Source organism: Pungitius pungitius, chromosome 2, assembly GCF_949316345.1.
Source record: "Pungitius pungitius chromosome 2, fPunPun2.1, whole genome shotgun sequence".
In the NCBI taxonomy this organism is placed as follows: Eukaryota; Metazoa; Chordata; class Actinopteri; order Perciformes; family Gasterosteidae; genus Pungitius; species Pungitius pungitius.
Window position 1 is genome coordinate 4,409,604 of NC_084901.1, and position 121,896 is coordinate 4,531,499.

The 121,896-nt window shown below is 43.9% G+C and overlaps 5 protein-coding genes across 8 annotated transcripts; 2 read left to right on the forward strand and 3 right to left on the reverse strand.

Moving 5' to 3' along the window:
- The first annotated feature begins 23,497 nt into the window (after positions 1 to 23,497).
- atp2b1a (ATPase plasma membrane Ca2+ transporting 1a) lies at positions 23,498 to 54,111 on the forward strand. 4 transcript variants are annotated; one of them, XM_037459829.2, is made up of 22 exons: positions 23,498 to 23,628; positions 31,455 to 31,955; positions 38,377 to 38,574; positions 38,869 to 39,126; positions 39,281 to 39,406; positions 40,301 to 40,462; positions 40,951 to 40,989; positions 42,940 to 43,095; positions 43,207 to 43,421; positions 43,690 to 43,932; positions 44,053 to 44,294; positions 44,727 to 44,958; positions 45,660 to 45,839; positions 45,928 to 46,015; positions 46,106 to 46,212; positions 46,333 to 46,524; positions 46,670 to 46,883; positions 46,997 to 47,208; positions 47,389 to 47,496; positions 48,071 to 48,259; positions 48,891 to 48,980; positions 50,876 to 54,111. In XM_037459829.2, exons 2-22 carry the CDS (start codon positions 31,763 to 31,765, stop codon positions 51,260 to 51,262), a joined length of 3,831 nt encoding a protein of 1,276 aa, XP_037315726.2. In that variant the 5' UTR covers positions 23,498 to 23,628; positions 31,455 to 31,762; the 3' UTR covers positions 51,263 to 54,111. The 4 variants fall into 4 exon arrangements, with proteins under 4 accessions (XP_037315726.2, XP_037315725.1, XP_037315724.2 ...); XM_037459828.2 differs by having other exon boundaries at positions 48,891 to 49,071; positions 50,876 to 51,052; XM_037459827.2 differs by lacking the exon at positions 48,891 to 48,980.
- Positions 54,112 to 55,281: 1,170 nt separating this feature from the next.
- mest (mesoderm specific transcript) lies at positions 55,282 to 58,687 on the forward strand. The gene is made up of 12 exons (XM_037461459.2): positions 55,282 to 55,365; positions 55,687 to 55,885; positions 56,056 to 56,135; positions 56,221 to 56,298; positions 56,397 to 56,533; positions 56,645 to 56,703; positions 56,797 to 56,837; positions 56,948 to 57,018; positions 57,130 to 57,231; positions 57,338 to 57,414; positions 57,770 to 57,833; positions 57,986 to 58,687. The coding sequence occupies exons 2-12, from the start codon at positions 55,732 to 55,734 to the stop codon at positions 58,101 to 58,103; spliced, it is 981 nt and encodes a 326-aa protein (XP_037317356.2). The 5' UTR covers positions 55,282 to 55,365; positions 55,687 to 55,731; the 3' UTR covers positions 58,104 to 58,687.
- Positions 58,543 to 66,070, reverse strand: copg2 (COPI coat complex subunit gamma 2). The gene is made up of 24 exons (XM_037461457.2): positions 65,927 to 66,070; positions 65,313 to 65,365; positions 65,120 to 65,200; positions 64,959 to 65,030; positions 64,726 to 64,805; positions 64,460 to 64,535; positions 64,243 to 64,335; positions 63,930 to 64,016; positions 63,648 to 63,805; positions 63,272 to 63,405; positions 63,122 to 63,189; positions 62,683 to 62,871; positions 62,394 to 62,489; positions 61,946 to 62,189; positions 61,658 to 61,733; positions 61,442 to 61,545; positions 60,899 to 61,024; positions 60,744 to 60,812; positions 60,440 to 60,621; positions 60,216 to 60,345; positions 59,656 to 59,753; positions 59,406 to 59,544; positions 59,098 to 59,196; positions 58,543 to 58,883 (listed from the first exon to the last, which is right to left on the reverse strand). Exons 1-24 carry the CDS (start codon positions 65,961 to 65,963, stop codon positions 58,753 to 58,755), a joined length of 2,622 nt encoding a protein of 873 aa, XP_037317354.1. The 5' UTR covers positions 65,964 to 66,070; the 3' UTR covers positions 58,543 to 58,752.
- A 938-nt stretch (positions 66,071 to 67,008) lies between these two features.
- Positions 67,009 to 68,600, reverse strand: ucn3l (urocortin 3, like). Its single transcript, XM_037462199.2, has one exon. The coding sequence runs from the start codon at positions 68,226 to 68,228 to the stop codon at positions 67,710 to 67,712; it is 519 nt and encodes a 172-aa protein (XP_037318096.2). The 5' UTR covers positions 68,229 to 68,600; the 3' UTR covers positions 67,009 to 67,709.
- Positions 68,601 to 71,726: 3,126 nt separating this feature from the next.
- col7a1l (collagen type VII alpha 1-like) lies at positions 71,727 to 113,473 on the reverse strand. Its single transcript, XM_062560027.1, has 108 exons — positions 113,282 to 113,473; positions 109,775 to 109,959; positions 106,680 to 106,860; positions 106,377 to 106,536; positions 105,077 to 105,170; positions 103,895 to 104,068; positions 103,592 to 103,752; positions 103,224 to 103,353; positions 103,025 to 103,141; positions 102,732 to 102,887; positions 102,216 to 102,332; positions 101,988 to 102,134; positions 101,770 to 101,889; positions 101,427 to 101,585; positions 100,834 to 100,947; positions 100,534 to 100,683; positions 100,197 to 100,334; positions 99,794 to 99,940; positions 99,418 to 99,537; positions 98,712 to 98,858; positions 98,259 to 98,522; positions 97,995 to 98,134; positions 97,513 to 97,636; positions 97,167 to 97,310; positions 96,798 to 96,985; positions 96,519 to 96,599; positions 96,183 to 96,200; positions 96,065 to 96,091; positions 95,857 to 95,922; positions 95,553 to 95,633; positions 95,439 to 95,465; positions 95,005 to 95,049; positions 94,753 to 94,827; positions 94,572 to 94,667; positions 94,402 to 94,428; positions 94,167 to 94,220; positions 93,934 to 94,005; positions 93,760 to 93,819; positions 93,578 to 93,613; positions 93,442 to 93,486; positions 93,224 to 93,259; positions 92,967 to 93,011; positions 92,261 to 92,332; positions 92,142 to 92,174; positions 91,381 to 91,452; positions 91,172 to 91,231; positions 91,042 to 91,077; positions 90,587 to 90,667; positions 90,314 to 90,349; positions 90,113 to 90,157; positions 89,713 to 89,784; positions 89,491 to 89,526; positions 89,167 to 89,193; positions 88,944 to 88,982; positions 88,785 to 88,847; positions 88,561 to 88,593; positions 88,415 to 88,468; positions 88,249 to 88,281; positions 88,058 to 88,123; positions 87,827 to 87,871; positions 87,659 to 87,694; positions 87,548 to 87,574; positions 87,388 to 87,459; positions 87,135 to 87,197; positions 86,864 to 86,881; positions 86,735 to 86,770; positions 86,611 to 86,649; positions 86,489 to 86,524; positions 86,252 to 86,386; positions 85,987 to 86,085; positions 85,569 to 85,772; positions 85,164 to 85,268; positions 84,621 to 84,665; positions 84,153 to 84,233; positions 83,734 to 83,793; positions 83,377 to 83,481; positions 82,769 to 82,819; positions 81,454 to 81,507; positions 81,312 to 81,365; positions 81,165 to 81,203; positions 80,558 to 81,058; positions 80,429 to 80,464; positions 79,958 to 79,984; positions 79,775 to 79,834; positions 79,341 to 79,466; positions 79,173 to 79,244; positions 78,933 to 78,968; positions 78,736 to 78,795; positions 78,543 to 78,587; positions 78,405 to 78,440; positions 78,054 to 78,089; positions 77,611 to 77,667; positions 77,333 to 77,404; positions 77,095 to 77,166; positions 76,952 to 76,987; positions 76,799 to 76,879; positions 76,666 to 76,719; positions 76,501 to 76,554; positions 76,354 to 76,416; positions 76,216 to 76,278; positions 76,005 to 76,121; positions 75,256 to 75,333; positions 74,826 to 74,879; positions 74,669 to 74,717; positions 73,641 to 73,853; positions 72,558 to 72,632; positions 71,983 to 72,162; positions 71,727 to 71,845 (listed from the first exon to the last, which is right to left on the reverse strand). Exons 2-108 carry the CDS (start codon positions 109,848 to 109,850, stop codon positions 71,820 to 71,822), a joined length of 9,000 nt encoding a protein of 2,999 aa, XP_062416011.1. The 5' UTR covers positions 109,851 to 109,959; positions 113,282 to 113,473; the 3' UTR covers positions 71,727 to 71,819.
- Between the last annotated feature and the right edge of the window lie 8,423 nt (positions 113,474 to 121,896).

Here is a 121,896-nt window from a genome sequence, read left to right on the forward strand (position 1 = left end):
AGGCTCACCGCCCCCCCCCCCCCTGTGTGTCCCCCAACAGCGACACCCGCCTCGTGGCAACACGTCCACACTTTGTGCCGCCCGTAGGGGGGGGGGGGGGGGGGCCCGGGCACGGTGAGCCGTGGCACCGCGACAGGTGATGACGTAAGCTTCACCGCAGTCAATTCCCGGACTCCGGGCCACTGCCCGCTGTTGTGATATCGCTTTCCCTCTCCGTATTTATGGATAGGTGTGTGTGTGTGTGTGTGTGTGTGTGTAGCAATGTGGGCGAATAGGCCCAGGGGATGATCTTAGCAGGTTGAAATGATTGCAGAAATAACGATTCATCTACAACTCCCGGGGCCTGTCACACTTTGTAGTATTCTGAATGTTGCTTGAATGTAACCACATCACATATGTACCATTGAGTACACGTTCCCTTTTAGTATCGCCTTTGGCTTTGCAGGAAAGCGACTCTTTGCACTTGTAATGACAGCTGACGCTCTGACTTAAACACTTGTGCCGTGTTTCACAGCCTGGTTCAGTGTTTCAGGAGGAAGCTGAAAGCAAAGCGCATGTTCGTTTTGTCCCCTGAATGAATCCATGTACTGCGCTGAAGAGATGACATCATGGTTCGATTCTCATGATGCTTCGAAAACCATTGGAAGCTAGTAGCCAGTAATCTGTGTGTGTGCGTGTGTGCATGTTTGTGGGTGTAAAAGCAAAATGGGGGGGGGGGGGGCAGTATAATCCGGGTGTGTCTGTTGGTGGAGGATTTATGTGGATTTGTGTGTGTGTGTGTGTGTGTGTGTGTGTGTGGCTGTGTTTCTCTGTCGGTTTTGTATGTGTGCAATGTAGTATTCCATACCATGACTGAGAGCAATACTCACAGAGGCAGAGAGCTCTCTGTCACTCACACACACACACACACACACACACACACACACACACACACACACACACACACACCAAATGCCAAATGCCTTCATCAAACCCTGTGCAGTCTACTATCATCCCATTCCACTATCATCCCGCTCCCTGGCACGGTGCACAGCTCATCCGACGAGTCTACTTGTGCGGTTGTGAGTGAGTCCTCGCGCGTTCCTCCCCACCATCTTTTCTCTCGTTCACCACATCTCTTTCTCACCTCCCTTTGTCCTCTTTTGGTTCTCTTCCTTGTCCTATGCTCCAGTGCACAGATTTTTTTTTTTTGCTTTTTAAACTCCATCTAGCATATTTGGTGCAGCTGAAGTTTTTTTTTTTTTTTATCCTCACCTTTTTCCTAAAACAGATTTGACTAAAAATGCTCGGTATTTCTCCTTCCTAGGATGTGCTTTGATGCAAATTAGACGCACAAAGTCTTGACATCTGGCCAGTGGTTTGTCGTGTTCTGGCAAACCAAGACGTAAGCTGTGCGGGTTCGACGGAAAGAGGAAGAAACATCGACCGTCGGCGAGGAATAACAGAAGATGAAACAAGAGGAGATGAGTGGGGAGATAAATATGCTGAGTTTAGTGTGACAGGAGCAAAGGTAAACACATCTATTTGCCTGATAGAGGAACAAAGATATCAGAGGTATTTCAATGTAATTCAATGACATCATTGGAGATGGTTTGTGCATGCGTTGTACTTTGAGTGTACCAGAGCATGTGCTGGGCAGAAGGGAGGGCCGAGAGCGAAGCCGTGACGTATTGTAATCTGGAATACTGAGAAGCCCAGCTGTGCAGAATCTGGGCAAAACGAGGGCTTATGTTACATCACGCACACACACACACACACACACACACACACACACACACACACGCGCACACACACGCGCACACACACATAGCTTGTCGTGAGTCCTGAAGGAACACAACTGTCACTGGGGAGAAGGGGTCGGCAGGGTTGGCTCACGTGTGGGTTGTGTGCACGTCGTTTGCAGTTTCAAACCCCCCAGTTTTGATGTCCTCCTCACTACGAAATACACCCGTGAATATGGCCTCCACTCATCCTCCCCTATTTTCCTCCCTCTCCTTCAGTGTTGCCGTGCACCGTAGGAAGGAAACAGCATTGCCAGATGGAGCCGTGGTCAGCTTCAAGTTGGGAGCCACACAGTGCAGGATGGGCAATTTGGACCCCACTCTGTGGCAGCAATTTGTTCAGGACAGAAATAACTCCGTCTTGAACTGGAAATACTCTGTATGTTTCTAATGCACCTCCACCCAAACGAGTGATGGCACAATCTCTGCATAGAGGAGAGGGAAAAATACTATTTGCAGCTCCACAACCATGTTTGGCAATGACTTCAGGAAAAGAAAATAACCTTCAACCACGTCGACCTCCCTTCTTTGCTGGTTATTTTTTTTTACCATCACCATGCAACTACTGTACTCCTTTTAGAATGAATTCAAACCCTTAATGAAATGACTTTTGTGTTCTAATGAGTCTAATGCCTTCAATCTTCTGTGAGTGTTAAGACGCAGTCATATACATAAATACACCCTTAGTGGTTAACCCATTCGCCAAGTTTGAAGCCATGAAAAATGAACGTTTATTCATGACTTGCGTGAGGGCATGTTTACCCTCGACGGTTGCATAATTATTTGTGAGCACCACACACTCCACAAGGGTCTATTAATAGACCACATGTATAGATCCTCTGTTGCATTACGTGTCAACCTGATTTATTCATCCCATCCCAAAACTCCTGAGGGTCATTTATAAGAGCTGACAACAAGGCGGGAGAGGAGCTCAATCATTTTGAAAAAACCCTTAAACGTTCAATGGATGCCATGGAGAATATTAAGGCCACCGACAGTCTCCTGCTCACTTTTTTTTTTTCTTTGGCATAAATAGATAGAGGTACAGGGCCATTGTGTGAGAGACACGGATCATTTACATGTTTCAGGTATCGGCTGTTACGTTTCTAGTCACCCCGGCAGGGAGGTCTCTGAGGTGTTTTACAATTTGATTTTGTGCCAAATGTTTGCATCAGATACAGTATGTCCTTAAATATCTCTACAAGTGATTACAACAGAATTTGGTACACACTTTTATTGGTTCCATCAGGACCAACCGTAATGCCTTTTTTCCCCTCTTCTTTGTGCCTAGTGCCATCCACTAAGCACTTCAAATTTACGGACTAGTGACCAGGTCCAATATTGTGGAGCTAAATCAAAGATGTGTGTAAATACTGGTAAAAGGGTCAATGTACAGGTTTGATTTAGCAAACAACCAGGCTTTCCACTTGCACAGGCATTCGTTTCAATCAATAGCAGGGAAGCCAACAAAAGGGGTCTGGAGAAAAAAAGTGTAGTCTTCCCAGACACAAAAAACATGCAAAAGCATATTTCTTGTCATTTCGAAACACTTACTTTGCAACATAAGAGACAATTATTGAGTTCTAAATTCCTGGGTCAGAGTATTGGACACCTTTGTGCACTGTTTTGTTATCTCATAAGCCTTGAAAATTGATGGATCAGCAACTCAAACTCGACTTCACTCAATAGTATTCCATGTCTCACACAACCCAGTCAGCGTTGCCCCTTCGGTTGTTTAAATGCAGGACGGACTTCTATCTAAACATTCACTAAAACTACCAGTCCATTGAGTTGAATAACTATGCTATTGCGCGTGCGGTAGTGGAACCTTCCAGGCCAATGCCTAATAAAATCCTGATGCAAGTTTGACCCATCACCACATTGTTTTTTTTTTTCTTTGCACGGCCCGTGTTAATTAAACCCGACACCCGTTAAAACAGCCAACCCACTTCAGAGGGCCTGAGTGGGCACTGAGTGGTTGGCATTGGGCCGGCCTCGGGGTCGCCGCTACTGTGGCATTGCATCGTGCCCCCCGTTTTTTTCCCGCTGCCACCTCCTCCCGGTGAGTGGGCACGCTGCTGGCAGAGGCCAGACGAGTAGGGAGGTGTTGGAGATAAAAGGGGCTCTGTGGCGTCTTCACTTCACACCTGACTGACAGTGCTGTGGTTTCATATTGGGCCACATCAGCTAACTTTGAAGGGCTCTTTTAGGATATCACTTTTTTCCTTAAAAAGTCAATTGAACTACTAGTTATTTGGCTGCTACATTTTTTGCAATTGTGCAATTGTAGAATCCGCTAATATTCTCACCGAATATTATGAAAATCCAGAAATAACTCAATACAATCTGTGGAATTATATGACCCTGATTGTTTACAATGAAGATGTTGACAATAATGAGGTAGGCTAATTTCTGCCTGGTGGTAATGTTTACGATGACCACCATCTTAATTTAACACGATATATAACGCTGACATTTGCTCATTAGCACTTACCATAAAGGGAATGCCAGTAGTTATACTGGTCCTATTTGTATTAAGTTATCTCCCCTAAGGATGGTGTCACAGATCCATAAATGGACACATAATGCATCCTGTGGAATGTGTGAATGCTGCAGAATTCATTCATGAGTTTATGTCTAAACCACAAATGTGAACCTGCTAATTGGGAAAGTGACCAAGATTCATTGTTTTGGAGCCCAATGTGTGTGAGAAATTTAGTACCCATTAGTACCCATTAATCCAACCAATGTTATCTTACTGAATAAGTAAAAACCTTTGGTCGAGGATGGCACGAGGGGAAGAATCACCCAATTGCCACAGTCACACTGAGATTTGTCATTGTGGACTAAAGTGGTGGACTGCCCGGGCCGATCAACAGAAAGACCAGCTGACATGAGCCTAAAGCCCCACTGGTGCTCTTACTAAATATCAATTAAATGGTTTGGTGGATCAATAGCCGGCTCTTCACTCTGACGTAATCTCCTCCCCCTTTTTAGTAAATCTTTTTGTGTTCTATGACCAAATTCAAATCCCCATCCTGTCCGATGAGACGATTAAACAGCAAAGTACACTGTGTTCCTGGGCCCCTTAGATTGCCTTTAGATTATGAAACGTTGCGCGTTTGTATCTGAACAGAAAGAGGGGGGGGGGGGGTTGAATAGTGACGAGTAGGCCAATATGATGTAATTGAAACTGCATTAGCGGCGGTGGATTGTAACACAGGGTCCCAAAATACTCAATCCCTCTCAAAGAAAGACCACTTTGCCCCCGAGAACTATATGTACTAAAAGGTTGTGTGTGTGTGTGCCGCCTTTGATCCAAAACGCTTGCCATTCATCAAACGTCGCCGCTGACCTCGGCGTGTTTTGTGTTGCCTTTCTCTCAGGCAGTAAACATCTGAAGTTTGTTTTTTTTCCCCAAAATGCAACCAGCGTGGCGTTTTTCGTGTGCATTATCACCACTTCCTGTCATTAGCAGGAAGTCTGGATGTGATTGAAACAGAAGGACACCAGAGTGCTACTGACACAGACAGAGACAGTAAGGTCATTACGGCTTTGCCCAGAGGAGGAACACCTCTCCCAGGTCTCCGTAAGTGCTTCTCCTTCTACTTTCCCCATCACCCGAATCCCGTTGTCCCTGCTGGCTGTCTTGAAGACAGGCTCCATCACGACGAGAGCGCCATTGAGACGTGTCAAAGGGAGACGCCTGTCACGGTAAGAGAGTTCTGATAGGTTTGTGTCACAGGGAATCACTTTCACTGTCCTTGTCAAGTAGAAGGGGGGGGGGGGGGTGTAAGCAGTTTATCTTCAGTCAACGCGGTCTGCCCCGGGTTCCTCGGTCCAAGACTGCCACGCCGGGCAGTCCGTGAACCTTCCAACAGAGTGTCGAGGCTCCCCTCGCCCCTCCATCTCGTCAGAGGTATCACAACCGGTGGCTGCTGCCTGCTGCTGGACTTTTTACAACTCGAAAACATTGCCATACGGACGCAACGTTTGAGTCCGCGCAGTAGTCATGCTTGACTGTGTTTGCGCTCGCAGGCTAGCTGTGTGCTCACATGCCATAATTAGCGTAATGAGTTATTTATAGCCAGCTGTGGAATTAGCTGTAGAATTGCCAGCCTGCCTCGGGGCTGATTAAGCCACTTGCCAATCAATTATTTATGGCTTCCTGGAGAAGTGTAGCTTGTCCTCCTTTGTATGCAGCGCCATGGCAACACAACAGGAAGCAGAAGGCCTGTGGAGAGGAAGTAGACCCTGTGATAGAATCCGCTGTGCCATCGCCGTCTGCACCGTCTCCGCCTCTCACTCGCGTTCACGCGCAACGCTCTGATCTGAACCAGCTCCCTAAACACAATACAAGGTGTTCGGTATTAGAGGGATAATAAATGAACCAGAAAAATTAAATGAGATTATTCCCTGTTGGCGAGATGAAGGTACCGACCGAATCTGCTTTTTATCCAGTCACTGTAAGATAAGGTAAACTACCATTAGGTGATAGAAAAAACACACTTAATGAGATATTCAGGGTGGCAGGAACTTCTGCTTCACGCTCTCTTGTGAGAAAAATGTATGGTTTCAACAACAGAAAATCTGCCATGGCAAAATGTGTTAATCCATGTTAAACTATTTCCTGTCATATTATTGTTGCAATATCCTCCCCATGAGTAAGAGTGAATCACCGGCTCGTCAAGCTGGCAGCCAAAGGCGGTTGAGTTTGTTTTTCTTTTGAGGGTTAGAGAACAGAAAATCAGACCCAGTTAAGACATTTTCCTCCACAAAACAGGTATGCTGGTATAGTTTTTTTTACCTGGGCTTCTCACTCTTCTCTTCCTTCCATCTACCACACTACCACATGCACATCCACTCCCACGGATAAACGAGGCACAAACCAATCAACCATTCAGTAAAATAACAGTTCATAACAGTCTAATCAAACCTCACCTCATGAGGTAATCTAACAGAGTCCGACCCTCTGGGTGTCAGCGAGGGCACAGCAGCGCTCCGAGGCGGATTTCAATCAGTCTGTCTCCCTCCTACACAGCGAGCTGGCTTCTGGCTGTGTGGGAGGCCCACAGGACACGGGCTCCATCTTCACAGATCGGCCACCCGAATTGAATCTGAGATCTCAAAATCTTACGCAGTTGTTCCATACTTACTTTTCCCTTCCTACGCGAACCTTGTTTACACACTGAACCTTTTCCCCCCAAAAAAGAAAACAGCAAAAAAAAGACATACCAAAAATGGAGCCACTTATTATTATTATTATTAGCCTAAGAGAGAATTTATTGACCTATCAAACCAAGGATTTGAGTTAGTGGTGTACTATTAAAACGCAGTCGCAAAGGCAAAAGACAAAAAAGGAAACACTAGCTAAACAGCTGCTGTTGTAGCTTCATATTTGTTGTGGGTATGTACCAAAATGTATTTAATGCAATATGGCTTGAACAAAGAGGACCCAGAGGCCAGAGAAGTAAACTTATACTTTTCATTGTGCAGCCCATTGTCATCGCATGCTCCCATGTGCATTTTCGTCTCACTGCCCCTCTCCTTTTCTCACTTTCTTTCTCACATTTTCCCTCACTAAGCAGTACTTTGACACAGTCGCTCTGTGGGGACATCTATTTGCCCAAGGACTCATCAATCGCAGCATGCCTGGCCGCTTGCCCCGGCTCTTTTTCCTAACTGCTGTCCACCCGTTGGCTGAGCAAGTCATCACTTTCTCATTTACAGCGTTTGATGGAGAGGAGATGACGTTCGGATTAAGATTGTACTGTCTTCAAAAGTCCACGTTGTTTGAATCAAATCTCCCTCACTGTGTTTTTTTGTTAGTCGAAAAATGACCTCTCAAATGCAACAGGATAAGGATAAAATAATGAGCACGCAATGATATACAGGCGTGGAAAATGTAAGCCGGCACAGCTAACTACCTACTGCGCCAAGTTTTTCCATGTCTAGCCTTTTGGTGAACAATATTGTAAAATTTGGGATATCTCTAATGTGGTCCTGGCCATATGGAGCCGACTGTTGCTCAGGCAACTGTCCCACTGCTCCCCTTGGGCCGACATAACCAACACACAGTCCCGCACCTGCTGTGTTTTGTGGAATTGTGTCAAGATGCTCTGCAGCTGCTCTATTTACTTTGGGTCATTTTTGTATTGAGGGATGAGTCTTGTTGGCTCCTGCGCTCGTCCTCTTGTCTTTATTTATTCGTATCTGGGCTCGCGTTCTCGCAGCTTTCTCCACCGGCTCGTTGTTTTCTCGAGGCGTATTTGTCAGTGAGTATTGTTGTTATTTTATTTAAAGGGAATCGGTGAGAAAAGTCATGAAATGGTTTCATCTTTGACAAGGCGGACTCTTTTTTTATGTATCCCCCGCAAACTCTTCTGTCTATTATAAATTTACACAATCCCTTTTCTGTCATCGACCAGTCACTAAAGTGTTAACTTCAATGTAATTGGATTGACTTTCTTGTTTATTAGCTGCTTAATAGCCCATCTTTGCATGCATCTCATTTGTACTGCATTTACTTGTATCCCCAGCGACACATGAGCAACTCGCAGAGCTCCACAGGCCATTTAGAGCAATTTAGCATCTGTTAATTACAGATCAATAACCACCCAAACAGCTTTAAAGAGGCCTGCAAGAACCCACGTACGCAGACAGAAACACTCACACACACACACACATATAACCTCAAGCACATTGAAGCACACATTTCCCTGCTTGTTTTTCGCCAATTAAATCCATCATAAAGATTCCGAGGCAAGTGTATAATAGAAACGCAATATATCAGCAGTCATTATCTGACTCGAGTGGGCCTGGTTCTCATTACCTGGGGACCACGCAGAAGCTACCAGCCCTGCACTCTCTTGCTCTCTTATCTCACGAACGCACACACACACACACACACACAAAATAACTTATGGCTTCTCACTCATTTGAGACCTGGTTAAACATGTGGAAAATGCCCACTGTCAGCACAGCAGCTTGTAAAAGGTTCCTCTGAAATTCCTGCATCAGCAGCTGAAAGGCATGCACGGGGGAGCAAGGGGCAGTCCCAAAAATGTATTCCCTATTATCTGTACTGCGTAGGCATTTGTGTGTGTGTGTGTGTGTGTGCCTGTTTCACTCGGTCATGCCCTGAGGCACTGTGAATCTATGGGATTCTGTTATATCGCGTTGCTTTTCATCAAACGACCACGCAAACACAAATTTCTATTAACACCCCGACTTGTTGACCATAAGCGTTTGTTTAACCCGAACAACCTACTCGCTGCAGACACGTTGCTCGTACATGCAAAGGCACACTCGGGCACAAACCACAGACAGATACTACCGCTCTTGTGTATTGTATGTAAATGTGCAATTGTCAAGACAATACACAGCGCTCACACAGATCTTGTAAATGCATTTCAGGTGGAAAGTGAGCGGGCCCTGGTCATTGCCTTGGAAACGGCAGGGGGGCCGCTTGAGGTAGTAGCGCTGCACCATAATGATGTTATCGCTGGACCAGGGTCAGTTCAGGACAGACCCCTACAAACATACAGTGCACACACCCAACGACACAGGCATGCTGTGTCTGGTAATCGGCATTCGCTATCTATGGATGGAAAAAAAGAACATTTGAATTTTCCCAAAGAGGATGTGTCACAGTGTTAATATCTTTCCGACCTGGCCGATCCAAGTATTTCATTGAGGATCAAACCCTTTTTCAGCCCTGATTCATTTTTTGTAATCATTATTTTCATAATAGCTTTCTTAAACATCTTGTATCTATGAAGAGAGGATGTTTAGTGTGGAAACTTTACCCATATACCCAGAGATTATCTGTCTTAGTTTCTTCTTATTACACATGTTGACAGTTATTAATATCTTTAATGTCCTCTGTGTATGTGTGTGTGTGTGTGCGTGTGTGTATACCGGCATGTGTTTACACACTTGTGTGTGTGTGTGTTTGTGTTGGAATAATAATGTTAATGAGCCACACGCGTGTGTCTCTTAGTTATTTATAAAGTGTTTTGTGCTCAAGGGTAGGGACAACACCCCCCCTCCTCTATCATATTACGTCTCAATGAGGACACGGTAGGGCTCCTGTTGCTTTCCAGGGCTGTCCTAGCGTCTGTCAAAAAACCTGCATTATGACGCATAAACATGGCAGTACGAAGATAGCCTGGATGTGTGCGTGTTTGTGTGTCAGCTAGTCTCTGAGAGTTGTGAAGTTGTGAGTGGGTGACGCTGCCTTTGATTCTATCACAAGGGGTCACATCCACTCTGCAGGCGCACCGCTTCCTGTTGTGTTGCCCTGGCTACGCTGCATACAATAAAAGGACAAGCTACTCTTCCCTCCTTGAAGCCATAAGCTGTGTTTGCCTTACGCGTCACCACATGGAAAATTGCCCGCAGAGACCAATGCACACACGCACACACACACACACACATACTGAGGAAGGTAGATAATGCACACATTTCTTCTGCATGATGATAAGCCGTAACTATATTGAGATATTCACCACTCACATCACTGTGGATTACCAGGTGCAACCACAGCATACCGGAACATTAGCTTTGAAAATTAACCGAGAGGATTAATGACAATGAAATAGCTTCTTGTGATGTGTCCTATGTGACCGGATCAGAAGCTGCAGGGTTTCGCGCGTGAGGGTGAAGTTGTGTTGGTCGTGGCTTTTGGTCTTTTTGAAAAACGTGTGAGCGCGAATTCACAGTCAATCTGTTTCGCTCACTTCCCGAAACATTTAGTCTGTGTCGATGGACGTGAAAGATTGCAAAGAATCGTTGAATTTTTATTCCCCTAATCATAGTCGCACACACTAAAAGCCTTTTCTAATCTTCCAATATCAAAAATCAAGATTTTGAGCGTAACAAACACATTTGACTAATACTCATATACTGTAGTTATTATATTGTACTCCATGGTTGTTTTATCAAATCCATGTGTGTTGGGGGAGGTGGCTGCTGTATTGAAATGCCTCTGCATGGAGCAGTTAAGCTCAGGGATGTAAAGCTGTCTCTAATAACTGAAACAAAATGGCCTGTAGAGGGTAAGTGTTGTCGTCTGTACGAGGGGGGGGGGGGGCGGCATAAAGTGTGCTCATTTTGGGACATGATAAAAGCTGTCATTTGCCATGAATTTGTTTGAATAAATCATTAGATTCAAACCAAAACAGTCCCAACCCCGATGCCCCTCCAAGTCGACTCTGAACTTAGCTGGTGTTTCATCCGAGGGGGAGTCGACCCAAGGGTGACTGCCGCCGCCGGGTTATTCTGCCTGGGATGACTCATCAATCACCGTCTGTAGTTAAACATCCAATCAGAGAGACCTTCCCAGTGTCACGTCCAATCTGATTGATGGCAGATGTTTCATTTTCCTGTTTAATCAGACTGAAGATGTCAAATATCTCCCCGACCCGAATATTTCATCTGTTCAAGGCCAAATAAGGACTGAAGCACCTATGGAATAATCTGCCTTATAGATGGGCTAATGGATAAAGGGTAGTGGTAGTAGTTGGAGTAGCATTGAACAAATCAGATGCTGTACACTGACACATGTATATGCTTTAAGAAATTCTGCTCTTTTTCAAGTGAAAGTGACAAATATGTTTTGTTTACAGATCCTCAAAAATAAGGATTTGCTGCTATTTCTTTGCTGACAGTACATTTGAATTATTATAGGTTTTTTATGCTGTTTGTTGGACAAATCAAGCAAATTAAAGACGCCGTAAATGTAATTTCATGGACAAAAAAAATGCAGTAATTTAAAATACCACATGGTGATTACAATTGGAATGATTTAGGAGGTATATGTCCAGAGTGCCCTCACCGCTTATAAAGAGAGAAAATTCACTGAACTACTAAAGATGTCTGAGTCAAGATCAGCAATGTTTAAAATTGGGATTCTGCAAGAACCCTTTTAAAATGACCAGAGACGGTCTATTGTGCATTTTATTCTTTGCATCCGTATACTGTGCAGCCGTACAATGTTGAGAGTGTCAAAGTACTAATGAGTCGCATCACAACAGGTCTTTTGGGGAGCTGCCACACGACGTGTCATTCAAGGCTTGGAAAATGGATTTTTACAGAAATCATTTCTCTGACGCGACACTGCCTTTGCAATCTGAGGGTGGCGAGTGGAAGTGCGACTTCACGACCCTGCATTGTCATCGGTTGTAGCAGAAATTTAACAGTGCTTTCTTTTTTTTTTTTAAAGATTAAATTGGTTGATGTGTTATGTGTAACTAGTGGATTCTACAGTGTTGCTGCTAGAGCCTTACGAAAATTTCCTGAATTAAAGAGTGTCCTTTATGCACATGTGGCTGGTCTCATACGTGGTTGAATGGCACAGGGTTTATGAAGCGTAGTCTGCGATTTGAGGAGTGCTGTAACTTGTTACAATTTCTGTTTTCATTGCAACTATATAGAAAAGTAGATCTGTGGGGACATTTATCTGGCTGTGAACAAATTGACATGCGGACCGTTCAGGTGCCTGCGTGGCTGTTATCAATTCTGTATTTGCTGATAAACCTGACAGCAATCTATTATTACTAAGTTTGGACAAACAACGTAGTACGATGTGCTTGACTGGAGTTTCGTAATCGTGGAGCACGTCGAGGTTACATGCCACAGTCACGTGGGAAAGTATTTTTACCCAAATCTCTCTAAATACTCATTTATTCAAGATGCCACATCGGGCACATTATGTTGTGTTGGCTTTTGGTGTTGCCACAAAACAATAATGCGGTGAGTCCTTTAGCTTGTCAGTTACAGAAGCCTCCTCGGCTTCCTCTTGCTCGGTTTGCTTTCTGTCTTCCCGAGCCGTGAACGTATCTGGTCGTTGGCTGATAGTCGCGCTCACTCTGTACCAACACCTATTCCTCTCGGACTGACTCACGATTCATATGCTCACATGGCATGATGCTGCGGGTTCAAGATCGATTTCCTTGGCTGATATGTGCTTGCACACTCACAGCCCCCCCCCCGGAGCTGTGCCGTGTAATCACACACAAAGTGGGTTGGAAATCCTATTCACGTTCACACTGAAAGGTTCATCCGCTCTCGTGCCACTCGCCGATGACATTACCTCCAGTTTTGCGCGCTGGCAGAAATCAGTTTGGAAGCCAATTAGAAGTGAGGGGGTGGGGGGGGTCTCTAATTAAATACATGGTTTGCATCATTGCAGGCGTCGAGGATGGGAATGTGGGAAACGCGCACTCAGGACTCAATCCCCCTCCTCCCCAGCCTCATCACAGTCCACCAGGTGTGTGACCAGGCATGTCGGCGTGACGGAGGGTGGAACCTGACTAGTTCACTAGTCCACCCCCACCCTACCGTCCCTCCTACAAACACACACACACACACACAGAGCCCATCTGTCACCCTTTACTCAGCAGACAGCAGCAGCGTCGCCGGGCAGAAGTGCCGGTCATTGATTGCTACTGTGAGGTGGGATGGGCCCCTGTTGGTGTCGGATTTCAAATGGCTGCAGTGAGTTGTGGGGCCCGGTGTGGGCAGCGGGCAGCTGTTTTGGGTACAGTGCTCCCTTTGTGGGAGCCAGCTGACTCAAAAGATCTCATGGTGGGGAGTTAATACTAAGCTGGTGGATCACAGGCTGATTCATCCCAGCCAGATCTAAGTTATCAACAGTAAATTGGCTAAATTGAAGCCTGCCTTAAAGATTTTTTTGCTGCTGCCCTCACCAGTCACGTATGCACTAGTGAGCTAGTCATGGGTTGAGTATTATAAACTGAGGAACGAGATTTTTTTTGTGCGTGTGTGTGTGTCGGGGCGGGGGGGGGTTATATATCTCAAAACACCAACGTTTTATTTTTGGTAATCTGTTTTTCAGTTCTTGATTTTGGGTCGCTAACCACAGCAACATGTTGCCCTTTTAGCTGCTAAATGCTCCACTGAGTTTATCAGCTGGTCGATAACTGTGTGTGTGTGTGTGTGTGTGTGTGTGTGTGTCTGGGTCATGTGTAGAAGTTTAGGGTGTTTTGTTACAACTTCGTGGCTGAAAAAAAAGTAAAACCAGTTAATGGCAACTTCTTTCAAATTGTCATTTGATACATTGAAATAAAAACAACAATTAGGGACACTTTTTGCACAATTTGGGTTAGTTCGTACGTGCTGACGTGGATTCATCCGAGCGCCGGCATGCGAGTATCGGTGAGCCTCGTGTTCCTCGTTTTCTGAGAAGTGGCTGACAACAGGAGATGGCTGACGATAAGGAAAAGGAGGCTAAGGCCCGAAGTAAGTCTCCGTGTCCCTCACGTCCTCAGGTTACTCACCGGCCTCATTCATTATTGCTGGCCCTCGTACATTATAGATCAGCAGGTACAATGCCGCACGGCTCCAGAGCCGACGCCCCCGACGCTCCTCTCCTTCCACCACTGAGACCGCCGCCAGTAACTCCCATCACCCTGGAGCGTCTCTACCATCCCTCTGGGGAGGTGACCCACATGGAGATGGGTGAAAAAAGACGGAAAACAAGGGAAGGGAAGTGGAGGAGTGAAACGACGCAGAGCACTCGTTCGACCCTCCGAGGGTGACGAGGCAGGAGCAGGAATGTACGCGACACCTCACGTTGACTCTCGTTTAGCTTGGTTTTCCTATCAGTTTTCGACGCAGGGTTTTGCACCTCGGCCAAAGAGTCTGTCCGTAACGGCAGCAATTAACGTCTGCTGCAACTGTCTCTGTGCCAGCTAGCAGCACGCCGAACATAACTTTCCAGATGATAACATCGATGATGACTTGCAGCCTCACACCACGGTGTACTCCCCCGTCCCTTTTTTTATTATTCCCTTTTATAGCAAAGAGTTCTTCGATGCGACTGCTCTGGGGAATGTATGTAGTCTGTGCTCCCCCTGGATTTGACAGTCGAGAGGCTCTTGTTTGACATTGGGAGGTAAACTGAGAAGAACCCCTGTTTCATTCCAGCCTGGAGCACATCAACAGTCTTGGCTAGTGTTTGCCAACCAGACCTTGAAAACAGACGTGTGTAAATAAAAAGAGTCCTAAAAATACTCAAATAGAATACCTTTACTAGGTTGCATTCAGCCGTGCTATATGACATGCACGCCTTTTAGTTTGTGGAGAAATGTGTGTGGCCAGATGGTCACAAGATTGTATTATGCAGTAATATGGCATAATTTTCCCACTGACGTTTTTTTGTTTTTTTCTCCACCACTGCAGTCGGCACTCATTAACAGTCATGTGTCCTGCCAAGGTGTCCTTGAGAAAGATCACTGGGGACAAGTTTGTCACTGAGGACAAGCTTGTCAGATAGATAGCCTGAAATATTCATGTAATATATTACCCAAACCCGGTTCTGTCTCTCTGTGGCAACTCTTCCCTCTTTATTTTAGGGCAGGGGGGTATAGCCGCGGCGTTAAGTGGCCCTTAGTTGTTCGGACTGACTCGGAGTGTCTTTGTAACTAGGCTGTTGGCGCTGAAAGTAGGGTAGCCCTTATTAACTGGGCTACGAGCACGATACTCCAGTTTTGTGCCACTCAAGTGAGGCCCAATTTCCCAAAACGTGGATTTCACCGTTGACTTGTGACATAGACATGTATATATAAACTGAAACTGTCTCTGTGCCAACAGCTTTAAGCTGTTTCATTTACCCATATTGTTTGATTCGTATATTTAAAGGTGGTGCTTGAAAGAGTTTTGTTGACTTTGGACGGAGCCGGGCCAAACTTTCATCAAAATTCATGATTTTTGAGGACACTTAATCAGAAAAGAAGAGTTGACGGATAATCCTCTTCAGCCTTTCAAAATGTCCCACCTTTTATTAATGTTATTTTCAAGCATTTTTTTTTTCTTTTCTTTGACGCCGAATGTGTGAGTGGACCAGTCATCTGCCACGGCGGTATTACTCAGTTCAGCTCACAGGACGCTTTCCCGAGCATGAGAAACAAAGGCCTGTCTGTTTCTATGGTTTCTCACATACTGGAGATCTGAGTGGAGTTCTGCCTCTAATGATGCTCGCTAATGGATAGACTCCACCACCAGACGCCATCTGACAAATAGCAAGGAGAGGTTTGAAAAAAGGGAGAGAGAGAGAGAGAGAGAGAGAGAGAGAGAGCAACTTCAATGCTGCTTGGCTGAGCCCTTCCCCAGACGCCATGTTTCGTGCTCACATACATTGTTTCACTGTTCCGCTCATCTTTACGTCACAGGACGAAAAAAAAAAAAAAAAAACTACCGAGAACAAACTCGAACGCTTCCTCCCAAAACAGAACTCACACAACCATTATCCCTCACACAAACAACACAAACTCCGGCCCTCCCATTGGTCAAAACAGGAAGCCCACCAAAAGAGCTTTGATAAACATGGCCTCCTTTTTCTCTCTCTCTCTCCCCGAATGCTTCCCACATTTCTACACACGCCGCATTGGGAAAACCTGCTGCACTCGCTCTTTCCACGGGGGGGGGGGGGGGGACGACACGCGGGAGCGGAGAGGAGCGCCGAGACGGGCGGCTGAGGGTTGTGAGGGGGGGAGGTGGGGGGCGCAATATTAAAACAAACACAACGTGGTTAAAGTGAGCTGTGCGGTCGAGCGTTTCTGTCGAGGACGGATGAAAGGCAAACCGAGCATTCCGTCGAAAAAAAAAAAAAAAAAGGTCACCTGTTCCCCAAATAATACCTGGAAAGTTTGTAATTAACAAACAGCGGATGGAACAAAGCGTGCATCACACATTTTATGGCTCGGCGCAGTCATCCCCACCTTATCCCACCTTGTCACTAGGTTCAATTATAATTAATTACAAAGCGCCAAACTGACACCCTGCATCAGAGTGAAGCAGGTCGGCACCACTGTGTCAATGGTATCAAACAAACTGAGATGTTTGGAAGAACAGCAATCCTCCAGGCAGACATGGTTGCTTGTGACTTTTGACATTCTCAGGGTGTCACTCGCTGCTCTCTGCGCTCTGACGGCCCGCGGCCGGGTTGGTAATTTGTCATTTCTTAACCCCGCAAACTAAACAGCGCTGTTTCCCTGTTTCTGTGTAACAAAGGGTTCCCTCTCTGTGGTCTCTCTCTCTCTCTCGATCGGGGGAACAAACATTTAAAGTTTATAAATGGCTCTGGCCGCGCGGGGCGTTTCTGAAAGCAAAGTTTTCCCCTCCACACTTCCCTGCATACGTAATTGGAACAGTGGATTGATGAGGGGACACAGTGGCAAACACAGCAACACACACACACACACACACAGGGATACAGGTCATTACATTTACCACTAAGCATCCCCATAAACCCAAGCAGGCATGTCGGACATATCCATCTGCTATGGTAGGATCATACTGGATCTGCCTCTCTCTCTAAATCGGGGTAAGGGGTGGGGTGGGGGGGGGGGTGTGCCAGTGGTAATGATGATGGGGATATGACATGTAACTAAGCAGGGGTATGGTTTTACCCACATTTACAGCTCATCTCCACCAACATGCCACATCGGTTTTGCGCAACAAGATGAAAAAGACAGTTAGCGTTCTTGAAATCCTTTAATCCTATAGGGATGACTGTTTTTTTATTGGCTGTTGCCTATTTTTTTCTGCAACTGTCTCTGAGTCCCACAGTTCAATTCGATGCTTGTTTTGCAGCGCTTGTGTTATTATTAGATTTGTGTCAATACGATCCCCAGACTTTTGTGTTATTACATCCACATAACGTTCTGCTTCTATTTTGAAACCATTCACCTCTCTCTCTCACACAAACGCCGTTTTCTTCCACGGTATGAAGGCCAAGGCCGTTACCTCCAGCGGGGCAAGGTGTGTGTTTGTGCGTGCATCATGAGTGTGTGTGTGCGCTCCGGGGGGGGCGGGGGGGGGGGGGGGGGGGGTTTGCACTGCACCAAGAACCATAGGCTCTCTTCTGTAACCCTCTCTTGCTCTCTTCCCTCGCTCTGCCTGCCTTCTTTCCCTCCCGGGGGAAAAGCCCCCATGCGAAAATGGAAGAAATAGGGGTGTAAAGGGCACCGAGTTCCCATTGGATCTACTCCTCTATGCCCCATCTGTGCCCAGTCCATGCCACTCTGCTTTGGACATGGCGAAAGCTCTGCACCAGCTTGTGCAAGCATGCACTCTCAAAGTGGCCCCTTCTCCTTTGCTCTCCGCACATTCTGTGGGTTGAGCATAAATCCGACGTGGTGCTGTAATTAAGTTGCCATTAATTGTTGTGCCTTGTTCCAAGTGGCGCTGCTCACACTTTGGGGGGGGGGGGGGGGGGGGGGGGAAGCGGCACATTTATAGGATCTGATGGGCTCCACGCCTAACTGAGCAACTAAAGTCTTAATTACCGCCTGTCCAAAGTCATCTCTGGCGGAGAGCTGTTCTTTTATAAGTTGTCCTTTCTAGCAATAAATTACTAAAAAACACCTTGAACTGTTACAGTTCTCATGAAGTGTACATTAAGTGCTTTCTTTTATAAGTTATCCTTTCTATCAATACATTACTAATAAACACCTTGAGCCGTTACGTTTCTCGTCCAGTGTACATTAAGTGTCCCCCACCTTGTTTTTTTTTTTTGTGCTTTAACTGCAGTAGTTTTGTATTTCATTTTCCATGTTCATTTCCGTTGGACTCTTAACGGCTGCGTTTTCCATGAGTCTAAATGTGAACTCTCAGGTGGTTTCTGTGCCTTGGCCGTAATTGAATCGAGACTATTTATATGCCCTACATTTTATGACGAGTAAATGTTCACTGGCCTGAATAAAAGACTCTTTCCAGCTCTACCGCTGGCCAAGCTAAATGTAAATACAGAAGACATCGACGGAAAACAGGCCATGGAAAACACGTCCTGGAAGGCAGTGGCAGTCACCCCTCAACACTGCTAACACCCTTCCATGGCTCCACTGTGACTTCACACACACACACACACACACACACACACACTCGAGTTTATATGGTGAAGGCATACAATAACCCCACACTCTTCCACTCACACACCCTCGCACTGGGCCGGGTGGGTTGCTGTCCTGACAAAGTCTAACCTCAATGGGCACTTGAGGTGAATTATTGTTTGCAAGTGGAAACTTGGCTTGATAATCTCAATGCTGCTGGCTCAGGGCTGAGTAAGACCACTGTCTCCTTCCCTTGCACAAACACATAGCTTTTGTGTTACCATCTCTATTTCCAGTCCACACTTATTTGCTGACTCTTTTACAATAACTCCTTTTCCGTCCTGTCTGTGTTTTTTTGCTCCGTCTTTTCTTCCTTTTCGAAATCTTCTGTTTCCCTTTTTTTTTTTTTTTATCTGTTTCTCTCCGCTGCTCTTTTCCCAACAACTCTGGCCTTCATCCTAGAGGCCGTTCACCTCTCCGTGGCTGCCCTCGCCGGTGCCTGCAGTAAATTCCAGGGTAGCTGGAAACACAAACATGCACAAGCCCAGGGCGAGCGGCGCAGTCACGACAGACCCCCCCCTCCAGTCCCCCCCCCCCCCTCCGTCCTTACCACCACAACACCTTCCACCACCACCTCTCTCTCTCTCTCCTCTCCTTTCACACAAGTGGTCTCTTCTGTGTGTGCGCATGTCTGCTTCGCAAAGTGTCAGCTCAGAACTTCTCTTGGATGTTTACCTGTAATTTCACGCGTCTGTTCCTCCGGTTGCTTTGTCAGCCAGCAGAGTGTGTGTGCGTGTGTGTGTGTGTGTCCTAATCATATAATTGATGATTCTTCCAGCAGACATAAACCAATGTTTGGACTCTTGTGGATTTCAGGGCAAATGTGATTACAGTGATTGTGGCAGACTAATGACGTGCTAGATAAGAACGCTTTGTTATTACAATGTGCGAGGCGCATCCTTAATACAAACTTTGCCTGATTGACGGACCAACCTTCCTGCTGCAATGATGGGTCTAGCAATGCGCCAATAGGAATTTCACAACTACGAAATGCAAGCACAGAAAAGGATTCATTTTTTTACTTGCGATTGGAAAATTCTCACACATCATCACTTCCCAATGATCTTTATGCAACACCATTTTTTCTCTTCCTTTAAAAAAAAAGGAAGCCCTCTTAGCCAAATGTGCTGAGCCAGTGGAAAATTCAACCTACATACATGAGGCCAAGGAGTGTTGAAAGATTGGTTGACCAAATAACCATACAAGCCCTCCCTGATAGGACCCGGTTCTGCAAATGGAGTAAGGAAACATCTTCATGTTTGCGTCTTTTTCCACTTGTCACCGGCTCTCCAAGTGCACCATCGCCTTTTCCACCGCGGCCATGTGTTTACTTAAAAATAGTCGAGGGAATAACTGATAATCTCTATGTGGCCCATGATTTATTGTTTCCAGTCACTTTGGCATTTCCATTGTGCACAGTTGGGCAAATGCATTAATCAGTTTGCAGCAGCGTGCAATCTAAAAGTGTGATAAGATGCAAGTAAGTTCCGCTCCCACTGCAGACTTATTCCCCCGGTGGCAGTTGCTAGACACTCTTTGACTGAACCTGCAATTATTTGTCAACTCCTTCTGTCTCTTGTTGGGTGAAGGGCTTTACCCCAGTAATTAAAGGTCTATGTTGGGATGGACACACTCACAGACAGCCCACACACAAGCATGGCTATCTGGTGTATTGTCAAATTGGATCACACTTTTGGCCACTTTTTTGTTTACTTTCTCTGTCTTCTTTCAACCTAAATTAATCTAATGTTTTGGTTTTGAGTGTTTTTTAAATACAAAAGTTAGCCTGAAGGAAATATTGCCTTTTGGGGAAATGATTTGACGCGTTCTCAATACGACAGGAACGAAAACATTAGCATGCAGACAGGCTATTGACACTTGACATTTACAGTAGTTCACGAAACGCTCCAGAGCATATGGCAAATTTCCACTGAAAACCTGAATCAACAGCAAGATTCCGACAACATCTGTTGGGAAAGGATTTTTTTTTTTTTTTTTTTACGCAATGCTCCACATCTTGAGACAGATTCTGTTGCAAATACATGCTCCACTTCCCCCCCCCCCCCCCCCCCCCCCCCCCCCCGCAGAAACAGATAATTAATTTTCTCCATTAGCAAATCAGACAACCAGACAGCCCACAGAACTGTTGTGTGGACACATACAGCTAAAAGGTCCTTTGTGTGGTGCTTCACAATCTTTTTCACTCCTGCGGTCTCAAAGTGTTTAATTGGATTGAAGTGGAGATTAAGTGGTTCAGTCTCTGATGACGCAGAGCAGAATACTGTCTACTATTCGTCACATTTAGGTGCATGATGCACATGCAGACGCTGACAAGAAGGAAAACTTTGACTGGAAATATCTATAAGTTCTGCGTGAAGAATGCTGTTTTTGCCTTGTACACATGCATTTCATCAACTCGTCTCATAGCTCAGTTTTGGGGGATTTGTTTTGAGTTTCACATTCTTACCATTGTATTTAAATATCATGCATTTTATTGGAACAATTTGACATTTCGGGAAATGTTCTAATAAGCTTTCCGTCTGACTGTTAAATGGAGAGATGGACGTCATTTTTTTATCCAGAAATGTAATGTAAGGCTTCAGCTAGCAGCCGCTTAGTTTGGCACAAATACATAAAAGTTCTGGCACATTAACACAGAAATCATGCACACACAATCGTAAAAAGGACAATTTGCCCTTGAATTTGGGGTTATGTGACAGACTATTTTTTAGTTTGGTTGGTGTCACTCAACCAGCCTTGTTGTTCTTGTTGAAATTCTACCATGGAATAGATGTAAATAGTTAATTTGGGATCTTAAGGCATATTTTTGAGTTACCACAGGCCATAAGCTTGCAGTATTAACACCCCCCCCCCCCATATTACATGCTTGTTAAGCGCCTCCCCTGGCTTGAGCAATATCTGATCAACTAAGAAGAAAGATAAACAGACCGATGGACAACCAAAGACAAACAGAGAAAAATGGGCGGCACCCGCGTTAGAGTGACATCTTCCCAGGATGGGAATCAGGAAACTACCAAAACCACTGAAAACAAACTGGTAAAATGGCAGGCGTGAAAAAGTTCTTGTCTCTCTGGCTTTTTAGGGTTTGAAGGTCCACAGAGCACTGCCAGTATGCCGGTCCTGGCTCAGCTGAGACCTGCTACTGTTGGATGTTTCGAGAAAAGCATTGACGGTGAAGCGCTGCAACAGCTATAGTTTGAAGTCTGACAGCAGAAGATTGACTGACAGCAAAGGGTGCGGAGAAGCATTTGTGACACCCACACTGACTTTATAATCCCACTGACTCTGCTTTTGCAGACATTGGTAAAAATTCCACTTGTGTTACTTATATATATTATAACACTTACCAAAATTATACTCTATTTCAGAAATCAGGTTTTCAGTTTTAAACAATTAATATATATTCATCTATCTGACTGTTGCTCTTTCTGCTTTTGTCTCTACCAGATTGCATGAGTCAACTTACGTAATAAATGATTTTCCTGCTTCTTCTACTTTCAAAATATTATATGTTGACCAAGACGTGAGCCGGAAAGTTCTGATGAAAAGTAATTTTCCAACTAAATTCAAGGTTGCACATGGGTGTGAACCCGTTGAACCTTTCCCCTGTACACAGATCTGAAGAGAGAAAAGCTCCTTTGCACTTGAGACTAAAGTGTTACTGATAAATCCCATTATGTCAAGACAGCAAGTATATTACACTGAGATTTGACCTCAACCTAAGTAGTTTTCTGTTTATCATCAACCAACACTCGTGTCTTTTTCAAGGAAGCGTCCACCACGCAGTTATGATATAAAGTAATTTGCCAAAAGGCAGTGTCTTTACCGAATTTTGTTTGTGCATCTGACACATTATTTACCTTAAGTGGAAATAAATACTGAAATTTGTATTGTGCATGTATTGAACATGCTTTTTTCAAGTCATTGACCTATGCTCATTGTGCTTTGCATCTTACTGTGCAAGTCTCAGTAAACGGTAAAAGGGAAGATTGCCCTCTTACATTCTAATGAAATGCAGTTCATTCCATCTCTCTGTCGCTTGATCGCTGTAATGGGAAGGCTGATTACCAAGTGTGTTAGTCTTTTCAACAGGACCAAAGAAAGGAGTCATTGAATTCACAGAAGAAGAAGCGCTACGTCATGGAAAGAATGACGTCAGGTTTGATTAGGCGCCAAGGGAAGAGACTTGTGTAGCCTAGGTGGAGGCACAGCAAAAGCGATGTTTCGGTTTGTGCTTTTTACAAGCTGCATCATATGATGGGGTTGAACTGTTGAATAATCATGTTATTATAAATCGACACTGGGTAAGTAGGGGGGGAGGGGTGTTTCATGACGTAACCGTTTCCATAGGCGACTGATATGCCGCCTAAACCAATGGGAATCCACACCAGTGGTCCATACCCAACCTCCTTTTGACGTGCTTCATATGTCAGCGGCGGTATTGTGACAGCAATGAACCAGGCGAGACAAGATGACTCCCGTCAACATTCTTCCGCCTTTGTCAAATTTTGCGTTAGAGGAAAAGGAGCTAATCTTGAGCTAGCTGCGTGTCTAACATTGCGTCCCGTATGCTTTTTTTAATAAGTAAAGCTCAAGTTTAAAAAAATGCTTTAGCGTTACAGGAGAATGACTGGTCGTTAGACGTGTACTCGATGTTCGTGAGTCTAACCTGCGTTACAACGCTGCGGCACGCAAGTGTCACGTGCTTTCCGGTTGAGCAGAGAGGGCTGCCCCCGGGCTCAAGTGGGAGGGTTACTATCTTGACCGTTCCGGCCGGAGACTTCCTCTGTGGCTGTGACAGCGCAGTGGGCGGGATTTTACCTCAGATCAGGGGAGAGAGTCTAGTCTCTGGTGAGACTGAGGGGGAGTTACAGAGAGAAAGGGACCTGGGGTGCTCTTCAGAGAACGGAGTGAGTATTTTTTTTTTTGTAATCAGTTTGTTTGTAATTTCTCTGCTATCGCTACAAAATGTCCTCACGGCGCAGGGCTGCTTCCCAGGTTTACGTTGCGGAGGAAAACCCTGACCGGTTAAGTCTTCATTTATGTGTACGATGATCAACGACGGGCAAGCCACCGGTGGGTAGCTGCCCTGGTTAGTTAGCTTTAAACCAAGCTAACATCGTTAGCCGACGTTATATCTCGGGAGAGATACTGGGCACTGGGCGTCTCTTTTTTTTTCTTCCCCCAAAACCAGGTACCAAATCAGCCGGGATGCCACCAGATTTCATTTAGTTGCGCTAGGGCAACATTGACTCGTGCATTACCCAGGGTGAAGTTTTCCGACATGTCACGCTCTTAGAAGTACTCGGTGTGCATTTAACTTATATTTTTCACTCTGCATAAGCTAACGGCGGGGAGCTAGTTCGGCTAACACTACACGCTAACCCCTGGAAGGCTGTTTTTTTTTGCGTTGGATTTCACGCTTCAGTCTCCCGCGGACATCGCGTCTCATCGTTGGGAGACCGCATGTGACAAAAACGACAGAGACCCTCAAAAAGGAGAACCCGTACAACGTCGCGGGAAAGGTTAACGTTAACGTCACCCGCGTTTCATTCTGCCTCTCTCTCTCTCTCTCTCTCTCTCATTTTAACGACGCGCTATTAAACGTTAACGTGAACTCTCCGCCGCCGTAACCGGGGAATAAGTGTCGAGCAGGACCGGAGCGGTATTCACTGATCCCGTAACGCGTGTATCGGACTGACTTGTCTCCAAACCGAGGGGGTGGGTCGGGGGGTGGGGGGGGGGGGTACACACAGTGAATATTTAATTTAAGGAATATCAGTGACGTTGCATACCGCACGGTAACGTCATCTCGTGACGTCAGAGGCAGGCGTCGACGCGTTGAACCGCATTTTGCCGGTGTGGGATGGATGCATCTTAACGGAATCTATCCCATATTCTCTTCCGAACTTTCCACCTGCCGCAAGTTGATTACTTTTAGAGGCTAACGCGCTCGGGACCGGTTCGGCTGGACAAATGAATGAAGCGTCGCACTTTTTGCCTGCACGTTTTTTTTGTGTGTAGAGTGCAGCCACTGAGCACCCTTGGGTGTCTTCGTTCGAAGGATCACTCCACTTATTCAATTAAACTGCACCAGGTTTGCTGCCGTCCTGTGTGTGGGGAAGTGACCTGTGATCTCCCAGTGGTTTTTCCACTCGACGCATCACCCAGTTGGTGTTATATAGTTGTAATAAAGGTATTGGAATGGCCAAGCGTTAAAGTCCAAACACCTGGTCGATGAAAATCAAACCACTATCTGTCCGAGCCCTTTGAACCCAGTCTGTTGCTGTCACTCAAAAATGGCAAAAATATATTTTCCTTTTCCTCACTATAGCGTGCTTTTTCATAATGGCCCGCTGTGCTCACCCAGAAGGATATGAGTCGGTATTTTCTTACACATATTTTGGAAAATGGAAGTATCTCAGGCGAGATCACTTGACCTCCTCGGCTGTGGGGTTCAGCCCGATCCTGTTTTCCCTTACTAGGATTTCTAGACTGACAGCTTTTCAAGAAAAAGGCTGTGTTTCATTCTCTATTAGGTGCACCCACGATTAATTAGCCATGCTCGGTACTGTGTGTTTTCAACTAATTAATATTTGCTGCTAAAATAAGTGCTGTTTGCTTCTCACGCAGACACATCGCGATGATGCAGTGTAGTGAGTCTACTTTCTTCCAGGCAGTTCTCTCCTGTTACTTCTGTCCCTAACTCTGCACTTTAGTCTAATTACAAGCATGCCATTTAAATCTTGGTAACATTCTTATGAGTGGCAAAATTTGTTGACATTTTTTGCAATTTTGATACAGAATTGTATACAAAATTATTTTAGAGGTGAGCCGCGATTGGTTAATAATTTCAGGGGACAAAGCTAAATACAGTCTACAAGTACAACATATATATGGTAACATTTACTTAGTTAGGATGACATTTTGCTTATCTTGCTTTCTGTGGATCGCAAGTCCAAGGCTACTTCAAACAGATGGTTTAGGTTACATGGAGTTCTGAATCATTCATTACGTTCTCATTTATCATGCAAGTATACGAATCAGTACACATTTACATTTGTGTGTCAAAGTGAATATGCTTCTTTTTGACAAAGACAGAAAAGCTATTAGTATAAACTTGGCACTTCACAATAAAATAATTCTGAGGCATGCGCCGCTGAATATAATGAATTAGTCATCAAGATAGCTAGAAGGTTTGACTATGCTTAATGTCATTCTTGCAGACATTTCTTAGGTTTGGCATTTCTGAAAAGCTGGTGGGCTTCATGGCTTGACATGTCACTTATCAAAATTATATTTTCTAAAGTATAGTGAAATATGTAGTTGTCTTAAGAGTGCCTGCATATTAGACTTGAATAATAATGATCCAGTCTATGATTTAAACCTAATAGCATCTTTGAATCTATAAAACGTAGCCAACACGACTCCAAAGTGGTTTCATTGTAATCTTCTCCACGCAGCCAAACTGTCATCGCAGCGGTTTCCTGAAGCCCTGCCACCGGACCAGTGGGGAGAGGCCTCCCTCGTCCTCCTGCTCTGTTCAACCAGTGCACAATTCCAACCGTTGCGAAATTAAAAGAAAAACCAAAGTCCTCGTTACTAGAAGTATTTTGTCTATTTGTATTATCGACATGCGGACAAAATCTTTTATGTCTGTGTCGCTAAGTGAAAGGGAGGGGAACGTTCTGTTTTTTTAGGATGAAAGATAATCTTATTTTAAGATCACATCTCTAGTCATCTATGGACAAATCCACCTTCACAATTTTGTCTTGGGGGCTTCTAGTGACGCCTCCATTACAGCACAGAATGCACTTTCTGTGTCGGTGACGGCACGGATGGTCAGTTTGAAACCCTCTCGGGGTGTGAGGTTGGTATTCTTACTCGGCCGTAAACCACTATAGTATGATATGGTTTTTACAGCTTAGGCTGGCTTTTCCCAAAAGAAGGTAAAAACCTAGCCGATCGTAGCCAGGATTCGCTGTCTGCATTGGTTCACTTCCACTTTAGTTCATGACGCCGTTGTCTTCGGCCCTCCACACGTGGGATTCCCTACCGCGCGTCTTGGTGTAGTGACTTCAATGCTCAACTCTCGCGGCTTCTGAAATTGTAATGGTAAGGACAGCGAGGTCACGCCGCGGCGGGATCATGGCAGGGCGGCACGACCTCAGGCCGCCGAGCTGCTGTGTAGAATAACGCATGACAAAGGACCCACAGAGCCTCTCATCTTCAAAGTGCCGCGATGAAAGCTGCTTCCTTTCGGTATATTTTTCATCCTTTGGACGCAAAGGACTCTGTCGCGTCCGAATAGAATCATCCCTGACAAAAAGAAAGGAGACTTAAAATACGATCACGGTTTAACGAGGACTCTACGTTATTAAAAGACTGCGACAAATATGATTGATTGTTGGTACTTAGAGTCTTTTATAGGATATGATGTTCCTCTGATGTGAAGAAACCCTGCCATGCTTTGATCTTGTGTTTATATAGTGCTAAAATGCTAAGAGGATGACATAATAAACCCAGTGTCCACATCAGCTATATTCTCTCCTATATTCTAGTGTGTCATGTTTGACAAAAACACACTTAACAGGAAGAAGTCAGTTCCCTCACTTAACTATGCAGAGATTGAATGAGCCCTAATAAGGTCAATTTGGGGGCATTTTGTGTGGGAGGGGGCAAAAGCTGTAATGTATATTTATTTTGTGTTTTGATCTATGGAGACTCTTCTAGGCTAGCATTTTCTTCTGCATCATTTTTGTGATGCAACCTTCCCATTTGGATTATTATTGGGGGGGAAAAATAAATCACTGGAATTCCTAAAAGAATTTATTTAGGACCAACATTAATTTAGATGTGAAGTACATTACTTTGATAAATGATGTTCTTAATCTATATCAGAAGGCTATTAATTCAAAAGCATCCTTTTGAAAGAAAAAAAAAAGATATACAGGGACTACATGTTTGTGTCTCTACCCTCGTTAATTGCTGCCGCTTTTAGACCTGAGTCAGAAGATTACGGTTCATTATTTTAGATTGCGTGTTCGCTCCGTACATGCTGTAAGAAGAGCTGAAAGGTAAAAGTATGTCGACTGCGACACCTCTGACTGCGCGTTGGTGTGAATCTGCAGCCCGGGGGCGGCGCAGAGTGTCCAGTCTGCGGGGTGGAGTGGCGTACAAGAAGGACTGGGTGTCTCGGATCTTGTACCCTCCACATTTACATGGCCTGACCCAGTTCAGCAACGGCTAGCAGCAGGGGGAGGGGGGTAGTCTAGGGGAAGCTAAAAATACCACCCCCCTCGCATTAGGCAGCTCCATTGCAGAGGGATCCCTAGAATTGCTATCTTGACTTGCATCGAGCCGTTGGCACGTAGAGGCGTGCAAACTGCCAGAGGGTTTCCTTTTGCGTGGAAACAAAGATATGAGAATGTTTCTGAGATGCTCGCCATTGTCGTCCGATCGGCTGGTTTTTCCCATTATTTGCTTTGCTGCGACCTCCTCGTTGGGCGGGGGGGGGGTTTCAGTGTGAATGTGCTTGATCGCAGCCGTAAATAGCTTCACGGCGGAGAGGAGACTTGTGACTTATAAGAAGACACCGGTCCTTCGCTCTGAGCTCCGGTGTTTGGCCTCTGTTGCGTTGAAAGGGGTTATCCTCGGCCTGTGTCGTTCCACCATATCATGCCAGCTGTTGGCCTGGCGATCCAATCACAATGATTTTCCACTGTTGTGACATCTGACCTGCGCCGCAACCCGAAACTGTCGGAGCGCAGCGAATGTTGGCACTTCCTTCATCCTGGCGTGGTTGCCCGCTCGTGGGCTTAAGGGGTTGGGAATGCGGCAGAGGGCTCGCAAAGTTGGACACGAGGCCGGGGAAATGGAGAGGGCAGGGCGCTGCGTTCGCTACTATGGGCCGCACGTGTGCTCCGCCCGTGCCATGTAGTGGCGAAGGCGAGAGAAATTCCTGCTCTTTCCTTCAGCGACCAATCAAACATTTGGATGGCGCCATCGCAATGTGCACGATGACAAAAAGAATGCCCTATTCCCGAGAAACACTTGTCCTTTTGATTGAATTTGTAGGGAGGGGGGGGGAGAAGCGCTTCCGTTGGGCACAAGGAGCTCAAAGGCTTGCTAACACAAAAACCCTCTTGTTCTTAGATGTGAAAGGTTAGGATGTGTTCACTGTGAATGGGCAAAAGGCGGCTGAACCCATAACAAATGGGCAAGCTTGTTGTTTTCTGTTCTGGTCCTATTTTAATTTGAAGAAGAGTAATATGGTGACAAATAGTATTCAGAGCGTAGCAGTGCCATCGAAAAGGGCCTTTATGTAATATTACAATTCATTTTACAAAAGACTTACTAGCTACAAGGGTATAACAACGACATTTAATGTGGGACAGAAACTGACCCAATGCTCTCTAACACGGTTCAGCTGTGTGATGAATGGATGAGTCCCTACTCCAAGTCATGGGGCACGTGCCGTCTTAGTCATTGGTCGGCATAAAGATGTTGCATAACTAACCTACTCTACAATTGTAACACTTTTAACGTGTCACAATGGAATGACTGTTGCGCCAATATGTCTATAACGTGCATTACAAGATGTAATAAATGGATGAAGGCTAGGCGTCAACATGCCTTCCGACCCCCCCCCCCCCCCCGCTCCCTAAACTAGTGGTCAGCACAACAGGTAAAGAAGTATTTTCTTTAGGAGATTTCCGTGATCTCTCACACCTTGGTAATACACGGGGCCCTCAATCACCCTATTGCTGTGTAATAAATAATATATTCTGGTCTGTTTTCCATGGCAGATGGCTTCAAATAGAATCTCAACATGTGACTGAATAGTTTCCAAGAAACTCAATGGAATAAGCTGCAAGCGTTCATTTGTGCACTGAGCAATGATAAAAGCTAAAATGTTCTCTCCTTCGGTGTCCCAGTTTTCAGCTCTGACACTTTTTGCGTTTTGGGTGTTAGTTTGGAGTTGCACGTTTTGAAGTCCTGTTCGGTGCAAAGACCGATGCAGCGTGTTCTCTGAAACATCGTTTGCTTTTTGTGACGCTCGTGAATGCAGGATGTCGTTAAAGCCTCCCCCCCCCTTTTTGTCATGGATCACATGGCTGAGTCCAGGTGACCATGGCAGCACAAAATATATATTTTTTTCCCCCGAAAGTACCACGTATGTTCACGTCCGGTGGTTTAAAGTAGAATCTATTGCTCTCTCGACATATTGGCACCTTCCCACCTCCAGCCGTTGTCGCTTTATTGCTCCCGTGACGTTTCGGCTTCTGTCCGACCTGCACCGCCTCAAATTCCTATCAACCCGGTGGACGTGAATGATTCAGCCTCCATTGTGTTTGCTGATTAAAGCTGAATAGACAGCAGCCTCTCATTACAATGGACTTTCCCCTGTAGAGGACCATAGAGCTCCCTGATGCCACAGATAGTCTTAATTAGATTAAACTGAAGGCTTTTCCTGAGGTAATCAGTCACTTGGTCACCACCAGTTACACTGCGGGGCAGCTGGTGGCTGGGGATTTTGCATTCTGTAAATTTTAATTTGATTTTAATAGCCCACCTTCTGTATGTTGATATATTATTTTTGGTGTTTATCAAAAGGCTTTGACTGTAAAGCTTTACGTAACAGCTTTTTGTACTGGAGATGGAAATTATTAATGATTAGGTTTGGAATAAACCTTGGGAAACACTTCTGTGCAAATATTAGAACAGTTATTTAAAGCAGCGGTCTGCTATGCTGAAATAACAGAGCGTATGATGCCTTAATTGACCAATCTGAATGCAGTATTCAACATGTGGCCTATGTACTTGCACTTAAGATGAATCAATGGCTAGTAGCTTAGATAGATAATGAATACCAAATGGGTGCGGTACTATTGTACAGTGGTTTGAGTGATAATATACTAAGATATTATTGTCATCCAAACATTTTTTTTAAACACTTAATAATAATCCTATACTGTTAAAGATCAATGAGTAGGTAACCCATACAGCAGTAAAATTGTTCTGACCAGTGATTAATCCAGCATCTTTCATGTAGACAGGTATTTTAACACATTTTATTCAACCATACAGAAATGAGTAATTGCCTAGTCCCGTTATAAATATCTTTGATGTTTATCTGTATGTCTTTTTTTTAATTCTCAAGCACATATAATCACAGTGGTCAATTTAAATCCCAAGAATTGTGAGGTGCTGTTTGCTGTGCGTGAAACGGCTTTTATTTATCAGCAGGAGATCAACATGGTAGAGAGAGTGGAGTATCTTTACATTTTCTCTGCACAGAAGAACCCTGGGATCCACTCGGAGCACACTGATTACTGAATGCTCATGCCCACGTGCTAAGAGCAGCGAGCACGTACCTGATAAGAAGAGATGATGAAATTATAACCGTTTTAGTACTCAAGTACCGCTAATAAAAAATATCTTGCCAATAGCCGTAGGCAGTTTTGCAAGTGACTTTGCTAATTGTCTCGAACTACAAGGTGGCGGTATCGTTACGTTTCAGGCCTCCTCAGAACACAGCTGTTAGGGAAATGTAAAGATGTGATGCATAATCCCCTCCAGTGTGTCATAAGACATTTCAGAAAAACAGTTTGGGGTGGCCAGTCATGAGCTGTCAGTGTGATAGGACTTAATGCTCTGGGGAAATGCATGAAATAACAAGCCGTACTAATGACACCTCTTTTGTTCTCTTGGTATGTTTGATCTTCTCTTTCAGATCTGCGTTCATGGTGATCTCCGCCTCCTGTGGGTGATCCTCGGTCACCATGAAAGACTAGGAACTCGGCTCTCCAAGGGGAATGGCTTGTTTTGTAATATCCCAGCCCTGCTACCTGCCGAATGACTCCAGCTGCCTCTGAAGGGCCTGTCCGCTGTTTATGGGAACTACCACTGCTTTTGATCTCTTGAGGATTTAAGCTTTTCCAGGAGAACACTTCCCCCCCCCCCACCCCCATCCCTCCTATTTTTGAACCCCGCCGTTGAGCCGAAGCAGCAACCCTTTAAGAGAGTGTAGCCGGCGAGACGATGGCGAACAACTCGTACAGCGGGGTGAAGAACTCCATGGTGGAGGCCAACCACGATGGAGAGTTTGGCTGCACACTCAAAGAACTGCGCTCCCTTATGGAACTGAGAGGCGCAGAGGCCATAGGCCTAATCGGGGATACTTATGAGGATGTTCACGGACTCTGCAACCGGTTAAAAACGTCGCCCGTAGATGGTATAGTAACCCCCCCCCACACACACACACACACACACACACACACACACACACACACACACACAATATCATGACTGTGGGTTAATTGGATGAAATACAGGATGTTTTTCACAACGGCGCCAGTAGCGAGTGCCGTTGGAATGCTAATGTGGCGCACACATAGTTGGGGAGGCGTGTCACTGGCCCCATCATCCACACTGTGGATACCTTGACATCACTTCCTTGGAAAACTCATATGCCGGACAGGTGGCCGGCGCAGGCTGGCTCTGACCTGGGCCAGTCCTGCTCTATTTCAAGGCCCCGTGGATATGTCCCTCACACCCTCCCCCTTTTCCTGTTTCACCTCTGTGTACGTGTGTGTGTGTGTGTGTGCGCCTCTGTGCTTCAGAGAGACCAGCTGTCTGCCTGGGCACAGCACCAGGCTGCAGGCAGGTCAATGTCCCACATGTGGCGGACAAAACGAGAGGCTGTAAGGCTGGTTAGTAACGACACGGAGACGTCGGCGAAGGAGTGAGTTCGTCTTTTGAACGTCTCCTCTGCGTCCTCACCGCCACTCGTACGCCAACAAACTCTTTACCGTGAAGGTAGCAGCGGGTAAAAAAAAATAAATAAAATACTAGTTAAGTTGCTGAAGAACCCGGGTTAAGCACTGATGGTAGACAGCGCCTCTCGCTCTTTTTTTAAATTTGTATTCATTTTATTTATTTATTTTTACCCTTTTCTGCCTTTTCTTTATTTCTCTATCTCAGTTGCACCTCCATAGACAGGCTGCCTAATCGCCAGAATGACCTTGACTGAACTCTTATTGGAGGGGATTTTCTGTTTGATCCCAGATTAAAACGGCACCGCATATTCACTACTACAGCAGCAGCAGCAGCAGCAGCAGCAGTCCTCTGTATGCAGTGTCTCAACGCAAGCAAAGCATTTCCTGCGTCGCATCTTGTTTTTAAAAGGCCGAAATTTGGAAGCCGAGAGGAAGAGCGAGCTGTCCAAACACGCATGTAGTAACGCAGAGTCCTGTCACATCAGTGACTTATCTGTCCCTGCTCAGACAAGCTGTGCTACAAAAAAAAAAAAAATCAAAAGAATGTGTATGGTTGAGGCTCATCAGCTTTTTTCGACATTTAGATTTACAGCACAAAGACTTTTAAAGTCTTAGCACGGTATTGAGTAGATAAGATAATACCGCAAACATGTTCGGAATATCAAACTACTTTCAATCCCTGCCGCGGCTTTACAATCTTTATCTTTATTCAGCATAGTCCGTATTTACCATCTTCGGTTCATCAAACACGGTTTGAGTCTGAGAGAATATTAGATTATTTCTGGATTCTTGTTATGGAACAAATCCTTTGTTTTGAAATAGACTTTTCTACTTTGAAAAGGCCAACTAGTTTTTACATTTTTCCGCGGTTATTTACAACTGCGCTCACTTAGGTTCCACTCGGAATGGAGCCACTTCCGGTTTCAATTGGCTCATTCCCCATTAGCCTGCAAAATTAAGAAGAATTAAAGATTTTCAGAAGCTCGACAATTGAAAAGGGATTTATAGTTTGTTGGTTGGTCATTTCACAAACATCTTAAACCGATCCTTTGCTAATCCTGCACATTTCCAAGCTCATTTGCTCCTCCAACGAGGTTTGACTGAACTCCTCTGTTGCCGCTGTACCGCTCTACTTCCGTTTGTTCTGTATCTGGATTAGGGCTGGATAATGTTACTAATAATCGATACTGCGATTCCCCATGCCGCCCTTTGGACCTGGTGTATATAAAGATCTACGATCTCCCAGGTCCCTTCAATTCCAATTCACTGTGCTGTGATTCATTATTTATTTTGATCATTAACATACCGGTGCTCTGATTTTGAAAATACCTAATTATGCACACTGTGCTTTCTGAATTGTGGTAATGATACTTATTCAAATATTACCCCTTGTCTGTTTGACAAATGTAAGCCATTAACGCAATCACACCACTGCAGAATAATACTATAAAAGCCAGAAGGCCATTAGTCACAGGTGGAACAAATCACAATTGTTTTTAGTTAAGATTTTTTTTTTTTTGTGCCTTTTATTTGAACGGCTGCAGAATGACAAGACGAGGAGGAATAGAGATGAGTTTTGAATCGATTTGACCCAACTTTGTCTTTCTAACATTTGCCCTCCTTCCGAAGTGCGCTGCACTTCTCAAAACAAATCCCGTCTCCATAGCAGTGAGGATCCCTTGTGTGGTGGAAAGAGAGAGCTCACCAGTACCTGAGGCTCCCGCAGGTGGCCTGGTGTTATTTGTTCACTTCCTCTGAGCATGCAGACGTTTCCTTTTCGTTCTGAGCAAGATAACGGGAGGAAATGGGCACCCGCGAAGTCTTAGTTTCCCCTCCTGTTTTCTTTCTACTCTGTTAGATATAAATATATTCACTCGCCTTTTTTTATTTTTTATGATTGTACAGTCATCTCTGTGGCTCTAGTGCGAGTTTTCGTCGAACATGCAAACGAAAAATAACAGCATTGATTTGTCACCAGGGTTACCCTGGCCTGGGCCCGGGGATTACACATTTCAACCGGAGGCCCGCATTACGTACTCAGGGTATGGAGGCTGAAAGACGTGGCTGTTTACCGTGCAGGGAGGGTCCAAGGAAAAAGGCCCTCTTGAGTTGCGATATGGAAAAGTGTAGCGAGAGGCTGCAGTGTAAAAATACTTTTCAATGACGAGGCCCAATCAAGGGGAGCGATGCAGCCGTATGGCTTCACCTTTTGATTAGTCAGGACATCAGAGCCTCTGCTGAACCAGGAGTCATTTTCATTCTTTTTATTTTGTCTTTTATTTGTCTCTTGTGACCCCCAAGCCCCCCCCCCCCCCCCCCCCACCCTTACACCAGCTATTTCTAATACTAGATCACTGGAGATTTGTAATAAAATTCCCATCCTTTAACCACATTTTCTCAGCATTTAATGTCGCCTCTCAGGGTCACAGTATTGTACTCCAAAGTGTACCCAGATGTCTGTATTTAGGCTTTGGGGTGATTCCTTTCCCGTGCCCAAACCAGTTGATGCTTAAGGGCTGGACTGTAGATGTGCAGAAATGGCCAGCCAGAGTCTTAACTTTCATTGGTAATATTGTAAAATGATTCGTTATGGTGGTTTTAGAAGTAGAAAGCAATGAAATCACCACGTATGTTCACTTTGAGAATTTGGCCATGTTCTCTCGTACAAACCGTTTGAGATGTTTAATTTGTAGAGTCCCAACTGAGCTTTGTCTCATTCCGTGGTCCTCCGAGAATACCAGAGTAGGTTGCAAAACAAAGAAGCACATGCTTATGATTTAAATTGCACAGTAATACTGACTTAACACTAGTTCTGGAGGTAAATAGATCCTGCTATGGTGATGAGGGTGGCAAAGTCTCATTTGTCGAGCAAAGCCCTGCTCATTTGTACAGAATCTGCTTGTGTGCAGCAACAGGCAAAGTTCCCCGATGGGTTCTAATTGGGAATGTGAAGCAAAGACAGTACAGGGATGAAAGCTAGTGTATGTTTAAAGGGAACATTTTGATCTTTTAGTAGGACCTAGTCGTTTTATAAAATACTGCAGGGGGGGGGGGGGAGGGGGAGTGATCAGACACACTTTTACCATTTTGAGCGGTCTGTGTCTGGTGGTACAGCAATGTTTAGTTCGGCTTTGTAAATTAAAAAAAGAAAAGATTTTCCAAAGAGGCTTTCTCTGTGATTCAATTGCTTACACAGATGTACCTTTTGTGTAAAACCTAATAATCTGCTCTTTATACGATAAAAGTAATACTATATCTAGAGCAGCTATTATGGGAATCCTATAATCCAATTATCCGTCTTCGCCTCTGATGAGCATAATATCATATTAACATACCCAGATTTGGGGCTAACCTTTCAGCGATGGGAACGTCGATGAGAATGTCTCGTTTCACTCCAGATGATACTGGCAAAGCGCACACAAACAAGTTCCGAGGCAAACAATTTCTTTGATTTGGCTCACCGTTTAGAAAATTATTATAATTATAGGAGTCAGAAGCACACTTTACATAAATATCACAACTTCCTTCCGGGGACTCTTTGAAGTGGGAATGAAAAGTAGAGCACACTTCTACGCCATGTCGTTTTTTAAAAAGTTTTTTTTAGCTGTCATTCTTGTCATACTTGTAGTTCCCACCTAGGATCCGGTTAAGTTTCTAAACTCTGCAGGGTTCACCTGTGCTACAAGTTGTTCACACAAAGCAGGCTGCGATCTGCATGAAAGTCGTGCTCTTTGAAATGGCTCGTGTCCGGTGCGTAGCGTCTGATCGCGCTGGACGCGAGGGGGAATTGCGACTCCGTTTCACTCAAATTGGGACGGGCCCGGCGTGAAGGCTTGACTCCTCGACCCCAGCCCCCCCCCCCCCCCCCCCCCCCCACTCGTTCAAGTCAAAGGGGTCAGCTGGGGACAAGCGTCCAAATTAAGCGGTTAACGGCCAGCGGCCTGACTCGGGGCCCACTCTGGGGCCCACGGGCGACCTTTTTTCTGTTTGCGTGTCCAATGGAGGGTCGCCGACCGTCCCGCCGCTTGTGTTCAGTGCGCTGATGAGAAGGTAGAATGCGGTGCAACATTGAGCGGGTCGCTAGCTGTCAGCGTGTCTTCATTAGAGGCGTAGAGAGTCAAAGAGGACAGGGAAAGACAACCCGCCGGCTGTTAAATGCGCTGGTGAGTCATTGCTTACATTACTTGATGATGATGTTGTTCAATTTTTGCATTTATTTGTAACAATTTGCATTCAGATTGTCTTGGTCGCTATAAACAATCTATTGATTTATTTTGGAATTGTAAATCAGCGTAACGATCTTCGATAGCTAAAGGATTGTTCGTGGTCAATTTGAATAGTGACTCTCAACCATCAGTGCTGGATTTGTTATGGAACCATAGCTTTAACATTGATTTATCACTCCCAAAATACACATTTACTGCAGCGTAATAGCAGATGATGGAGGCTGGAAATTTCACTCCATGTCAGAAAGCTATAAAAATGTTTACATGACAAGAAGCTGAAAGTGATAGTTGCCTGGGATGGATATCAGGAAAAACCCATACGTTATATTCCAGAATAATATCAAGCCAATAGAAGTTGTTCCAATTTTGCACACTGAAGTGAAAAGTGGGGGAAAACAAAGAAAAAAATATAATTTTTATACAAATGCAAAGCCTACTTTGCAATCATCAACAAGGAGTCCTTCACTAAAACATTTCTTCTTTAACAAGAGCCCACAAGGACATGTATTCACGTTGCCAGTCTTATTTTATTCAACCGGTTCTATATTGTCTATCTGTTGGAGAAGCTGGAACCAGATAACCTTTCCTTGAAAAAAAAAAAAAAAAAAAGAGATTCTCTTGTCATTTTCTTTACCCCTTTTCACCTACCCCCCCGTTTCAGATGAAGAATGGTCTCTATGGCAGATGTGGCAGAAACAATGCGCCTCGCTCCCCGGGCAGTTTTCACCGCAGACTCATTACCCAAATGTGCTGTCATGATTTGCATTGTACTTCTAGTCGCTGCGAGTGCGTATCAGCCTCCCCGCCCCCCCCCCCCCCCCCCCGACCAATCCGCTTCCCTGTAGAGACGTCGCTACTCTGCGTGCAGCTTCCCTTCGGACGCCAGTAGCTGCGCTCTTCATTTGTCTCAGTCGGTCGCAAACCCCACCCGAACCTGTTTGCCTGTCCGTAGCGGTTTCACACAGTGTCTCTGTTCCGGCCCTCCCCAATTCTGCTCCACTTTCTCTCTCTGCCACACTACACACACATACACACGTGTGCGTGCAGTCAGTCAGCGTGAATAGAACTGGGGAGGGAAGAAAAAAAAATAAGAAACTGTCACGCATCATCAAATGTGCAAAGGCCCTTTTGAATATATGACTGTGCCCCGTGGGGGCATTTCAGTGGTCTGCTGCAGACGGCTCTCTGTGCACATGCATGATAGGGCGTCCGGCCGAGCCCACGTGCGATGCGTCAGAGAAACGACTACAACAGGACGGCAGTGTAGTGTACGTAAGCAACCCCCGTGGCTCTGAAGCCGAGTCGACCTCCCGAGTCAGTCGGCCATTGTCTTTCTGGGATTAGATGTGACCCCGGTTGTTGTTTTTTCTGCACACCCAACAGAGGTAAAACTGTTTTGCATGCCCACAGAATGTGTGCCATTGTTGTCCAAAGTCGCCTCTTTAGTGTCCCGTCAGAAATACTCATTCTTTCTGGGGCCCAGTGATGAGAGTAACACTCAATAACTTGATTTTATGTCAGCTCTCCTCCTGCAAACAAGGATGTGAATATTTAAGCTATGTATGTTTGTCGGAGATTAAAATCCAAGCGATTTTTAAAGCATCATTTTAAAATCTAATCATTTTGTCCTCTTTCTTTTCCCCCTCCCTAGGTCTAAGTGGACAGCCTGGAGACATCGAGAAGCGGAAAACAGTGTTTGGGGAAAATTTAATACCACCCAAAAAGCCCAAAACTTTCTTACAGTTAGTGTGGGAGGCGCTACAAGATGTCACACTGATCATCCTAGAAGTGGCAGCCGTAGTTTCACTAGGCCTTTCTTTTTATAGACCTCCAGATGCCGAAAGAGAACGTAAGCAACACTTTCATTACAATTTCCTATTTCCTTTTCTTTTTATTAGTCGATTGAATATTTCGGACATGGAAATCATGTTCTGTGTCTAACAAGGGTTTGCCGCGGCTTGTCATTCGTCCAGTTAATTCATTTCATGGTAAAATCGTATGAAACATCCTCTTTTCCTAGCGTTTTACACTGCATTCGTTCTCCTCAAAGTGTGCATGTAATTGCGTCCTTGGGGTGGTGGTGGTGATTTATGCTAGGATTGTTGATGAACTGGTATTCAGAACGCTCCGCGTCCCTCTGCAGACTGCGGGAGGGCCGCTGGCGGTGTGGAGGATGAGAACGAGTCGGAAGCAGGCTGGATCGAGGGCGCTGCCATTCTCCTGTCCGTCATCTGTGTCGTGCTGGTGACCGCGTTCAACGACTGGAGTAAAGAGAAGCAGTTCAGGGGCCTACAGAGCCGCATCGAGCAGGAGCAGAAGTTCACCGTGGTCCGTGGGGGACAAGTTATCCAGATTCCTGTGGCGGAGATTGTGGTCGGCGACGTCGCGCAGATCAAATACGGTGAGAGGAGGAAGCGATTTGTGTCCACGTCACATGTTTAAAATATGGGGAATGCTTAGGATCAATAGCATGTAATCCAAGAGCCATTCAAATTGAATAAATATGACTATTGATCTTCCTAATTAAAGATGTGTCTTCTGCTTGTGCGTTTCAGGTGACCTTTTGCCTGCTGACGGAGTCCTGATCCAGGGCAACGATCTTAAGATCGATGAGAGCTCCCTCACAGGAGAGTCGGACCATGTCAAGAAAACGCAAGAAAAAGATCCAATGATGTTATCGGGTAAGTTGAAACCTCCTTTTGAAAGTGCCATCTTGACAATGACATTTATCAGCTTCAAAACAGCATTTATGAATCTCAACCAACTCTTACCAATTATCTTGCAATTATAAAAAGAAAAATCATCAAAGATGTGTTTTTTTTTTATTCTAAAAATAATTTGCTGCAAATAAACCTTTGCAAGCTTCAGTATCCAGAACTCCTGCCCCAAGTAACGGCGTAATAGATTTCAGGTTCTGCTGCGTATAGAGAGTCCACGAAGCCTCTTAATTCTGCAGAAACACTTCTTGTTTGGTTCTTCTGGCTCTCTGCTGCCACGTGCGTGCGTGTGTGTGTGTGTGTGTGTGTTTTTTTTTGATTTCCCTCAAGGCGAATGAAAGGAAGGCATCCTCTAATTAAGAGAAGCACGAGAGAACTTTTAAATGCTTTGTACTTTTCAGTCTCTTGCTCTGTTTTCACCTCTTCTTTTCCACCGACTTAAGCTTGTTTTCTCTTCTGTTTTTTGCCTTTTCTGTATAAATCGATGAGATTTTCCTGTTGTTTTGAGAGGGACGCAGCAAAGAGATCTCTGGAGAAAACCTCTTGTAGCCTCTCTGATTCCCATTAATTCACCCAGACAATTGGCTTTTGATTAAAGGCCGTTGATTAAATGTTTGTGACGGTTACTTTCTTCTTCTTTTTCTTCAAGCCCACCATTCTGCACATTTCTTTTCATTGCCTCCATTTTAAAACCTTTTTTATCCTCTATGTATCTCCGTAAACCTCTTGTAAGTCTGGCCAAACTGACTTATCTGTAAGCAAGGGGATCTTTCTCATCATTTGGTCTGAATCAATATGAAAAGTTCAAAGCCACAAATTATCTGTAACTTGTATTTGATTTCCCTCCTCTGTCCAAAGGCACCCATGTAATGGAAGGCTCAGGGAAAATGTTGGTCACGGCTGTGGGTGTCAACTCTCAAACTGGAATTATATTCACTTTACTCGGGACCGCTGAGGATGACGAAGAAGACGAAGAGGAGAAGAAGAAGGAAAAGGAGGAGAAGAAAAAACAGAGAAAAAGTTAGTATCTACTTGTTCTGTTGCTTGCATGTCTGCATGGCTTTTCATTTTCTACTATTTGCATAAATAGTCCACATATTCCATTGATACTTTTTTGATATTGAAAGCAGTAAGGGCTAAGCTTGTGCAGTAAATAGTAGTACTAACGTAGTAGCATGGCCACTGTTAACACAGGTTTAACTACTTACACACATTAGGGGGCCAGCAGCAGATTTAATAATCAAGGCTGAGCTGAAAGATCTCGCAATCATATTCACCTGCTCACGATTTACTTCTTGATTAATCCTTAGTCTAAAAAAAATGCTTGAGTGTTATTGTATGATTTGTCATACAATCACAGCAGTGAATTATTGCCTTGCAATAATTATCAATGAGAACTGAAATAATTATCCACACGATTTACATGGATGCAATTTGTAGTCGTTAATATTACACTTACAGTTTATATTGCCCACCAGTCCTAGAACTCATGTTGCAATTTTCCACAGACAAGAAGTTAGAAGAATCCATGGAAAATCGTAAGAAAGGTAAGTTGCTTTTAACATGTACACACACACACACACAGTCTCATAGACAACTATCTTATAGCTAAGCACTTACCTTTTTACAGATGACTGCCTCCCGTTTAAGAGGAACTGGAGATATGTCAAAGCCTTGATTTGTTTATAATTGGCTGCAGCGGTTTGATGCGAGTTGCATGTTTTCACGGGTCAGTTTGTTTGGACTGGCTGTACTCTCCTCTCCATTGTCTGACTGACACGGTCTGGCCCTCCCTTCCGTCTCTATCTCCCCTTTTCTCGTCCTTGCCTGGCACATTGCGCTTTGAGCAGCAGGTGCTACTGAATCCAGTTATAGCGATTAGTGATGAGGAGATTAAAGCCATGCAGCAATTCTGGAGCCAGAACATCTGCTTTCCCACCCATCGCTCTCCCTCGGGCCCCCAACAATTTGATTTCTATTGATGCCCCAATCTGAACTATTCAGAGTCCGACTGTAAGACTTGCACAATTTCCGACTGCCTTCACCGGTAATGAGGCTGTTTAGTGGCAACTCAGCCTGCTAGCCGGGCCTGTAGTCCCGCCGGGACTCTCTGATCAGTTGTGCTTGGGTCTGTGACCACAACCCTGGCGTGAGTCCCCGGTGCACAGATTCCCTCTGCCTGCCAGGAATCAACAGTAATCCTTTAGACTGAGATTACACAGGCCATGTAAGAGCAGAGCAAGCCGCAGTCCACAGCAGCTGCAGTAGCCCAGTGTTAATTCCCTACCTCTTCCTGCTACATACATTTGCGCACAATACCATGCAGCTGTTCACTAACGTTGTGAATAGAGCTTTCAGCACTGACTGCGTGCTGCGTGTGCAATAAAATAAAAATCCAGGAATGACACCCAAAAAAGGAATCATTTCAGCAAGAGATGGCAAAGTGTCAGTTGTTCTGCAGCGCTCGAGCAATTAATTTTTTGTGGCGAGGGGCACGACCGAGAACAGACCCCCCCCACCCAGTCATCTGCCTCTCCTGCGTCCTTTGCCACTAGAGGCTTTGTGTTGCCAAGGTTACCTGGTTAGATATGGGTATGGGATTCCTGTCCGTTCTGCACGCGAGGGATTGGGGGGGGGGGGGGGGTTCTGACGGATGTTGAGGACGAGATGAGAGGGATTTATGGGAATTTAACTGGCAACGACTGCTCTGTTAGCTTGTCAGAGGAGGTGATTCCTCTGACAGTTCCCAATGCTACCAGCTAGTTAACCTGTTCAAGCGTAAATCTCAAGGTGAGAGTATGTTAATTACACGTTTTAGTCTTTTAAGTATTTACTCCTGTCAGATCACTGAAAGCATAATTAAAGTGACATTTCCAAGTCCCCTCAGATAAGGAGGGAGGGGGAAGCGCAACGCCGACATCTTGAGTGCTGTGACATCTCTTTTACTCTCGGAGGTCTTTTCTTTAAATGTACTGCTTTATTGTGTTGCTGCTGGATGCACTCGCTGTGACTGCTAAATGAAAGAGCTCTGCGATCAAATCTAGTCCCGACCTGAACGGCTTCTTCTGAACACAAGTATAGAAGCCGAAGGTCAAGCCGTATATATAAAAAAAATAATGTTTTTTTTTTTTTTTTTTTACTTGAATAAAGTAAAGAAAACTGTCCTATGTTATTTTACCATGAAACTGTGCATTAGTTTCCTGTTGCAACACCAAAGATTTCATTCCAGTTCTTGTAAATGTAAGCAAATCTAAATAGGCTTCATGTGGTGTCTGATTGAGGGCTGGAAGCTCTTGTTTGTTTGTTTTCCGGTTATGCTGATTTGTTAAAACTACAAGCTACTGCTATCCTGGAATCTGTTTTGAATATGAAAATAGAAATGGAATCTTGTGCATTAGAATTGCGTGCAACACTGGATGCCAGGGAAACGTCACAGCTCAGGGTGCAACTGTCGGGTGGTTTCATTTTAACACCTTCCTGTCGTCCCCCCGCTGAAGCTAAAGCGATGGACGGGGCTGCCATGGAAATGCAGCCGCTGAACAGCGACGAGGGCGGCGACGCGGAGGAGAAGAAGAAAACCGGCCCTCCGAAGAAGGAGAAGTCGGTTCTTCAGGGCAAACTGACCAAATTAGCCGTGCAGATTGGCAAAGCGGGTGAGTTGTGGGATCCCATGCGGTTTACATCCAAATGTGGGATAAACCCTAGTAAATGATTCTAACATGATTAATTGATCGTCTTCTCTTTCTCTCGTCCCCCCCCCTCAGGACTGGTTATGTCTGCAATCACCGTCATTATCCTGGTGGGGCTGTTTGTGGTGGACACCTTCTGGATCCAGAATCTGCCCTGGGTCAAGGACTGCACGCCCATTTACATTCAGTTCTTCGTGAAGTTCTTCATCATTGGCGTCACCGTTCTGGTGGTGGCGGTTCCCGAAGGCCTCCCGCTGGCTGTGACAATCTCCCTGGCTTACTCTGTTAAGGTAAAGTCTCCTAGCCAAGTGACTTGTGGCCAACGCTGACCAGCTTACACGTCAGCCTATTACAACCAGCCGGGCGGGCTGTTAAGACCAGGAGACTTGGCTAACTGATAGCCTAAAGCCAAGCTATGATCCCTTGTTCTGTAGTCGTTATAAAACAGTAGCTTTCTTCCAGTCAAGGATTCATGGTCCTTACACTACTTATTTTACCTCAAATATAAAAATTTTACTCCGGACTGATTTTTGATTTGACTGTTTTATATTCCGACAGAAAATGATGAAAGACAACAACCTGGTACGTCACCTGGATGCCTGCGAGACTATGGGCAATGCGACCGCCATCTGCTCTGACAAGACGGGTACGCTCACCATGAACCGCATGACCGTGGTGCAGGCCTTCATCGCTGAAAAGCACTACAAGAAGGTCCCTGACCCGGAGGCCATCCCCGCCTCCATTTTAGACATTCTGATTCTGGGCATCGCAGTCAATTGCGCCTACACTTCTAACATCATGGTAGGTGGCCCGAGGAAAGCAACTCTCCTCTGATTTTTGTTTCATCGTGAATGGTACCTTGTCTTACTGTTATCCCACCTTTTAAAAAATGTAATTTTAATTTTAATTTAATTACTTCAGTCACCGGAAAAAGAAGGCGGCCTGCCGCGGCAAGTGGGCAACAAGACCGAATGTGCCTTGCTTGGCTTTTCGACCGACCTGAAGCGCGACTACCACGCCGTGCGCAACGAGATCCCCGAGGAGAAACTCTACAAGGTCTACACCTTCAACTCGGTTCGCAAGTCGATGAGCACCGTGTTGAAGATGGCTGACGGCAGCTACCGTATGTTCAGCAAAGGGGCCTCAGAAATTCTCCTAAAAAAGTAAGCACATTCTTGAGTTGTCATCAAGTGGCTTGTGTTTATACCTATGATCTCCTGGATTTCTGCCCACATATAAAACATACGTTTTCCAGAGGTTATTCCATTGTTTTTTGTTTTCTTTGCTAAATACTAAATATGTGATTGCTTAAGAAGTTCAAGTGCATCCCACCCAAGCCCCTTATTTTGCGACGTAAAAAACAGGCGCTGAGAAAATGAGGCGGTAACAACGCTGTAAGCCTCTTAACCAAGCAGGCTTCTTTTTAACCCACACAGAGCTTTAGGATGACCTCTTATTACCGCAGCTCACAAGCGCTTTGTCTTCCCTATGCATATCTATCTATTCTCTTCTTCCTCTTGGTAGTCTTTGAACTCGTCCCTCTACACTTGTGTGTTGATATGGTTTATATTAACATCTCCCGTCTCGCCTGTCAGGTGCTCCAAAATCCTCACCGCAAACGGCGAGGCCAAGGTGTTCCGCCCCCGGGACAGGGACGACATGGTCAAGAAAGTGATCGAGCCCATGGCCTCAGAGGGCCTGAGGACCATCTGCCTGGCGTACAGGGACTTCACCGAGGGCGAGCCCGACTGGGACAGCGAAAACGACATCCTCACAGGACTGACCTGTCTCAGCGTGGTGGGCATCGAAGACCCCGTCAGACCCGAGGTCAGTGGCTGCACGGGCACGGCGCCGAGCGGATGACTTAATTTCATTCAGCGGAATTGAATTGCATGTAATCAGGGGAACCGCTCACAATGGAAATGCGACCTGCTCGGCGGGTTCACTGAAAGCGAGGGAATATCACTGATTGATTTCACGGAAGCGAGCGCCATTAACCGAACAGTTGATGGGCTTTCCGAAGCTATTTTACTATCCGACAAGCACCGTTGAAGAAATATACAGGCATCCTCTAATGGGTTAGCATGCTCCACTGCTCCGTTGGGAACCAAAGCGTTCTGAGTGTAGCAAGAAAATGGAATGACGGGCGACGCTGCGTCAGCCATCTTTAAAGGGGAGAAGTGACTCCACTGTGGCGCAGGCGTCCCAATACAAGCACTATGATATCGATGTTTGAATTAGAACCGACGCGTTACTATTACTGCTCGAGGCTCAACTTTCATGTTCAGTCACTGATCGCTTTGGTTTTCTGCCACTGTGCGACGGGGCAGGTAGCACGTAGCCGACTTGTTTGCTGGAATCGATTGCCTGTGTTTTTGAAGGGGCTGATAAGAGCATCGTCCTCCAGTATGCAGTGTCTATATAAATCTAAACCTAAAGCTGTACTAATGTTCACACAACCTGAACTTTGATTTGAACATCCTCACTGATTTTTTTTTTTTCTTCTTTCTATTTTCTCTTTCCTTCAGGTCCCAGACGCCATCAAGAAATGCCAGCGTGCTGGTATCACAGTGCGGATGGTGACCGGGGACAACATCGGCACTGCGCGCGCCATCGCCACTAAGTGCGGCATCCTACTGCCTGGAGATGACTTCCTCTGCATGGACGGCAAAGAGTTCAACCGAAGGATACGAAATGAAAAGGGAGAGGTGGGCCTCGGCGAAAGGCTGCACTTTGGAGATTGTTGAAAGTTTTCCGTTGGGATTCAATTCAGGTTTTTTTGTCTTGTGTTTCTAGATTGAACAAGAACGCATTGACAAGATTTGGCCCAAACTACGAGTCCTGGCCCGCTCCTCCCCCACAGACAAACACACCTTAGTGAAAGGTAGGTCTGTTGTTAGGAATGTTTTTTTTTTGTCACTAGTTTATTGTTTGGGTGCCTTCAAGGTTTCATATTCATGCCATACTTTTCCAGGTATTATTGACAGCACAGTGATGGAGCAAAGACAAGTCGTGGCAGTGACAGGAGATGGCACTAATGATGGCCCTGCCTTGAAGAAAGCTGACGTTGGCTTTGCCATGGTGAGTCGTCTCACCCCCCACACACACACACACACATACGCACGCACGCACACACACACACACACAAATATGTCGTAATGAGACGCAGGCGGATTCTTCATCGTCTCTTTTGGTCTCCAGGGTATCGCTGGCACCGACGTGGCCAAGGAGGCGTCTGACATCATCCTCACCGACGACAATTTCTCCAGCATCGTCAAGGCCGTCATGTGGGGGCGCAACGTCTACGACAGCATCTCCAAGTTCCTTCAGTTTCAGTTAACGGTCAATATCGTGGCTGTCATCGTCGCATTTACGGGCGCCTGCATTACACAGGTGAGCACAAAAAGAGTCTCTTTCATATTGAATAATAAAGGAAAAACTAAGAAAACTAAGGTTTTCTTAGTATCTCTGCCAATCTATTTTTCCTATTTACATAAAAATCTGACCTTGCCGTCTCTGCCTCTTTCGCTGCCTCCAGGACTCCCCGCTGAAAGCAGTACAGATGTTATGGGTCAACCTCATCATGGACACCTTTGCTTCACTAGCCCTGGCCACGGAGCCCCCCACAGAAGCCCTGCTCCTGAGGAAGCCCTACGGCCGCAACAAGCCGCTCATCTCGCGCACCATGATGAAGAACATTTTGGGTCAGGGAGTGTTCCAGCTAATCACCATCTTCACTCTGCTCTTTGCGGGTAAGAAGCTCCGGTTATTCCGCCGCACAGAGCCAGTGGGACTCGATGTGCGTTTTCTGGATGAATATAGTCTTGTTTGTTTGAACGCCTTCTCTTTGCCGTTGTCCCCGCAGGAGAGAAACTGTTTGATATAGACAGCGGCAGAAATACTCCCCTGCACGCCCCGCCTTCTGAACACTACACCATTGTCTTCAACACCTTTGTACTGATGCAGCTTTTCAACGAGATCAACGCCCGCAAGATCCACGGGGAAAGGAATGTCTTTGAAGGCATCTTCAACAACCTTATCTTCTGTAGTATTGTCTTTGGTACCTTTATTATCCAGGTAAAGAACAGTGCACAGTTCTGTGGCTTGTTGAATTCCTGTGAAATGGGAAATGGACTCACATGAGGGAGAAAAAAAAAAAAAAAAAAAAAGACCATCGGTCCCTCGTGTGGCTTGCAAATGTTAGATCTAAAAAAAGGAGTTCTCTAATTAATTCCGCCTCTCTTCCTGCTCCTCTAGATCGTCATAGTGCAGTTTGGTGGGAAGCCGTTCAGCTGCGTGGCTCTGAGCATAGACCAGTGGCTATGGTGCACTTTCTTAGGCTTTGGCTCTCTTCTATGGGGACAGGTATGATGTGACTATACTGCTGAGCTTCACCTTCAGTTGGCCGGAGACAGAAATATGGTATGACACTGCCCCCCTGTGTTGGAGTTGTCGTAGTGGGTGACAAGTGGTGGCAGGTGTAACGATACAGTGTGTTCCATTTACTTAGCTCCCACATTGAAATGCAAAAGCGCTCGTATGGTAATTATACTGCATGGTGCATTTTTATGTAGCCAACTGAACATGTTTATTGCAATGACAAAGGCATTTCTGGAATCTTTGTATTTATTGTTTCAAATTTAATATTGATTTAGTTTTTATGCATATAAATTATGCATAAATATATTGTTACATAAATTATATGCATTTTATGCAAATAAATGATGCATAAAAACATTGTGTTCTGCTTGATTCCTGACAATGGGAGGTTGAGGGTTGATATTTATTTACTCGTTTTATAATCGATAAAAAATGTTTATTTTCAGTATTGATAGTTTGGCTCTGATTGCCTGCACTGATCCTACTGAGGGTGTGTGTGGGTCTCACTGGCTGGTGCTCGTTCAGAGTGCGGCTAAACGTGCATCCTGATGTCTTCCAGGTAATCTCTTCGATACCCACCAGCCGCTTAAAGTTCTTGAAATCGGCCGGCCACGGCACCCAGAAGGAGGAGATCCCGGACGAGGAGCTGGATGAGCTGGAGGACAACGAGGAGATTGACCACGCTGAACGGGAGCTTCGCCGAGGCCAGATCCTCTGGTTCCGAGGCCTCAATCGCATCCAGACTCAGGTAACCATCCACAGACGGTCCCACCGCGTACCAGCGAGCACGACACCCGGAAACACCAAGGGAATCAAAAGCCATAAACCCCCCCCTTTTTTTTTAACTCTATTGCTCTTCCAGCTTAAAATCAACGTGTTGTTCTCTCCCCTCTGCATTGGTAAAGAGCGGCTCGTGCCCTAGAAGCAAAAGCCTCTCCTCCGCATTTTTCTCCTCTCGCTTCTGAACTAAAGCAGGCTCTTGATGCCTATTTCTGACTCTCGCTGAATCTATCTATGCTAAAACTGGACTAGTTGGAAAGTACTGATGAGAAGCAAGGGAATTGGATTGGCCCGGGACGCACGATAGGACACCTGAATGTTCAGAGTATTGGAAGGGCTGTAGCTGCAAAAGGTTGAAAGTGAGGTCAGAGCTCCCTCCGATGGATGCCTTTTTAAACGCAACATCCCTTTTTCCCTTTCTCCTTTTAACTATAATGCTTGAATCCAATTTCCGAGTGACATTTTTTCGTACTGGTGCCTTTTTTGTTTTTTCTTTCTATTTTTTTCTCTCTTCTCTCTCTCTCTTTTTCTCTCCTCTGGCTGCGTTGTGTTTTATTCCCTCTGGGCTTTCTCCTGTCATGCTGTCTGATTCTTTACAGATGGATGTAGTGAGTGCGTTCCAGAGTGGAACTTCCTTTCAGGGGGCTCTAAGGCGGCAGGCCTCCAACTCCAGCCAGCAACAGCACGATGTAACCAATGTTTCTAGCCCTACACATGTAGCCTTTTCTACTACTGCCACTACTGCCACTGCCGCCAACACCGCTTCTGCCACTGTGGGGTGTGAGTGCGTGTTCTCCTCTAGTGCATGAGACTTTTTATTTTATATTTTGATCTCTTCTGTTCTTCTAACATCTTCCTCCTCCACTCCTCCAATTCTCACGTAACGTTGACACTTTTACTCTCTCACGCCTTCTTTTTAATGTCCCCCCTTCCTGTGTACCGCACAAAATACATCTTGCATAATGCTTTGATAATACTGCTGTGTGTGTGTGTGTATATATTTATATATATATATGTACCCTGTAACCAGGTCGCTTCTAGTGTCACGGTGTTATTCTGTCATCATGTTTCTGTTCTGCTTCTGCTTCGGTCTCAGAAATGAAAAGTTTCTATCTGTGTACTTACTATTTGACCAGAAAAAAAACAAAAAAAAAACAGATTTTCTGAATTGACCGTAACCAGGTTTGTCTGCAGCTGCCTGTGTAGCACCCCTGGGTCTGTGTCGCTGCTCTCTAGCCGGGTAAACGTTTTGAGTATCAGCCCATGATCACGGCCTAAAACGGAAAAAAGAGACGAGCCACGACCCGGACGGGTGGAATAATGACCTCTTCCTCCCCCAGCTGGGGCTGCCTCTGGGAGTCTGCTGTGGAGAAAGAGGGCGTGAGGATGGCTCCGGAGGAGACGAGCAGCTGCGCGTCCTTCTCTTTAAGCGCTCCGAACCTCACGGGAAGCGCGTGGCTGTTGACTCTTTTTTCTCTTTCAGATCGTCCCAGGCAGACCGTCTGAGAAGCGGTGGTGGGGGGGGGGGGGGTTAAATGTCTAACAGATGACGCGAAAAAGAGCTGGATGGCATAAATGACTGTGCTCTTGGATGTAAACACGGGGGACTTTCCCCAGACGCGTTGACAGCAGATCCGATGTTGTGGACAGCAGTAATGTTTAGGTGTCTCTGTCTCAGGTGTGAATCTCTTAAACCGGCCCCCAGGTGCTTTGCTTCTAAACTCTTCACTTCTCCTTTCAGGTTGCTCTTAAAAAGAGGTCTGAGCTTTATTTATTTATTCATTTATTTATTTTTCCTGCGAGTAGTGACACTCAGCGAAAACCACTGACCCCCCCCCCACCTATTCTTCTTTAGATTCTGTGAAATGTGTCATGGGCTATACTCAAAGGTTTACTACCATTGAACACAAGGTAGCGCCACGCTCTGCATGGGTTCAAAGTGTCGTTTGTGAGTTTTTTGACATGTAGACATGCTTGGCTGCCGCAGCTTTTTATGGTTTTTACTCCACAAACATAAGCTGTAACTGACCATCCCTTTCCCTCCGTCTCCTTCTTGTTTCTGTCTCTCTCTCTCTCTCTCTCTCTCTCTTTCGTTTCTCTCCCGTCACTTTTTCCTGAGCATGTCCAACTAAAGTAGAACTCTTGTGTCCAGCACCTGTCCTTCTCTCCTCTTCTCTTTTGGATGTGTTCTTACTACTACTGTACTCACAAAAAAATAAAAAAGAGGAAAAGAAACCTACGTTGCCTTGGGTTTGACACTGGTTTGTACCCCGACTGATTCACCATATGAATGTAAAGAATAGTTTGTCGCAACTCGCCTTTTCTCCTATTGACACGAACTCTCAGGTGGTTTTTTTGAGGTTAAGTCCAGACATTGGTTGTTTTATAACTGCACATCTGCACGAGAGTTTTCCCTGTCACAGACTTAAAACTCACCCAATATTGACCCAATAAAACCATGCGCCCTCATTTTGTTACCGCTGCCATTGCCCAGGTGTTCAAATGTTTTTTTCGCACGAGCGCCACAACTGAACGGGACTAAAGCTCTGCGCCCTGTCCCTTGTACCCTCCCCCCTCCCTCCAGATCCGGGTGGTGAATGCATTCCGCAGCTCCATCTCCCTCTATGAGGGGCTGGAGAAGCCCGAGTCGCGATCGTCCATCCACAACTTCATGAACCAGCCCGAGTTCCGGATAGAGGACTCGGAGCCCCACATCCCCCTCATCGACGACACCGACGCCGAGGACGACGCCCCCACCAAGCGCAACTCCGCCAGCCCCCGCAACACCACGCCCACGCCGCCCTCGCCCACCACCACCACCGCCGTCGCCCCGGCTGCGCCCGTCTCCGCCTCCCCCAACCAGAACAATAACGCTGTGGAGAGCAGCAACCACCTCCTCCCGGAGGGCCCCAAATCAGGAACCCCCTCGGCCCCGGGGAGCCCCCTACACAGCCTGGAGACCTCCCTTTGATCTGACCCGCCTCGCCGCCGCCCGCTCGCCAGCGGCCGCCCACACCCACCCCACCCCCCACCCCCCCAGCATACTTTTCTAGCCACCACCAAGGAGGCCCGGCTCCACAAGCAGAAGGGAAGGGACCCTGGGAGGAGGAGGAGAGAGAGGAGGAGTCTGTGAGCTTCGGGACTAAAAAGAACAGCAAACATTCGGAGGGATGTGCTGGGGATGCTTTGGTCTGCTTTTTAGTTCTTATTAGAGGACTGTGTCCCCACCCCTTCCCTCCTTGGTCATTTCTTCTTCTTTTTTTTTGTGATTGAAACTCGGATTGAAAGTGACCTGTTTTTATTATTCTATTATTATTATTATTATTTGAATTAAGAAGGGGAGGTCGTCCTCCTGGCTTGAAGATCGTCTGTAAGAATTCTGAAAGAACCTTTAGCTTCTTTTATCTGAATGGTGTTGTATATTTTTCTCTTTGGCCCTTGCTCATTCAAAACTTATTTCTGCTCCATTGGCTGTTAATATTTTGAGTTATTTATGTTTTTTTTGTTTTGTTTTTTTGGAAAAAGCAGGTCTGTTTACAAAGTTTGTAGATACTTTTTTTCAGTTTGTAGGCAAAAGAGCTTCCTGATGTCTGATGCAGAAAACTGGGACAGATTAAAAAAAATGAATGAGAGGATTATTTCAGATACTGCTGTATTTTCAGGAGAAAAGGGTGTTTCTATTGAAACTTAACTATTTTTGCCTGCAAGTTTTATTTGTTATAAATTTGTAGATACATGTAGAACCTTCTAGCCAAACCGATAAACACTAAGGCTTGTATAGAAAAGAGGTCCACCGGGTGAGGTGTCATCACAAGGGACAGAAGAGACGAGTAGGGCCTCTGTCCACTAACATTGCTATAAATATTTACTTCTTCCATTTCTTCGATAGTTTTCATGTGCACAAAAACCTTCTGGAGTTCTGGATTCTCTTTTCATTCATTACGTTGTGTTCAAGGATTTCCACATGTTGAAAGGTTCACTCATTAAAGGGAGTTAACGACATATCCGGGCCCGTATTTAGCAAGCATCACAGACCGACACCTGGAATCGAGCTGAAACCAAGTCTTACCTCGGAGTTGGTCCTCATGAAGCCTCCTGCGGGACGAAGAAGTTGATTTTTCTTTTTTTTTTTTTTGGTGGTTTTACAACACTTTGTAACGTAAAATAGAATTTGTCATATTGTAGTAGTTATTAGTCACATTCAAACGAGGGAGCTCATTTGATGCAGGGAGCACTCGCTGGTGTATTGGTCATTTCCGCATGTTTAACACTTAGAATTTGTTTTTGCCAAAGCTCACAAAAACACAAAAATGACTTCAAGTTTGTCGCTTTTTTTTTTTTTTTTTTTTTTTTAGTTTAAAGTAACGCTTCAGTCAGCCCGGTGCGCCTATTTATTTTTCAACAACAAGTTGAAATAGACTCATCTTGAATGTGCCTTGGCTACAATAACAGTTTAGGCGATGCTTTGTCCCTTTGTTTTCCACATGCAGGTAACTCCTCACAGATTAAACACTGTTACTCCTACTGCTAAACGTAGGACCAAATAAGCCTCACTCTCATCCTTCTGGGCCAGTTGGGAAAGAGTTTCTCTTTCTGGATGCTTGATAAATATGGACCCTGGTCTTTTTTTTTTAATATATATTGGTGCATTTCATTTCTGCTCTTGTTTCTCTCTCAGTAAAACGTTAGCCCCTTGCCAATGTACAATATTGACATTTGTTTACTCAGGCAGAGAAAAAGTATTTAATTTAAAAAAGGAATCTAAAAAGAAAGAACCTTTTAACTTCAGACTGTGTATTTAGGTAGTGAATTATTGTCTTGGTCAAAAAAAGCAACTGAATTATTTTCATATTTCATTCAATCTTTTAAGATCATGCCTTCGGGAATACTTAATTTTACTCCTGAGTTCTAGTTTGACATTTTTAGAAATCAAAAACCTGGGGGAAAATAGGCTTTTTTTTCCAACCCTGTCCATAAGACTTCTTTCATCATGGATAAATGTTGCTGCATTTGATTTGTTTGTAAGATATTTTTGACACCTGATGTACTGGAAACGCTGAAGAATTGGACATTTTTCAAGAATAAAGACTAGGCATACACTGGTATCTATCTGCACAGGGTACTTTATTTCAGAGCGTTCCTTGGGGAGAATAATTTTGATACAAATCATAAAATAAAGTGTACCTTTGTATTTTTATGACAATACTGATGATACCTTTCATCGTACTAAAGCGATTTTGGATGATTTGACACCAATCACGTTATACAGGGAGGGTTTTGGCCACTCAAAATGTGTGTTCCGGAATATTCATCTCAGGGTGCAAATGGTGTGAAAGAGATCAAGCCTCCCTTAGTTTGTATGTTATCACACTTAATGAAATGCTTGGGATGGTGCTTGTCAACCACACAGGATGGCTTGGGCAGCAGGCTGCACATTATTCCTGCAGCCTTCTGGCCGTGGGGGTCGGGGAGGGGGGGGGGGGTTTGAGATGTTAAACCAAAACGTCCTGTGAGGAAATACTTTGTTTTACAGATGACAAAACAGCAGCTACGATTGCATACAAAGTGAGAAAATGAAAAGACGAGCGGAATCCATATGAGGGGTTTGTTCTGTAGCTTCTTCCTGTAATGGGAATGAATGTTTTTTTTTTCCATCTGTTTTATGGATTATTATTTTTTTATCTTTTAACATTTGGAAATAAAAGTACTTCATGTCTGTTTATCTTGAGCATTTTAAATGGATATCGTGATTGGATTTACATTTGAAACTTGTTGAGTAATGTGTATGGTTTTTAAAAATAAAAAATGTATTTAGCCTAACTGCAGGGCTATGTTTTTCATTTACCATGCAGTACTTATTGGAGTTATACATTCAAATGTGGACCCTTATTTTTCTGCAGTGAAGGCGGTCAAAAATATTGCAAAAGATCTAAACCTTGAGCGAGACTGTCTTGCAAGAAAGCCTCTTATGCATAACTGCACAATTTCCAAATGCATCATAACCATTAGCTATGTAAAAAAAAAGTACTCATTGTTAATATACAGTAAAAACTTGACGCAAATGCATGTTAGCACAGTAGCAATAACTTTCTAAATGATAAAGTTGGAGTTTAGATTCAGAGCTCGCTGGCAGTGAGTATTGCACTGCAGCCTTTGACCCAGTTATTTTCTGTCTGTGCTGAGGTCAATCGGGTAAAGAACTAGAAATGCACGCTTAGATATTAAACCAATCCTCTGTTATCGCCTCCCAACACACCAGGAAAATGTCTCTCAAGTGTAATTACTCCTTATTTTTGCCTTTACTTTACACCAAGAGCAAATGTCTTAATGCTTGTTCAAAAGTGAGTAAAGAAACACAGGCCCCTGCTGAAATATAAAATACCCGAAATAGAGTGAATCTCTCAAACGTATATGAAGGTATATTTGTGTCCAAACTTATGACTGGTACTGTACATGTTTTTATTCCAAGAAATCCTTAAGTGATTGGAGGAATGCAGTATCATGATTTATCCACTAGGTGGAGGCATAGTGTGTGTGATTTTACATGGCAGGCTACTAGATGCTGGAGGAAGGCGCTCCATGCCATGGTGCGTAAGTTCAGCATTTTTTTTACAGATTTATCAACATTTTTCGGACACTACATCGAGTCTTTTACCAACACACAGCTTTTTAAAAAGATCATTAAGATCATGGCTAGATAAAATGCCCACGTCATGTCACGACCACACCGGCAGAGGTCGCTGGGGTCCGCTTTCAGCCTCTGAACAAAGATCGTGTATTGTTCAGACGAGTCACTCAATTTTTTCTTTCTTGACGGCTGAAAAACCTGCCGCCCACTACCATTCGAGGATTTCTCCGTGTGGGCAGAAAATGTAACCTGACGTCTTCCTCGCGGATGCATTTCCACACACGCGAGTGAAACCCGGAAGTCGCCACAGTGTGAGACGTCCGCGCTCTTCTCCTCCCTCACTCCCCCCCCCCCCTCCTTTTCCGCTCCGCATTGTGTTCCTTCTGCAGCAATGGACTCTAAACACTGGGCGAAGGTCCGCTGAACCACGAAGTCGCGACATTTCTGTAAGTATACATAATATCAAGTTTATAATACATTTAAAAAAAGCACAACCCACAGTATAACCGGTGTAATGGGAGGATTAAAGCTGTGTTTGGCATTCGCGAGTTGGGCGGTATGGATTCCCCTCCTTAGATCTCTCGGTTTGCAGCTAATTTACTCCCGACGTTGAATCCTTAAATGACAGTTTAACGCCGATGCATCTGATTTTAATGCCGTATGACTGTTTAATCTGCGCGTGTTTTCTCTTTGCGCCCCTTTACAAACGCCTTTGCTTGAATCTCCTGTCTTTGCCCGTGACCCCCCCCCCCCCGTCTCCTCCAAAGGCAATTAGGAATGAGACCCCCCCCGCCCCGCCGCTGAGCTCAAAGATGAGAGAGTGGTGGGTTCACGTGGGTCTGATCTGCATCCCGCTGGTGGCCGTCTACCTCCACATCCCTCCCCCTCAGCTGTCCCCTTCCCTGCAGAAGTGGCACAACGCCGGGGAGGCGTTTCACTTCAGAGGCCGGGACATCTTCTACAGAGGTAGGAGGGCACAAGTTGCACCCATTGGTCACACCCAATCGTCTCTCTTATTCTGTATAAAAAAAAGGATTGTTCGAATGGCATCTTGTAATTAACCCCTTAGTCCAGGCCCCCAATGAGAAAGGAGAAGCCGCATCACTGTTTTGCTCCTCTTTCCTCCTACAAACCAGACTCCTACGGTGCTCTGGGAAGCTCCGACGTCGTCGTCCTGCTCCACGGCTTCCCCACCTCCAGCTACGACTGGAACAAGGTGTCCACTGCGCGCGCGCGCTCAGCAGCCCGGTAACACGCCGCCAGCACGTCTTCGTGTGACCGAGTTTATATCTTCTGCTCAGATCTGGGAGCCACTCACTCAGCGCTTCCATCGGGTCGTCGCGCTGGACTTCCTGGGTTTCGGCTTCAGCGACAAGCCAGTGGGTGCCATCTTCTGCCTCCTGCATGGTCCTCTCTCTCTCTCTCTCTCTCTCTCTCTCTCTCCGGCTACCCCTTACCTCGTGTTTTCTCATCCCAGCGACCCCACCGCTACTCCATCTTCGAGCAGGCCAGTGTGGTGGAGGCCCTGGCGGCTCACTTGGGTCTGAGCAACCAGCGAGTGAATCTGCTCTCCCACGACTACGGAGACACGGTGGCGTTGGAGTTGCTCTACAGGTATGTGTGTGTGTGTGTGTGTGTGACTATATATTCAGGTGGACGTTATAAAAAGTAAACACGATAATAACCGGTCCTTCCATCTTGCCGATTTCTTTTCCTCGCGAACAGAAGTGACCAAAACCGCTCCGGTCACCTGATCATCAACAGCCTGTGTCTCTCTAATGGAGGTACTGGGGGGGGGGGGGGGGGGGGCGTCCGTTGGTTTTTGGGGGGTCAAGTTGTAGACGGTGGGTCGGTGCTGATTCTTTTATTCCCAACAGGATTGTTCCCGGAAACACATTACCCGCGTCTGCTGCAGACGGTGAGTCACCCCCCCTCATTTGCCTCATGTGGAATTGGAAAAAAAAAGTGAATTATGGTTGATTGTCTGTCAAAGTTCTCATTGACACCTTTTTGTTTTGCCACCAAAAGCTTCTGAAGGACTCTAGTTTTCTGGCTCCGGTTCTGACGCGGCTCACCAACTACAAGATCTTCCAAAAAGGGTAAGACAAGCGCAGAATTGTTTCAAATGGTGCGATTGAAAAATATTCCCTCGAACCCCGTGAGTGAGCGAGTTCGTCCGTGTTTTGCTTCCTGACAACTGGAACTCGTAGGATCGGAGACGTGTTCGGTCCGTACACGCAGCCCACCGACGCCGAGTTCTGGGACATGTGGACAGGTTTACGCTACAACGATGGAAACTTGGTGTTAGACAGGTGTGTGTGTGTGTGTGTGTGTGTGTGTGTGTGTGTGTTTTCACTTTGCATTCAAATGACCTTGTTTGTCCTTGTCACTCATTTTCGTCTCCTTTGTCCCTCTCAGCATCCTGCAGTTCATCAACCAGAGATCCAAACACAGAGAGCGTTGGGTGGGCACGCTCACCTCCACCGGCGTCCCACGTGAGTCACCGCGACAAATGTGTGCGTTGCTAAATGAAGGTTGAGGCCGCCTGGACCCGCTGATTCTAAGCTGCTTAGCCTACAAGGAGAAGCCTCGTCGTCCATCTGTGATCCCATTGCGCAGGAGGGGGAGGTCGGGGACAGGGACGCGTGTGTGTGTGTGTGTGTGTGTGTGTGTGTGTGTGTGTGTGTGTGTGTGTGTCCACTGCTGACAAAGACCTCATGTCAAATGTAGCTAGAAAGGCATTAACCAGGGTCTCTGAACTGGTTCTCCTGATGCGACTTCATTTCTCAGTGTTCCTCCCCCCCCCGACTTCTCCTTCATGACCCTCTCGTGATCTTGTTTGTCTTACAGTGCACATGATCTACGGCCCACTGGACCCAGTCAACCCTCACCCGGAGTTCATCCGTCTTTACCAGTGAGTAAAGACCCCCCCCCCCCGCGTCTTATTCCTCAACCCCGGTTAGATTAACTGACGTAGTCTTCTTGGGCAAAACAAAATCATATTTGAACTCAAAACCTTTTTTGTTGTTGCAGTGAACTGATCTTAAATATGTGTTGTTTCTGCAGGCAGCTGGTCCAGAGGTCGACCTTCACCATTTTGGATGAACACATCAGTCACTACCCTCAGCTGGAAGATCCCACCGGCTTCCTCAATGCATATTTTAATTTTATTCACTCTTTCTAAATACAGCGCCCCATGTTAGTGAATTCATTCAGACTCTTACACTACAGCGGTTCGGTAGCTCGCAGCACTAATATTTTAAGTGAAACGAGACCTTTTCATGACGATTTTAACCAGGGCCTAAGCTGCACCCTATGCATCAGTTTAAAATTTGATCACCATCAATTGTCAATAATTACCGTGAGCTAAAATCCTAATTAATTGTACTTAATGCAAGTGAATAACTGAAGGTGATTATGTTCATGCGTGGTACTGAAGTTGTTTCGGGTTGTGTGATCAATTAACATATCTGGGGGACATTGTTTTGGATCCTGAGTGGACTATTTCAAAGATTTTTTTTTTTTTACATCTGATGTCAATGAACTGCCTAAATCTCAGCATTTCTTTAAATAAAACTAGTTTTGTAAAATAAATCAAGTGTCTGAATGAATGAAGCATGATACCCTTTGACAGACAGAATTTATTAAGGATTAGACAGATGAATATTCGTACTGCAAAGAAAACGCAGACCGTATAAAGAGCAAAAGAAGTAAAACATCCACGTGGTGTTGGATGATGTCAGCATGATAAACATTTTTTTTTTTTTACTTTTAAAGCGGTGTAAAATAATGAATGTGAAAGATTGCCATGCGGAGGTGGAAGGCGCCGCGCCTTAGCCCACCGAGGCCAGGATGACGTCGACGACCGTCTCCTCGCTGCTGCGGACGGTCACCTGCATGGTGACGCCGTCGGCCAGGGCCAGGCGAGCCCGGACCAGAACGTCGTGACATCCCCGGAAAACTCCTAAAGGAGGGAGGGAGATCACCAGGATCAACGCACGCACTGTAGCATTCTTTAAAAATGGGAATCCACTGAATTCTCAATTCTAGCCGCAATTGCAGATGGAGTCCTTTCACCGTCGCTCCCCATGGAGAGAGACAACTTGATGCTGCATACAAACTTTTTTTTTTTTTTTTTTTCAACCAGGACCAAAACCATTTTGACATCCAACACCCACCAGCGAGGAAGAGGACGTGAGAGTTCTTGTTTTCGGGGACTTTGTCAGAGCGCTCGCATGGCTGCATTCCCAGGAAGCTGATGATGTTACCCACCGCCTCTGCACAAGAAACCCACAGATGAGTCTCGATGGCAATGCTTAACATGAACATCTTAAGCACTTATTTGCAAAAAGATTAAAACGTTGAAACTACTCATTCGACAGTGTGAAATATTAGTTAATGCTGATAACTGTATTAAACGAATATAAGTGTGCATCTATTTGTGTTTTTAATTATGTGCAGTAGTCATTGGAAATATTTTACTCACCGTCTAGAGTTTGTACAGATGCCAGGGCGAAAGTCTCTTCCTTCTCAAATTCATCTCCTACTTCGTCCCACGCTGCTCCGAAGTTGGCTTTCAAAACCTTCTGGATGTGGTCTGCAACAGTCACCTCCAGATCCTCCAGCTAAAGCAGAGCGAGTAGGAAAGATGGAAGGACATGGGAGCAGTTAAAAAAAAAAAACAGGATATGACTCAAAAAGCACAAAATAACATGTCCGTCGCTTTGGTCACATACCACGTATTCATCATCATAACCGTCATCGTCCGGCTCTCCTGTGTTGGGGTCGCAGTCTTTGACCAAGTACTTCATAGTACAACTAAACGTACAGGACACTGGGGAAAGACAGGACATAAAAAACCATTTTATTAAAATCTTACTATTTCGGTATCCACTTAAAATTGCCAGTCAATAGCTGTTAGTATTTTGAAAAAAAAGTCACAATGAAGTTATAGCAGAAAAACTAATTTATGTCAACGAAATGTCATTATAGTGTATTAAAAAAACGTCAAAAAAAGTCATAGCATATAATGCCGAAATAAATACATAGTTCAGTATGTTGAAAAATCTAAATAAAACCATTATATAATATGCGATAATAATATGGCAAAAAAATAATCTAAAAAGGTCATAAATCGCATTGTAAAAAAAGCGAAAATGTCAGTCACTGCAAAGGTCACGGTGAAGTGTGTCCAAAGCAGTCATAAAAAAGTCAATCAATTAATGTTTTTCAGCTTGGGGGGTGCTGAATGACATTTTACTATCCGTCACTGGCCTGATGAACATCGCAGTCTTACCAGCGGTGGGGTCGTCGTCAGGCAGCTGGACCAGCGTGTAGCAGGACCCCGGCTGGCTGTAGGGGAGGCTGGTGGCTGGGATGTAGTTGGTCACCTCGTAGGACTCCGACGGCTCCATCTGCACCACCACCTGACACAAACCACCACACCGGACGTTCGTTTCAAAACGTACTCGCATGTTTCAGTTCAACTACTGGGATCTAAAGGGATCCCTGGAAAAATACCTTCTGCAAGAGCTGGTCATTCAGGGTGTTGGTGCAGTCGAACTGGAACACCATGTGCCTGGCGAAGGTGTGTTTGACGCAGCGCACCACGTATTCCGTCTCAGCCTCCGTCAACTGCACCTGCTCAGAGGACTTGAAGAGGGGGCCGAGGGCCTGGAACTCTGGGATGGCTGCCAGTTGTTCTGTAAAACGGGACAAAAATATGAACAAAGGGCAAAAGGGACGGACAAGACTGTAATTGTACAGAGTGGGGAAGTCCAGCTGCATCATGTCGATTCTGAAGACAGAGCGTCCGAATCCTTACCCTGATAAATGTCCTGGCGTGATGGGGCCAACTTCTCTGGCAATTTGCTAGTGGCAATGGGAGCCATATCTTAAGAGAGAAAACAAAATGAAACATTACATTACGAAGTTTCTCAGCGGGAAATCAGATGCAGAGGAGTCAGCAGGTAGTTGTACCTGTTTTGTGCTCTGTGATAGGAGTGGTGGCCAGAGGGACACTCTTCATGTCGAAAGGTTTCTCTGAGGGCTCCAGGGTGTACTGGTGGAGGGACTTCTCCAGTCCGGGGATGGAAACAGACAGACCTGAGTGCGCCACACAGAGGGGTAACTTTAACTTTCCTGATATCACCTGCTGAGTGTTTGGCCCATAGAGAGAGATAATATATATATATATATATATATATATATATATATAAGATAAGATATCTAGCCTATATATATATATATATATATATATAGGCTAGATATCTTACGGCGGAGTATATAATGTCTGCACATGTCGGCCATCTTTGTACAATCAGTATAATAATAACGTGCCCAATTTTGAACCGATTTTTAAACGGTTTGGTTTGTTATGAACGTCAGAGATGAAGTTATGACACTGCATACTTATGAATAATGTTCTGATTAGTATGCATGGTTTCTATGTTTTCACCAGCGGATGCTATGGCCCACATATACAGTGTACCTGTGTATATATATGTGTGTGTGTGTGTGTACCGTTGAAGATATAGGCAGCATTCAGAGCCTTCTGCTTCTGCTGTAGCACGTTCATGTAGAAAGTAGCTCTGTCGCGCACTTCATCGTCACTGTCCATCATGCACCTGTGAGAACAGACGGGTGGTATAGTCGGAATATCACATTTAATCAAAGGTATATTGAGATGAAACGTAGGGGTTTATAGTCCCAGGAGAACGGGTGGAAGTAAACGAGTACCTCTGCATGAGAACAAGGACGCTTGGTAGCAGATCATCATTCTGAGCTCCAAATTTAGCCAAAGCGCTGACGGCAGCTGAGGGTGGAAGAAGCAGAAAATGTTTCAACTGGTTATGAAATGCCATGAAAATAAAGTGAAAGCCAATTAACAAGACGTCATAAATGTGCCGGCGACGTAAGATAACCTCCGACATGACCCTTGGACGTTGGACGTTAGCTTTTGTAGTCACGTAAACTCAACTCTGTGGGAAATACCGAAGCTCCTACGACGTCCTGCTGTGTTCTCACCTGCGCGAACAGCCTCGCTCTCCAGCACCACCCGGTTGAAGATGAAGCGGATGTACTTGGAGGGCTGGGGGGTGCGTGGGCCCTCTTTGCCCAGCAGGTGCAAGATCTTCGTGGCCAGCACCGTGTGCTCGCAGTCCTCGATGAACTCGCACAGGTGGGCCAAGCCCGTCTCTTTGCTCTCCGGGTTCTCCTCAATGATGCTGATGATGCAGTCCACGATGGCCCGCTTGTACTCGAAACCACCCTGCGGGGGGGGGGGAGGACGCCAGTTCACAGCGAGCCTCTAAACAGTCATTCAACCCTCCAATTTACACGTAACAATCCATCCACCCATTTGTCTTTTCTGATTCAAGTCTGATTCATCTTTTGCACCAACACCAACTTTACTGGACTACAAACTCAACACTGATGACTGTGTGAAGTTGTGTTCTGTTAATGATCAACTTACATCATCTCGGAGCATGTTGGACAGGAAGTTCATCATGACACTGTGCTTCCTGGGATACTTCTGGCACAGAGCGCTGATGGCCTGCACCACTACCACCTGAAATAAACAAGATTCAGCACACAAAAGGTGAGAAGAAAAATAACAGGCATAAAAAAGGAGACAACGCCTCAGATCTCATATTGGAAATTCATATTTTTGGGTGAATTGTAAAAACATGTCATTTTGACACATTATCAACAAGTATCGAACATTCTGCTCAACCAAAAGTCCTGTGGGGTCAGTGACTGACCTTAAACTCGTCAGAGATCTCAGAGACGAACGAGGAGATCTGTTTCATGAGTCGGTCCACGCTGCTCTCGCTGCCGGTCTTGAGCAGAGTGGTGATGGCCAGCGTGGCGATGCTGCGGTTGGAGTCGGTGATCAGGTTTTCCAGGTCCAGGTTGCAGGCCGTCACGGCGGATGGATGCTTCATGGCCACCTAGTGGACACAAATGAAATGTCAGAAGAGGAGCATTGGGATTTTAACCATACAGTGTTTTGCCAAGACCAATAAAAAAGGAAGTAGAGCAAAGCACTTTTAGTCATGTTTTATGTATCTCCCTGAGAACCTACCTACTTGCATAAGCAATTTGTGAGCCATGGAGCCATGTGACTTGACTTATTAAAGTGGTCTATGGCGATAATTAAAAGAAAGCCATGTGAAAGAAGGATAAAGAGTGGAGCTGTACCTTGTTGAGGGTCCTGACTGCAGCGTATCTCAAGGCTGCTTTGGGGGAACTGCAGAAGAGCTGCAGCACTGCAGAAGGACATTCACAATCAGACACATCATTCTAGCCTCAGTCAACTAGACAGTTATGTGATAAGAGTTAACTACTCACCAGACACGGCGGGGGCCAGCTCGCGAGCAGTACAGTTGGGCATGTGGACAATGGCAGAAGCAGCCTCATACACCACCATCTCATTCTTGTTTCTCAGGCAGCTCTCAATGAAGTCAAACAAGGGGCTGTCGTGGCTGAAAACAGAAAGACAGGATATCCAGCTTTAAAAAACCTAAAAACCAATCCATGCAGATTGTGAGTCTTTTTTTTAAGCAGCACGTTAGACGACAACAGATTAAGAAAAGGTTATCCAATTGTTCAGCACATAGCTGGCATATTGTACATCTTCCTTCCCTGGCATGTATTTGTTCAGGCTTATTAGCGGGGAAATCAACTCCTTATGAGTTTCTACTTGAGCATCAGACGATCAACTCACCCGCCCTCCGTCTCGTCCAGCAGTTTGCTGGCGATCCTGATGAGCATGCAGTAGGCAAAGGGAGACTTGAGGCCGGACTTGGTGAACTTGTTGAGCATCTTGGTGACGGCGAGACGGTCGTTCTTCCTGAGGTGATACAACAGGCCCAGGGCATGGTACTGTAATACAGGAAACACACAAAAAAACATTGAAATAAACGACAATAAGCGAATAAATAATAAATAATGACAATAGGAGATAGCAAAAAAACACGAGTTTATTTGTTACGTCTGTGTGACCCACCTGGACCATGATGTTGTCACTAGAGGCAGCCTCTTGGGCTTCATTCACCCAACGCTTCACCACGTCGTAGCTCCTCTTCACCATGTGCTGAAGAAGCACAAAGACAAAGGGTTACCCTCCAAACACGACATGATAGTCACAGAAATCCAAATCCATTAAGAAAGATTAGATTACCATTACGCCTTAAATGGCATCTCCATGTTTTGGAAATAAGGCAAAACTTATTTGTTTACCGTACTTTTTTAAATGATACAATATCAATCAATATATATAATTTCAATTTGTATAATATGAGTTTTTTTTTTTTTTTTACCAAAGAGGAGACCAGGGCTGAGCTGGAGACACTGGGCACTTTGTCGACAATAGCCTGTTTCATGTATCTCTCGATGGCTTGCAGCATTGTTGACTGTGGATAAGACAAGGACAACACAATGAGTAAAGCATTCATTTCGTTCTTAAATGAGATGACAAGGTGAAGGAAGAGATGGGGAGGCAGGAAAAAGAAGAAAATACAGCAAAGGGGCACTCACATCTGTAATCCTGCAGAGGGCTCTGATAGCAGGTCCTCGGTAAACATCTTCCTTCCCTGTCATGTCTTTGGTCAAGCTGTAAAAATAAAATAGTAAAATAATTTCATAAGATGTGGTAAAAACATGAGAACATTTTTACACACTGGATAACAAACTGCATTACTACAATTAACACTGAGATCTGTGAAGATAAGACACACACTGGGAGAGATATTTGTTTTTTCACAAAGATGACACCCAAAGCCATTTAACGTCATGGTACAAACCTGCTTGTGACAATAATGACATCCTCAGAGATGTTGGCCATTTCTTTGATGGTCAGGTAACACATCCTTCTCAGGGTTTGCTGAGGATAAAATAAAGAGTATAAACCTACACAGCACCTGTATTGTATTGCTCCATACGGACTGATGGTATGCACCTCGGGCTAAACTACAATCTAAATCTAAAAGAAACATTACGTAACCCATAGCTAATGAATGAATGAATATTAACTTACGTCATTGGACTGAAAGAGCCTGGTCATCGCGAAGAAGGCCTCTGTGGCCTCCGTGGTCCCAAAATGCTCTCCCTAAATAAACAGAGCCATGTGAGTGAGTGGGGGGGAGGGACTTAACATTGGTAGACAGATATAAAGACGCCTAATTAACAACGTTTTACCTGGTTGAGGAGGTAAATGATCTTGGTGAGAATGTGGAGGCATCGCCTCGGGTTGATAGGGGTCTCGTTGAAGATACGCGCCTGTAAACGAGGGGAGGAACACGTTATTTCTTGTCAGTGGGTAGGCTGTCGATTCTTTGGCTGATGCTTGTGCAGAGCAGTTCCAAAGCCATATTGCAAAGAGATAAAGTACCTCCTGCAACACGGCACTCTTCTCCAGATGCTGGAAAGGGTTCGACCCACTTCCTGAAAATGCAAGTAAGAGTGAGACGTCTGAGCAGTTAAACCCTTGTCGTTTAACTCCATTTAAAGTCGACCGATGGTAAAATATTTAGATGCCAGCTTATGCTAACGTTAAGTGGGTAAAACGTATGTACGACAGCTGTGATGGCCTGACGGCAGTGCCGATTAGTGCATCTATATTTTGTATTTTGAGCTCCTGTTCGATGAGGACACGTCTTACGTTGAGCAAAAATAACATCACAACATCCAGTTGACTTGCGTGTAATGCTAACGCTAGGCTCCGGTTACGTAAGGTGTCAACATTATCGTAACGTCAAACACAACGGTTAAATAATTATAATAAGAATGCAAAGCAGGTTGTATTGGATAAGCATAACGAGTTAAAAGAAAATAAATTAGTTTGTAAGCAACGATTAACGAACAGGTTTTAACGTGACTTTAACTACTCAGCTAGCTTTGACAGGCTAGCCCGGTGTTAGCTTAAACAGCGTCCAATATCTTGTCAGTACAGTACAAGATTTTTTTAAAGCTCTCAATATTTAAAACAATAGCTGCTCAACTTACCAGACTCCTCGTCCTTCTTATCGAATTTTTTAATCATGATGTCGGTATGAAGCTGACCGATGAGGGCAACGGACTGTCTCAGCCTTGATCATAAGAGAAGCTACTTCCACGTAGCCAAAATGAAAACTCACTTCCGGTTAATGCGTCCACGTCACCGGAACCTACGTCAAACCCATTGCCCGCCACGTCCAGCAGGGGGGGCTGCCGACAAAACCCACCAAAAGCCCAAACCCTCCCTAGCATTGGTGACAATTATAAAAAAGTTATAATATTCTGTCATTCAAATGACAAAAAATTGAAATAAATGCCGTAAATGTATCAGTTAGGGAATCCAATATCTGAAATAACTAAACTAAATATAGTTAAAAACATACAAACACAGATATATTTGTGTTTTCATTATTAACCAGTTATCGATCCATCTATCTATCTATCCATTGATCTATCTGTCACATATGCATTATTTGATGTATCAGTAAATAATTGATCAGGATTTAGAAAAACTTAAATGCCGTCTCTTTGTACATTGTGTATGTGTGCATTGTGTTGTTGCATGTAAGTAACAACCAGGTAGAGAGCACATATTGGACTAAGCATGGCAGGTTGATTACAAAAGTGCAATAATACAAAATAAATAAACACCTTTAGAAACCAACCACTGTTTATATGCTGCAATGTAGGTTGACTTTGATTCCTTTAATCTTTTTCTAATGAGGCAAGATACTGTATGTATTTAGGAATAACAGCCATTGTGAACCTGGAGCTATTGGGCCCCTGTTTGTTTGTCCCGGAGCTGTTGCCCACTGTGTCTGTTTGTTAACCCATAAAAGGACAGAATTGACATTTAGTGTATTAGGAAAACATAACTCTAAATGTATTCGCCGGATCAACTGTAGCATACCTTCAGGGCTGAAACACAACACGGTGTGTTTTTCAGTCAAATGTCCACAAGATGTCGACATAGCAGTGTGCCTTGTGTCAGATGAACCACAAGTGACCACATGTTTGGAAAAAAAATAACTTTATGCTGATAAATCCAGCAGGCTAATATTAGCCCAAACAATATAGCAGAGGAAGAATTAAAAAAGACAAATGTAGTTAGTCATCTTCTCTACTTGCGGAAAAATAATCCTTTATTTTGAGTATAAAAATAACAGATATCTGATGAAAACATATAATCTCATGCATTTACATTTTTACTGTAAACATAATTTTACATAATCGGAGTCATTGTTCAGTCTTGTGTTTTTGTCACTTTAATTTCCACAGTAGGATTTGGATTTATTAAAGGCTCCCACATGAACCTCTGAAGAAGCAAACCTCCTAATAGACCAATAAATGAAGCAGCTTTGTTTAGTCCAACATTGGAAAGAAAATGTTTCGACTTTTCGGAATTGAATTCATCTTTTAATAACGATAGTCAATTTGTTTCTTCAATATTTCTAGATATGAATGTATTATTCCCAAATGAATGATGTTTTTAACCATCAGACCACAACTTTAAAAGTCAAATGAGAGTAAAGAACGTTAATGCTACAATTTTCATATATATTTTAGCTATTGTAAAATGTTCTATTTGAATGTTCAGTTGTCCAAAAACAAAAGTGTAGACATCGTCATACTTTTAGTCACAGTTTTAGCTGACATTATTTATTGTCCAGGATAGATGTTTCGCTGGCGTTTTAGAACTAAATGAATAATGAGAAGACTTTCAAAGCACCTTTAACACGAGCGCAACTCAAATAAATCGGAAATGCTGTCACATCTCAGAGGTCCGTCACGTTCACTTTCTGCGTCCGATGTGTGCCAGCAGGCGCGCGTTTTGGGCAGCTTTGGCGCGCATGTTTTTGGCCTTGGCGACATCAAAGAGGACGTTCATGATGTTGGTCGGGACGTCGAGGGACAGGGTCAGTCTGCTCCTCCGGTCCGCTTTGCTGCTGTTGCGCAGCATTTGCCCCCTGAGCTTCGTTCGGCTCGTGAAGCGGTAGTTCGCGGGACTTGAAGTCCTTTTCTCCCGGCTGGATTCGGCAGAAGAAGAAGAAGAAGAAGAAGAAGTGGAGGAGGACGACGAGGAGGAAGAAGAGGACAGATACTCCGCGGACTGCAGGAGGGACCCCCAATCGTCCAAGTGGCTCCGGACCCCGACCGTCGTCCGGTCGTCGCACACGAGGTCGTAGCGCGTGCGGAAGAGGCGCAGGCACAGGCCGGAGGTCGGCGTGCACAGGACCGAGAGCAGCAGCAGGGTCTTCAGCCAGGACAGCATGCTGTGTCCTGCGGGACCAACACGAGGGAAGAAGGACATCGGAGATGAATGTTTACCGTATGCCTTTTTCTTCTTCTTCTGTATTTAACATCCCCACAAGCTTCGTTACGTTTGCAATCCTCGAGTGTATTAATATTAAAGTTAGGGAAACGGGAATGAATTTCAAAATAAGGTGTAATCAATTTTAACACTGCTCTCACAATAAATACACATGGTAATCGCCATTAAAGTTGAGCAAAAAAAAACAGTTTTACATGCAGCTCGCATTCAAAAATAGAGTTTAAGATTATGTTTTACTTTCGATAAAGCACGTTCAGCTTGTGTCTTGTACAAGCCTACACTCTTTTGTATTTATTTTGGACCGTATAGATAGTTTAAAGACAAAACATGGAAGCAATAATTTTCGTTAAAACTTACCTCTCGTGTCCTACAGTCAAATATAAAATAAAAAGGGTCACGCAAGGAAAATACCAACAGACAGAACTCCTCTGAAGATAAAAAAACGCGATGAGAGATTCGGCTGCACCGATAACGTAACACGGAGGTCAGCAGAGCGCACTGTGTGACCAGCAGCGTGTCTTTGCTCATCCATTGCCAGTGCAATTCGTTTAGTAGGAGCCATCAAACTGCAGCCCTACGCCAGCAACGACGTCATCCCGATGACATGTCGGTTTCGCTCGGAAGTATCCTATTGGTGGCGATGCAGTGATGTGTGGTGAATACAAACAAAGTTAGTAAATATGACCTCACGTTGGTTGGCAGACATCCAAAGGTACTCAAAGACAAACTTTTTTCTTATTCCGACTTTTAAAAATGTATTTTCTTCCCCCCCACATGACGGGATTTCCGCAATAAACCTCAAATTAAAAATAATAAATTGCACATAATCGCAGTCTGCTCCTATTTAGCACCATGGACAGCGATACCAAATAGAATAGAGGAGAGTTCATAGTCAGGTCCGTGGATAAGAACAGTGGGAAACTTACAACCAGAATCACGGAAATCTCCCATTCAGAACCACGGACAGCTCCTAGTGGGGACCTTGGACTTCTCAAACGTTTGTGATAAAGTTTTTGAAGACTCACTGAGTTTCCTTCTCTTACATTGTCTGATTGATTGACATTTATTTATGCACGTGATTGGAAATGGTCTCTTCTAACAGGATACATTTTTACAATAAATTGGCTGCCTGAATTAGATCAGTCAAGCAGTCAGCTACTTATGATATACAAAAAATGTTTTTAGTTATTTAAAATATGTCCATCTTATTTTTTGTCATATATGATAAATTGAATAAATCGTTGTTTTTCAATGACTTTTGGACAAAACAAGCTATTTGAATAGATCGTCTTAAGTTTTGAGATTTTATAATGTACCCTTTTCCCTACTTCCGGATTACTTGTTGAAAACCAATCAATCAAGAAAGTAGCCAGCAGGCTACTGCATATCAAACAAATATCTCTCACAGCCCAATTTGGAAACACATTTTAATTAAGCATCCTTTTGATGTAGGAAATAAAAAAAACCCTGGTTGTTATCCTTTCTAGAAAAACGATGCTTTTCATTTTTATAGCAAGTTTATCACTTGTGAATATGCCATCTTGTCTGCAGGAAGTACATTTTAAGTCAGTACATGACATGGGCATCTCAATGGCCAATAAACATTCTAAATCTCCAGTTTTAATAGTTGAAACATGTCTAATAATGACTGATAAAAGGTATTGGTAAACAGGTTATTACCCATTAATCAATTCAATAGTCACAGCTTATAAACTACTTTATAAGTCACTGCTTTTGGTATGTGTGACATGCATAAAAGGGTCAGCGAGGCTTCGTCGCTATGTATGATTTGCATGCTGCCTGTTTAATTTCAAAAGAAGAGTGAAGCCATCAGTTCCAGGGAACATTGTGTTTTAATTAAAACTTGTGTCTGCACAACGCACGCCACGGGAACCACCTGACAGATTACCGCATGTCAAAACCAAGGTGGCGGAGCATCAAGGGGTGTCGTGTCGAGCTCTAACAAGCGACTTCTTAATGTGACTGCGAGTCTCCGCAGCAGGAGCAATCGCAGTCTGTGACACACCGTCCGATAAGATGTCCTCCCACTCCCGCGTTGCGCTCTGCAGTGGATCTTTGCAACGGAATTAATTGCCCCACTTCATTTTCAATGGAAAAATAATTACTTTGCAGGATGGGTTGTCGTTAGTCATGTGACACGAGACATCTTATGTTATTTCTTAAAAGTTAGGTAATTCTTTCTTGATGGAGCTGAACTTTTTCCCGAATTGATTACTATGAGCATTGTTCCAACATGAGTATTACAGCTTCAAAACGTAAGAGTCTTGGTTATTTCATCTGTAATATTTCCGTAGTTGTTTTACCTTTTTAATTCTGTAAACCAATGAAAGTTAAGCAACAACCACGTTTAATTGTTTTTTTCACTCTGACTGAGAAATAACCAAAGGCATCGAGTGGACCAGTGAATTTTAAATGACATTCGTGCTTATCGGTAACATGCCAATGGGTATCCAAAATATGCTTTGCCAATAATTAATGACGAAGTCAACGTCTGCACAAAATGCAATGTGGTAATTACAGGAAAACTCCACTGAGCCACGTTAAATCCATTTTTGTAGCGCTTTAAGGAAACAATCTAATTTCTATTTCCTTTGGCTATAAAAGCTACACTTTTAACTATCGTAACTGTTAGAAAATATAAAGACTTTTGTAAGCTGAGACTGTAAGTGATGATTCTTTCTTCTGTCTTAGGTAAAGCTGAGACGTGGTTGGCAGGGGGTGCGGTTCAGCGAGAACATCCTGTCACTGCGGACTGCGTGACAACATCTTGGAGATCTATGAAGCATTTTCACATGTGGGAGTACGTTACAGCGCAGAGTCGTGACTCACGTACAGAAAGCCTCTGGAGTCAAGAATCCGTCTCTTTGAGGCGAATGGAATTAAAACACCGTCTACTATCAGCGAGCTACCATTCGATTCCTGGCTGGTGTCCTCTTTGAAACAACCTGCAACGGCACCCTGGGGTTTGCGTCGTGTATTTTACGCATGTCACACTGCCAGAAAAAAAAAAAAAAAAAAAAAAAAAAGTGTGTGTGCAGCCCCCACATCAACACCCACGCAGGAATCCCCCTGCTACTGCCGCGTGGGTCTGATGACAGAGTCCCCTGGAAACAGCCCCTTCGTGATCTCCCTCGCTGGGCTCCTGCTGGTCGCTCATCTGGCTCCCAGCCTGACCCATAACGCCACCTGCCAACGGGAACATATGCAGCGATGAAGGTGGCCCCGCGGGCCATCAGCTGCCTGTGTCTCATTTTTCACAAAAAGGGCGCAGGGCGGGAGTTTTTTGCGTTGAGAGACTGGAGATGAGAAGAGCACGACACGGACTCACAAAGGAAAAAAAAAGATGGATTTAATATTTCAGTGCTAAAGATTGATCACTTTGACGCTCAGTCTTATGTCCGTTTCAGAGCCATGTATACAAATGACAAAATTCACATTTGAATTTCAACACAATTTGTCCATAAAAACCAATCAAGATCTGTTGCGGTTTATAAATAAATCCAATACACAAACAGTTATGTACAAAAATAGATTTCTTGACATGGATTCCTAGTTTTCTCTCCAGGGCTCGGTACCTGTGGGAGAATAAATATATTTGCATTACTAGGATTAAAGGTTACCAGAATATCATAATGGCTCTTTTTATGATACAGTGTCATCTCATTTGGAATTTGCAAGCAAAGCTTTTGTTTCTTATCTGACCGGCCCCTACCTCTGCTCTCCATCCCACACAGACCACGGCATTCTTGCCTCGAGGAGAACTGGTTTCTGTTCCCCCCACAGCCGCTGAACACAAACGGCCTGCATTCCCCGGAGCGAGGGTGGAAGTACCACAGCAGAACATATTCTGAACAGGCCCCCTCCGACATTGGCTCCAGGCAGCGCTCCGCCGCTGAAGGTGTGAGGTGAAAGATGGAAAGACAACCAACAAAACTGAGACGCCGATACATTCGTCATGTCGGATATGCGGCAAACGGATGTTTTGAGTGGGATCACCGGCTACGTTACTCCTGGATGACTAAGTCTGTCAAACCCACAACAAATCTGTGTAGAGACCACTTGGGGCCACTAGTGTGCATATTACCGCAACGGCTATGATTCAAATGGGAGATGTGAGTGTGTGTGGTGTTAAAGGGCCGCTCGCTTGTCTAGATAAGACAACAAATCAGTATCCGAATACTCAGATTGGGAAAATGGGAGGAGAATTGAACACAGAGCGGAGAAGTAGATGAGGTTGTCGAAAGACGGGAAAAGAAAAGAAGAAAATCCGTTATTATGGACTCTTACCCGCAGCCTTGGTTCCAAACACCCCTCTTTTCTTCCTCCTCCGTCCCCAATCCGCTGTCCCTCCCTCAAGCAAGTCTGAGCAGCAATGACACGTTTGACAGGTTGGTGGATTCAATCATCGGGGATCAAACAGGAGCAGGTTTGATAGGTCGACATTTAATCAATGCCAGTTGTCTTTCGACTCATCTTAAATCAAAGTGACCAACAAGTTGTCAAGCTGCGTACAGCGTTCATCTGTAGTCTTTTTGATGTATTTGTAAATCTGAAACCAAACAGACTTAGTTTGTTAAGTAATTGAGAGAATTTGATAAAACAAATAACAGCACGTTGTCTGTTTGATGAAACAACATCATCGATATAAAAAGCTCTTGAAAATGAGTCAGTCATGATGTCCCTTTTGTTCATGGTCTTTATTTTTGTTGGCTTGTAACAAGGACTCTAAAAGCGGAGTTGTGTTTTTGATAGTTTGATAGAGTAGATTTTTATTAAAAGTTTTCCCGTCAGATTCCTGGGCAAAACATGCATTTATTATTATTTATATGGTAGTAACTTTCAACGCTGTAGTTCCACCCACAGAGTTAAGGTAATATCCATAGCATTCTTTTTGCTACAAGCTCTGAGGTGCTTTCACTTAAGGTTAACTTTTTTTTTTCACTTGGTAAATGTTGGTAAATGTTTTATCCACATAAGGTTACCATAGCAACAAAATTCAGGCCACATTGTCATTTAACTCTGTGTTGAATACAACCTCTTTGTTCCTATAGATGACCATAATAGAAGCATGATGACATACTGTGTGTCTCACAATAAGTAACAATAGATGAATGATATGGTAAAAATCATGTCTCGATATTTTATTTCGCAATATATTATTACTGATTCAAAATCCCCACTAACACAGTAGAACACCACAGCTGTTACACATGATTATGACATGTGTAATCACCTAGCTGTGACACTTAATCAGTCATGATCAATGAATCCGTGGGCACAACTGAGTATTAGATAACCATGACATCCCAGGCATCTGGTTGTTGGACATTTACTGGTTTCAATGTGTAACATGGAAATGATTGATATTACCAGTGCGGTTCGGTAGAACTCCAGGGGCAGGACTGGTCTTTTCTTCCAGCTGGTCTCCATATTCTTCTTCCTCTTCACCTTCTTCCTCCACGCCTCCTTTTTGGTGATCAGGGTTGAGGGATGTCACGACATCCTCCTGCTCTTTTCTATTCTCCATCACTGCCGTCGTTCCATCCGGATCCACGGACTTTACCATGAACTTGTATTCCAACCCTGTAAAGATGCAAACATGACAGACGATTTGTTTTTAATATCTCCCATCTTGTACGAGACACCAAAATACTTTTTTAAATAAGGGAGTATTGGCAAAGTTTGGGTTTATCAGCCATCTGACATCATCAAATTATAGTTTCAGGTATTTTAAGCCTGGGCTTTAGTTTCTTAGTTTATCCATTCAGAATGCTTTGTTTAATATTTCATACACAGCAGTGACACGCAAAGAACGGTCAAAAATATATTTTCACCAAATATATTGTGGTATAAGAATTATTAAAAAATAAATAGCTAACAAGTGGATTAGTTATTGTTAAAACATTCATTGCTAAAATACATTTTTTTTCTATAAATAATAAGATTTCTTGAAAATCAAACAGGGGAAACTCATATATCTTCAATGTCAGCAGTGGAAATGGTTGATAATTCACAGAATTGCCCCTTGAGAGTGTTCTAAGTGTGTTGAGTGGATTGGTAATGCCAGTCCCGTGTTTGTGAATGGCTCCACTGCTGCTGGCACCATGGTGTGTGTTCCTCCGAGAGAACACAACAGATGGCAAAACACACACGGCTGCCATGCTGCTTCAACGGGAGCTTCACAGCAAAAACACACACACACACACACACACACACATACATACATACATACATACATACATACACGCTATGTGTGGCCTCTCTAGAGACACACAAATATTTTCTCCTGCACAAATGTACAGAAGAGTAGAAGTACACATACAGGGTTCAAAATGTACAAGTGAATATTATGACAACATGCCGCCCCCCCTCCCCCCACACACACACACACATCTTACCACATTTTTCTACCACCTGCTGGGTGACTAGCTGCTTCACTTCTACAGCCTTGACACAGAAAATGACAAGATTCAAAGCAAGTTAATCCATTTATTCAACTCAATGTGTACGTTTTATTTAAGGGGTGTGTCTTTGTGATTTGTGATAAACACGCACTGAGAGTCCAGGCTCCCCCTTGTCCCCTTTTCCTCCTTCGGTTCCCATTGTGCCCTAGGGATAAAACACATCCACAATTATTTTTAAACTATTTGTACAAAGCCTTTTAAATCTGAGAGCCTCCCACACTGCAAACAACCAGCATCTGAAACCCGAGATTAGTCCCGGATTCATGCCATATTCCACCGTAAATGGAAAGAGCCAAGAAAGAAGACATTGTGATATCTAGGATACCTTACAATCAGCAGGAAACACGTCGTGTTCAACTGGTGCAGAAGTGGTGCTGAAGGTCAGATGAATTGATGAAATCTATCTAGCCTTTTTTAATTGTTTAGAACTGGTTCACCGGTTGTGACACGTTGTAGTTTTACCTCTGTTAAAATGATCAAGCGCTCAACATCAAAACGTGTGAGAGAGCGTGTGCTCCTACCTTTTCACCTCGTAGTCCCGGGATCCCGGGGCCTCCCCTCTGACACGATTTCGATCTGCCCCTTCTGCCCTTGTCCCCCTGTTTGACAAAAGATCAGCGTGTGCAAAAGAGAAAACACGCTGTGAGTTCTGTCAAAAAGAACCTGCTTAGCGTTCTGAAAGACAGGATTAGTAACATCTGCATATTATGCCCATCAGAAGTTTCCATCCACTCCAATTGTAGCCTGAATTCAGAGCATCGAGCTAAATATTACTTTAAAGCTGCAGACAGAAATAGCCCCCCCCTGCCCCCCCCCCAACTGTATTCAGCTATTTTGGTTTGTCGCATTCTCTTTATTAACAGAAATATGAGATTTAATTAAGTATGATTTAAATTGTATTAAATGTGCAGATATTTTACCTTCCCACTGGAGGAATACTTTGCTGTACATGTACGTTTATTCATTCGTGAGATTTGTTTTTAGTGCTGCCCTACCTCAAATAATTGGCTTGTGAGCAAGATTGAGCATTTTAAGGCAGTGGTAGCTGTGATTGCTCTTGGATGCCTATGCATGTATTTCAGGAAAATCACTCAATAGTGAATACATATTTTACCCTACATGTACAATCACAAAGAAAACAAAGTTTTTTTTCTTGTCATATTAAACTGCCTTCATTAAAAAACTCCTATCTTAAGTCTTTGTCTTTGAATTTCTCAACATTATAACACGCTATTAATGCATTTTAAAATATAAAACCGGGACATGGTACCTTGGGTCCTCTGACCCCTTGAGGTCCTGGAGATGCCGGTGGTCCCTTATCTCCAACCCTTCCTGGATTCCCTGGAGACCCCTTAAATCCTGGAAAACCTGGGAAGCCGGGTTCACCCTGCAAAGACGTGCATTGGCCCAGTCAGTCATCTCATGTGTACAAATTATAAGTTAGATGATGACCGGTGTTAATATGAAGTTAATTTACCAACCTTGTGTCCTTTCACTCCAGGAGCCCCATCAACGCCATTGATGCCGCCCTGTCCCTTGTCGCCCTGAAGGGATATCACATCATTAGTGAGTTTTGGGGTAAAAGAGAAAAAGAAGTGTTTGCACACTTGAATGTTTACCTTGCGCCCTGTGAGTCCATTCAGCCCCGGTATACCGTGGGTTCCATGTAACCCCATATCTCCCTGTTTTGCAAAAATGATTTAATCAATATTGTTATCAGAATATCTTCACATGACATTGTTATGTAACGTGTAATTAGGCCTTACTTTTTCTCCAAACAGACCTGGACTCCCGGTGCGTCCGGGTAAGCCTCTGAAACCCTTTAGTTGCATATAAAAAAGGGGCAAGATAGTGATACCAAGCTCATAAAGAACCTGAAACTCGACAAAAGAACCATAGGGAAGTGGCGTGTGGGGATACAACCACGCTACCTTTTCTCCCTTCTCCCCTCGGTCTCCTGGCAAGCCCGGTTCTCCCTGATCTCCCTGTGAAAAACAAGTTGAATCTTTAAAAAAAGGCTAAAGCATCACAATGGCTTATATATTGATCTTCTATGTACTGTACCTGATTGCCCTTAAGGCCTTGTAGTCCTTTGTCTCCGTTGTCCCCTTTGGCCCCATCGTCTCCGTGATCTCCGCTGCGACCCTTGAATGAAATGACGTGTTTTTACTGTGTGGGATTCCCTGAAGTGTAGACTGGATTGTACCGTAGCCCTACCATCACGCCATTGAGTCCCGGCTCTCCTGGATCTCCCTGTCGGAGAAGAAGAAGAATATTTCACCCACAGTACCAATGTAAGTGATGAATGGATAAACTAGTATTTTAGCAGTGGGAAGCTATTAAAATGAACCATCATTTACCTTCTGGCCAACTGGTCCTCGTGCTCCAAAGCGCCCTAATGCCCCCTTGGTCCCTGCATCCCCCTTTATGCCCTTAAAAAAAACATTTTGAATACTTTCTATTATTCTGAGTTTGTTTGCGGTGACATTTATTATAACTGCTGATGTGATGATCAGTATAACATCACTGTTGAGAAGCACATTTTCATGCATTTGGAAAGTTTCCTTCCCCTTAGCGGTTTATATCAGGATGTATTACCTTGACTCCAGGAGGACCATCCTCGCCCTTTTCTCCTTTATCGCCATCAAAACCTGGTGCGCCTCGCTCACCCTGAAACAAAACATCTACTCAATTCTTCATAGGTTTTTTTTTTTTCTGTGAGCGCTTAAGCTATTTTTGTCGTCAGTGCTTTTTTCTCCTTCTCTCATTTTGTGTGCAAATGTCTGAAATCCTGCCGAGGCGAAAGGAGTTTGATGGCCCTTGTGAGAGCGAATACATTTGATGTAAGTTGTGTTAATATATATATAATATCTCACAGGAACTCCTTTGGAACCTTTAGATCCACGGGGTCCTTGGATTTGAAGCATACTCCCCTGTAGGAAGAAAATTCGGATGTACTGTATACATACATAGACGAAGCAATTAATACCTTATGCTACTTGTTTGCAAGACATTTTTTGAGATGACATTTATTTTTATTCAAAATATTTTCAACCTAATATTTTATGATTTTCTTTGTGTTTTTTACCTTAAACATTTAGACTTTTTTTCAAAATATTTTTAAAAACTTTTTCATGATAATTTTCCACCAACATGGTTTTTTTTCAAAATAATTTTTGACCTAATTAAAAAAAATCATTAAAAATGCAACTTTTTTTCTATTTTCTTTGAAAACATATTTGGATTTTTTTTTCAAAACTTTTTTTGACTTAACATATTTTTTCCTTTTGACATGACACAACACTGAGTATCATCATACCCTTTCTCCCCTGACTCCTGGAAACCCATGATCACCCTGCAAAGAACAATGTTTTTAAAAAGCATTTCCCAAACATGGATATTTCAAATATTTAAACTATATACATCACTTCATAGCTGTTGCTATAATATAAAACCATATAATAGAAGGCATTACAATGCAAACCACCTTTGACATAAGCACATAAAATGTTTGTTGTACACAACATTCGACCGGAGTCACTCAGTCAGGACACACTTCAACGTGAGGAAACTAACAAAGTTGCCATCACTACTACTAACACTAACACTACTACTAACACTCCCAGCAGTCATGTGTGAATATTAAGTAAAGTTACCAGGACCCGCTCACCTTTTCACCTTTGGTGCCATGCCAGCCCTTTGAACCCTAGTGAGAAATTATGAAATCACGGGACGTAGTGAAACATAATGAAAAGTGGTCTCCAATGTAATTTCATACTCATCTGTATAGTTTAGAAAAGTTGCTTACTAAATTCCCAGGAGCTCCTTTGATTCCTAGAGCGCCTTTCTCACCCTGGAAAGGAAAGGAAAACGAGTCTGCTTAATACAGTATGTCAAAAGGTGAAAACCGGGAAAAAGATCGGATAAGCTGTCACTCAAACAGATGAAGTCTTCGTCACTATCACAGGTTGTCTGTGATGAATAGGCTGAGCTCAGTTTACCTTTCTGCCTGCAAAGCCGGGCAAACCTCTGGCACCAGGCTCCCCAGGAGCACTGTGACCCTGACGAGGAACACAACAGTCAGAGGTCAGTAAGAAAACTGTCCATAAAACACAAAACCATTAAAACCAAGTTAGTTTAGCTGGTTCATCAAAGAAAAAAGTGAATGCTAACTAAATATCATAAACAGAATTTGCACCTTTTCTCCTTTAACACCTGGCTCACCAAGAGGACCCTTTATAGAGAGATGCAGAAACAGAAAATATTATTACACATATTTTACAGTTGAATTCCGATCAGATAAAATGTCCCTCAAATAATGATAGATAGGAGCCTCACATGGAAAACTATATATAATGCTTAGTTTGTTCAATTAGGAGTTCATTTGTCTGAAAATTCAGCCAAATAAGAAATGAAGATCATTGATCCATTTTCTTACGTGAGGTCCCGCTGCTCCTCGAGGTCCAGGAGTTCCGGGCGATCCATTCTTCCCCCTTTTACCCCGGTCCCCCTGCGCCATCGACACGCAAAAACCCTCAGGGATCTCTTTTTAAACAACACAAACAAGCCGACTAATTGGCCGGTAGGTCAATATGAGGCAATGTACCTCCCGGCCCGGTTCTCCTGGGTCCCCCGGGGCCCCCCTAAGTCCGGGGGCTCCCTGCACGCCAGTGTTACCAAGAATCCCCTGGATGCCCTGAGCACCTGGAAGACCCGGCTCGCCTGGTTCACCCTGAGGAAGAGCAAGTGGGAGAGAAGAATGAAGACAAACTATTTGCCAAAGTTCACTTCTTTCATGTAATGCAGTAATTACTTTTCTGTCACTTTTGAATAATTGTTTTTCAAATAAAGTTGATTATTCTCTTTATCAATTTGCGTGCTCAAAACCAATTTTAAATGAGGGTGTGAGTCACTGAGCCAATTAAATTGGCTAAATTAAAAAAAAAGTCAATCAATGAGAATGTGATTGAACAGACTGTCGGCATTAATTGATTTAGAATGGATTTTATATAATGACAGATTATATTTCTTTTCTTGAACCTTCTGTCCTGGAGGACCTGCCTGGCCTTCTGGACCTCTGTGGCCAATGCCTGGCTCTCCCTAAAAAAACAAAAACAACATGTCCATAACGTATTTCACTGGAAGTTAAAACACAACTACCCGATTTCTCTGTTCTGTCGAAAACTTAAATGATTAGGTAAATTACAGCTGGGGAGCGTTTACCTTTTGTCCATTTTCACCAATTTCCCCCTGAAAAGTGTGGAAACAAAGAGTAAATACCAGCTAGAAAAGTGCACCTCACCACAATGGTTTTTCATGAGCCAAAATAAATGGTTAAAAAAAAAAAAGTTTAACAAGTGGAATTATTAATGTCTGCTTTAATCTACTGTCTTCCAGTCACACAGAAATAGAGCAGAGGGTGACATCAAAGGCCTGGACTCTGATGGCTTCACTGACACGCGAGACATCTCGGGAGGGAAGTTCTCCCCCTGCTCACGTGGCATTTTCACAGACTGGTGACACATTTCGTGTGGCTGCTGTCATTCTTGCTCTGTGATCTCATGGTGGTGACAATTGCGCCGTAAAGTAGTATAACGAAAGCAACATGATCTTCATTATTTATAATGGCAGTGTCTTGCTCTGACAAAGGTGACCCAGATTAGTACTTAAAAAAAAAAAAAAATCTTTAGTCACCTTTCGTCCCGGAGTTCCATTCTCACCTGGATGTCCCTATTGGGTGAGAAATGTACATCACACAATTAAAGAGTGCGTTTAAACTGCCTAAATGAGCATGTCATATACTGATGAGCGTGTTCTAAGTACCTTGAGGTAAAAATACTCTGGAGGGTATGGGTATGGCTGTCCGGCTCCTTCAACATAACCCCCCTGTCTCCTCCTCTCCATCTCCAACCTGCGCCTTTCCCACTCCTCTCTCTCCGAGTCCCTCTCTCCCTCCTGCTCTGTTCTCTCCAGCTCCATCTCTGCCTGCCTCTCCTTCTCCAGCTCCTCTCTCTCCCTCTCCATGTCTTCCTCTTCCTCTCCTCCTTCTCGATCCACGTCCTCCTCCGTCTCCCAGTCGTAGTCCCCACTCCTTTCCTCCTCTCCATCCACTGGATCCGGGCCCGTTTCGACATTTCCATCCGTCCGTACCGCTTCCCCTTTTTCCATTTCCCACTCGTCCACTTCAAATCCAGTTGGTTCCTCTCCTCCTTGCGCTGCTGGAGGAGTCTCCCTCTCTGTATCACTGTATCGCCGCCTCTCCCTCCGTTCCTGCCTCTGCCTCCTGGAATGTGTTTGAAGGTCACCGCTTTCTGGCCTCTGTTGCTGGAGAAACACATTTTGTATTTAAAACAAACCAGTGTATTTATTAGTCGCACCGTCTGAGTTTGGATTAATGATGTTTTTCTAAATAGTTGACTGACAGACTTACGTTCCAGCTGTTGTGACCTCGCGCTCCAGAGGATGAATGCTGAAATTAAAATTAAGTGGCAAATCACATATATATATATATAGTATTATTAATTAGTATTTGGTGAAAATGATATTAATTATCAGAGTTCTCTGTACTGAAACAAACTTTTTGTGCTTCCTTGATTTGACTTCTTCCACCTGGGACACCTGGCATGAACACCTTAAATAAATAAAATACATGTTTTTACTGCAAATTTAATTTTAATTTAATATATATATATATATTTTTTAAAACAAGACACGCTTACCATGTTTTTGGGCCACGGTACACTTTTCTTCACCCTGATTTGGATTCGAGGTGCCTGTCAAATCCCCCCCCCAAAGCTTCTCATGAGCAAATCAAGCAAAATCATTTTGACGCTTCCTTTCAAACATCTGAAGTGGTGGCTCAAAAAAAAGAAGACACAAATTGCCTCGGGAAGTTATTCAAATATTCTTTTTACTGAAGATTCATGCACAGCAAGGTTAAACACGACAGAGAAAATTTCACCAGTGAAAAGAGTGTCTGACCTTGATACAGATGAGATTATAGTGCCACAACACATTGTTGGCGTTCAAAGGCGAAGTGAAAACACAACATATTCCAGCTTTCAATAAATAAAATTTCCGTACAACTTGTCAAAAGATGATATATTGAATTTGTTGGCATAACGTTTGTGTTTTACCCGACCTGTTTATTCGTTACAGAGAAATATTTGTCTGAATAAATAAGTTGTAGACACGATTTAAGCTACACTGAGGTTTACATTGCACAGAATGAAGAATACAGAATATATGGAACATTTAACAGTGCCTGATCTTCTACACATCCCTTCTCAAAATATAGCCCCCCCATACAATATATGAACTTTGCGATGGCAGTATGTTTGATTGGGTGACATTGGGTCTCTGTGGGGAAAAAAAGTCCTTCCTCATGTTGGTCAGGTTGAGGGCTCCTCACCAGCAAAACAGTTCACAGTTTATGCACACCTTCCGTGCTGCGTGGGCTTTCTTATGAATGCTTATGACCCTATCGTCACAGTGTCTTGGGACTTAAGAGAGACGCCCTGTTAAAATTAGACAGAGACAAGTATTACAAGTATAACTCTCTGGGGTTGTGTCTTTGCCAGTAAATCATTCTTAAATAGTTGGACACGGACACTATTTTTTGCTCATTTCCCCTCAGGCAAGATGAAGAAATCATGCTAAAAGCATGCCACTCAGAAGTGCTCTCTCGTCTCATGCTTCGGTAATGATATGATATTTCCGTTCCCGCTTTATTAGCCTTATTCAAACGTTGTTTTTTTTTGCACTGGTGAAATTTTCAGAGGAAAGAGAGAGGAAACTAGTGTTGAAAGATGAAATATGATGCCATTGCATTTGACCAAAAGCATGGTTTAGGTTATTCATTATATTAAGACAGGGAGAAAGCGAAGCCCGTCCTTCCTTTCTTCAAAGCACTTCTCCATCATTTTCAGGTGTCTCAAGATTAGCGTTTAATAAAGTGGATTTTCATTCCGAGGCATGCAAGGGTCTTCAGACACATTCCGTTAATATTCAAAGCCTTTCAAATCGAAGCCGTACCTCGTCTGGTTCTTCTGTTGTGACGGGCGGTGTGGGAAGTGACACCTCATCCTGGTCGTGACAATTAAGGATAGATTTAGAGTGTGAAAGTGACAACGGCGCCTTGAAAAACAAAAGCACTCTGTTGATTAGACATTCTATATGCGATACCAACCGGGCCAGCTGCCCCCCCACTACCTTTTCTTTATCACCCGTGGGTTGAGAGAGTGGTGGTTGAGGTTGTCAAGACCAAAAAAAATAAAAAATCTAAAGACATTGATATTATACGCAATGAAAGAATTTAACCCATCCATGAACTGAGAATTAACTGCAGATTGTTAAAGCCCGGCAAAAAGGGCTTACTGACTTAATTTAGGCATCGTGATCATTTTCTGCTTAGTGTTGGTGTGGTTGCAGCTCGAGGGTTATTTTGAGAGATCCGATCTTCATTTTTAAAAAGTGGATCAACGGTATAGTCTTATATATAGAGAGATATCCCTCCGCCTGACCTGTCTGACTCATACACATTAGCACATAGTGGAGATTTCCACCACAGCCACGTTTTTATTATAAAGAAAACGTGTAAGAAACACTCAAAGAATTGAATGAGACACTGAGTGCAGTTTCACCTGTGCATCTACTACGTGTCTGTCTGCAGAGGATGTCAGAGGAAGACTGGAGGCTCCCACCAATGTTTCCATCAGAGCAGGACTGGGTGTGGGCAATTGTTCCTCCTACGGAAAATAAAAACAGCGTGAAGACGTTATTATTCCTCCCAGCTGAGCTCGGCTGTCTCTGCTTCCCTTTTATCAGAGTGCAGTCTTGCAATTGAATCACATTTTGTTGTTATCTGGGCTACTGATTAATAATCCATCGTCTTTTTATCTACTGGAAAAGGGGATTTCATCTGTTTGGTGAGCTGTGAGATATATTATTCTCAATCCAGTGGAAAACAGATGAGAGCATGTTAAATGATGCAAATGTACCTTTCTGCTGTTGTTGTTCTTCTCCTGGTGAGCTGAAGAGTCCGAGGGGGGAAGTTCTTCCTGTTTGTGGAAAAAAAAAAAAAAAGTTTTAAAACATTTAAACATTTAAAACCTACAGAGACTCCAGTGGGTGACGTGAAGAGCAGATGCACTAAGCTGCCACGACAAACTAATTTATTCTTAACGATTAATTCAGGTAGTGGGTGTGCCATTAATCAACTGTCCAGGGTTGAGTGTGGGCTCAAATTGTTGGAGGCTATTTAAAAACACCCAGATTTGATCATGACAGGTCTGTTATTAAGAAGCCACCCACCATGACAGCGCTCCAAATCCGTAACAACCCCACGTCATCAATCAACACTTTAAACTGAAGTTTCCCACGGTTCTTGAATTAGTCATTTGTCGCAGCGGCTGCCTACCTCGTATTCATAACTGTATTCTTCGCCGTTATAGAACTCCTCTTCTTCATCTTCTTCTTCCTGCTTGTCCCCATCACTTGTCTTTGGATGAAAGCAAAGTAACAAGAATTACAAGAAGATACTCATAATTTATCATGTGTGTCGATGGCGGGAACATGACAATGCCAAGCAACTAAAAAAGGAAAACTATTATAAAATATGTTAAACTATTATAAAATATGTTATTAATATAATGAGAATGTACATGTATATATTAAAATGTAAATTATGCTTGTTAGAGCTGACAAATGTTAGTTTATTAGTATTTATTTGAACCTTTTTAGTACTAAAGCTGTTATTTACACACAATTTGTGTCCCGTGTTGATGTCATGTTAGAGGCTGAGTTAGTTGGTTTTTATTTTGTTTAGTTGGGGCAAAAGGTAAGTTAAGCTTTAAGGTTTAGTTTGGACCCCTTCAAGGACATTTACCAGGCGTTGTCTCTGCCTCTTATGCCGTCCTTGATTTCCTTTGCCCTGGTTAAGAAGTTCATAGTCAGACAGAAGAAGAAGAAAAAAAAAAAAGAAGATTCTCATGCTTCAGAAGTTTATGATCAAGCATGAAACTATGAAGTTGATAAGTGGAAGTTATGGGTGATATTTAAAAGGGGAAATGGGTAGTTAAGAAATGTAAAAAAAACAAAACAATGTCAAACTCCTTTGCATGAAGATGTTCAGGAGGCCTTAAAGTTATCAAATGGTCAAGACCTATTTTTATAGGAGCACACCGGCGGCTTTGCATGTTTTTACCCATTTGTCACGGCTCAAATATACTCTTCTAGGCATTCCATGAATTGATTAGATTAACTGGCTAGATGGTAGCTGTATGCACATTTATGGGGATCACATTTAGAAAACCTTTAATACAGTAAATGCCAGGCAGCTACTGCTCTTTGTGTAATGATGTTGTTACACCAGACTTATTATTATGAAATTAAGTTATCGAGAAACCGATGAGATGTTGATGTTAGCTACCTTCCCACGTTCCCTGTTCTTCTTCTTCTGTCCTGAGGTCTTCTTCAGTGAATCCGGAATGAGTTGGACGGTCTCCGCCACAGCATCCGGTAAACCTGCAACCGTCTGACGTGCACATTTCTGTTTTTAAAACCTTTTGGAATCCACAAACCGTGCTTTTTTTTTAATTCACAAATTGCATCTGACACCTGAGTTAAGTCAGGTGTTCAGTGCTTCAACCTATTAATCAAAAACGTGGCGAGGCATGTGAAAGCTAGTGAGAGACCCCCCACGAGCACCTCATCTCTGATACTAATAATGATCATCATTATATGTCAATGACAATGTTATCAGTAATGTCATACACTGAGATCTTTTGAGCAGTTTAGTAAAATCATACATTTTAAGTTGCATTAATGTTCTCACCTCCTGTGCAGCTGTGTGATTAAACGTTGAGTTTTCTACTGTCAGATTCGTTTGCAGGGATGATACGCCTTCACGGTCATAATCTGCTACCTCCTTGCCTCCGGAGTCCTTCGACCTGACGTCATCCCTGTGGAGCTCCTGCTCTCCGTTCAGGGTGGTGACGGTCCATAAAGTCGGGCCCTCTGCGTTCTCCCCTAAAAGGTCCTTCAAACCAAAAGACAGAATCATTTGAAGTGGCAGCATCTACCTGGGCTGAAAGCACCTGCGTCACGGTATTCAGCACACAATGAAGAACATTTATTTATTTACTTTCTTTTTAATGTTATTAATTATTCAGCTGAATTTTTTTTTCAATTCATTATATTATGCATATATATATTTATATGTACATGTGGTTTGTGTCTCAGAAGTTACTCACGAGGGTCAACAACTCTGGAAGCGACCGGTTTAAATCAGGCTCCTCCACGGTGTCCGACTCTTTCGGCGGCTTGCTGTTGAGGTCAAACTTCACTGAACTCTGTTTGAAACAAATAAAAAAAAATAAAAAAGTACCGATCTGTTCTTTCTGCTCTCTTTTGATATTAAATGATGTATTGTTGAAGTGTCTCATAACCCCATGAGGCATCATGAGTTGCATGCCACCTTATATTGAGCCCTCACACTTGTTCCCTGGAGTTGCTCACCGTGTACTCAGTGATGACGTTGGAGGTGTGAGTTTCTGTGTTTTCTTTTTTTTTCTTGGAGTTGCCGAGCACGTGAAGGAGCTCCTCAATTCCGTCCTGCAGCAGCCTGTCAATCAAAGTCTTGAGCAAAGGCAGCTGGGGAAAAATAGTTTTCATTGAGGAGGTCGAACCGTACTATACAGATAGAAGTTCTGTCAAACTCAAATAATACTAGATATTGTCATGTTGAGGACTCACCCGTATACCGTAGGCTTCAAACATCACTTCGATGTCCTAAATGTGAGGGAAAAAAAAAACATGTTCAAGCGGCAAAACAACAACATTCATCTCAGCGGGGGATTGTTACACCCTGAGTTCACCTTCATCTCGATAGATTTCCCAGGAGCTCCAGCATCACCCTGTTGAGACGTCAAAGTAAATGATCAAATTCTAATTCCTATTTCCATATACATATGTTTTTGTCTGATAAGAATGAAACGCTACCATTTCTCCTTTCAGGCCCCTTTCTCCTTTATCCCCCTGCAATAGAATGAAAACGACAAATGAGCCAAAGAGCCGACATTTATGCTTTTTCACAAGTCAGTTCCAGCATGAGCCCCATTACCATCTTACCTTCAATCCCGGTGAACCCTAAACACACAGAAACAGAGAGTATTGGATGTCATGCATTTACAATGCTGTAATGCATGACATCAACCTTGCCATTTCAAATAAGGGCATGATTCATCTCAACCCAAAATAAAAGCATTAAAGTCATTGCCAAATAATCACACTGATGCCATGAGGGCAAAATACGAATTTTACCATGCACCAGCTGTTAATGTGCCATTATTCATAAGCTGTAAATACCTCAAAATGTGGTCTATGTTCTTATCATACTCACAGTAGCTCCTGGAGGACCCATTGGTATAGGAAATGCTTCTCGCATTACATCAATGGTGGCGCCCTGAGAAACAATCAATGTAAACGTGTTTAGTTTGTTTTAAGGTTTAGGGGGTCCTAAATGTATATTTTCTGAATCACCAACAGCCAATGATTTATGATTATGGGTGTCTCTATTCACAATCTTTTTTTTTACAAATAATAAAAATCAACATCCCTCTGTAACAAATCCATACAAGTGGTCATTTTTGTACCTCTGATGTGACGAGCACCTGTTTCCCGGGCAGGCCTGGAGGCCCTGGTTCTCCCCTACTGCCATCTTTACCCTTAGAAGGAGGAAAAACTCTTGAGTTCATTTTTTTTTTTTTTTCCACAAGCATCAATGTCTATTATTCTGATCTCAAAACTGCTTACATTTGCACCCGTGTCCCCCTTGTCTCCCTGGAATGAGAGGATGTTTTATCATTGTGTTAAAAAAAAATTGCTTCACAAATGTTCAAGTTGGCTACTAATCATTTCAGGGACCTTTTTGCCATCATCTCCTTTCGGTCCTTGCTCTCCCTGCAGGAAGAAAATACAACTTTTACAGTTCACATCTTAACGGTCATAATATTACAGACGGTAAAAACACAACAGAAATCCAGCTGGTATCGTTCAGCGCGGGGCTGTATTTGTTGGATGAAGAAGCCTCACATCTTTTCCTTGCAGGCCTCTCTTTCCGTCAATGCCAGGTCTCCCCTGTAGAGCACAGGAAATAAAGCAATAACAATCTTTCAGATGAATTTTTACGGTGGAAACGCAGAAGGCATGTACTAATTACACACCTGAAACCACAAAATGTCCTGTTAGATTGGCTATGTCACCATAACAAATGTAGGATGGAGGTTTAATGTTTCCGCATTGGGATTTCGGGGTGATACTCACAGGCGTTCCCGGTAAACCAGGCATCCCGGAGATCCCACCCCGTCCTTGGTCTCCTTTATCCCCCCTCTGTTCACATGATCACAAATCACAAATGGCTTTTCCATACACAATAAAGACTATTTCTGATTTGAGCAGAATATTTTAAGTCATATTTAACTGTTAAAGTTTCAAAAAATAATTGGTTAACTCACTAGACCAGGTTCTCCTTTTTTCCCCTGGTCACCCTGCCGTTATAATGAAAGATTTGGTAAGTTAGTGCATACTTTAAATAACAAAGCTTAATAGAATTATGGACAGATTTTAAAAATGCAAGTTAAACTGTGAGAACACATGTTGTTGTACACGGGTTGGTGTTACCTTCATTCCAGGTTTTCCTGGTAAACCATCAAGTCCCTCTCTTCCAGAACCACCCTGTAAAACAACATTTTTCATACATCGACACAAACACATCATCGGTGATACAAACAGCCCCACAATCAATGCCACATGATGCATAAACGTACCAGAGATGGTACTCCAGGTTTCCCCTCTGGACCCTACGGCAAGAGATCAACATTGAAGTAATTAACTGAAACACCAACTAACATCTTAAAATATTTAAACCACTAAATAAATCAGATAAATTGTCTGCCAACTTGACTGACTGTTTCAGTCCTATCTCATATCCACGCTAGGCTTCTGAACTGGCAGTATATATTATGTTAGTGACATGTGAAAGGACTCTCACTCTTGGTCCCGGCTGACCAGCTTCTCCTCTCAAACCAGACTGACCAGGCTCTCCTGGCTCACCCTGAAGGAGAAGAGAAGAAAAGCGCCTCATATTAATAGTTAAAGAAAGCGTCAATCAATTAGAATACAGTATGTTGCATGTTTTTCTTCAACCTACCTTGATAACTCTGGTCAGTATGTTGTGGTCTGCAACACTCTGGCAGCACAAAATCATGAACAAAAAGTTAACTTGCCGGATAATTTCAGCAGATTGAGAACAGAAATTCATTTTCAGTGGTCTTATGGGAGATTTCCAAATTATTCTTGCTTCGTTTCAACAAACGCAAACATTGTCAAACATGGCTGAACTGATGAGACAAAGATAATAGAGGTTTGTTTACTTGTCCTCCCGGAGGTCCTGGTTTCCCCTTTGTGACGACGGCCGCACCATCAAAAGAAGCGACAGAGTTAAAAATCTAACATGTCACACTGCTAAACACGGTCCACATTTGCAACACAAAGGAAATAAAATAGTAGGTGCACCGAAGGGTGGCACACACAAAGAGCCAGACTTAATTAGTCAAGATATCAAAATAGAAAATCATCAATCACAGAGTGGGGCGGCAGATTTTGAAGAACGGTTTACTGAAACAGATGGATGACAGTAGAGGATAAGAAACAATAAACTAAATGAAGATCAACGACCATGGTGAATACAAACATACTTGTTCCCCTTTGTCGCCCTTCTTTCCATCAGTGCCCTTTGGAAAACAGAAAATCGCGAGTTACCTCGGAACATTTCTGTTTGAGCTGATTTTGTTTCAGTTCACGGAAAAAATAAATAAATGAGGATTTAATTCATTTGGCACATGACTTCCACAGCAGTAACAAAAGACTTTAACCAATGATACAATGGTGTATTCTTCTTATTTTAGTGAAAATCTTACAGACAGGCCAGGCATCCCAGTATCTCCTTTGCCTCCGTGGTCCCCTGGTCGCCCTGGTAACCCCAATGGACCCTGATCAACATCAATACAAAAAGGCATAATCTTATAATGCCTTTTTGTGTAAAATGCTTGTTGTTTGTTCGTTCAGCACGAGTCTTAGAAAACAGTGATTAGAGTTTGTTCATCATGGAGCTAAATATTATTAATGACAAAGTGTCACCATAAAATGAATAGAAATTCATTATGAACAGAAATGGACCGTGCATTACAATACATAAAAAGGTTTGCTCATCTGACCTATGTGCAACCATATTATTCATTCATAAATACCATATTTTCCAATTATTCCAAGTATTATTATTATTACGGCTATTAATCTTGAAAAACAGACAATATATACCCTAATTCCTCGGTCACCAGGCTCTCCAGGTGGTCCTTGCTCTCCCTGTGAAAGAGAAAACAAAGTAACCACTCAAAGTAAATTATTCTTATTCGTATCCGGCTGTATTGATTATAAATCATCATGGAACTAGCTAACCTCCTGAGCAACATCGCTGACCTATAACGTAAATAAAGGATCCGTCAAACATCCTGACTGTACCTTTGTTCCTTGTGCTCCGTTAGCGCCGGGTGCACCCTGCACGGAAAGTCATTATAGGTCAATATTACAAGGTAAATACAAATCACTATAATATATAATGAATTGAAATAAAGTTATCATCTGTGCATATCACACACATCTCATGTTGTGTTTTTGGATCACGTTTTAACAAATGCAATGAGCTTCTTATGTAGCCTTGACTTACCCTCTTCAGTAAAATACATTTGAAATGTGATGAACAAATAACTTGCATCCTTGCGTTGATTTACTTACATCTTTACCTCTTAATCCTGGTTCTCCAGGATTGCCAGATAACCCAATGGGGCCTCTGTCCCCTTTAAAGCCATCGTTCCCCTGGACAAACAACACATGACTTGTGTTTTAGAAACATTACCACAGAAAAGTATACCAAAAGTTAAACACAAATATAGAAAAAACAGATAGCCACAATGGTCACAAACCATTGAGAGGCATCAGGTTCCAACAATGCCTTGAAACAATGAGAAATTAGCATTCAATTGATCACCTGACAAAATGTAATACATCTTATTTTAGCTTTGGTTCAGTCTCCTCCAACCACTGAGGGAAGCAATCTGGATCTTTAGATGCTAAATACTCCACTATGTTCAGCAGCTTTGTCTACTGTTTAGCGTTGGACTAGTATTGTACATTTAGGATTTTCTGATTGGTTTTGTGTAAAAGACAAAAAAAAGAACTTTTTCTCTTACTTTAGGTCCTGGTTTTCCTGACAAACCAACATTTCCCTGGAAATGAAATGTAAAGGGACCAACGTGAGTGCATGTGATACTTCAGTGTAATATGGCAGAAACAAGGTTTAACTTTATTCAGGGGACTCACCCTTTCTCCGTTTTCTCCCTTTTGACCCAGTAGTCCTGGTATCCCAAAACCAGGACTTCCCTGCAGACATAAAAAGAAAAAGAAAAAAGAAACAACTTCAATTTTTACATACATCTTTAGAACATGTTGTTTCTACTTGAACTAATTCATTTTTTCTTTGAAAAATCTGAAAGAAATTAAAATTTTGCAAATGATTTCTGATCCTTAACCATGTCTCCTTTGTCTCCCCGGTCACCCTTTATCCCCTGGGGGCCTGTGACGCCTACTGGACCAACGTCTCCCTGACGGACAGAAGATATACGCAGTCAATAAGCATGACTATCGTCACCACAGTTTAAAAAACAAAACCCTTCCACGGCACCCTGTGGACTGGGAGATAAAAGAGGGTCCCACTCGCCGGAGCCTTCATTCCCACTTCAAGAGCTAATGAGAGAAAAATCTTTATTTATTTTGATAGACTGACCCAGAGGACTGAGTCTGAGTGCGCAACAAATACCCCGACCAATTAATTTACAATGTCTCGACAGAATAAAACATTAACATAATCCCCCTCCCTCAGGCTGAACGACTTATTTCAAAGCCGTTTAAAAAGAGGAAAACAGGGCAGTTTGTGATCAAATTGAACACACGTTCCGACTCCAACTCCAAATGTGTAGTCAATGCAGCTCAATGGCCAACAGATGGAGACCAAGGCAGACGTCCTGCTAATTCAGATTTAATGATGTCATTATTTATTTCTTGGAGGCACCTTGGCCGTCGAGCCACGAGTTATTGGTTCTGACTTCTAAACTGGGACTTTATTTGTTGCCTGTTAAATCATTTCATTCAAAACGACGAGGTTACTTAAACTAATTGTAGATACGCTCCACGGCTCGGAGGTGTGTATATACTGTGAAATACTGTGAGCCAGGGGGATGTATCACGGAAAAAATGTAAAAAAAGAGTGTAAAAAAGTTGTTGGGTTACTTACCCTGGCCCCCTTTTTTCCAGTTGGGCCAATTATCTGTTGTAATGGAAAAGGGAAGATCGATTGTGAGTCTACAGTGGTTCTTTTTTCTAAAGTTTAAATACATAAAGGAGTCTTCTTACGCCCTTTGCAGGATCTCCAGGGGCTCCCCTTGGACCCTCATCTCCTTTTAACCCCAACGGCCCTGTAAATCCCTGTGAAGATCAACATAAATAAAAAATATTATTGAATTGAATATTTCAATTGTTACTACATATGTTGTGCCAATCACCAGAGCAAATCTCTGTTTTTTTTTCTAAATTTACTTTAAGCTCTAGTCAATTGAAAAATACCATATGAATATGAAACTCATTGCTATCTTCTATTAGCCAACACCTGATCAGCTGCTCTCTTCAAAGCTGTATAACTAAGGACATGATGGCAAATTATGAACTGCATCAAACTAAAAATCAAAGATGCATTGCAAAATGTCCTGTTTGATGAAGTGACTCACTGAGGGACGACGATTTGGCACATGAGGAAGTCATTGAAAGCCAAGAACATTGTTATTTGTTCATATATCAAAATCTAAATGTCTGTTTTGAGGCGTTAGAAAACACCCAAATGAATAGTGTAACAGCATTTCCAGCCATTTGGTGCCAGTTGAATAAATGTATTCTATTTGCCTCAGGCTTTATTTGTGATCATAAATATAATTACGTTAGTTAGTGGGACATTATGACGTCTGTACAGGAAATATTAAAGTTGTAATTCATTGTAAGGACCATTTAGTCTCAGAACTTCCAAATGTGTGTATATGTGTATCGTTAAGATGTAATCGTCTCTCACTGTGGGTCCTTGTGGTCCTATTGGTCCCATCTCTCCTCGGTCTCCCTAAAAAGACAAAAAAAGTATGCAACACTGAAAACTGCACAAATATGTATGAAGACATTCACTTAGACCCTAAATTATTCTGTTGTGCTGGATGTAATAATAATACAACAACAAGCTCTTGGCTGAAATAGGTTCATTGTTTTACTTTATTATATCAATTAATTTAGCAAAATGTTCAGACTCATGAAGAGAGAGAGGGGACATGAACTCACCTTGTTCCCTTGCTCCCCATCGAGTCCCTTCTTTCCCTGCAGGTAAAAACAAATCACTGGTTCTGAATTATTTCATCGTTGATTCTCATACAAAATCCACCCTTGAATACGTTTCATCTAATTTGACTGAGCTGGAAAATATGCATTGAAGGGCAGAATATGCATGAAACCATTGCTAGCTATTGATAAGAATAAAAATAATGAAGTGAAGTGCTGACCCGAGGTCCAATGATTCCTTGGATTCCCTGCTCTCCACGATCACCCTTTGAAAGAATATTTGCAAATATTATTTAAAAAAAAGGTTTTTCAGATTTTCACCATAGAATTTCACACTGTGTTGAAAACGTTTATTACCTTTGGGCCAACTGGTCCCGATAAGCCGATATTTCCCTGCAAAACAACGGTTCAAACACTGAAAAAGTGGATTTTACATGAATGCATCCAGTGCCCCAGCAACTGAATGCACTCATCATCTTAAATGATAGAAACCGCCACGTGGACACCAAACGCAAAGAAGGCTTTAAGTTGCAATGTACCTTCTCTCCCGGCTCACCACGAGGACCTTGAATACCCTGTATACCAATTCCCTCTTCACCCTGCAAAAAAAGAGAAGAAGAAATACTTTGTCAGGCCAGTTACTTACTCACTACCTTTAATTTTCAAGTATTTTGAATGGACTCTTTATTTATTTCTCTCATTAACACTTTTACCTTCTCTCCTGTCGGGCCTGTTAAACCTGGCACCCCATCAATGCCAATGGGACCCGGCAAACCTGCAAGACCCTACAGTTGTTTGCGTATGCGTGCGTTTGAGAAAGAGGCCAGTAAGGAAGGAACAAAGAGGAGAGAAAAACACTTTCAGGAAGCAACTCTGATTTATCTTTCCCATTGTCCTGCTCAACGTCTTTTGCCACTTCTCATGATTTTATCAACAATGGGCTTACATCTTTTCCCGAATCTCCTTTGTCTCCTTTCACACCCTGCTTCCCACGTAAGCCCTTTCAAAAACAAGCAGCAGATAAAAACAAAACAATGAAAATTGTTCATGGATGTTAACATCTTTTTCATTAAAAATAGTCCCATTGTGCAAGTAGACACAAGGCATGATGCGTGATATTCATGCTGTAAATGAACATTTTCTTTGCAGCCTTTTACAAACATAAATAAAGAGATACTTACTTTTGCTCCCAGCTCCCCAGGATCTCCCTACAGGGTGCAAACAGTAAAAAAAACGGTCGATGTATGTTTGGTTCATCGTGGAACACTATGTACTTCATACTGTAGGTCGTTCCGACTCTACACTATGCTATATGCTACCCTGAAATACCATCAAGGCCCAGTCAAGTCACCTTAACAGATAGTCCTGGTGGGCCCGGTGATCCTGGTTGGCCAGGTAGGCCTGGAGCGCCATTGACACCTGGCACGCCAGCAGGCCCCTGGGGACCCTGTAAAATGTCGTGATTAACATTTGAATTGTGCTCAACTCATGAGCCGCAATATTCCAAAATAGGTTTTTTTAAAAGGACTCACCGAAGATCCCGGCTCTCCTTTTCGACCAGGAACGAAATTTGCATCTGCGCCAGCTATGACGTATCCAGGCTCTCCCTATAGATGATGCAAGGAAAAGGACTGATAAACAGATCATTTTCATCCTTTTATTTTATTGATCCCGCTGAACCACTTGAATGACGAAGGTAGATAAATCCAGTACGGAGCTCGCCAATGAGCTCAAATATGTGTGGGAAGCAATTAGTGTAAAGAAATTGCACCAGTTGGACTTACTCTCTCTCCCCTCTGTCCCTTGGGACCAGTGAATCCAGGTAGACCCTAAACCGGATGAGGGATTGTTAGGAGAACTTGTAATCGGATAGATGCGTGGAGAATGAGATTGTTTATCGGTGAGGCTTCTTGCCTGGTTAAACCAATCATCAACCATGAACCCAAAGTTGATTTAGTTATGTGTCCCTTGTCTACTGTCTAAAATGTTGAAAATGTGAATACAAAAGCTCTCCCTTCTCTCAGCGATTGAGAGACAAAAGAAAAGTTGCTCAGAGCAGATGAATAACATTTTTCTTTTTTTTTTCCTTCCTTGAATTGAGCTGAAGATGTTTTACTTTATTTAAACATCAGATTCATATGATAAGAGTTGAAGCTAGCTGATTCTACGTAATGCACATGAAAAAGGTTTCGTCATGGATATGTCATGTGGGTCTTACCATATCACCGGGTGTGCCTTGAGGGCCCTGGAAAATAATAAAAATCAACAAAAAATAATTTCAGATTGAAGCTTTATCCAAGTCAGTGTGTGTGTTTTTCCAGAATTAAGTTACCCGTTGGCCAGCAGAACCCGGGGGTCCGGATCTCCCTGGACGTCCTGGCAATCCAGGTATACCATCGGTTGCAGGAGGCCCCTGTCATATTAAAACATTATGAATATATCATGTTGAATTGAATTATAATTCATAATATTATGATATAATATTATATATATATATATAGGTGTTTTAGCTTCATCTATTATACATTTAAATGTATAATAGATGAAGCTAAAAAGACAGCAGACAGGTAAAGACAACTTTAATATATACAACAATGGTGTTTTTAAATGTGTTGGCTGGAGTTTGATTTTTTTACCCTTTCTCCCTTTTCTCCTTTGGTTGAAGTGAAAGGATCATACTGTCCTGGACTTTGCCGAAATCTCTACATTAAGAAGACAACAAGTACTCGTTATTCTAAGAGTTTAATTGATAGCAATGCAGGACAAAGGGGAATAGTGGGAACAAAGTATTATCAATTAACAGGTGTCGTAATGTTTAAAAAAAAAACACTTAGTAAAACATACCAGACCCCCGAGACCAGAACCACCTCCCTGAAGAAATTAGAGCAGGAATACAAGATGTAAAAAATATTGTGTCAACTTTTGGTTTGTTTTAACCTTTAGCAGATTTCAGCACACTCACCGGTTCCCCTTTCTGGCCCTGGAGAAACAAACAAACCATGTGATAATTAGTGTAACCTTCAATCGAGAGAAGAATTACTGAATCAAACTATTTTTTACGTGGCACATCAGTGATTTTTTAACTATCATGCAAATACAGAACAGACACATTATGCTTCTATACTACAATTATCTGTGTATTCATGTATAATTGTCTTGTCTTTTCATGATTTCTTTCATATTTGGTTGCAGTGGGGATGATGAATGATGAAATGATAGCGACAGATGACGAGATGGTGACTCTGACGATGACGTCGAGGCTGACGACGATGAATGTGACGAGGTGTTTTCTACCAACCTTCACACACTGAGGGTCACAGGGACCCTGAGCCTTAAGCAGCTCCTCTGGGTCCTCAGTCGCGGTGTCCAGCTGAGCGGACTGCAACAGGACATGAGGAAAAGGGGGTTCATTTTGGACAGCAGTGTTCCTTCCGGCGTTTACATTCTCATCTCATGTAACACATGGTCGCCATTGATGGATAACCCTCTCTTTTATTTCAACAATAACTAATTGAACTTATAAAGATTTGGTATGATATCAAAGAAATAAAATAGTGTCGCCTGGTTTGTGTCTAACCTCATCATTAAGTTTGAACTCGGAAAGGACCTCCTCATTACAGATGATATTGATGAATTCTCTCTCTATGGAAGGGAAGTCATCAAAGGTTGGTGAGTAGAAGATGTTTTTGTAGCTGGTGGGTGCCGCTATCTTATTCAACTCCTCCATGTCTGCATTAGAAACTCCAATGGCCAGGACGCTGACTCCTGCAGAGAAGAAAATGCAAACGTTTTTTATATGCAAAGTCCTGAATATATTGTATTCATTTTTAAAAAAAACATGTGATATTGCTCATCCACACTGGCAACATTTGAGATTTTTTCCTCTTTTTATAGTTAAAAACATCTGGAGTGTTTCCATTTATTTTCTTCTAACGGTTTCACTGACCCAGAGCGCGTGCAATTCTGGAGGGTGGCAGCACATCATCCTGGGCTCTGCCATCCGTGATCAGAACCAGAATATGGGCCACATCCTGCCTCATCCCCAGAGACTCCTGGAAAAGCTCCTGCAGAACGTAGCTGATGCCTTTTCCTGATGATGGACATAAGTTTTAAACCTTTGGGAGTTTTACTGTGTGCCAGGGGGGCATGCATATAGTGTTGTTAATGCACACCATCAATCCTGTATTATTATGTATCAGCTGTTAGAGGCTGTGCCATCAAGTAGCGTTGCAGGAATAACCTGCTAACGGATGACAGGTGGTCGTGTGCACATTTGATTGAGCGGCACTGACCCGTTCTGGTGTTGCCTCCTCCGTAACGTAGTGCTCTGAGCGCCTTGAGCACGGAGTTTCTGTCTTTAAAGTCACTTAGGCGGAACTCAATTCGAGGCTCATCACTGTAATGAACCACGGCCATCTGAGAGAAAAACACACCATCATCATCATGACATCGAGCTACAACTCGGAATTGCATTTGAATCCTCTTCCCTTAACGATTTGTGCCCCTTCCTTGTCCGACAATCTTTACATTTATAAGCCATATAGGATTGTGCCCTGTTATCCTTAATGTTTGAGTCTGATCCAGGTGAAATAATGGCCCATCATGCTCCTGCTAAAAGCACTGAGTTTCACAGGATTCTCATTGAAGCAGTTTGCTAACCTGCTGCAGCCATTATCATTTAAATACCCAGTTTTTAAATGTCATTGTCCAGCCAAACAACTTGGGATAAAAAAAACCCACATATTGAGACAGAAAATGTTACTGAGAAACCAACCTGTGTGCCCTGAGGACCAATGCTGGGGAAGTAAGTGGCCACTCGGAATATGAAGTCCTTCATCTTGATGAAGTTGTTGGCGCCAATGCTGGAGGACTCATCCACGAGAAAAACTATGTCTGCTTTGGTCTTGCCGCACACTGACGAAACAAAAACACATTTATTGGCTAAAATACGCGTCGAAACGGTACACACCAACGATATTTTAATAGAATATTCTCACATTCAAATAGAGAGCTGTATCCATCTATGAATAAGCAATACCCTGTTTTGGTGGAGCTGCCGTCTCTGCACGGGTTGCGCTCAATGGAGCGGAGGGGACTTCCGCCGCCTTTGCCACAGAGACACTGGGCTGATCCGGAGGCTTCTTGGTGGTCACGGGTTTAGTTGGCGGCGCAGCGATGGGGTGCCGGGTGGTCCTTGTGACCGCGTGAGGGACGCTGGTGTTGGCGATGGCGGCAGTCGTGAGAGGAGGGGCGACGGTGGTCGGCACAGGCTGGACCGTCACCACCGGGGGATCCGGTCCCCCTGAGATGGACAGACATAACTCATTAAAAAAAAAAAACATACAATGCAATCAATAGAGTAAAATATATTCGTTACAAAATATTGATACAGCTTTTAATACATATATCCTGTGCAATCAATAAGCAAAAGCATGCAAGATGGAGGTCAATGTTTCACAGAGCAAATCAAACCATTTAAATAGCAGCTTACATATTCTCTGGAACACGGTGCTTATAGGGCCCTCCATTTCTCCATACAAAGGTCTGATGGTAAAAATATAGGTTCTCCCATACTGCAAATCTCTGATCTTATAGGAAGTGAAACTTGGGCCCAGGGTCTCTGTTTTAGTCTCTAACACTGAGAAGACACACAAAGAAGAAGTTATTGCAAAGATTTCAGTGAGGAATGAAAGCAAAAGATGTTATAACATCTTGAAATACCATGCCAACTCAAGGGAGAGATCTATATATGTCATCATACAATGGTTTGTGATACCAATAATCAAATAAGAGGCAAAATTGCATTAAGTTGTTGTTCAGTGGAAATATATCTGCAAATGTTCTGCTGCACTTTATTGAGAAACTCGTCAAATGTCATCATTTATTAGTTCTGAAAATGTGTGTGTCAGTATTTCCTTTTTCAAGAAAAGAGTGCTAATGCTGAGACTCGTTAAATTGCGCCACGCTGCGTATCAAAACCCTGAAGGACAGGGAACAGTTATCTTGTTCTTGGAATTCATAAATTAATCCAAATGATTCACAAACCGATGCCATTTTTAAACATGGCGGGGGCTCATGCTGCGACTTCGACGCTCGATGCAATACAGCTTACACAGTACAGGAATTAACCTCTTTTGCGGCTGAGAAACGGCATGACGGCGTCACGATGATTAATACGCGGTGAACCTTTGTCAGACCTGAAATGTGCCTCCAGGAGAGAAGGTATCCAGAAACAGCATCCACACGCGTCCAGTTCAGAACAGTGCTGCTGTCTGTGGTGTTAAGAGCAGCGAAGCCATTCACCTTTGGAAGATCCACTAAAACACAACGAAACGCGCAGATGATGAAATAAACAACAACAACCACAAAGAGGAAAAGTTAGTATTTGAAACTCATCAGGATCATTTTTCATGCAGGGTAACAAGAGGCCAGAGATTGTTGCGATGCACAAAAATCCTCAATGAATAAATATATGCTTTACATAATTATAGTTGTATAAATATATCTCCCTCAGTCCCCTGATGAAGTGACCATCTTAGACTCTTCGGGCTCTGCGGGCAGGTCAGGACTCACAGGTGCGTGCAGTGAGCAGGAGTGGGCTCCCCTCCCTACGGCCCACCACGGAGGACACCTGGATCTTATAAGCCGAGCTCTCCCGCAGCCCGTGGATGGTGTAGGTGGTGGAATCGGCGGATACCACCTGGGACTTCTCATCTCCCCCTAGAGAAGGGATTAATAAACATGATGAACAATACCTTTTGTGTGCTGAATTACAGGGGAAAAAAAAAGTCCAAATAGTGATATATTAGGAGCTATGAATAATGACCAAAAAAAAGAATCAAAGAAATGTCTTAATTATTTGAAGTCACAAGTTCGGTAAATGTACACCTATAAACATGTGCACATGTATGCATGTGCATTTATGTAAGTATCGGCGCGTAAGCACACATGGTTGACTGTTCATGTGATCCTTTACCAAGGAAGGGGATCCAGGAGATTTTGTACCCGGATGCCCCTTTGCTTTTCCTCCACGACAGGGTGAAGAAGTTCACTCCGATGTCGACGACCTTCACTTCCCTAACGGCCTGGATTGGCTGCGGACCCGAGAAAGCGGCTGAAAAGCACAACGTGCAGCGTGTTTCCTTTGTGGTTGTAGTAGTAAACGTGGAGCACTTGGGGCTCGTTGAAAAAAAACCTTTGAAACTTTGAAAGCAACGAAGTGGTAGCAGCTCTGCTGACTGTGATTACAAAGCACATGACTTGTCAAAGATGAATCATGATCAATTAAAAAAAAAAAAACACACTTCCAGTACCTGTGAGCTGAGACAATGAAATTTCCGGTCCCTCCGAGTTGCCATAAACTGCACAAATGGTGATTGTGTATGTGGACTGCGGGTTCAGGTCTGTGATACGATGGAAAAGAGCACTGCGTTCCAGGTAATGAGACCGAGGGCTGCTGTCACCTGCAAGCACGTGGGTGCATACACGAAACACAACATTACAGGCGGAGACGGGGTCATCTGTGTCCCACACACCATTTGTGTTCATTATTTTACACACAAATGTGATGTAAAGGCTTTAAAAAAAAGGAAAACATGCAGATAGTCCTTCACCCGTGTTCCAAGAGAGTTTGTACTCAGTAGCTCCAACAATCGGACTCCACTCCACATCTATGGAGGTACTGGTGTACGCCGACACCTTGAAGTTGGACACATAGCCCAGCGGCGCTGAGGCGGAGGAAAAGTGGAACATGAACAATCTCCTTGTACACACACTTGGTAGGTAACAGAATTCCATCTATGAAATGCAATTCAGCTCCTGTCATCTTAAACACACCATTACACACATTTTGACCTGAGAGCTATTCAATACTATTAAGCCACCATTATTAATTGACGTTTCTCCTGTGGTTGTGTTCATTTTATTTTTAAATGTTGTACTTGCTGACCTCCAGTGAATTAACCTCTGAACCGTGTCCAGGGACAGAAGCTTTGAACGTGCCAATAAGTTGTGACATCGCAGCTGGGTACACTTTAAACAGAGTACACAAAGTTAAGCTTTTCAACCACGAGTCCAAGATCAAAACTAAACCCTGAGGACTTTTGTTTGTAAAGTCTTCAGCCTGATTGAAACCAGCATACTGGCAAAAGAAAAAGTCCATTATAGTCACCCATAAGCCTGCAGTGTTGGAGAGCTAGTTACTCACAGGTCCTGAAGGTGGCGCTCATCCCGGGTCCCACCGAAGGTCCAAACAGCACGTAGAGAGACAGGACGTACTCGGTGTCATGCGCTACGTTCTTCAGCTGGTGCTCGGTGGTGCTGCCATTCAGGGCCAACTGCCTGGGACGGTCCCGACCGATAAACTCTGCAAAACATGACCACATGTGACAGTACGGTCAACCTCACACTATTTTTTGTTTGTTCACACTTTAACACAAAACGGTCGATGAGATGCAACAGAAGAAGAAACCACCACACACACACCGAAGCTGTGCGAGGTAGACGAATCAAGAAGGATGAAAATGAAAGAAAGCAACAGTGAGAATCACCTGGGGTGGGTCCCCAGGCCAGTCTGTACCCGGTGGCCCCTGGCACACTGTTCCACGAGACAACGGCGCTGCTGGTGCTGACGGCGGACACCTTCAAAGTTTGCACTGCGCTGCTTTCCACTGGCAGACAAAGAGAGACAGACAGGAAAACGTGAAATCTAAACTAGTCTACGTCCATAGTTCTTCACCACTGCGTCCTGTGTTTTTGTCCTGGTTACATGTCTTGGCTTTGGTGGAGGTGATGGGCCCCTCAATGTCTCCAAAGATGGGGTTGATGGTGATGGTGTACTCAGAGGCCGAGTGCAGGCCCTGGATCATGTAGAAGTTAAAGTTGTCCCCGAGGTTTACGTTCTCTATGTGGCCGTCTGGAAGAACACACGCTCTCTAGTGTCACACTTCTTTTACACCTCCGTAACCAATTATGTAGCAAAGAGTGACTGCAGTACCTGGGGATTCCCATGTTAGACGATACCCCGAGGCCCCCTTAACTGACGCCCACCTCGCCTGGACAGTGTCTGTGGTGGCGTTTTGAACCAGGAACTTCTGAACTTGTACCAGCTTCACTGTGGAACACACACGTATCCAAATAATCACGTAGATATTTCCCTTTAAACAGTGACCAGAAAATCCAACGAGTGCTAAAGTCAAATTATTAAATCAGATGCTAAAAAAAGATGAATTCAAAGGAATGTAATGCAAACAAATGTAAGTTAATTTATTTCAAAGCTATATAGATATTTTAGATATTTATCCAGCGTACCATGACAATTGCTATCCTACTACAGTATACAGTATGTAATGAACATAATGAAGGTATTTTCTACAACAACATTACCACCCTGTGGATGTATTACGGTACTACAACTTGGTGTTATGGTTGTATTATACTGTGATGTCGTTCTGCATATATATACATATATATATATATAAACATATATATATATATATGTTTTCAAACTTACATGTTTTTCCCACTACTGAAACCATTTCACTTTGTCCTTGGTGGTAAAGAGCATAAATACTGATGGTATACTTCTTATCCTCTTCCAGGTTGTCAATCCTGTGAGAAGAGGCGTCACTGGGAAGCAAGTTCTCATAAATATATCCTGGTCGGTTGGCTGCACAGGAAAAACATCCAGAATATTACACGAAACATACATTTCGAGAACAATTCTTCATATTGACCAATAAAACCATTTTTCATTCTCGGCATTGTGTCTGGTCTACAAGTTGTAATAACGCGATGTTAGCGTACATCTCGGGATGAAGATCTTGAATCCGTCGAGCTTCCCGAGAGGATGCGTCCAGCCCAGGCGCAGAGAGAACAGGCCCTCCTCAATAACACGGAAGTTTAATACCTGAGGCAGAGGGGCTACAAGGCACATCATTGTCGATCCGGGAAAAAACGGGCAAACGTGCAGAAATGTGAGCCTGCCGTGGCGTGTGACGCTCACTTGTCTGGACGGTGATCGTCGCGGAGTCTCCCACGAGGCTCGGGTAGATGGCGTAGACCGTGAGGGAGTAGTCGGTTTTAGGGGTGAGCTCCGTCACCACCGCCGTGCTCACATCTGCTTTCAGGTCCACCTGTTACATACGGTGAGGGCAGCGGAATGGATGGAGCTCATGGAAATTGCACTGACACTGACTCGCTGCCTCTCAGGGCCGGTCAACAAAAAGCTAACATGCCGTCGTGGTCATTCGCAGTGTTGAAGAATCAAGGGATGTACGCTAGTGGATGTTTTTAGGTGGGGAAGAAAAATACTTATACACTCCAGTTACAGTGCGGCTGACTTCATCCTCAAGCACATGCGTAACCCCTCACTTGTCTCTGTTGCAGGGGGCCCCGTCCACTGGAGCTGAGAGGGTAGACCAGGAGACGATAGCCGGTGACATCTCCCGTGGCACGGCTCCATGTCAGCCGGAGGGAACTGTGAGCCAACTCGCTCACTTGCAGGTCTTTGGGGCCCACTACCGGTTCTTCAACTAGGATCGGGAGAAGGTACAGAAGGAAGGGTTGGGAAGAAAATGCATTAAAAAAAGATATGCTAGAATTAGCAATTAGTATGAGAAAAAATATATCTAAGCTTGTTATGAAAGAATAATGTGTGTGTGTGTGTTGGCTCACCAGGTGCAGAGGCCTTCACAGGTAGCGGTGGTTCAGAGGCAGTGAAACACACTCTGCGTGACAGTTTGGGAAGGACGCTATCGAGGAGAGCGTAGTCGGCGCTCAGTAAGATGTGCTCCTCGTGTGGCTTCGACACAATCCTCTGCAGCTCGGACTCATCGGCACCCCTGACACCTGGTCACAGCATAGGGACACGTAAACACAGCAGCACAAACCACACCCATGGAGAACAAGTGACACAACGAGTGTGACCTGCTCCAGATGTGGAATTCAAACGAGTGAATAGCAATTACAGAGCAATGATGTCCTTCGATTGACATTGTCTTTTTTTTTCTCCTACAGACAGCACCAGCGACAGCTGTGGCAATTTTGTACACTGATTTTTAATCAAGACAGGAGTTGAAAATAAATATACACAAATACCACAGACATATGCAGCCTTTACTTGATGAAGACTTGTCTGGGAGAACTGATTCACAAATGCATGTGTATGTGAAATCTGCACCTGATCAACGTGTCCTCCATGCCACCCTGGCTCTAAAGCCATATTGGTTTTTGCACTGGTAGATCACTCTGAGCTTCTCTGCGGGGGGGGGGGGGAGATGAACGAGAGGACTAAGCCGCAGTGTCAGAGGTGCAGACGGAGGACACCGACTCGTCTAATAAATAATGGCTGCGATTACCACACCGTCGGCTAATGAGCAGTAATTACTGCACTGCTCCCAGCCGAGGGGAGCGAGATGTCGGCTTGTGTCTGCGTGCATGTGTGTAGCAGGAAGAGGGAAAGGTGTGTGTCAGTGCACTTGTGGGTGAACGGCGGTGTGTATTCATGAGTGTGGGGGGGGGGGGGGGGGTGAGGATAAGGGAGCTTAGCTGATGCAAAGCACACTATGAGAAAGTGAACTTTTTACATACACAGTGTAGTAGCTGAATGCATATTTAGTAGACGTCGCTGTGTCTGACCAATGCACACACGGTGCGTGCACCTGCACTCCAGCACAGCACCAGAATCTCACACACACTCACAGACACTCACACTGTAGCCAGTGAATTCAAATGCAGGGCGTGACGTTCTGACTGCAAACACTGCAGATAAGCCTGGGCAGGGCTCGGATAAAATGCGAGGGGGCCGCTGTAGTGAGGGGCGTTGAAGGAATTCGCAACACCACCTTCCACACTCACCTACTGCAAAGAGAGAAATCCCATTGTCGGCTACTGCTCGGGCCGCGACATCGACCTGGTCGTCGGAACGTCCGTTTGTGATCATGACAGCAATCTGTACAAGAGGAACGGAGAAAAACGTATGCCAGGTCAATGAACTACTAATAAATACAGAAACATCTTTCTCACGTATAATTCTACACAGGGCCGGCGCTAGCCATTTGGGTGCCCTAAGCACAAATGCTTGGTGGTGCCCCCCCCCCCCAACCAACGAACCAACCAACCACCACCACCACCAAAGGAATAACAACCATTCAGAATGTCTTAGTTTGGTTCTCTTTATTCCCCAAATAACTTCTAAACATAAATAATTTACATAAACAAACATGAAAAGAAATAAATTATATAAAAGATAAAATGATAAATTATAAATACCAAATACCACCACAATTACCAAAAACGCAGATTTGGAACTGAACATTGTAAACGCAGAAAGTATTCAAGTATATAACCGTGTAAGTAATAATGTGCACATTTCTTCAGTAAGTACAAATAATAATAATAAAGTGCAAACTGCACAGTAGAATTTTACTTTACCATCTCTATAAAAGAGACCATTCTGCTATCCGATAGAAAAATATTACAAACATTTTCACTACCATCAGTTGTCAAAGGCCCTACAGAGGCACACGCCTGCATTTCCTAGCTGCAAAATCAGCTCTCAGGTCATATGACAGTTTCTGAGCCACGTCTCATTGATGCTGATGACAGCCAGACCACTTAAACGTTCCTGCCCCATTGATGAGCGCAGGTACGTTTTGATTAGTTTGAGCTTTGAAAAGCTTCGCTCAGCAGAGGCAACTGTGACAGGGAGAGTCAGTGCAATACGAAGAGCAATCCACAGATTGGGATATGCCTCTTGAAGCCGATTGTTATGCAAAAACGTAAATGATAACATAAAAAACAAATGATAACAGAAACGGTAACGGTAACAGAAACTTCAGGCGGCCCGCGGACGAGTACCGAATACGACCCACCGGCGGTCCGTGCGGACATTATGAGGCGAGTACATGTGGGCAGCCGGCCGCCCGGTGACCGCTAGCAACGGTCCTCACGACAAAGTTCGGGGACCCCTGATTTAAATAATTGTCTTAGCTGAGAGCGACGTACCCTCAGTTTGCTCAATATTATTCAACTGTAGGCGTATCCACTGTGTGGGAATGTTTACGGGTAGAGGAGAGCTTTTTCTAATGCAATCCACTCGGTACACGTAGCCCCCCCGGGAATTAGGGTTCACACCTCCCCGGTTGAAGCATCGTACCTTTGGGGTGTGGTCTCGACTTATGACGGGGCTGAACACTGGGTCAACCAGAAACTGGAGGGCATCGCCGGTCCTCCTGGATCCCCCCTCGTAGGGGAGGTCTTTGATGGCTCTGAGAACCTCCTCCACTGAGCTGTGGTCGGTCAAAGCAATCTGCATCCTACAAGGGGGAAAAAAAGATATAGGGAAGGCAAAACTGGATCAATTGGAAGGAATGGGGTAGCTAATAGAAACATTGTTTATTGTGTATTTTGTTTGGTTTTCTGAATAACATCAACGACAACATTTCTGTCGTTTTGTTACCTTGGCACGTCGCCAAAGACAGTGACTCCAAAGCGGACCCCCTCGTTGCCCATCACATTATCTTGGAATGAGGAGACGATGGTTGAGATGAAGGCTTTGACCGTGGTGAAGCTCGTCCTTCCCACACCCCACGACTCATCCACCAGAAAGACAATGTCCGCCTGCCCCACGGTCCGGCATGCTGAGGGAGGAGCGACGTGCGCGTTAGTGTGCGCTCCAACACCAAGTGGGTGAGGTGTAGGGCATCGGTGGCCGTGATCAGTCTCAGGTCAAATAAGTTTTAAGGGTATTTCAAAGTCAGGATTTTTTTTTTTAGGTTTAAAGGGCGAGGCTGGTAATTACTAACTGTTCCTATGCTGACCACTAGATGGCAGGCTTGTTCCATCATGAGAGGATTTTTCAGTCGCTCGCTTCTGTCATGCAGCCCGAGCAGCTCAAATCCCCATGAATGTTTAATGAGACACAAGTGAGCCAAAGAGACAATCAAAATTCTGAGCACTCCAGCAATAAAACTTTAGTACAGCGAAGAGGAGCGCTTAGAATAATAAGGTAAACACACCCGAAATCAGGGTCAGTCCCCTCGCTCGAGCAAACAAACGCTTTTAACATCAAGATCTGCTGAGTTTGGCGGGATTCAGACGCCTTTTAATGTGTTGTTAAAAAGCCAGAAGCACAGAAAAAGGGATGCTAATGCATTGCCTACACACACTCTCTCACGTACACACACACACACACACACACACTGGGTTTTGCAAACCCCTGCACATAATCCCACATAGATGTACTGTACTAGGAAACACACACACACACTCTTCACAGAAATCAGGTGCGTGTGCAAGTGCACTGTGAGTCAATATTCACGCATTACATAAGCAATAAACCACAGTGAGGACAGCATTGATTAGGCCCGTGAATAAGCGACAGGCACCGCCCGGTTTGTTCTGTAAGCGATAACTCAGCTTCTCTGCTGTCCTCTTTGTCATCGCAGAGCTTTCCCGCCTCTATTATAACGCCCTTTTGGCTGCAATCCCAGGATACACTGGGGTGGGGTGGGGGCATATGTCTCCAGGCCATGGCGACCTAACATTATGTTCTCACTCACATACATCTCAGTGCCACACACCAAGGACACACAGTACCCTTCTGGAGCTTTGTCTGGTGCTCGACGACTATCTCTGACCACATGAAAGCTTTATTTTCATATATCTAGCAGTGGTGGGTTCGTCACTGATGAGAAAACCCAGTTAAAACCGCTGATGCAGGATTCAACAACGTCTGTCACACACGTGTATAAACAGGACTCATTTCCTTCCAACATTGTTGAGACTTTGAGGAGGAAAGTAACTGGGGGCTGGTCTCAGAGAGGGGCGGAAAACCAGATCAATTATTGAGAGGTTGGTCTGTCTGGACAGGCAGTTGAGGACCACATGGCAAGGATGAGGATAAAATCACATGCTAAGGGATTAGAAATGTTTTTCTTGAAGGTTATCGATGTTGAAATCTCAAAGGTTGTGTACAGCTGTTAGACCATCGATCTACGCCTCAGATGTAGGTCACTGGACATTAACCCTAATGCTGCAGAAAATTCTACCATGACAGAAAATGCCCATGAGATAATTATGCACCGCTGCAAACCATCAGAGCGCCCAACTCAAAGGCTCAGATTTCATCCAAACAAATAGATGCAAAAGTGAATCTAAGAAGTTGAGAGAAGAAGGAAAAAAGATCAGATGAAGCTACAAAGTGCAGGATGGAGGACGCTGAAGGAAATGTGAAAAACGCACCATTCCTCCGAGACGTGTTTCCGGGGACATGCACCCGCCCCGCTGGGCTGTCAGGCTACTACTTCATCATCATTGTGTTGTGCATCACATTATAAGTAAATTCAGTCCATTATATAGTTATGGAGACAACCATTAACCGGCCGTAGTAAGTTAGCACACGAGAAAGATCGTATTGTCACATAACACAGGAATTAGTGTTATTTTTGAAAAATGAAGACCAAAACGAAAATTAGAGCAGAATGAATATTGGCTCGTTGGTTGACCAAAAATATATCTCCATGGTGACTGATAATGTTGCTCTGTGACTGCTAAATGTGTAAAAACAGTTTGACAACTTTATAAGGTCATACAAAGCCTGACAGTGCTGCCTGGTGCAGTTTTTAACCCACTGGACATTCTCTTGGCTGGTCTTTTAAAATGTCTAGTATATTTTCACAAGACTTTTAGGCGTTTATGACAACCTGACATTCAGTTTTTTTGGCGGTAAAAAAAAGCTCCACGGAGCCGGAAAGTCACTGAAAATTCACAATGTTTCCTACATTACACACAGGAATTTAATTAATTATTGATAAAAAAAGTCATTACTTACTAAACATTACTTTACGGTGTCAGTTGGCTCATTCATTTGAAACAGACCACATGCCTCTGCTTGTGTGCGTAATAAGAAACACTCGACCCTCGGGGTAATTTGACAATATAAGATAGCATGTGAAGTTAACTAACACTTATAATAATAAACAATGGGTAGTAAGTTAAATGGAAACAGTAGCCTCATATATGCCGATCGATTATTCATATCCTTCCGTAGTTGCTGCCCAACAACTTTACCGATCACTTTCCTGCCAACCACATTCCATTCAGTGGAAATCTAACTTTCTATTGGCTGATTGACCTTTCGGCAACAGCACCTGGGCGGCTAAAGTTCTGTACCTTGAAGACGGATTTGACAGGCAGGCGGCTATTTCCGTACGGTAGGCTACACGAGGCGAGCAGATGTTTAACAGGCTGGAGAGAGAGAGTGGAGCCGGGTTAGTGTCTGCCCAGCGTGCCAATCCATGTGTGCAGCTTTAATGACGGAGCACTCGCTCAGACTGTGTTCGGTGAGCACATGGCCCCTTTCTTTGGCCTGGGCATTCAAGTCGTCTGATTTTATAGGTCCGTGCACATTTCTGCCAAAAAAAACCTATTGTGTTGACTCAGAGTAAAACAACTGGAAGATTTTGAATGAAAATAGAGGAGAGGCATTTTCGACAAACTCTGTAATTGCGTTTTTGAAGCGTCTCCTTTGGGTGTCGGGTGGTCGAACGTTACCTTCGGCTTGTGCTGTGACGCTTTGATGAGAGAGAGAAAGGGACAGGAGAAAGATCCACACGGAGGAGCGGCCCATACTCTTCCTCCTCCGACCAGCAGCTCCTCCTCCCCTGCTCTCCTCTTCAAAAATTCCCTTCTTAAATTCCACTCCACAATCATCCACTACAGCTCTTGGGTTCTGTTATCTGAAAGCACACGGATGAATAGAGAGGGGGAAAAACATTCATTGGAGGCGCAAAAAGATAACATACAATCTGCCATTTTTAATTTGCAAAGTCCTTCTTAAATACCACCAGTAACACTGTTAAATAAATGTACACGGAGGGCCGCCTTAATACTTCATTTTGACATACACTGAAGACTTCCAGACATGCTGATAACAAATACACTTTACACTTCAGGTCAATAAAACCTCTTCACAAAAAGAGGTTGTGTGCAACTTTTTGGAATTATCCACACTACTAAAGCTTAAATACAATTATATTCTTTTTAAATCATTATGATTGTAAACATTTAGGCAAATAATCATCAGGTTAGCAGAATGTTGCATTCGCTCCCATCATTATGTGTACATTCCCTTCAAACAGTTTTACAAGAGATTCCAGTGACGCCCTTTAAAACGCCTATAAAAAAGGCATTTCAAACTGTTCTCAACCCAAAAGCAGTTAAAAGCAGTTATTAAGGAGTTTAAACATTATAAACACACATGCACGTTAAAGTCATAATAGGTTAAGACTGTCTTAAAAGGCAGCTTCAGTCAGTTCGAGTGGGTTCAAGGGAGCTCTTGTGTGAGTCTACATCTGCAAAACGTATTCAAAGCTCTGAACGATGTGCACAGTGTGTCTAATTAGTTCCCATCTGCCCCTCTGTCATGTTTTGTGTGACACCAGAGTGACTTTGTGGTAAATAGGAACCGTGTGAATTATCTGCAATTTTCTATATACAGTGGGACCATGTTTTTTTTATTTATTTTTTTTACATGTGTGATGAATGGAGATGGTCTTTGGCAGCATTTCAAAGAAATGACAAGGGTACATTTAGACGGATGGGTCGGTGAAAGCACAGTTGTTCTTCACAGCAATCTACTGTCGACAAAAAAAGAGTGAAGGTCCAGTGGCTCTGCGGAATACAGAAAAACCTCCACTTCTTCTTTCATGACAGACAGATGTAATGTCAGGTGTGCATGAATGATATTTGCACTTAGTTATTCGAAACAGAGTGGATGCCGTCCTATTGAAACGTGGCCTCCTTTACCAGACCTGCACCTTGCAACGTTCCACATAAAAGCAAGAAGCGAAGTATACAGCGATAATGCTAACCTCGTGTATCAATAGAAAAAGCTACAACAACATGCTGTTAAATGAGCGTAATCAACGCTTAAGTAGAGTAAATCCAACTTTCAAAACGCCCCGTCGAAGGAATTATGCAGCGGTAACGGATTATCCCATTTGAAATGAACCTCCATCATGGAGCAACGCGTTCAAAACGCATTAACTGTGATCTCAGGAACAGTTTGAGCTGGTGTGGTTTGCATTAGCCCGACTCCCACACAAGTGTGCATGAGTGGCTCCGCGTCTGTGCTTTATGTGCATTGCGTTTTGCAAATTCACAAACAAGATATCAAAGAGAAATCTGCCTTCACTAAACACGAGATGAAAATATTCACAGCGATCAAGCTATCCGCCAGCACATCACTTCAAATGTTTCCTCATTAGAGCATGTTTTAACCATAAATGAACATGATGAAGCACTAAAAAAAATACATCAGATCAATGTGAAACAATTGAAATTCCATTAAGCTCCTCAGTGTAATTTGACCACCTGTTCCGAGTCTGACAAAGACCGAATGGCTTAAGGCTGACTGGTTTACTACCTCTGCAGATGCAAGTGATAGCTGGCTGAGCTCAAACTCGAATGTTTCACAGCCAGAAACCCCCCCCCCCCCCCCCCCACATACCAATGCAGATCTAAGATCTGTCTCAGCATGTATCTTCTTATTACTGAATCGCGCTGCAGAGAGATGATGTTTCGATGAATGACGGCGAGTGCAAAGGTGCACACATTCTCTTCTCACAGCTTTTCCTACAGCGTTTTTTTTTTTTTTTTTTTTTAAATAGCTTTGCACGGTGTTCATCAAAAGCAGCGGGGAAAAAGGCTTAAATACGCTGAGATTATTTTTATTACTTTTCTATGTCGTCGTCGTAGGCCAAAGGCGGCGGAGGTTTCACGAGGCAATACATCAGATAAATAAATGACTTCGTCCCAATGATTGTGAAAAGATCCACTGAAGTTAAAACGTGACCAACTTCTACAGAAATGTCAATAGCAGTACGGGTCTGGGGCCCATGCCAGCACCTCTGTTTCGAGCTAAATGCTAATGTTTGGAGGTTTGCACTGATGCTGCAAACCTCAGCTCATACCAGACTCCCCTCAATATGTCCTACAAGCCCAAGATATAGGCACACATTGTGCTTGCAATGATCCCACATCAAAACAAATGTGCGCAGCGCTGCCTCCATCACTCACGCCAGGCTGGGATCACAGGCACTTTGTCCAGAGCATTGTGAGTCCGAGACCTGCAGTTCATCACCTCCCCGAGAGCATGAGATGACGTTGCAAAAAGGAAGTTTGCTGTCCCTGGCCCTGACACACGCGCTCTCGCTCCCACATCGCGCGCCCCGCAACTCCACGTCAGCTATTTCTACATAATGACATTTTCCACCTCACCACTTCACAGGACGGATTATCCCCCGTAGGTGAGAAACTGCTAACAGTGGAAAGGTGCACACACACGCACAGCTCAGGACCACGGCGTACGATAGCCGAGGACAAACCACGCGCAAACAAATTCAAGCATGCACACACACACACACACACGCACACAGCATACTGTCTTTATGTCCCTTTGCATTTACACTGAGCCAAAACAGGCAAGTCGAAGCATGGGAAAGGAAAAAATCCACAGCTCACTCGACATAGTTTCATCTCCTGCTATTACAAAAGTCCTGTTGTTTTCTTGTTATCCTTGGCTACACTAGAGCTGACACGAGTGTGAATAATGTCTCCTTTATATGCCCCGGTGCTGTTTGGAGGAGTAACACAGTTGCATTGACTTCTGCGAGAGAAGCAGAGTGCACGTGCCAAAGACAAACCCATTCATGCATGCAGGACGTCTGCACTGCGTGGGCTGTGAATCTGTTCTTAGATGGAGTGGCACATTTGGAGACAAGTGCTGTAACTTATCACTTGAGGGCAATTCAGGCAGCAAGAAAATGGACAAACGACAAACACTGATATCACTCAGTGGTGCTGTTTGAGGAGGAATTATACTTAATGAGCAGCAGTAAAGGCTCAGTGTAAAAGGCGCTGGCCTAAGTCCACACACACTGTGGAAAGGGTATCTGGACAGTTAGGGATTTAAAACTCTCAGTAAAGCGCCATTAAAGTGCAGTTAAAGTTATGGAGTTTGACTTGGGCCCAAAACTGGGAACACACAATCTCACTTACCAGTGCGTCCAAATGAATCATTGTCGTCTTCCCAATCCAGGCGACCTCTCCACGGTCAAAGGTGGGTGGGGGAGAAATATCCTCTAAAATACACAAAAAAAAGATTCATCCAAGTCAATGGAGAAAAAAAAATCTGGGATTGATAATCCTGTAGACGGCCGCTATCAGAGATTATCGATCATTTTACGTGAGAATCAATGTGCATAACTGTGTGTCTGTGAGAGAGAGAGAGAGGAGGTGGGTGTGTCTGAATGTGTGTGAGAGGGGATGAATGATAAAGACTTTCGTTCCTAAGATCTGATGTAGCACAGAAAAGTTCGAGAAGAGGGGAGGCTACAGCTGTTACCTGTTGGCTCAGAGAGAGAGAGAGAGAGAGAGAGAGAGAGAGAGAGACCGAGGCAGACGGGTAGAGAGACGTAGGGGGGGGGTCACCGGTGAGCTTTGACCTACTACTGCTCTGAAGTACATGTGTTTAGTGAATGGAGGCAGCTAAGCTTTCACCTCAGGGTAACATAGTAAGCAGTTCAAACCACGAAAAGAACTTTTAAGTCTGTGATTACCTACAATCATACAGTAAGTTCAATATAAAACACAAACACACATTGGCTACACACATAGAATAATCCTTGGAATAATTTTCAAGATCCGACACCTTTGCCAACCTATTACTGCTTGTTTTTAAGATTTAGCAATAAATACTCAGTTTAAAAACTTGCTACACAATATTCCATTCATCGATACGAGAGATTATGTATTTATCCGACATCAAAGAGGCAAGATTACGCATCATAAGAGCACCAAACACAGCCAAGATCTTGTTGGAGTTGTTGTATTCCTCACATACCTCTGTAATAAAGGTGCGTACACTCACATGTAAACAGCTAAAACAGAAAGAAGAAGCAAGGTTTATAAATCTGTCACGTTTTACAAGTCTTTGTGTCGAGGGGCATCGGGTCGCCTTCGATGGTGGACTCCAGGAATGTGGTGACTAGTTTAATTGGGTTTAGCCAGCTGTCAGTCTCGACATGCCGTAACTCAACACACACACACGCACACACACACACACACACACACACACACACACACACACACACACACACACACACACAGTCTTAAGATGGGGACAACAGTGGATCGGGGTTGAGATACAGAGGTATTTATATAAGGATGTGAGCGTATGTTCTCTATACCACCTACATTTAGAAAATGATGACATACGTAATACGTCCTTATTATTATTGACAGAATAGTCTTCATCTCCATTCATCATACACAATGACTTGTTTGCAGTAGCTACTCTAAACAAAGATGAAGAAAGCATGAGTGCATATTAATATACAAAACACACAGACCTAATAAACTACAACAATTAACCCAGAAGCAAAGATTGAACATCTAGCCTTGTCTTAAGTACATTTGCTATAAATGGACCAGAAATCCCCCCCCCCCCTTGATGAGTCATAGCCGGATACTTCCCAGGTGTCACATATAGTGAAAATATTTCAATTCCTCGAAAAAAAGTGCATGTTTTGAATTCAACACCACTGACACACGTGTCTTTCCTAATGTTCCCTCTGCCTTCTTAGGGGATAAAGTCGTAAAAACTGTGGTGGTGTTCTCTGGTTTGGCCTCGGGGTCGTCTGAGTTAGGTGCTGACCCGCCGCTGACCCTCAGCATATGTTAAGGAGGTGCAGGGGGGGGCATTAAATCAGGTCCACTCTCGCTAGAAGGTCAAAGGTGAGCGTCTCTCTCTCTCTCTCTGTGCATGTCTCCCTCCGTATAGCACAGTAGTGTCCTCTGGTATTGAGGCTCGGTGTGGTGAGAAGTTTAAAAGCCTCGATACTGGCTGAGCTTTAAAGAGGAGAACAGCGTAGCTGCAGAGAGCGTCTTTACCAGATCAAAATCCCACGCTGACTTAGTGACATCATGGGTGAAAAAGACCCAACTGTCTTTCAGCAGCAGGTGTGATTAGAGATAAAAGGTGTTTTGGACATGTTGGGGGTATTCAGACGGGAAATATTAACAAGCCTTGACTCAGCTAATTGCCCCCCTTCTCCGAACGGGCCCTTAATCCCCCCCTAGTCGGGGTGCCAGCACAAAAGTGAGGTTTGATTAAATTCACGCTGTAGGCAAAGCACAACACAATCAGTGTGCGTTGGGAGTCAAGAGAAAGAAGACGAGGGAGAATTAAAACAAAGCAACAAAAGCACAGTGAATTAGCAAACCCATCGGGGGTTGAGAAGGCAGGTGATGACGAGGTGGGTTCCTGTGGCTGAGGAGGGAGAACGGAGGGAACATGAGAGTAAAAGACACGCGTGTCTGCACACGGCAATGTGTGTCAATATTTGTGTGTGTGTGTGTGTTTGGGTCCTTGTTAATTCGGGACAACTTTTCTTCCAAAATGCAGATGGAAAATAAAAGAACTGGGCAGACATCTTTTTTTGTGACAGTTTCATTGAAAAAGCCATATCAATTTTATAACTACTGCGTTACTGCCGAGGCCACTGATGATGTACAAAATGGAGGTACAAGTGAGTATAATAACGTATTAATATTCTGTTCGGAGAAGTTGGGGTCATTCACCATTCATGCCTCGTGGCGGCTTTTCAAGGAGTTTCTACTTCTAATTTAATGAAATACAGATTTAATGCCTTTCTGAAATCTTCATTTCTCCTCCTTTTTTTTGCTCCACTGGTTCCATTACAGAGGTTATGAAAATCAAACATTACTTTAGCCGCTGGTTGTAAGGCACTCTGTTAATTGTGCAATTTCTCACATGGAACTTTAATCATGTAAAGTTGAGGCTTTCAGTTTTAAATTGAGAATTGATTATTTCTTCATACAGCATTCCCTGTACAATCGCTGGGTATATTACAGTAAGATCATGAGCTCCAGCTAAAAACGGAAATGTTATAGTGTTTTCCTCGGGAATGTATTTGTAACTCCAATCTCAACCTTGACCACCTACACTTTGCTAGGTTTTATAATTAAACTTTCACAATCAAGACACGTCACCTGCTGCTGTAGCGTGAAATCAGACCCGGTTGCTAGATTTATCCTGCTGGCATTTCATTTGCACTGCTGCCTCCTTTTCTTTTTTTTTGCGTGGCGCTAATGTAACTATTGATAGACTGACAGCATGCGATGTGTGCCAGACGTGTTTGGTGCTCGCCTCGGCCTCTGCTTTGATGCCCTCGGTGTTGCTGCAGGGCTTTTTGGAGTTTCACAGCGGGGAAGACGGGGCAGTCCGTCTCTTGGCCGGAGGCTAATGTAACTGTGATTGTCATCCATGAACCAGACAAGCCGGGCAGGGCGCCCGCTGCTCGCCAGCTACAAAAAGCTCGGCCGCTTGTGCCGAGGCCTTCCAGCAGTACGGAACATAAGACCGCTTGCGCGCACGCAAAGCGCACACACGCAGTACACAACACAAACAGGATGAGCCACGGTGCGCACAAGACAGACGCAACCTAAAGTGCACACAAAAATCTTGTGTACAGACTCTGCAGCTTGCCTCATGCTGACAGTTTTTGTCACGGTGAATTCATTCCACGAACCGTGCGACTTCCCGTCTCCGGGCTGAGACACGGGGGGGGGGCGGGGGACGGGGGGCTGTCATGGCAACGGTAGATCAACAGCGGCTTTCGGCGTGATGCGCTGGTTTGTTGGGACGAGCATCAGAGGGTTGAGATGCAGCAGAAGCCGGGGCTGAAAGAATTAGTCATGAGCGTGTGTCCAATTAGCTCTCTGAGGCCCACAAAGGCTGTCCGAGTAATGGACGGAACCCGCTGCCTTCGCTTCACACACGACTTCACTGCGAAACCATTCAACACGAGGAGAGAGCGAAGGGATACACGTGTAGAAATATGTGCCAATGAGCTCATACAAACAAAAATGTTGGACCCGCAAATGAGATGAAAGCTTTTGTCAACGTTTTTGCAAGTTTAAACCTAGAGATTCATATCTGTGTATAACACAATTGTACATAATGTATGTTATTAGGACATAATGTCTAGATTAATTAAAACCACGTAGCTTGTTTAAAACATTGGAAAATGAGAAGCTGAAGACGATGTAGCAACTGTAATGTGAAATGCACGTCTCGAACGCACAGAGAAGCTCGGAGGGATCTTGTCTGTTGATAACAAAAACGACCCTATCTATCTCAGGACTGATGAGTGTGTGTCTGGCCCAGGGAGATGCTTCACATGCATGAGGGGTTGTTAGGAACTAGGCAACCACTGAAGGTCAAAGGGCAGCAGCTGGCCACGATGGCCTTCTGAACCTTTCGCAGACCGCAGAGACAGAAACGGAGGGAACGAGGGTCGGAACTGGAGATTAAGTTTACTGCTGATGGAAATGTTTCCATCACCTTCTCAGCTCAAAGGAGAGGAGGAATCAAGTTGCATGAGGTCATGCCCGGATTTCAACTCACCCTCTCGGTCTGCAGACGCTGCTCAAAAAGGGGATTTGAATCAACTTGTTCAAGCAGTGTCTAAAGAGATCTTGATGTGTGCATACGCGATGACGCTTTGCCCTGAGGGAGAAATCTAAAAATCTACTTCATGAATTTATCAAGTAATTTTTCATGACACATCCATTCAGGGCGCCTGCTCGCTCCACGCCACAGACTCGTACCGACTCCACAAAATACGGAGCAATGGAGATGCTGACTTACAGATGCAGGCGCTTTTTTTTTGAAAATACTGTTCAAATGCGTTCAGTTAACGCATTTGAACAAAAATCTATGAGAGTACATCTGTAGACAGAATTGAAAATGTGTCGAGGTGAATGCTTAACAACCTTTGTGCAACACGTCAGGCAGAAAATGACAGAAAACCTTTTTGTGGTAATTGTTGTGTCGGAGTTTTGCATTTATGTTGACGCTGATAAACAGAGTTAAGCATCCAGATTTTGTTCTGTGTATTAGACAACTCGCATATTTCTATTCACAAGTCTGCCGCCCAGCTAACCCAGAGGTTGAATGTGTATACTGATCCCTTGAAAAAACACTCGGTCTTTATTGAATTGAAAGATGGTTTAGTTATAAAGGTTATCTTGTCAAAGGAGTTTGCTGCAAGACTTGTGATGTTGGGCTTTTTCTGCTCTGCTAAACCTAATCCAGCTTTGGGGAGCAGAGCAGAACTGAATTTAACGGAGTTTGCAGTGTAGGAAGTGTGAAGGACAGTAACAGTTCACTCAGGTATGCAGCATAGCCCCATTAGACCAGGACCATGTAAGACGACATTAGCTCAGTTTGGCTGAATGTTATGAACAACGAATCCCATGAAAAGACCTTAAACCCAATGGTTCTTACTGATGAAATATATTTCTAAAGGTACAAAGTGTTAGAGTATTAATATACAGCAGCAAACAGCTATTTGCAATAGAAACAAATAATGGAGTCATTTCTACTTGAGCAGAGGATGAAGTCACACATGTGACTCCGCTGGTGGCTCAAGGCCGTTGATCGTACTTTGGTTATCACTGAAAACGCCGTCCTGACCCACGTCGTCGTTGCCGAAGCGTAATGCCCACCCTGCCCTTCCCCAGAGAGAAACACTTGCCTTGTCACTGTTACCACTGATTGCGCTGTTAGCGCTGTTAGCGCTGTTAGCTACTAGCCGGTTGCCTGGATATCTCAATGCTGAAAGACGTGTGCAGGCAACAGATATGATGGCATTTAAAAAATAAAAAAAAAAGCATGGCAACTAGTTATTACCGGTAATCACTCAAGCGGGAACAAGTTGTTTTCAGAGATGGATAATCAGAGCACCAGTTGATATCGGGGTACCGTGCATGCTGCATAAGTATGCACTCTGTCATCGGTCGGGCTCGGAACTTTGTGGAATGTGTCTTCTTGCGTTTGACAACATTAGATGTTGGCCACAGCCTAGAGATGATGCAAACACACACACACGCACGCACACACACACACACACACACACAAGCAGAGACATGTCTGCTGTATGTCTGTTGAGATCAGGTGATTGGACCTCTGTGGCAGTACTCAATGGAATGGAAAATGGCCTGGGGGGCGTTGTGTGTGTGTGTGTGGAGGGGTGGAGGGGGGGGGGGGGGGGGGGTCTATAAAAGTAGCAGCTTCATGTGCATTATACAAGTGTTCACATAATAAATTCAGGAAAGTAGTTGTTTTGCATTTAAATGTGGCAGCCAACGGACAGCTGGAGAGGTAAATGTGGTTCAACAACACAGACAAAAAGTTAGTAGCACGATTACGAACATTATCTACGACCCGCCGTGTGTTTTCGTTAACTGCACAAGGGTTGCCATTTAGTACCCTTTACAATGTTCACATTTTATGGAAACATAAAATAAATAGAGATGAACAAAAGCCCACATGCCCCCTTGCATCCATCAAACCCTGCTCACTAAACTCCAGTTAGATCATAAATATATCAGAGCTTGAGCATGTGGTGGAGTGGAGGATTTCAAAGGGGGCCACCTTGGGGTCTTCATAACAGTCACATGACCTTTTGTCCTCACAATTCACCTCCTTCTCCTCCCTCTGCTGTCTATTTTGACGCTCACTCCCGCTCCATCTACTGCCCTTTGAAATTCCCCTCTTTGGTCTAATTTAATATGCATGACACAATTTATGTGCATAACAATTTGTTGCATAGTCAGAGGCTCTTCATACGAAGAGAGAATATTCAGTGGATCGCCCGACTTCACGGGAAGTGAACTGTGGGCGTAACGAGGCAACTTTTGGTAAATGAGAAGCTGGGAATAGGCAGTAAAAGCTGGAGATACAATGACAGAAGAAGACGAGACGCTAACGACAATAGCATAAAGAAGCTGGAGTAACAACTTGAGTGGGTCTGAAGGAAAAAGCATGAAATACGAACCCTAATGGGATCATGAACAGTGGGGGGGGGGGGGACAGGGTGCACAATAAGAAAAAAATGAATGATGTTTATTGCTAACACATGGTGTGTCTGTGGTGTGTCTTGCTTTCACTGTGTGGTTGAGCACTCCTCACGGGAGATGCAAGAGTGGGAGGCACGAGGAGATGGAGACTACACCAGCAGCAGAATGAGACAAACACATGGAGAGAAAACGGGGTGAGGGAGTCAGAAACACGACAGGGCAGAAGAACGAGTGAGATGGCGATATGGAGGTTTTTGTCATCACCAACCTTAACCTGGGTTAAGTGAGTTCAAAGGTCAAGAACCCATAGAAAAACAAATCCAATACAGATTCAAACAGACAGACAGTGAAATCCTACCTGCCTTTAAATCCCAGAACACACTCAATCTCCTTTTCCTTCCCCTTTCTGAGCCGAGCTGGCTCGGGGGCCTTAAGGCTGCCGTACCATGGCTTCCAGGTGAGGTTAGCCCCCCCCCCCGTCTTGTTGCAGTAAGGGTGTTTGTCTGTGCATGTCCGACACCTTCACCTACGGAGACCTCGCTCCGCTGCTGAGCAGCCTGAGGGAGGCTTTAGAAGCCTGAGAAAGACACACGGAAAATAAATGAGTTAAGGCTTCTTACCGTTGGCCTTTTGGACATTATTTGTCACTTCCAATGTATGCAACCTTAGTTGGTGTCACCTGTAAGCTGCAGTGTATTTGATGTAGTGAATCCCTCAATTCATTCGTGACATGGTGAAAGATAAAAAGAAGAATTAAAGTACACTAAAGGATGAATTATTGCTTAAGCTCTCGATAAAAGGAATCCATTAGAGGGTTGAACTAAATTTCATGTATTTTGGATTATAGGGTTAGATCAGAGTATCAGAATCTGCCATGTTGACAAGATGTGAACGATGTAAGCTGGTGGAAGCTACTCTGTTCTCTATCCAACAGTGACATCATTTGTTTACCAGCACCTCTAAGGCTCACTAATAAACCCACATCATCTCATTTGTTGAATCCAGTCGAACCCTGGCCAGGCTAGCGGTTTCCTCTGCCTCTACGCTAAGCTCGACGTTTCTATCCTTGACCGACAAAAACAGCCCTGAAAACATTCTGTCCTCCTTAAAAACTGTGCATTTGGTCTCTTGGTAATATGTGAAAGTCTGCTCTGTTTAGTTACTGAAGCTGCTCTGTTGAAATTACCCACCAAAACCGGAGGTTCAAAGACAAACCCAGCATGACCAATTAGTGCATAAATAACCGGTAAATGAATGCGGGCCAAGCATTCGTTGGCTCCTCAGAGTATATCGATGAATGGCGAGTTCCTTAGTATGCGCTGTGTATTGATTATCGCAATTAAACACTATGGCGCTTCTATTATCTGTACAGAGTGTCTTTAATTACACTAGAGAGCAAGAGGAAGGGTGAAGGAGGAGCGAGAGAGTCAGTCAAAGAGAGAGAGAGAGAGAGAGAGAGACACCATACAGATAGATAGATGAAGCGAGACACTGCACCAAACTAATTAAAACAGAAACTTTTTGTTTCGGCAAGTTGACGGGGAATGAATCTGGCAGGGAATTAATCTATCCGCAGGGAACACAGTCAGTTACACACACACACACACACGTACGTGTATAGGGAGGCGCATTGCAGTGTGCCGTTGCCATAGTTACTTCGCGTGGCGCCGCATCATGCGGCAGAGATAATGCAGAGGTGTGTGTGTGTGTGTGTGTGTGCGCCGTGA

Excerpts from the sequence above, each read along its gene's own strand:
- atp2b1a (XM_037459830.2), top strand. The coding sequence starts at position 31,763 with ATGGCGAACAACTCGTACAGCGGGGTGAAGAACTCCATGGTGGAGGCC. Across the intron at positions 40,463-40,950 it reads GAAGAAAAAACAGAGAAAAA|ACAAGAAGTTAGAAGAATCC; the intron begins GTTAGTATCTAC and ends AATTTTCCACAG. Across the intron at positions 46,884-46,996 it reads CTTCACTCTGCTCTTTGCGG|GAGAGAAACTGTTTGATATA; the intron begins GTAAGAAGCTCC and ends TTGTCCCCGCAG.
- mest (XM_037461459.2), top strand. The coding sequence starts at position 55,732 with ATGAGAGAGTGGTGGGTTCACGTGGGTCTGATCTGCATCCCGCTGGTG. Across the intron at positions 56,299-56,396 it reads TCGGCTTCAGCGACAAGCCA|CGACCCCACCGCTACTCCAT; the intron begins GTGGGTGCCATC and ends TTCTCATCCCAG. Across the intron at positions 56,838-56,947 it reads ACCCGCGTCTGCTGCAGACG|CTTCTGAAGGACTCTAGTTT; the intron begins GTGAGTCACCCC and ends TGCCACCAAAAG.
- copg2 (XM_037461457.2), bottom strand. The coding sequence starts at position 65,963 with ATGATTAAAAAATTCGATAAGAAGGACGAGGAGTCTG. Across the intron at positions 65,201-65,312 it reads AGAGTGCCGTGTTGCAGGAG|GCGCGTATCTTCAACGAGAC; the intron begins GTACTTTATCTC and ends CCTCGTTTACAG. Across the intron at positions 63,406-63,647 it reads CTGGACGAGACGGAGGGCGG|CCACGACAGCCCCTTGTTTG; the intron begins GTGAGTTGATCG and ends TTCTGTTTTCAG.
- ucn3l (XM_037462199.2), bottom strand. The coding sequence starts at position 68,228 with ATGTCCTTCTTCCCTCGTGTTGGTCCCGCAGGACACAGCATGCTGTCC.
- col7a1l (XM_062560027.1), bottom strand. The coding sequence starts at position 109,850 with ATGGGCCGCTCCTCCGTGTGGATCTTTCTCCTGTCCCTTTCTCTCTCT. Across the intron at positions 81,204-81,311 it reads AAATCAAGGAAGCACAAAAA|CATTCATCCTCTGGAGCGCG; the intron begins GTTTGTTTCAGT and ends TTTTAATTTCAG. Across the intron at positions 76,988-77,094 it reads GAGGACCAGTTGGCCAGAAG|GGAGATCCAGGAGAGCCGGG; the intron begins GTAAATGATGGT and ends CTTCTCCGACAG.